Genomic DNA, 144,179 nt, shown 5'->3' on the forward strand with positions numbered 1-144,179 from the left:
CGACATTTCATATATGACCAAATACAACCACGGTAACATCCTCCAGCAACTCAAGCCTCACAATGGAGGGGATATTTCATGTGCAATTAAGTCCTTCTGAAGTCCCACTTTCTTGATGTGATATGCCACATTCTGTTTGCATGTGCTTAATTACTGACTGCTGACCCTGTGCTACCTGTTTTATTTTCTACTGTTTCTATTACTGTGGTACCTTGAGTTACAAACACCTCGGGTTACAGACTCCGCTAACCCAGTAGTAGTACCTCGAGTTAAGAACTTTACCTCAGGATGAGAACAGAAATTGAGCGGTGGCAGCAGGAGGCCCTGTTAGCTAAAGTGGTACCTCAGGTTAAGAATGGTTTCAGGTTAAGTTCGTAATCAGAGGTACCACAAATAAAAATAGAGATTAAAAAAACACTGAAGGGTGCATTGACATTCTCCAGCAGATGGCACTGAGGTCATTGTGGCTTTCTACCTTGGCTTCGGAGACTCCTGCTGTATTTTGCAGATCCTGGCACTAAACTGTTTTTCATAGTTGCATTAATTATTTCTGCTAGTGGTCAGATGCTGCTTTTACATGCAGTTTTATTTGCTCTGCTGCAAATCACCCTGAAAATGTTTTTTTTAATGGAAAGACAGTGGAGAAAGATTAAAAATAATTGACACACACATGCACCTGGATGCAAATGATTCCACAGACATTAACCCCATACTGGGGTGTGTGGGTGTGCACTTGCACACACATAAACTTATACCATCCAGCTTATAAATATGGGCAAGAAGCATTCATCAATAGTGTCAAAACACAGGCAAAGGTTTAATTAAACAAAGGAGATGTTTTAAATAAAGGTTTCCTAAAGTGAAAGGACAAGAACAGCTTTTGAAGAAATTCTTGTGACATCTTCCTTTTATCATGCTTGTGCAATTTTTTTTATTTTAAGAAGACTGCTTTTAGCCTTTAAAAAAAACAAAACCCATCACTTTAGAGTTAAAATTTCTTTTCTCTGTTACAATGTGCATTTGCTAAGTCAACAATATCCTCCATACGTGTCTGGAAAGCTTTCATCTGTAACGTGAGGAAACATGAATGAGCCAAAGGAATGTTTAATAACTTGCCTTGATACTGGATTTTAAAAAAAACACAACTTTCCTTGGACAACACCCATATGCCCCAGCTCACTAAGACATATAAGGCTTTGTTTATGAGAATTAATAATCTGAATTCAATCCTCGGGTAAATTGTTTATTTTAAAGTCCTCCAGAGGAAAGGTACTTTTCCAGTGTTGCATAAGCTGTCATCTTAAAATAAGTGTGTGTGTTGTGTGTGTTAGCTAATATGGGAGAAACGCAACTGTTTCTGCTCTACATTTTGAAGACTGGCATGCTGAAAAAACAACAGAAATTGATTAGCTTTTCTCCAGCTCATTTCCAAGCTTTTTTCTTTTTCTTTTTTGGGGGGTAGATTTGCATTGTTTCCGATAGTTCTTCAAGCATTCATAATGTTGGAGCACCCAGCAGAGCTCTTTGCCACTCCTCTTTAACATTTTCTCTTTCTGAAAACTTAAGGTTTGCCCACACCTCCGCTTGCTCCATGCCTAAAAAGCACAGGTCCAAGAGGATTTGTCAGTAGGATTTGCCAATAGGATTCTGCCTGGCCCATTATAAGGTTTGAGGCAGTAATGCTTCCGAATTCCAGTTGCTGGAAAATGCAGGAAGGATGGGGAGGATGCTCTTGCACTCATGTTCTGTTCCCCAGTTTCCCACAGGGATCTTATTGGCCACTGTGAGAACAGGATGCTAGATGAGATGGGCCTGTGGGATAATCCAGAAGGCTATTGTGATCTTCTTAAAGTTCCTGAATGCAATGGGACGCGGGTGGCACTGTGCTCTAAACCACAGAGCCTAGGGCTTGCCAATCAGAAGGTGAGCAACTCGAATTCCCGCGATGGATTGAGCTCCCATTGCTCGATGCCTGCTCCTACCAACCTAGCAGTTCAAAAGCATGTCAAAGTGCAAGTAGATAAATAGGTACCGCTCTGGCGGGAAGGCAAACGGTGTTTCCGTATGCTGTTCTGGTTCGCCAGAAGCAGCTTAGTCGTGCTGGCCACATGACCCGGACATGTCTGCAGACAAATGCTGGCTCCCTCAGCCAGTAAAGCGAGATGAGCACCGCAACGCTAGAGTCGTCTGCAACTGGACTTAACGGCCGGGGTCCCTTTACCTTTACCTAACGGCGTTTCCGTGCGCTGCTCTGGTTTGCCAGAAGCAGCTTAGTCATGCTGGCCACATGACCCGGAAGCTGTATGCCAGGTCCCTCGGCCAATAAAGCAAGATGAGCGCCGCAACCCCAGAGTCGGTCACGACTGGACCTAATGGTCAGGGGTCCCTTTACCTTTACCTAAGGTTCCTGTATGACTCAACTCACTAATCAGAGCAACTTTTCATTCATCATCATCATCATCATCATAATTTATTATTTATACCCCGCCCATCTGGCTGGGCCTCCCCAGCCACTCTGGGCGGCTTCCATAAAAACCAAAAATACAATAAAATATCACACGTTAAAAACTTCCCTGAACAGGGCTGCCTTAAGATGTCTCCTGAATGTCAGGTAGTTGTTTATCGCTTTGACATCTGCTGGAAGGGCGTTCCACAGGGCGGGCGCCACTACCGAGAAGGCCCTCTGCCTGGTTCAACTTGAATCCTGCACTCTGTGACAATCTGCTTCAGAGATGTGTGTTTATTCAGTACTTCTTGCATTTGCAAGGGATCCTTGTTGTTTTTTAAAAAGAGATAATTTATGTTTGAATTCCACTGTGTGCACAGATAGGTTCTGCCCCCTAAAATAGACAAGGAACCATCTACAATAGGGAACCTCCAGGAACACATAAAAGCACCAGCGCCTTGAAGTAATCACTACACAGCAGCTCTTCTGTATGTGATTAAAGATTGCTCAAAATCTTCCTAACATACCAAATTTACCATACATTAATCTAATGCACCATCAAATCTAATGAGCAGCTCAATTGTCAAAACCTTGAAACCAAAAAATTATTTGCTGGGGCCATCAAATCTAATGTGCGCTCTAACTTTCACGACATTATTTGGCCAAAAAAGGTGTGCACTACATTTGAGTAAATACAGTAACATTTTCTCTCATTGATTGGAAGAGGAATCCCAGATAATTGAGGTATCTGATATTATCCAGCACTTAAATTTGGAAGCTTTTGTTATATTTATGATTTGTTAAACATGATGTGTCATGACATCCTAGATAGGTTAACATTGAAGGAATTTTATTTTTCCATACATGATATGAATGCCATATGTAGGATCCTTACATGTCACAGTCGTGTGGTGGAACTGTAGCTCAGTGGGTATAGCACAGGCCTTTGTATGCAAAGAGTCTTGGGTTCAAAACCTGCTATCTGTGACTCTGCATATGGTGTGGGCTGTGCATACAGGTGAGTGGTTGACCAACTTTCAATGCAGCCCTCTGGTCGGAAAAGGGCTTGCAGGCAATAGGGCTGCAGAAAATCAGAATGGAATGGACAACATCACACATATACTACTGTAAACTACATGTTTGTCCAATTAATGGAAAATTGTATGCAGGTACCATACAACATAGGGAGGCGGGTGGCGCTGTGGATTAAACCACAGAGCCTAGGACTTGCTGACCAGAAGGTCGGCGGTTCGAATCCCCGTGACGGGGTGAGCTCCCGTTGCTCGGTCCCTGCTCCTGCCAACCTAGCAGTTCAAAAGCACGTCAAAGTGCAAGTAGATAAATAGGTACCGCTCTGGCGGGAAGGTAAACGGTGTTTCCATGCGCTGCTCTGGTTCGCCAGAAGCAGCTTAGTCATGCTGGCCACATGACCCGGAAGCTGTAATCCGGCTTCCTCGGCCAATACAGTGAGATGAGTGCCGCAACCCCAGAGTCGGTCATGACTGGACCTAATGGTCAGGGGTCCCTTTACCTTTACCATACAACATGGCTTATGTGTAGAAAGCAGGGGTTTTTTTCAGCCAGAACTGAATTCCAGCACCTCTGTAGGATTGTTTATTCTAAACAGTTTTGATTTTACTTGGTCAATATTGAAATCATCGCAATGAACCAAGAGGATTAGAAAGACATCTTCACACCAATTTGGAGGCTGTATGCTCGCCTAAACAGGCAAATCCATGTGCAAATCCCCATCTAGATAAGGAACCGTGTGAATGGCAGACATGGAGTTCCTCTACATAATCCAGTTGATGGGGCTACACGAATGGATCCCTTTTTAAAAGCCGCAAGAGCTGTTGAGCAGCTGTGGGTTTCCCTCCCCAGCACTGCTGCAAACAACAGAAAGGATGTTTGGGTGTGCCTACTCCCATCTTCTTCCTTCTCTTCTCAACCTGGGTTTGCTTAGCTACTCCCACAGATCCTTGGAGGAAGCCCAGTCCTTGCATACAGTCTCTCCTCTTGCACATGCTCCATACCAGCCTCCAGAGTCCAGCAGGAGCATGCTTCTGCTGCCATAACAACTGACTCATGTACCATGGGTCATTGCTTCACTGGCCCTTCTTTCACCAGAGCCACTGTTTGCTCCCATTGGCCCTGCACACAAGCACAAATCAAGCCCACTGGCCAACCAGGAAGTACGGCCTGAATTATCCTTTCTACTGAGCAGCTTATTGGATCTGCATTACTATCATTTGAAGAGGGCTCTGTGCATATTAGCCCCAGATGCTATAAACATGCACAGTTGGATCTGGGTATCTGTCATTTATCCAGGACACTCAGTAATAAATGGGATTTACTAGTAAATGTCATCACTGAACATGTTATTTGGTTGAATTTGGAAATTATCCCATCTGGCTAAGTAAATGTCAACATTTACTGGGAGTACAAGTACTTTTCTAGTTACTAGTAGTAAATGACAGAATGTTCTGACATTTCCCCCTCTCCTTGTAAATGCTATGATTTGCTAATAAATGCTAGCTTTTGTCAACCTTTGGACATTCGCTGCAGTAGATATCATAAACATGTGTAATATAATATGGAAAGTTATTTCCTTTGATTCTAAATACTGCAGTGCACATTAAGTATACGCCCAGTTCTGCACACTTATGATTCACACTACTAATAAAGCTATACTGTAATTGAGTAGAAAGATAAATTATACAGATTTGCAATTGCAGTCTCACACTCAAAAACTGGGGGCAAAATGTCACAATTTTACCAAACATATCAGCCAGGAAATATGGACTGTTCCTAGGAAGAAAGGCCATCTGGAGTCTTAGGAGAAACAGTGGATCCATTTTGAGATTAAACATGTTTTCTTTTTTTAAAAGGAAACTGTTATGGCCAGTTTAAACACACACACTTTCAGTGTAAGTCAGGGCAGAACAAGCTGTTGCAGAATAAAATGAATGCAATGTGCCAGGCAGGGCAGAGCTTTAAGTTGCAGCAGGAACAGAGTTTAGGCAGTGATCCTTGGGGTTAGGATAGGTGTTACAAATGCAATGTCCCTATTGGAGGCTATATTATTCCAAGACTCCTCCACTTGACTTATTTAGACCAGTCACATCCAAAGCATTATGAAGAATGCTGAAGCACGTGGGCATTTCACATGGGAAAAAGGAGTCCAAGCACCCTGGTCCTAAACAATTCAGCATTGTATTATGTATATGTTTGTGTATATATGTGTACACAGGTAATTTGCAACTTATGCACATTTAACTTGCATACATTCAGCTTTATGTGCTCAGCAAATTTAGAAAAATAATAAAGTGTGAGCAGGAAAAGGGTAGTTGTCCACGGAAAAAGGACTTTGGCAATCCTACCTGCCATTGAACCCAATGCGTTTTTTCACTATATGCATTTTTGGCTTTACATGCTATCCCTGGAATGAAACTCCCACATAAGTTGAGAATCACCTGTGTATCTCTCTCTCTCTCTCTCTCTCTCTCTCTCTCTCTCTCTCTCACACACACACACACACACACACACACACACACACAAAATGTATATTCTATTTTTCCTCCCCGTGGAGGAAAATAATGACCCAGTACCTTAAATTGTGCCTGGAAATGTACTGGTAACCAATGCACTGGTTAATATGCAGTTTATTTATTTGCCTACCTATCTGTATTCTGCTCTTCAGTATATGTATTTCCAGAGCAGCTTGCAAAACACCTGGGGGGGCGGGGCTTAAGTGAATGGTCATATTAAATGCCCTATTCTCATATACACACGTGCTTTCCACTAGAACATATATTAATCTATGAGAACCCTTAAAAAACAAAAAAGACTGTTTCCTCAAAGACAATAGACCTCTGTGTTCAGTAGTCCACAGCAGATACTAAAACCTGGACAATTTTTTAAACTATTGGGACTGCTCTGCTCCAAGTGAGAATACATCTATTGAGAAAGAGCAGGTGCTAAAGCAAGCCTGTTCCAAAGGTACAGGTGCACCGGAAAACATCTGGTTATAGCAGGCTAAATCCCACAACATGATGATGTAACTGTTGCATTTGATAACTCTGTAAAGGTAACCTGATTCCTCTACCCGCTTCTCTACCAAAATAAAATGAATGAGACTGTAAACTGTCCATTTACTTTGCCGGCTACAATGCAGATTACAAAAAAGTAGGTCTGGTTGATTTCTGCAATTGTTCTGGAGCAGGTATGCCATTAGCCTCTTATCTATTCCGTTCTCTTGGCCTATATATATATATAAAAGGCAGTGAGCAAGCTTACATCAGTGCCATGGTGAATCTTGAACTACAGACCTTCTGGGAGCTGGAGTTTATCCATTATTCCTGCCTCAGAAATGGACACCCTAGCTCCTAAGCAGCTTAATCCATAAATATTGTTTTAAAAGAAAGAGGTAAGAGCAGCCAGAATTGTTTTGCATTAAATGGAGATATGCCATCAGCTGTAAGAAGAAGAAGAAGAGTTTGGATTTGATATCCCGCTTTATCACTACCCGAAGGAGTCTCAAAGCGGCTAACATTCTCCTTTCCCTTCCTCCCCCACAACAAACACTCTGTGAGGTGAGTGGGGCTGAGAGACTTCAGAGAAGTGTGACTGGCCCAAGGTCACCCAGCAGCTGCATGTGGAGGAGCGGAGACGTGAACCCGGTTCCCCAGATTATGAGTCTACCGCTCTTAACCACTACACCACACTGGCTCTCTATGTAATGCTCTATCATTCAGGGGGGAATTGCTCTATCAATTCATCTCCAGTAAAACCCCATATACCATGCAATGAGTTAATTAGCATTGCAGCAAGTTAATTTAAAACTGAAAATGTCAATTAGTATTGGAGAAGGACAACTCTGATCCTAAACCTCCACTGATTTGCAGCTATACTCATTCATGAGAATGGCTTCGGGGTTAAACCCCAAGGAACAAGCCGTACCTGCTACCTTGTGGGACATCTTTGGAAGAATAAAAAGCTAAGGAGTAAACCCTACACAAATCCTGAGTGGAGTCCCTAACATGGTTGGATAGTGTCTTTGTAAGCCTCCTTTTGGCAACTCCTGTAGCCAAGCTGGTGCCAAACCTATTGCTCTGCTTTCCTTTAGACCACATCAATGAGGTCTTGTCATCCCGGCAGCCCAGGGCCTCCACACACACAGCCCAGGCTTGGCCCCAGAGATGTCCCTTCGGTGCTGCTAACACAGCAAAAACAATGCAGAAGGCAGCAGTTACAAGTTACCGGTCTCTGCACAGTAGGTGCTGTGATTCTCCAGCGGTCTGACTTCACCCCTGGAGGCGCATTCCATTCTCTCTTGAGACAGGTGAATGCCAACAACAATTAGTATTGGACTGAAACTGTACCCCCTTGATTTCACCAATCTGCACCTTGCACCACTTGTCTTCCCTCGGATTGGTCACTGAACTTTTCTTTTTTTAAAAAAAAATAAAATTAACAATTTCAACATAACAAAATATCAAAACATCTCATAATCATCATCTATCCCCATTTCCCCCACCTCCCCATCAAACCCTCCCTCCCTCCCCCCAAGACTTCCCTCAGCTCCTCTCTCTGATTTCTCAACTCATATTGATCTCTGCATACTGTAAAATTGTATAAATCCTTATATTATCTATCTACTATGTTAACAATCAATAGATTTGTGTATGTTTATTCAAAACTTGCCAAGGAGTCCAATTCGTTTTGTCTTTTTAAGTAATATGTGAAAATTTCCCATTCTTCTTTAAAGTCACAGTTGTCCTTATCTCTCAGATTGTATGTTAATTTAGCCATTTCTGCATAGTTCATCAATTTCACTGAACTTTTCTGTCCTTGTATAGCTTTCCCTTTCTAGCAGCAAGCTTGCAAGCCTATGTCCTTGCTCTGCTAAGATTCCTGTAACTCACCTTGGCTTAGCTCTCTTTATGCCATTCCTTCAAACTAGCTACCTTGGCCTGATTTTCTTCCTCTGGAAGATCCAGTTGTTGCCTAATCCTTAGATGGTTCTGATCCTGCAGTGAAATACGGGACTCTCCAAAGTGTGATAGCTGTAGGCTTGGGCTTCTGGGAATATAGGTGGCTAGGTAAGTGATACTAAAGTCTGAATTAATTGCTATTCTAAAATGGGCAAGATCCTGCCAGGCTTTTAATTACAGGAGTCTGTGAAATAGTCTGATGATGAAATATCCATTGTCAAATAGTCAATAATGCTACATTACTCTTGTTGACTAATTTGACATTTCCTTTATGTATTGGTAGGGATGCGGGTGGCGCTGTGGGTTACACCATAGAGCCTAGGGCTTGCCGATCAGAAGGTCGGCGGTTTGAATCCCCATGATGGGGTGAGCTCCCATTGCTCGGTCCCTGCTCCTGCCAACCTAGCAGTTCGAAAGCACAAAGTGCAAGTAGATAAATAGGTACTGCTCCGGCGGGAAGGTAAACGGCGTTTCCAGGTGCTGCTCTGGTTTGCCAGAAGCGGCTTAGTCATGCTGGCCACATGACCTGGAAGCTGCCTGCGGACAAGCGCCGGCTCCCTTGGCCAGTAAAGCGAGATGAGCACCGCAACCCCAGAGTTGTCCGTGACTGGACCTAACGGTCAGGGGTCCCTTTACCTTATGTATTGGTAATTGTTGCTGAAACAAGCAGCATGTATAGACAGCCTAAACAAGAGCCCCAGTACATATTGGTCTGATGATGCTCTGGGCTGGCTGTTAGCTTTGCTGTCAAACTGGCTGCTGTAGGGGAGAAAGGCTACTCCCTGGGTGCTCTGCTCCCATAGTTGAGAGTTCTTTCCCCTGGGGATGGGGGCGGGGGATGATCAATAAGAAGGCTCTTATATCCATTACTTCTATTTATTTTGTAATTTCCCCCCCCCCCAAGCACTTTAACACAAAATGCTTCCAGGGCAGCTCAGGAGAATTAAAAATAATATCTGGCTATCTAGCTATCAAACACGCTTCCTGTGCACAGATTCATGTTTCTCTGCTTTGGGTCCTGTTTGGATATCTAATATTAAAGTGCAATTAGTAGTGTATCCTCTGTAGGGCTTGCCTCAATATATTTTCTGCAGCCGAGTTGCTGTGGTGATGACATACTTAGTTATATAGCCCCTTTGCAAGAACCATATAGTGGTCCTATTTCAAACCATATTGTTTGAAATGAACTAAATCTACCACCAGTACCAAATACCACGAATGGTGCTATCATCTGAACTGACATTTACCATGGTGTACATAACTGTAAGATACTAAACCTGTGACTCACATTGGACTACTTTATCACAAAGTTGTAGGAGGCATAATTGTACTACAAATTTATATGTTATACAGTGGTACCTCGCAAGACAAATGCCTCGCAAGACAAAAAACTCGCTAGACGAAAGGGTTTTTTGTTTTTTGAGCTGCTTCGCAAGACGATTTTCCCTATGGGCTTGCTTCGCAAGACGGAAACGTCTTGCAAGTTTGTTTCCTTTTTCTTAACACCGTTAATACATTTGCAACTCATAGAACGCGGTGTGGTAGCCTTTTTTGAGGTTTTTAAAGACTTTGGTATTTTTGAAGCTTTTCCAAAACTTTCCCGACACCGTGCTTCGCAAGACGAAAAAAATCGCAAGACGACAAAACTCGCAGAACGAATTAATTTCGTCTTGCGAGGCACCACTGTACCAGATTTGCTATCCTGATTCTTCTCTCTTCGTTCACACCCTCCCCAAAGAATCCTAGTTTACAGTGATGAGAACTATCTCGAATCCCTAGTTCCCCTCCCAGACCCCAGGGTGCCCTAGAGGTATGAGATATATTCAGGCATTCAGTCCATATAGTGAGGAATTTCAGAAGCGAAGAGCTAGACCATGACTGCAAACCCAATCTCTCCCCATTCTCATGTTGGGGGAACACCTGCAGATAGGCTCCCCTTGTGATGTGGAACATAAGGGAGTGTGAAAATCCTATATGCATACCTGCTTCTATAGATGCCCACCCCCCCATGGGTGGTAGGAGTGGGTGGCAAGTCTAATAGGAATATGATGGTAGGAAAGAACCAGCTGACATGCCTCTCTCCCCCTCCTCGCCCTCCTGTACACATTTAGACTTACATGGCAGAAATTCCTCAACAGGTCTACGGAATAGTTATAAAGCCCGTTTTAAGTTTGTAGTATAGATGTGCCCATAGTGTAGGCCTTGTCTATGAAAGCATTGCTAAAGGAACATGCTGACAGAATACTGCCCTTGAGTGTTCTATATAGAGAGGGTAGGATACACATACTTTTAGGTGAGCTCTTCAGGTTTGCAAGCGTGCCCATGGGCCCCCAAAGGCTGGTGACTCCTGCTTTTAAAAAAGACACAGTCAAATGTGTAGTTACAAACCTGTATATAAGGTCCAATTACTAGAATGAGGAGGTAGATAGCAGGGAAGGATAGCAGCGCTTCAACTCCTCCACAGCATATGAAATAACAACAAGCACACTAGCTGGTTAATTCAGTATTCAGGCTTGTGAACCAGAAAGGAAATGTACCTTCCCCCTTCCACCAAGGTAGAGACTGGAATGGGGAAGAGGAGACTAAAACAGGGATTGAGATAGTAAGGGTAGCAATTCTCATAACAAAACTTTTTTTTAAAAACTTCCATAATCTCCTCCAAAGTAGGTAGAGGTACCGAAAAATGGGGCAGTTTTTGATTAAAAAAAAAGAAATAATTGGCCAATTAATGCTAACAAATAGCAGAAGAACTGGCTCAGTCCTAGGTTTCAGTAGCTACCAAATGTGGTAACTGATATTCCTCTTGGGATTAGATCTTGTGATCTTCTCACTGCCCTTTTTAATTCATATAGTATAATATTTATATAGCATCACCAACATGCACTAGATGTAGTATAGAATGATCATGCAGAATCTATGAGACACAAAATCAACTAACCTACTTGCAACGTGCAAAGCTGTTCTTGTTCATCAAATCATCTTTAAAGGAAGAATGGGTTGAAATGCAATGCTGAGACAAAGGTCAGTAGATTACTAAAGCTGAATCCCATATATCGGGAATAAGGCACATCCCATTGTAAACTGTGGTGTTTTCTTCCAAGTCAGGCTACAGGATTACTGTATGTGCCTCAAACAGCTTTCTACAGTTTGTTGTTTCTGTTTCTGAAACAAGCCATCTTCATTTGTTTTATGTTGCAATGTTCTACACTTATGTTCCCTGTAACAGGCAGCTAGTATCTGGCTGCTGCTAATCCCCTGCTATAACCACAGTAAAGTTTGAAGGTGGGGGGAGAGAAAAGCCATTGTATATGGTTATACTAGCATAATTCACGAGGCATGCATCTGGAGCAGTGACAAGCCATGGTTCCTGCGACAGGTAGATGGACCTCGAGAGCAAAGGGGGAAACACTTGTCAGGTAAGTAAACAGGAAAAAGTAATTTGTACTTGTCAAGGAATAATCCCAAGAGAGTCAACCACTGATGTATGCAAACTAAAAACAATAGTATATAATCTTATTAGGCAGTTTGATTGAACATCTTGTGTCTTTGTGTTGCCTTTTCCCTAGCATAACATAGTAGTCATAAACAGTCTTTACAACATCTTCCTGGTAAGGGTTTTAAGCAAGATCTTGAGTAGCCTCTTCAAATGAACAAGTTAGAAATTGGGTTGTAAGAGGATCTCTTATAACACTTGACCCCCTAACATGCTGTTATGAGTACTAGAAGAAACTAAAATTGATTAAGTTGGTGGTTCCTGGAAGGAATATCTATCCCTGTATATTTCATTGAAAACTGACGATGTGTGCACATTACTAGCTTAAAACACAGCGAGGTCATTCTTTTTCTCAATTCAGGTCAAAACTGGTTTGGGGAAAACTGCATCAAAACACTGTGTTTCCAAAGAAACAACAGAATATATATGGATTGCAGCCAACATTGTGTGCACACCGCTTCCCAAACCATACCACATGGAAGTATTCTACTATGAATCTTCGGTACATTGTTGAAAAGCAGGAGTATTTGCTTCCAAATCCTGGAGGAATATGAAGCTCAACTTGTAAAAAAAGTTTAGTGGCCTAAATGTAAGTGGAGAAGACCTGCATAATGTGTAGGTATCACAGCAAATCCTGTTTCCCTCATTGCAATCTAATGGCCATTAATGCCTAGCTGGTAGGATGATGTTTTCTCCATGAAGGGGTGGTGTGGTGCTTGCTGAATTTCTGCCTACATCCAGCTGTTAAAGATACTTGCTCTGCTTTGCAAACAACACAGTTAACCTTACTATTGACTATGAGTTGAATCACTACAGCAGAGCTGACATATATTGGGATAAATATTATGAGCCATGGCCATTTCTAAAACATTTGTTTGAAGGAAGAGGGGCTTGTGGTACTCAGGGGAACTGTGATGTGCTGCAGCCACTTGCAGCAAAGCCCAGAACCACTCTGAGAAAATGAAGACGGTGGGTGTCTGTAGTCTCACCCAGCACTTTACTGATCAGGGCTGGACTGCGTACTTACAGTCTAGTAAAATAGCACTCATTTCCACTTCGCTCAAGGAATGTCTGATTCCTTATGTCCTACCTTGATCACCAAGACCCCTTATGGGGGACTTCTGGCAGTTCTCAAAGTCCCTGAGATTTGGCTGGCCATCACTAGGGACCAAGGCTATACAGTGGTACCTCAGGTTACATACGCTTCAGGTTACAGACTCCGCTAACCCAGAAATAGTACCTCAGGTTAAGAACTTTGCTTCAGGATGAGAACAGAAATCGTGCTCTGGCAGCACGGCAGCAGCAGGAGGCCCCATTAGCTAAAGTGGTGCTTCAGGTTAAGAACAGTTCCAGGTTAAGAACGGACCTCCGGAATGAATTAAGTACTTAACCCGAGGTACCGCTGTAGTGTGTCAGACCCTACCCTATGGAACTCCTTATTTGCAGTTCAGCGGGAACCATTCCTCCTTTTAGTCACATGCCTCTTGACGACTGTCTTGCTCAGACAGGCCCTTGTAACATGAATTTCTTTTTAACCCAATCACTATTTGATGCTTCAAATGATGTTTTAATGTTGTTTTATGTATCTTTGTTTTTGTTGTTAAATATTGTATAACAGCTTGATATGTTTTTTAATGAGAGTGCTCTTTATAAATTTGTAAATAAAAATCTTATTTAAAAGGCAGGTAGGGATGTTCATTTCTGCTGTTACCACTGCCACTACTTAATAAGCTTATGTGAGCATGGAATGGCATTAGGACTGTACTGAGGGTGGGGACTGGAGGGCATCTTGCCCAGGGTGATGGCACTGATCCGCACAGTCTGTTGAGAATTGAATTTTCAACTTGCTTCTATTCTTTATTTTATTTGAAAACTCTACTAAGTATTTTTTTGTAATATGAACTGAAATAACTGCATTGCAAACTTTTGTTTCACCGGTACTCATGGCAAAAGTGTACTCTAGCAATTCTCCCCTGGTCGGTCCCTGCTGACCTCCCATAACATAACTGAGGATGTTATTAGTAGGAGGATCTTGTGTCCTTGATTGTAGCCGGCTGGAACTGATAACTACTCCACAGCATATGTCAGGTGTTCGTTGTGATCAACTGTCCAATAAGATAATGTAGAAAATCACAGTCACATGTGATGCACCTTATTTTTGTGATTGTCAGTTGTTTAATTGTTGTAACCTTAGGGTAAAAGGTGGGTAATAATTTACTATTATTAGTGATAGTAGAAGGCTTTGGTTTAAGAAAAGGATTGGTTAACATCCTTCCTAGAGAGGAATAAGTATGTGTGGACAGAATGTGGTATTGGCCTCCAGACTACACTTTCCTACCACAGTATCTGTTAATGAACAGCTGCTACACAGCACAAAAGATTCTGGGACATGTTCTTAGGTGTGCACTCACTTCACATTTCACACATATCACCATGAAAATACCCCCCAGAAGTTGGAATGTTCCTCTTTTGTCAGTACACTGCAATGAAGATCATTAGTGCATTTCATTTATAAGTTATGTCTCATGGCGCTCACTGAGATGATTTTAAGGACCCCCTTCTGCCTTCAAGTGTCCCTTGGAATGCTATTTGAAAACTATTGACAACTCCTACAGCTGTGGGGAAAAAAGATTAAGGGTACTTCTCGTTTATAATGCATTTGAAATGAATCCACATTTTTCAATCAACTAAACATAAATTGGGACGCAGGTGGCGCTGTGGGTTAAACCACAGAGCCTAGGACTTGCTGACCAGAAGGTCGGTGGTTCGAATCCCCACAATGGGGTGAGCTCCTGTTGCTCGGTCCCTGCTCCTGCCAACCTAGCAATTTGAAAGCACGCCAAAGTGCAAGTAGATAAATAGGTACCGCTCCGGCAGGAAGGTAAACGGTGTTTCCGTGCGCTGCTCTGGTTTGCCAGAAGTGGCATAGTCATGCTGGCCACATGACCCAGAAACTGTCTGTGGCCAAATGCCAGCTCCCTCGGCCAATAAAGTGAGATGAGCGCCGCAACCCCAGAGTCAGGACCCCTGACCATTAGGTCCAGTCGTGACCTTTACCTTTACCTAAACATAAATCATCGGGGGGGGGGGGGAGGATAGCAATGAAGCTCCTAGTTTCATTAGTTTTGTATTGTTCTTTCCCCCCTTCCTACTGATTTGTCCTCTATTGTGTGCTGTTAATTTTCCAGTAGCTTTGGTTATATGTTTTTTTTAATTGTTTTTTTTATTTTTCTTACAAAATTGTACGTGCATAAATGATGCATGACATGAGTAAGAAAAAGCTGGTCACTGGGGGATGAGTAAAATACTAGCACTTTGGGTACAAATTTGTGGGCAGCTGAATGTCTGTAATTTGTGTTGATCAGCTGGTTTGTTTTATTTCTACACTACTTAATGCTAAGGTGAGATCATGGCAGATTGGTGTGAGCGTGTGCAAAATACTACCCAGACCCCGTGATCAAAATCTGAGCCCCTTCTTTGTGTGCCTCCTCCACAAGAGGACTGGAGGGTGGCACACAGGAATTGGCCTTTTCTGCAGTGGTTCCCCATTTTTGGAGTCCTCTCCCCAGGAAGACTCACCTGGTGGCTTCACTACATATATTTTAGGCTCCAGGTGAAAACTTTTTTCTTCTCCAAAGCCTTTGGCTATTCAAACAATCTAAGGCCTTTAAAAATTTGTGGGAGGGATGGGGGACATTGGTTTGTGTTTTATTCTGGCTTTTATTACGTAATTTGCGTTTTTATCTTGTATTTTTATGAGCCTTGTTTTTATAGATGCTGAAAGCTGCCCAGAGTGCCTGGGGAAACCCAGCCGGATGTACAGGGTATAAATATTATTATTATTATTATTATTATTATTATTATTAATCGCTGAGATGCACAGACGAAGGGCGGTATACAAATGTAATAATTTGAAGAGCAGCAAACAGCAACCAGATTTATGCAGTTCGCGAAGCTGACAAGGCTCGCGAACCTCTAGGACCGCCCATCTCGCAGCTGCTACAGGCAGGAGGCCCGCCCTTTGGCGCAAGGGCTTCTGGGGTTTGTAGTCCGCAGGGAGGAGGCCCGCCCTTCTGTTTAACGGCTTTCCACACAGCGCATTACCGGCCCGGCACCCGCTCGCCCGCCGCTGGCAGTACGGAACGGCTGTACCTCCTGCCTCTCTCCGATACTATCCGCTCAGGCGCTTTGCTTCTCCCCGTCCTCCCGGGTTCGGAAACCTGAGCGAGGAAAAGGCAGCCGCGAGCGAAGGAGCCTGAGGAGAATCTGAGGGGAGCGAGAGAGAGTAGGCGTGGCGAGCGCGCGCTCCCCCGTATGCAAATGAGCGGGCGTGCCGCGTCGGGCGCCCTCCCGCTCGCGCGGGCTCCCTCCCTCCCGTATGCAAATGAGCGGGCGTGAGGTCAGAGGCAGACGGGAAAGGGAAGAGGCAGAATGGCCGCCGCGGCTCCCGCTCCTGGCGCCTCGCAGTGCCGGAGCCCCCGCTGCACGGCGGAGCGCAGGGGAGTCCGCCGCGAACTCGACTCCTGGCGGCACCGACTCATGCACTGTGTGGGTAAGGAAGGCGGAGGGGAAAGGGGCTGAGGGAGGGGTGTGTGGTGTGCGCGGGGCGGGGGGTCGGCCGGTGGAGAGGAGCCGCCGCCGTGAGGGAAGCGCCGTGAGGGAAGCACGGCCAGCGCCGTGTGCCGGCCGCCAACTCCCCCTCAGGGAAAGGCCTGGAGGAGCGGGGTGGGGCACTTGCCCGCCGATTTAGGCTCCGCCACAGCCGCCCTGAGGAGGGCGGATGAGCGGCGGCTCCTTTTGTCCCGGGTTCCCTCCTCAGAGGGTCCGTCCCTGTGCGCGCCCGCCCCTTTAAGAGGGGAAGCCGCTCGTGCGTTGACGGTTGGGATTTGAAGTTTCCCCCTCCCTCCCTCGCTCGCTCGCTCGCGCTGGCCTGCGCCCGCCAGCCTCCCTCCCTCCCTCCCGGGGTTGTCATAACAACGGCAGTTCTCGCTCCTTTCTCCCCCTCCTCCTCCTCTCCCCCATCCCCGGCTATCCTGTGTCCAGGGCGGCTTATAGGGTCGGGTCGGACACCGTTGTTGTTCTTCTCTCTCTCCCTCTCCGCTCTTGGAAAACTTTTCGACAGCTCCGTTGGCTGCAAAAACCACGTATTAGCTGTGGATTTGGTGGCTGAGTGTGTGTGCATGTGTGCACATAAGAGATTTTCGTGTAGCGTGGCTTAGTGGCGCGACTCTCGATTTCTCGCTCCTTAGGTTTGCTTTTTCCTGCAGACCTTTATCCAGGTGTTGGCCTTATCCCATTCGGGTGGAACTGTTAACATAAGATGAGCAGATCGTACCCAAGTTGTACAAGCACTATCAAAATGTGCAGCTCCCGTTTCTTGCAGGGACACTTCCAAGTGGGTCGTGCCCCATGTTAGAGATGGGGATGGAAGAAGGAAATGCCCTTTGATTTTTATACACCACAGTAGTTCTAGTAGCAAAGTGACTTGGGTTGGTCCTTCCTCTGCCTAGTGCTGCTACTTGAAGATCTTTGGATATGATTGTTGAAATACCTCCAGATAGCATTTTTGTTCAGAACTGTGTCTTCCAGTTTTAGGCTTCAAGAAGGCATTTTCTCTCTCTCTGACAGTGTGGGGCATCTAGGTTGGCATCATTTAAATTTACATGAAGCACATTGTCTTGCAATTATCAGTTGAATCTCTTGAAGTCAGTACTATGCTGGCTTCTGTTCATTATGTGGCTAAGAATAAAATGAAAGTGGTTTGGAGCAGTGTTGGAAACTCAAGATATATAAGCTAGGTGCAAAATGGCTCCTTAACCCAAGGTTACAGTCACCAAAACAGAATGTCTGGTTGGCATTTTCGTGCAAGATGCTCTAAAGACTTATTTGTCAAATGATGGACTGACTGATTGATTCTCAGTTAAACATCTGGCTAGTTCAAATCATAACCTTCAGCTAGGTTAAGAGCTTTGAGAGCTTAAGAAAAGTCAGTCACATACATACATACATACATACACATACACATACACACATACACAGTCACATACAATGGCCTATTTCAACCTCTTATTCTTAATGTTGACTGCTCCTGCTCAGGCTGCACAGGAAAAGCATTTTGGTTCCAGAAATTCATTCCAATTGTGCATCTAAAATATAACAGAATTCTACAGGATGTGGTTTTAGTGTGTGAAAGCAGTCAAGATCCAATGATCCCAAGGCATCCACCTCCAGCTGGCAGAGATTGTCAGGTCCCCTCCTGGCACTCGGGCATCTTCACTTGGTCTCAAGTGGCCAAAAGCCTGCCCCCTGGCTAATTTCAAACACTTGTTTGGAGAGATACTGATGTATGAATTATGTTTGGATAGCATTAAGCTGAAGGATTGCTTTTTATTATTTGGGGCCTCTGTCAAATGGACTTTAGCCATTCTGCTAGCTTTATGCAGTGTTTGAGTTTCGTATTTTAATTTGTTCAAAGCAGCCCAGAGTGGCTGAGGTAAACCAATTAGATGGGTGCCATATAAATAATAAATTATGATTATTATTACTATTACTATTATTTGTGTGGAGTAGCATAAGCAGCTGAGAACTTGCAAATTCTGGCACCTCATTATTTCCCCCTACATTGCTGCTTGCAGATCGAAAGCTCTTTCACTCAGATAAGAAAAATGATGGGGAAGCAAAAATAAAGTATGGACATTCATATGATCTAGTTCAGGTGGTGGTTTCATATTCAAAGGTACTCTTGAAAGTGGGGGACTTTAATTGTCTATAGCGCCTACTTAAAAATGGTAGAAGCGCAGTCTTCAGGTTGCCCCCCTTCTATCTAATCTATTGGCAATACAACTTTTATAGTTGGGCATCCTTCCTTCCCCCTTTTATCCCTAGAAATGGCATAGTATTGCTAGTTTACAAAAATGTGGAGAATTCAGAAGCAGTGCTTATTGTTTGTAAAGCAATTGCTATGTCTTGATTAAGAGCAGACGAGCCTGCTGGATAAGGCACGTGGCATCCTGTTCTCACAGTAGCTGAATAAATGCCTGCAGGAAACCTGGAAGCAGGACTTAAGCACAAAAGTTCTCTCCCCTTCTATGGTTTCCAGCAATGGTATTCAGAAGGATTATTGCCTCTGAGTCCATGGAGAACGATCATTGCCATCATGGCTAGTAGCCCTCTCCTCAATGGCTCATGACTCACATGTTGGCTATTTTTACCTGACAAACATTTCTCCCTCCTCCACACTTTCATTCGATATTTTTGGAAGCGCAGAATCAATATTTTAATATCCAACTACTGTACTGTGTTGCCCAACTGCCATATGTATTTGAAAGATAACATGGACAAGATCCTGGTGAATCATTAGAACCATTACACCATCTTTCATGTAGTACTGGGTACCTTGGTTGTAAACTTAATGGAACAAGTAACTTGGAATATGTCTCACGCAGGACCAGTCAGTAATACACACAAAAAACCAAACTTTTGGAGTTGGCCTGCAGAATTTATGTGACAGGAAGTTATGAGAGCAGAAAACTTGAATTCAGAAAGAAGTAAAGTTCACTGTGTGTCACATAAATTTGAATAGTTAATGATGTACAATTGAGGATGTTGTTCTGAAATTTTCTTACTGTTAGAAAACTGGTTCCAGGTAGGGCTGGGTGATAACTAGATTTCAACTGTACGATATATCACCAGCTAAATATCACAATATCTGCTGTGGCAGAGGGCTTTGCTGGGCCTCCCTGCAGGGGCAGAGGGTTCCCCCCCCCGTACCTCCCCGCAGCAGTGGAGGGTGTGGCACTCTTCCCTGTGGCAGCGGAGGGTACTGCGGGGCCCTCCTCCACCAAAGGGAGGTCTGGCGAGGCCCTCTGCCACCACAGATATATATTGTGATATATCAAGATATTGTGATGTTTAGCTGGTGATACATCATGATAGTGAAAACCAGATATCGCCCAGCCCTAGTCTAGTGTGTTCTCTGTATGACCTGTTTTGCTGTGGCTGGTTGCAACCCTCCAGATACTAAAAATTGCAAAAAGAACCAAATAAATTCTGTCTGTAAAGTTGTTCACAAGTTTATAAAGATACAAGTTTTGGCAAACTACCCCCTCTAATTGAGTAAAAGAGGTTTGGTTTTTACTTTTGCTAGAATGAAACTGCAGTCACATCTTTTCTAGAGAGCTTTTCTACTTGATTGCTTCTGTGCAGTTTTTTTTTTTAGTTGTCATTTGTGCACAGCATTTATCCATCTTTAGCTAGATCCCCCATCTTGTCTTCATGTGCTTTGTAATCATGTAAAAAAGTCCGTAGACTGAAATCTAGGTTTAAGGTGCCATTTGGCTCCTAGCTTTTATATTTCAGTTTCTAACACTGATCTTCTCAGTCTAGTCTCCTCTTTTTCAGGCTAAACATGCCCAACTCACTCAACTGTTCCTTATCAACTTGGTTTCCAGACCATTGATCACCTTGGTCTCTCTCTCCTGTTCACATGTTCCAGCTTCTTTATACTCTTCTTAAATTGTGGCCCCCAGAACTGAACACAGTACTCCAGGTGTGGTCTGACCAAGGCAGAATAGTGTGGTACTATTACTTCCCTTGACTGGGACAGTTGATGAAGCCTAGAATCAGGGTGGATTTGATTTAAATCAATTCGATTTAAACCACTTGTCAGTAAGACTTGATTTAAATCATTTATTTTTTTTACAGAAATACTCATTCTTGCTGGTATAATCTTAATATTTACGACCAGATGCTTTCATTTTTGGAATAACAAATTTTCAGAGTAGTTTTTACAGTTATATTAAAAACTACTGATTTTGTTATACTATTAGAAATAAGTAGACAGATAATTATGAAATTGTGAGGTTTAATAAGTTAACTGTTTATATTTGGACAACTTTTCTGCTGTACTTTATTGGAAGGAGAAAAATAATCATGTACTTAATAACAATTTAAACAATTTATTTAACTAAAACAATAACATTATAGCATATGTATCCATGTTTGTTAACTGATGTGGTTAAACAAAACAAAAAAAACTTAGACTAAGGTAAAGGTACCCCTGACCGTTAGGTCCAGTCGCAGATGACTCTGGGGTTGCATGCTCATCTCGCTCTATAGGCTGAGGGAGCCGGCGTTCGTCAGCAGACAGCTTCCGGGTCATGTGGCCAGCATGACTAAGCCGCTTCTGGCGAACCAGAGCAGCGCACGGAAATGCCATTTACCTTCCCTCTGGAGTGGTACCTATTTATCTACTTGCAATTTGACGTGCTTTCGAACTGCTAGGTTGGCAGGAGCTGGGACCGAACAACGGGAGCTCACCCTGTTGTGGGGATTCGAACTGCCGACCTTCCAATCAGCAAGCCCAAGAGGCTCAGTGGTTTAGACCACAGCGCCACCCAGGTTTTAGCACACATGAAAACAGATCCTTATTTCCTGATGAATAGCCTTTGGACTGTAATGTAACTTAAATAGAAACTATCTTTAGAAAGATTTTTCCTCCAAAAGCGTTTTAAATATCCAATTTAAATTTTAAAAATTGATTTTTAAATTTATTTTTAAAAATCATTGATTTTTATCCAGTCTGCCTAGAATAACATTGGCTTTTGTTGTTGTTATTGTTGACTCGTGTTAAGCTTCTGGTCTACTAAGGCCCCCTAGATTCTTTTCACATTTAGGTCTGGCAAGCCACTTGTCCTCCATCTTATATTTGTGCAGCTGATTATTCCTGCTAAAAATGCAGAACCTTAAATTTGTCCCTATTGACATTCATTTTCTTAGTTCTGGCCCAGTTTTCCAATCTGTTAAGGTTGTCTTGAATCCTGTTTCTATATTTTGTAGCATTGACTACCCCTCCCAGTTTGGTGTCTTTTGAAGTTTGATGAGTATCCCCTCAATTCCTTCATCCAAGTCATTATGGGCCTGGAAGGAAACCCTGTGGCACCCGACGTGTCACTTATTTCTAGAAAGATGAGAAACCAGTAGTGAGAACTCTGGGTTTGGTCAGTCAACCTGCTACGAATCCACCTCACAGTTATCTTGTCCAGTCTACATTTTAGTTAACTCCTGCTTCGACTAGTGCAATGCGCTCTACGTGGGGCTACCTTTGAAGGTGACCTGGAAACTACAACTAATCCAGAATGTGGCAGCTAGACTGGTGATTAGGAGTGGCCGCTGAGACCACATAACACCAATCCTGAAAGACCTACATTGACTCCCAGTTATGTTTCTGAGCACAATTCAAAGTGTTGGTGCTGACCTTTAAAGCCCTAAACAGACTCGGCCCAGTATGCCTGAAGGAGCGTCTCCACCCCCATTGTTCAACCCAGACACTGTGGTCCAGCGCCGAGGGCCTTCTGGCGGTTCCCTCACTGCGAGAAGTGAAGTTACAGGGAACCAGACAGAGGGCCTTCTCAGTAGTGGCACCTGCTTTTGTGGAACGCCCTCCCATCAGATGTCAAGGAAATAAGCAACTTCCTGTCTTTTAGAAGACATCTGAAGGCAGCCCTGTTTAGGGAAGTTTTTAATGGTTGATTTTTTATTTTCATTGTATTTTTAATATTTTGTTGGAAGCCACCCAGCGTGGCTGGGGAAACCTAGCCAAATGGGTGGGGTATAAATAATAATAATAATAATAATAATAATAATAATAATAATAATACAGCTTTTCAGCAAGAATAACATGGTAGACTTTGTCAAAAGCCTTGCTGAAATCAAGATATATTACATCCACAGCATTCCCTGATCCATCAAGCTTGTATCTCTGTCAAAAAAAAAAGAGATTCATATGTAATGTTTTTGAAAAACCCTTGCTGGCTCTTAGTAATCATAACATCCTTTTCTCCGACTGCTTAATTATAACTTGAAATTGTTAGCCTGGAAGTAAATATTCTACAAATGAAGAATTACGCTCTCTCTTCTCTGCCTCACTGCAGGGTTTTGTGTTGTTGTTTTTTTTAAAAAACACCATCTAAATTAAATCCTCTCTCCCTCTGATCCGGAGTGTTTTCTCTGTACCATGTAGTAAAAAAAAGGTAAAGGTACCCCTGCCCGTACGGGCCAGTCTTGCCAGACTCTAGGGTTGTGCGCTCATCTCACTCTATAGCCAGGAGCCAGCGCTGTCAGGAGACACTTCCGGGTCATGTGGCCAGAGTGACAAGCTGCATCTGGAGAGCCAGCGCAGCACATGGAAATGCCATTTACCTTCCCGCTGGTAAGCGGTCCCTATTTATCTACTTGCACCCGGGGGTGCTTTCGAACTGCTAGGTTGGCAGGCACTGGGACCAAACGACAGGAGCGCACCCCGCCGCGGGGATTTGAACCGCCGACCATGCGATCGGCAAATCCTAGGCGCTGAGGTTTTACCCACAGCGCGACCCATGTCCCACTACCATGTGTTGTTGTTGTTTAGTCGTTTAGTCGTGTCCGACTCTTCGTGACCCCATGGACCAGAGCACCCCATGGACCAGAGCACGCCAGGCACTTCTGTCCTCCACTGCCTCCCACTACCATGTAGTACCCCCCCTTTTTTAACTGCATTCTCCATCACACACCTCCAACCTTTAGGCTGAGTGGGACAGCTTCCTCAGGTGGCAGATGCTTGGGGCATGGAACAGACAGAGCTATGTGTGCCAAGCAATCTGCCCTGCATCTCCTAAGCTAGTTTACTGTCCCAGAGTGTAGTGGAGGATGCTGTCCCATGGCCAGTGTTAAAGAAAATGCCATTATAATTGGCCTCTATACTTAGAGTCTGTAGTAAGATTTGTAGAATTGAAAGGGACCCCGAGGATCAACTAGCCCTACCCCCTGCAATGCAGGAATCTCAACAAAAGCATACATACAGAATAATGGGGGGGGGGGTGTTTTCCTTTGCCTTATGCAGCAAAATGTCTTGGGGCCAACCCTGTCTACCCCTCCTTCTTGTTTCCCAAACTTGGTTCTCCAGCTGTTTTTGGACAACAACTCCCATCATGCCCTAGCTAGCAGGACCAGGGGTCAGGGATGATGGGAACTGCAGTGCAGAAACAGCTGGAGACCCAAGTTTGGGAAACACTGACCTGCCAACCTGTGCTTCTGAGATCTGCAAAAGAAGCCTTGATGATGGTGCCCCCAACAAGAACTGTGTGTAGATAGATGACTCAATAGATTATCGTCTTTGCAGTGGTGCCCCATGTGTAGAACTTTCCCTAGGCAGGTAATTCTGTCCCCTACATTATTGGCACTAGAGTAAAGATATTTTTGTTTACCCAAGCCACCTGGTCTTCAAGTGACAGTTTGAAATTAAGAAATACCCATAAGCTGCATACCTGCTGCTTTGGGGCAGTGCAACTGCTCCCAGAAGAGGTAGGCTTCCTAATTACCAGACATGCATATATATATGCTTTAAAGTTCTTGAAAGTTGCCTGTTTCTTAATGTAAGTAGCTTGGGGGGGGGGTTGGTCGGGGGGGGGGTACTTGTTTGTTGAAGTCCAACTTCAGCAAAACTTGCTTCTAAGTAAGTGTACATAGATTACAGCCCAAGCCCCTCAATTTTCCTCCACTCCCAAATCTATAATTTTGGTTACGGAATGTTGTTCAAGTTAATTTCAACTCTCCCCACCCCCGTCAAAAAACAAATTCCCCTTGCCACCCTCTTTGGAACTCACCTGTGTGCTCTTCTTTCCTGCTGAGGTGTATCTCACTTATTTCCTATCAGCCTATTCAAATTTCTAACTTTGCAGGGTAGCTTGTTTCTCCCTTTGCCTGTGCTGAGTGCGATGGCGGTTTCACCAGCAGTATATCGCTGGTGAAACTGCCACTGCTTGGGTCCCTCTGCCTCCAGCTCCTGGCTAGTTTGTTTCTCCCTCAGCATGCTGGGCGCTGGAGGCAGAGGGACTTGAGCGGTGACTGTTCCACCAGTGATGGAGTGAAGCTGTCATCGTGGTCTCCCCTCCATACCGATCTTGGGTGATATATTGATATATCACCCAGGCCTACTCTATGGTCGTTTTTGTTATGTGAATGATACCACGCACCCCCTGGGTGAGTTACAGAGATCCCCTGACGTTTGGGGGCCTCTGGCTTAGAGGATGTGTAGGTCAGAGTGTGCATACACCTTGTCCAAAAGTTGACCTTTGATCTGTTTTCATTATTTCCTGACTATGTATAGGTACCATAATAAGCTAGATGAGCTCCGAGTTTTGCTCAAAAATTTTGGGGCGCTGTATGTCTTCTATAAACAAATAAAGGCTCTTGCTCTTTTGGTGTTCCTTGCTAATCTAAGCCTTCTGCTGTGTTCTGTCACTCTTCTGAGTGACCGTGTCCAGCATTTTCACTACAGACACACCAGGACCTGTGTGATTAATTAGGTGCTGGCATGTTTGTCAATACTATATGGAACTGGAAAACCAGTCAGATAGAGTGACAGACATGAGAAGACATGATGATGTCAAAGATCTTCCATGAACTTGGATTTACATTTGTTATGTATTGGGGGTTGTGTAGGGAGTCCAGCCCATGAAACCATTAGTGGGAAGATCCTACCAATGCATCTAATGAGTCTAATGCCTTGAGCAGGATTTCAGCTGCTGATTTTACTTAGGAAACATATTCAGTCGCTGCCCGGGAGAGGCTGCGCAGCGATCCCGCTTGCTGTCCTGGCTTATGGGATAGCCGCGCGCAGCCTCTCCCGGCCAAGGGGAGTCTTCATCCCCTGCCCGGGAGAGGCTGCGCATGGCTAAGGCTCCCCCCAAGAGCCGTGCTCCCTTTAAAGAGCACATGGGAGGGCTGCCCTTCTCCCTCGGAGAAAAGCCCCAAAGAGCCGCACACACACTCCACGCGGCTCTTCAAAGGGAGCCCTGAGCAGAGCCTCCCACCTGCATTCGCTCCATAAGACGCACACACATTTCCCCTTACTTTTTAGGAGGGGGGAAGTGCATCTTGTAGAGCGAAAAATATGGTACATGGTAAAGGTACCCCTGACTGTTAGGTCCAGTTGTGGATGACTCTGGGATTGCATACTCATCTCGCTCTATATGCTGAGAGAGCCGGTGTTTATCCGCAGACAGCTTCCGGGTCATGTGGCCAGCATGACTAAGCCGCTTCTGGCGAACCAGAGCAGCGCACGGAAACACCGTTTACCTTACCCCCGGACGGTACCTATTTATCTACTTGCATTTTGACGTGCTTTCGAACCGCTAGTTGGGCAAGAGCTGGGACCGAACAATGTGGGAAATTTTGGAGCAAGATGGAGATAAACTGAAATTACAGAGTCATGAGAAACTAAAAACACAAGTACGAGATTGGCTCCATTATTTTCAAATAATGGAGGTATACAAACAAGACAGGAAAATTGGTTTCCAGGTGGAGAAATCAAAATTAGAAACAGAACTGTTAGAACCCAATGTTAAGAATTTGTCAAGAATGTATAACTTGTTGCTTAAGTGGAATACACAAGACGAAACAGTTAAATCGGCTATGATTAAGTGGGCACAGGATATTGGTCATAACATTATGTTTGCTGACTGGGAATGGTTGTGGAACACCGGTATAAAATTTACGGCATGTAATGCCTTAAAGGAAAATATTATGAAAATGATCTACAGGTGGTACATGACCCCAGTCAAGCTAGCAAAAATCTATCATTTGCCTGATAATAAGTGTTGGAAGTGTAAAGAATCTGAAGGTACTTTCTACCACCTTTGGTGGACGTGCCCAAAGATTAAGGCTTTCTGGGAAATGATATATAATGAAATGAAAAAGGTGCTAAAATGCACTTTCCCTAAGAAACCAGAGGCCTTTCTCTTGGGCATTAGTAACCAATTGGTGTCGAAGAAAGATAGAACTTTTTTTATGTACGCTACTACAGCAGCAAGAATACTCATCGCAAAGCATTGGAAGACCCAAGATCTACCCACCCTGGAAGAATGGCAGATGAAGGTGATAGACTATATGACATTGGCGGAAATGACCGACAGAATTCGTGAACAGGGGAAAGAGACGGCGGATGAAGATTGGAAGAAATTTAAAATTTATCTCAAGAAATATTATAAAATTAATGAATGCTAAAATGTTGAGGTTCTTAGTAAGAAAAGGAGATTACAGTGACAAAAGATTAAGTAAAAGAAAAGAACAAATAAGGAATAAATCTGATAAAATTAAGTTTAGGACTTGCTGAAACAATTCTGGAAATTGGGATGTAGAAAGGGGAGGTTTGGGGGAGTCAGAGAAATGAGGTTTATGAAAAAAAGGAGATGAAATTATACATGTTTGTTTTGTCTTTTTATTTGTTTGTATTGTTTATAAAAATTTTGTAAATCCAATAAAAAAATTTATATATTAAAAAAAAGAGCTGGGACCGAACAATGGGAGCTCACCCCATCATGGGGATTCGAACCACCGACCTTCTGATCGGCAAGCCCTAGGCTCTGTAAACAGATTTAATACACAAACAGATGTTTCTGCTTTCGTTAACAGTGCATGACCCTTTTTCAAGGCTTTCAGTTGTTTTCTTGAATGTTGCTGAGGGGTGTCAAAAAAGACTTCGTGAGCCACATGTGGCCTGTGGGCTGCATGTTGGACCACCCTGGGCTATGCTCTGCCTCCACTGTCAGAGACAGTATGCTTCTAAATACAAGTTGCTGGAAACAGCAGGAGAGGAGAGTGTTCTTGTTCTTGGGTCCTGCTTGTGGGACTCGATCAGTCTGCGTGGCCATTGTGGGAAACAGGATGCTGAACTGATGGAGCACTGGCCTGATCCAGCAGGCTGTTATTATATTCTTAATAGTAATATGTTCCATAGCTTGAGAATCATTGGCTCACTATTCCTAAATTGGGCTTGCTGCTGATAGCTCTCTGCCTCAAGTTTTCTGCACATAAAACTTATATATTTCCCTGAGCATTGGAGCAGGTAGCTCTTCCTAAGCAGTGGAGGGTTAGAGTTTTGTCATCCTTACCATTCAGATCCGTTTTGGGTGTTGGTTGTTCATTGGTTGTGCTTCATCCCTCTTCTGGTCTGATTGCCATTTGGTGTGCTGTCCTGCTGGTAGACATCTTGTGTCATTATAGATGATCATACAGGTGGCTACTTAATTCAAATTAAACTGCTGCAAAGGCCTGCAGCATTAAAAAAGTTTTTGAGACACCTGAAAGTAAAAAAAAATAAGGATGCCTGCCAAATCTTTGCTGGAATAGTGCTCCACAGCATAGGACACTGCAGACAGTACCCCTATGGATGATTTCCATCAATGGAATATTTTTTTTTTTCATTCTCGGATGTGATGGAGTAGGTAGGGGCTTCTTGCTACAAGAACAGGAGGAGGAAGTATTGTTTACCCCCAGCACCACCTTCCAAGTTATTCAAGGGGTTCTGCTATTCAGAACAGACTTTTCATGGTGCATAGAGAGCAGAAAGAATGGATTAAAATCACATCCCACCTGTAGGAACATGCAGTTTGCAGAGGTTCACACTGAATACAACCCTACAGGTGCAGATTTTAACATGTTTATTATATAAAATTAAGATTGCAAATTAAAACGGAATATCTTGAAGAGATGCTTCAGATATCAGAAGATTTTAAAAATTCACTATTAACCCATTCTACTTGTTTTCCAAGTCAAACAGATCAGAAAATGAACGTCCCTATAATTAACATGTCACAGAACTGAGATATAATACTTTAGGTTGTTTATTGGTTATTCAGCCAGACATTATAAGAGTTTTCTTATAGTATCATAATCACCCTGTTCATACATCATGGGTACCCAATTTCTATATCATAGTTAGCAGACTGGAATGTGCTTATCTGCTTCCTGCTTACCTTTTCTGTCTCCTGCCATGGGCCGTAGCCAATACTGTAATCTGTGCAAAAATGTACTGATTCAGATTGACGCTACATGTTGAAACAGTAACCATAGCTCAACATTTTTCCATATGTGTATGTAATATACAGAGGAGTCACTGCTTCAGATTTATATCTTCATTTACTTTACGTCTTGGAAATGTATGTGTGGTGTATTTCCAATACATTGGCAAGTTTCTTTCATAATACGCAGAAGATGGAGAAATCTGTAGCAGAGGAGGAGAAATCTGAGGCCGTGTGTGACCTTGCCATTGTTTTACAGCCGTAAGAAATCTACGTGGCAGATTTCCAGATTACATTCTTAGACCTGAAGATGTTCTATATTCTTTTAATATTTGAAAGTACTTTTATGACTTTGGGGGAACCAGAAAAGAAAACTCTGTATTTAAACTTTTCTTGAATTTGGTGGTGAGGGCATTTGAATATCTTAAAACAAGCCTTTACATCTTCTAGTGTTACTCTAGCACCACCATGAACTCAAAACAAGATAATGTGCTGAACATTCGGTATTGGGTGCATAACTAAGTTGATGTACAATGTTACCTTAATTTTCTTCTGCATACTATATAGCATTATTATTTCTGTGATGAGATATTCTCATCAGAAAGATGTGATGGAGCCACGTTGATGTTTAGATCACTGAGTCCACAGAATATGACTTTATGGCACAACAAGCTTTAAAAGTTCTTTGGCACTTCCTCCATTAGTATAACTCTTTAAAAAAAAGAAGTCCAAATATCTCTTCCACACCATCTCAAAAATAAAACTACATTTGAAGTCGCCACTCTGTATTCTTTCTTTCTTTCTTTCTTTCTTTCTTTCTTTCTTTCTTTCTTTCTTTCATATGTCTTCTACATCTTTCATTGGGGAGTAGAAGTTGGCAAATAAAGATGGAGTGCATGTGAACACTTTATGATCTTATAAAGTTAGTTAGAGTTGGCACAATTGACAAATACGGACAATTGATTGCTTAGTATTTGATCTTGGTCAAATATGGTTAAATATTCAAAGAACGAAATAGCATACCTTTTTGAAAACTCATTAATGGTAAAATTCGTTAGTAAGAGTGGGAGTGAGGGCAGCAAAGGCATGAGAACTGCAAATCCTGCAACAGTCCAAGGCAGATCTGCTACTGTCTCACTGATAAAGCTGGAGCCATCTTTACACAGGAACATAAGCATTCATCAGTGGCAATGTTGAGTGCACAGTGTGTCTTATCTAGGATCACAGAGACTTTGGTTTAGAGCAGTGTTTCTCAACTTGGTCCCTGACTGCTGTTGGACTACAGCTCCCATCCCTGACCACTGGCCTTGCTAGTTAGGGATGATGGGAGTTGTAGTCCAACAACAGTTAGGTACCCAAGCTTGAGAAACATTGGTTTAGAGTTTGATTTGGCCAAGAAGATCATTATGTGATGTTGGCCCCTGCTTTCCTCCACCAGACCCTTCTGCCCTCTGGTTTGTTAAAAATCCAGTTCAGCACTGAATGATACGTTCGAAAAATGTGAGACAGAACAAAAATCAATATTCATTTTGAAACCTGCTGCTTTATTTCAGTAATGAGAAGTCTGTGTCCTTCCAGACATTTTTGGGCTCCTCCCATCATCTGCAGTTAGTGTTAGAAACAGAGATGGAAAAGCTAGGAGCCAAAGGATCCCAGAACCTGGGTTACAGGCACAAAACCAAAATGGCTAGTCACCCCCCCCCCCAAATGCAGCAACACTTTGTTTATTTTTTTGAAACACATGAACTAATACACAATTTACATCAGTGACAGTTTGCTATTATCATATTTTTAAGAGCAGCTCTTAACTGGATACCACAAACATCAATGGGGCTCAGCCTCAGCAATAGTTGTCAGCCATAAGTATATAAATGTGGGGGTGGGGGGTGTCCGTCTGTCCTAACTCAATATGTTATGTTGAAGCTTCAGCAAGTACCGCAGTCACAGTTAAATATGTCTCTAACAGTATATCAAACTTATTAGAAGAACAGGCCTAACAACACAACCCTAACCATAACCCTAACACAGAAATAGATCCTACTGAAATATATCAAGGCAAATGGGATTGGGGTTACAACCTAATTTACTATTTTTGAGCAGTAACTCCCCATTTGCAAGAAAACTTTTTTTTGCAGGACTGCCTGTACAGAATCCTGTTACATGAAAGGATCTGGGTACCTGGGATGCCACATTTACCATGGCAAACCAAATATGTAAATGTTATTGCATTTTGCAGGCCTTTTAATATACAGAATCTGAGAATCTCACTAAAAGATTAATGTTAGCACCATCCCCTCCTCCTCCCTTCCTTGAAGGCTGCCATGTCCTCTTGAGTGTTTTCTTGTCCCAGCCAATGTGAGTCCAATATTATGAGATTCATTACAATAAAACAATGAGGTGGCAGACTTACAAAGTGGGTTTAAATGAGTCTTTAAAATGCCATAATATTCATCCTGAATATTATTCCATAGCATTCCTTCGAAACATTGGGGGTTGGGGGAAGAGAGAAGGTCCCAAACATCTCCAAAGCATCCTTCCAGCGCCTCATTATGTAAACCAGAAAGGAATGCCCACAAATGGAGGAAATAAACTTGTTGCTAAAATAACAACAAAGCCAACCTCCCATTCTTCCTTGATCCCCCCCCCCAGCAAAGCTCATTTTGCTTAAAGAATGTCCATACAAACCCCTTCTAAAATAAGGGGGTGGGGGAAGATGACCACCTGGAGGAGAAAGAAGGGGAGACAGACCAAATCATGCCGTTCCTACCTGGGAGCAAAGAACAGAAAGCAAACTGAAAAATGTGTGCCTCATTAACAACAGACAGCTTTTGGAATCCTCAGGAGGCTGGGAGCAACCCAGGCAGTTTGCTTTGTCTCCTGTAAAGTTGGATTCAAAGCTTCCCTCCTACCTACAAGAGATAAGTAATCCATTTAAACACGTGAAATAGCTTCACAGGTGGATTGTTTACTTATGCAAACAGTTCCACAATGGAGTGTCTCTAGCACCGGGGTCAGCAGACTTTTTCAGCAGGGGGTCGGTCCACTGTCCCTCAGACTTTGTGGGGAGCCGGACTATATTTTGGGGGTGGGATGGGAAATGAAAGAAATCCTATGCCCCACAAATAACCCAGAGATGCATTTTAAATAAAAGGACACATTCTACTCATGTAAAAACACGGGCCTTAGTTTGCCTACCCATGCTAGGCTAGCATATCAACAATAGTTGTTAACATCTGCCCTTGCTATCCTGCAGTGGAGATTACTTTCATGGGCAAATGAGGTGACTGCAATTCTTAACTTGGTCACTAGATGGTGATCTTAAGTTGCAAAAAACCCGAAAAGTGGCCAGTAATTTCGGACTGTGTGCAGTTGGCATGGCCAGTGGTCAGGAATGATGGGAGTTGTAGTCTAGCAACATCTGAAGATCCACAAATCCCCCTGCCCCCAATTCATTCCAAACTGGTAACAAAAAATGATCCTGGCCATTGCTGCTACTCAGGTGGAGCAGCATCCAGTAATGTCCCCAACTTAAGCTGCAAACCTTCAGAGGATGTGTGACACCATCAAAGACCAGATTTATTGAAACTGGTCATGAATTTATTGAGTAAGTTTCTGTTAGTTTACCATCATGTATCCCAAAATGCCTCTTTTCTATAGGTAGCTAGCTAGAAGGGAAGGTTAGTAAAACTATGCAAATGTTAAAGATGCTTTCTGTTTTAAAACATTTACTGTATGTATATAATAAAACTGTAAGCAGTTGTGTGCTAAAAGACTTGCCCTTTAAACTGTTTTCAGTCTAGGTCTACTTTCAAACAAAGTTATAGTTGTGTTCTCTGCAATAAGCAGCATATGAATGGAAATTGGAGCTTTTGAAATTTTGCCTACCTCTTCAATGTTTACTGTCTTGCATATATCATTCTAGTATGGGAAGGGGCAGTATCTCTGGTGTGAGACATGTGTTCCTTCTGGGTAGTTTGTGCGCTCAGCTCTGGGCTCCAAGAAGCAAAATAGAGGAATGGTATTTGACTACTGAATGACATTTATATTTTCCTTTCCTGGTGTGGTTAATGCTGCCTTCTAGATTGCCTCCACTTTGGGCAAGCTGTACACTTCTTTGATTTGGCTTCCTGTTGTCTTTATAAACCATGCAAATGATGGCTGTCTCAAGAGGCTAGGTTATCATAACAGTAGTTTGTAAATAAAACTACCTTTACAGTGTGTTATGACCATACATAGTAGCAAAGGTATATCAGAAGGGGAGCTCTGGATTCCTCCATTCATTAGGCTTTTAGCATATGCAATATAGGTAATGTTTGGTGATCCAAAACGTATGTGCAGCGTAAATATATGCTATACACCAGGGTTTCACAAACTTGGATCTCCAGCTGTTTTTGGACTATAACACCCATTATCCCTAGCTAGCAGGAGCAGTGGTCAAGGATGATAATTGTAGTCCAAAAATAGCTGGAGACCCAGGTTTGGGGAAGCCCTGCTTTGCACATTCTGCACATGTAAAATAGGAAGGTAGCTACTGGCCTTTCACTTATATACCAAGCCAGTGACAGTTGTGTTTTAAACTTAGTGTATATGGCAACAATCACAGAGCACCTGAGCTGGAGAAGAAGCTATTTGTGTAACATAGGATCTTCCTCATCCAGTTTCGTACCTTGCCCAAATCAGCTATTAAACCATGTTCCAAAATACTTAAATCTTAGAGGTGGAATGAGTAACAGCATAGCCTTGGTGTGTCCACAATTTAACTATCATTTGAGGGAAGAACAAGAAAGGAGGAGGCAGAATTCATTCCACTCTGTATATAAATCGTAGCTGTCATACTAACTTTGATCTTGCAAAATTTGCCAAACATTATCAAATAAATAATAATATAGATATCCAGTTAACACATAATATTAAACCAAACTGGTTGTGAATTCTTAAGAGTATTAAAATGTAAAATACACAGAAGAGAGATAATGTCGTACTGCAGTAAGACAGGGTTGGGTTGTAATTTTACTTCAGAGAAATATAGACAGTAGCTCTTTTAATTTTTAAATAAACTTTGTAAATATTGAAGAATTGAACAATAAAGAGATCCTCTTATTAACCAACAATCCATATAATATGTTAATCCTAGCAGTACTATCTTTTAGGATGTGCCCAGTGCTGCCTGGATATTTTTAGAAACCAACAAATATTGGAAATTTTAAATGGATAGTCCAATTTGTGAGTTTGGACCCATCATGCCAAAAAATATGTCTAGTTACTCCAAAAGCATGTTTCAGTCCACTGTCTTGATTAAATATGAATCAAACATCCGAATGGCATCTTGGTGGTGATGAAGTCTTCCATCCCCACCACTGGAGTACAAGGACTGGGTTTGGTGATGATATCTCAAGACGCAAGCAAAACTATGTCAAATAAAAGGCAAAGACAAGTTTCAATGACATCCAGACTTCGACAAACAGCACTGTCCCCACCTTAGAAACCCTCTGCCAAGTATGGCAGTGTTACCTACACAGGTATCTAAACGTATAGTGAACAAACAAATGGACAGACAAAGCTTTCCCCAAAATATCTAGTAGATATCTTGGGAACAAAGCTCTGGAAATTCTATTTCTTGATCCTACAAGCCACAACATTGTGTGAAGGGATTTCAGAGATTTGGTGGGCTGGGACACACAATTTTAAGGGGGTGCAATTCACTGGAGTTCTCACACAAGCCATGATCTCTCCCCACACACACCCTAAATGCTCTATTCGGAGATGCATTTGTGGGATGGGGGAGATTATGTACAAGGTTATCAATAATGTGGATGGTGCCATTCTATCAATAACTCTACTCCCCCCAAAAATACCACTTGGAAGAAGACATTGGAAGGGAAAAAGAAGATACCCACTAGCCAATTAGCACTGAGAAGAAACTCCATTTAGTGTCTTGTCCCCAAATGTAATTATATACTTTTCCCACTGCTACATTTGTGTAAATAACTTTTTGATGTAATTGTAAAATGTTTTAATTTTTCTTTTTGGTAGGTTTTGAAAGTATTTTAGAAGGGCTTTATGGACCAAGGCTACGAAGAGACCTCAGTTTATTTGAAGGTAAAAAAAAGTTTGAAGTGCTTAAAGGCTACCTTTAAATAATGTGACAATTTGAAGCATGTTTTTGAAAAATAAGGAATTGTGCTGGGGAATTTTAGTGTGTGTTCTCTTCTCTACAAGTGCTTTTCTATTTCTTTTAACCTTGATTTAAGAGTAGTTTAACGTCCTTGATTTAACATAAGTGTTCCTGATATTTTGTTCACTTTAGAATATTGACACTGTTAAGTTTCTTTTTGGGCTGTTACCTAATGAAAGGAATAATAGGAATCTCTGTACTGCTAAGATTATTTTTGAATTTTTTTAAATATGAATTTTTGAATTTTTTTAAAAATATGATAACAGTAATGATTTTGCACCATTATTATCATAACTGAATAAAGTCTCACTTTTCTGAATCCTGGGCAAATGTATATTTGTAAAAATATATTTCTTTTAATAAATTATTGTTTAATTAAAAAAAACTTTTTAAAAGAGAGTTGGTGCAGTGGCTGAGGACTAGATTCCAGAGTCAGCAGAATCAAGCAGTAAAGCTTTCCCCATGTTTATGGCTTCAAAGCTATCGCTTCTGCCATGAAAAAAGATGTTAGCAGGGAAAATAACAAGAGACTTCAAAGAAGTCAGGAAGACTACTTTTTGGGTGCCTTGTACATCAGTCTACTTGTTCTCTGTGTTGGGATTTGTTGGTTTTTCTCTACTGTGATTGGGAACTGCTTGGAAATGAGTTGTCTGGACAGGGCAGAGAGGAATAGAAGTGGCCTTGGTATGCATATTCCAAGGCAGGAGCAAATAGGGCTGGGGCAGAGAGATAGGCTTATGGGCAGAATGCTGGTAGACGTTTGAGGGTTAAATCCCCTTCCCCATCTCATTGTCCTAGCAGCACCCCTTTTGTTTTTAAGCTTCTGTTTCTCAATTCAGGTCCATTAATAGATTTCATTCTTGATTAACATACTAAGCTAGTGTTTTATCACAGAAGCCTGGTCAGATGATGCTGAGTTAAAAGTCAGCTTTATCCACTGGAGTTTTCTGTGTTGCAGTATCTTAAACCTAGAAGATGGGTAGTGGAGATTCTGTTGCAATTTCACCATTTAAAAATTCTCTGGCAGTCATTTTGAATGTTCTAAGGGTCAGTGTTAGAGATAAAACTGGGCTTCTGATGGATGTATCACCCAATCTGCAGTCCAACAGTCTTCCTACCTAAGTTAGCTGGACGGTCTTAGTTTCCCAGGATTGTTTTCTGAGGGATTTCATCTATGCTGAGATCTACCGGTACTTGTCATGATAGTATTTCATGATCTCCATGACAGCTATGAGTCTGTCTGTTAATATCTGTCACCACTCAAGTGTCTGGACACGGTCTTGCTTTCATGTTTTGTGTTGATTGGGATGACAGTGATCCGAAGGTGGAATAACTTGTTAGGGTTCCTTTGTCATGGCTGCAACACTACTTGGTAGGGTTTAGGCTTAGTGGACTTCCCCTCCTCTGTAGATATGGTTACCTACCTAAATACGCCACCTGCGGAGACAGACAAATCAAACTGGCTTCCTAAAAGTTGTAGGGGATTTTCATGCCGCTACAGCTGACATTCCTCTTGAAACATAGTGATTTTTGGAATTAGGAAATGGTCCAAGATGCTGTATTACTCCTGAGTATCCTTTCCTGTTGGAAAACACAATGACAGGAACAATAAAGGAAAATTTGTGAAGCATTTCACCAAAGACGGACTAAAGCCATTTCAAGTCTCCTCTCATTTTATAAGTTGTTTGTTTAATTTAAATATTGATAGACAGCATTTTCACATCTTGGTTGTGAAGTCAAGACAGTACCTCCACTTATCTTCATCTTGAACAGCAATATGAAGAACATAATAGTGACCTAACTTAGAAGATTGGAAAGGTTCTCTGAGATAATGTATATGAGGATGGCAAACATGCCTTCCCCCCTCCTGCTCCACAGGATGCTGAACTACAGTCCTCATTATCCCATTATGACCATGCCGGCTAAGGCTGATAGGACTTGTAGTTCAGCAAAATGCAGAACTCATTGGTTCAGCATACCTGATGTTTGCGGAACTCAACACTCATAAAAAGCACTATAAATGCTAAGCATTATTATTACTTTCATATAGTTTCACTGACATTCTTCTTGAAGGAAAGGAAGATATTAATTGGCCAATACACAGTGGTCATCTGTCAATACCCATTTTACAAATGGAATGGCTGGCCTCTTTGAAATGCCGTCCTGGTGCGATATGCCTAATGCCAACTTTGTTTTCTTTTAGGCACCAGGCAGAAATTAGATTGATGACCCAATCATTTAAAACATTTTTACTATCTTGAATAGCAATCCTCATTTGCCCACATTTTAAACTCTCAATTTATTGCACTTTTACCTGCTGTTTATTTTTTTTAAATTGTTGTCTATATGCTGAATAGTTTATTGTTCTTTGTGTTGTTTTTAGTCTTTGTAAACTGCATTGAAAGGCAATATATAAATGTTTTAAATAAATAAAAAAATATAAATTAAAAAAATAAAAAGAAAAAAATCTGTAAATACTTGTTTAAGAGAGCATACATTTTACTTTACGTACTAGCCTAGCAAGATATACAATCCTGCCATCTAAACATTTTAGAGCCCCATTTATTTCAGTGAAAAATAGTTAAGAGATAAATGAGGTATCAAAATGTTTAGGTTTCATAAATCAGGATGATTTTATATGGAGAGATCTTGAAAAATTTGACATGATAGAATTTAGTGTTATTATGAGTTTTCTCCTGCTACTGATTAAAGACAATAAGGTATGGTATATTGTATAGTTCAGTTGGAACTAATTTATGGTGACACAATTATTTTCTATAATTAAATTGCCCATCCTAATTTAGATACAGTATGGGAATTTCTAGTTTGGTGCTTTTCCACCATATATACCTGTTGAATTTAGTCCCTTTGGGATTAATAGATGCTAGAAAGTGTTGTTTTATTTATTGGAGTTCAGATTCCAGCCAAGAAAATACACAGTGCTGAGTTCATTTGTTTTGATCTTTAAAAAGCCAACATTTTCTCTAGTAGCAACTCAATTGCATTGCCCTACCAGCATCTGCTGCTATCTTGCTTATGCTGTCATGCCCCTTGTATTCCCCCAATTGGTTGACTAAGCAGGAGCTGACAATGGCATTTTCATCACCTCCTTAACTGAGTACTACTCTGCCTTCTAGGTACTAGAAAAAAAATCCTAGTGTTAGAAACAGAATTAGCTGGTGCTAGACTCTTAGTCTTTATGCTAGTGTGTTAAATTTTGTAAACAAACACAACCCAATCTGAATGAAGTATGGAGAAATATTCAAAGTTCCTTAAAGCAAATACAGTGGTACCTCGAGTTACAAATGCTTCAGGTTACAAACTCCGCTAACCTGGAAGAGTTACCTCGAGTTTAGAACTTTGCCCCAGGATGAGAACGGAAATTGTGTGCCAGCGGCGCAGCAGCAGCAAGAGGCCCCATTAGTGAAAGCACGCCTCTAGTTAAGAACAGTTTCAGGTTAAGAACGGACCTCTGGAACAATTTAAGCTCGTAACTACAGGTACCACTGTAACTTGTGTTTCACATATCCAATACTAGAGGGGAGAATACATCTCAGTGGGTTCAATAGAGAGTGTTATATTGGAATCCTATGCATGTTTATTCAAAAATAAGTTTCATGGGGCATACTCCCAAGTTAGGTAGAGGTAGCAGAGGTAGCCAACATGAGGGCATCCTGGGGTTTGGGATTGTAGCCTTAGTCATTCTTAGTTCCCACTGAAATCTGGAATTTAAGTTTTGTCATAGTTACTTGCACTTAGGCTCCATTGAATTAAACTGAAAAAGTCACTAATCTGCTTGGGCTCCAAACTAATACAATATATCTTTTTGAAAACAATGTACTGTGTACATATGCAATCTCCTCATGGTGACAGCTCATTGTAAAAGTATCTCTTCTTAAGAAAAGTTAAACAGATAATTGCCTTTGGTAGTAGTCAATTATAAGCTTCTTTAACACTTTATTTTTATAATTTTCTTTTAATTTCCCCCTCTAGACTGTGAACCAGAAGAAGTGGCTGACTGGTCTATGGAGGAAAAATGTTCCTTTTGTAATTTACATAAAGACACAGTCAGTGTGAGTATGTGTGTTATAAATTGTTGAAAGAGATGGTTTCTAATATATTTATTAAAATCTTATTTGAATTCAAATTATTTTACAGTATAAAAGATCTGATGAATGCGTATTTTTAAAATGGAAAGCCTTCTTAATCTTAGTCACTATTTGCAAACTTTTAGAGCCATAATTTACCCATATTTAGAAGTGTTCCTTATACCTTTTAGGATCATACAACAATTATTGGTTCTTTGCAGTCAACACCTACAGAGGAACTATCATCTCAGGGCCAGTCCAACACTGATAAAATTGAGTGCCAAGCAGAGAATTACCTAAATGCACTCTTTCGCAAGAAAGGTAATATTACTTCAATTGATGTCATAATTGATTGTATTTGTCTAGTAATTCTTTTGAATCACTTTCTTTTTTAATTTTTTTAAGTACAAATTAGAAAACATACATATTTACAAGAAAAGAAAATACAAAGGAAAAAGAAAATACACATAACCAAGGGAAAAAAATAGAGAATCACTTTCAACACGCAACCCTGCAATTGGATATTGCCATACCTTCGCAATTTTCATATGTTCTGTTTGCCATTGCCAGTCTGTCCCAGTGTAGCTTTATATTCTTCTTTATTTTTCTTTTAAAAAATTTAAAACCTTTTCTAATGGTAAGCATTTCTGATTCACTTACCTTATGCTAAAGCTACTTTAAGGGGGAACTGGTTATGGGGTGGGCCTCCCTTTTGGTTGGCATAGAACTGTATGTAGGATGGTCCTGTATCTATGCTGGAGCTACTTGTGGAGAGCAAAGGGAGAGTAGTTTGCAGTAGTCAGCCACTGGAACACATAATACACTTCATAGAATGCATGACTGTGACTGTTTCCATAATTTCTTGCCTTTTTGAGCAAATACAGTGGTGCCTCGCAAGACGAAATTAATCCGTTCCGCGAGACTCTTCGTCTAGCGGTTTTTTCGTCTTGCGAAGCAACCCGTTTAGCGGATTAGCGCTATTAGCGGTTTAGCGGCTATTAAAGGCTTAGCGGCTATTAAAGGCTTAGCGGATTAGCGGCTAAAAGGCTATTAGCGGCTTAGAAAAAGGGGGGGAAAGGCGGGGGGAAACGGAACACTCGCAAGACGTTTTCGTCTTGCAAAGCAAGCCCATAGGGAAAATTGTCTTGCGAAGCAGCTCAAAAACGGAAAACCCTTTCGTCTAGCGGGTTTTCCATCTTGTGAGGCATTCGTCTTGCGGGGCACTACTGTATACACTAGGCTTTTCAGTCAACGGCATGGATGGTGGTGTACACCTCTGCTTTCCAGGCATTGTTTATTTAGCACATAATATATAACTGCAATATTTCCACGTACATGATTTTCCGCCTGAGAATCCAAGAGTAATGACAGCTTCTGGAGCATACCAAAATTATGCATCAGATCCTGTAGGGCTAAACAAAAGCCAATCAAGTGTGGGTACCTCATTTACTTTGCAGGAATTTCTAGATCTAATAATCTTCATGTTGTCTTCAATTTTAGTTTGTCAGCTTTCATGTAATATATGCATGACTGTATACTCTTGTGCCAATTAGAGCTGGGCAATGTATCAATACATTGTCAAAAATCAGTTTGAAGTTCACATTGTGGTAACACTTTCATAATATTCAACATGGCGATATATCGCGAATCACAATGTGTGTGTGTATGTGTGTGCTATGTGAAAAATTGTGATGTGGGAGAAACCGTGAAGCCAGTTATCACGGTGCCTTCTGCCCCTGTTACTCTGTACCATAAAATAACAGTTGTAAAAATATGTTAAAGGTAAGTAACCATGTATCCATTTTATAACCCTAAGTCAGTGATGGCCAAACTTGGCCCTCTAGCTGTTTTGGGACTACAATTCCCATCATCCCTGACCACTGGTCCTGTTAGCTAGGGATGACGGGAGTTGTTGTCCCAAAACAGCTGGAGGGCCAAGTTTGGCCATCACTGCCCTAAGTAATAGCAGTTTCCAGGACATTACCCCGTTCACCTCTACATAGTTACATCCTTAGTTCAGACATCGTGTTATATTGGTATGTCACAATGTTGAAAGCCAGACATGGTTCAGCCCTAGTGCCAGTTAAGCGTTTCCTACTACAGTATTACATGTTTCTGCCTATTTTTGCAGTAGCAAACATTGATCCTTAAAATCAGTTTGCAAGTGGGGCAGGGATATCGCTTTATTAATACCTTCTTCTTCTTTTTTTTGTAAGCTACATTGAATGGAAAAAATGGTGGGATATAAATACTTTTTGAAAAGTAAATTAATGTCCTGCTCAGATGATAGCAGTAATTCAGAATGCATGGGCAAAGTACTTTCTGCTGGGTACGAGGGTAGGGGGTGAAGGTTGTCTATTCATGGAAGTTTCTCGTGCAAGATTCCTGCAATGCAGGGGGTTGGGCTAGCCGACTCTTGGGGTTCCTTGTAATTCTATGCAGTTGAGGACTTTCTAGCCCAGATTTTCTGTATTTTGAGGAGCTGAAGAAGCAGCTGCCTCTTCGGCATTGAAGATCTTAGAGCAGAAACTAGATAAATATTTGACTACAAGTGTGATTCTCTTGTGTATATTTGTATTCTTTCTTTGGGATTTTAGCCCTTGAGTTTGTTGAGCCAACAGGACTTACGGAAAATGTTGAATTAACTGCTATTATTTAAATAAGTGAAATCTGTAGAGCATAGACCAGGGGTCAGCAAACCTTTTCAGCAGGGGGCCGGTCTACTGTCCCTCAGACCTTGTGGGGGGGGCAGACTATATTTTTTTGGGGGAAATGAACGAAATCCTATGCCCCACAAATAACCCAGAGATGCATTTTTAAATAAAAGGACACATTCTACTCATGTAAAAACACGCTGATTCCTGGACCATCCGCAGGCTGGATTTAGAAGGCGATTGAGCCGAATCCAGCCCCTGGGCCTTAGTTTGCCTACCCATGGCATAGACCGACAACTTTATAAATGTTTCATTAGAGTAGTAGGTCTTGATGCAGACGGATAAAGTAAATGCAGTAAATGTGTTTATTCTAATTCATATGTTTATTTGTTATTATTTTCCTACAGATCTTCCTCAGAACTGTGATCCTAACATTCCCTTAGTTGCTCAGGAATTAATGAAAAAGATGATCCGTCAATTTGCAATTGAATACATTTCAAAAAGTAGTAAAATGCAAGAAAATAGAAACGGTTCGTCATATGAAACAAGTCTGATATGTAAAGGTATCCAAATGAACCAAACAGAAAATTCATTTCAGGAAGAACAGGATAGCCCTCTAGACCTCACTGTGAATCGAATACAAGAGCAGAATACTCAGCAAGGTAAATTTCTTTTTTGTTGTTTGTTTGATGTGATTAGAAATGAAATTCATTGAGTTTTATGATAAATAAGAAAGCTATCTTGAATACAGTTTCACTTACTATTATCTATACAAAATAATTTGTAAGGATAGGTGCCACAATCCACAGATCATACATGATTCTCTTGCACGTATGACTGCACCATTTTTAAATGAGCAGATTTTAAACACACCACATTGAGTTTTTTAAAATGAATTGAGAACCTCTTGGAATATATCTCTTAAGTAGTTGCTGGAGTAGGGCATTTAAAATGTAACCAGTTTGTAACCAGTTGCTGTGGGAGTCATCCACTTCCTTCCTTTGCCACCAGCACTTCCCGTAGACTCTGAATCCAAGTGAAGCAAGCAAGAGGGAAGCGAGTTTACTGTGCTTATTGTCCCACACACAGCATAAGAAAAGCACTGATTTTCTTCCCTGCTGCAGCTCCTAGATACAAAGGCCCAGTGAGAAAGTCCAGTGAGAGAATCACAGCCACTGTATCAGGTTCTGTGGCTTCTGCCTTTAAAAACCAGCAAAAAGAGAAAACGGATTGATGGGAGGGTAGCCAGCCCTAGCTTACTGCCCCTAAAATCGCATGTGCTGGCTACACCTGCAGTGAAAATTGCAGAGGACAATATAATTTGCCACTTGGGTGCTTACCCATGGAAAGCTGCCAGCTACTTAGTGCAGGCAAGTGGCAAATTACAAGACTGAATTGCGTTATTTCTGCTAAATGTGCTGTCAGCTACAAATGAAGATTGAAAGTATAGTTAGTTGGGCATAATGATTAACCTTGATGTTCTTTCAGAGTTGTAGGCATTGTTCTCTGTTTTTGTTTTTTAAAATATCCCTCTTAAATTGACCATATATCCAAATCAAACCAGGAAGGGGCAGTTCACATGAAGTTCATTTGTAATTTAGTTCTAAGCAGGACTTCATGAAAGAAATAAGGAGATAGTTCTTCCAAAGTCAAGTCACTGATTTCAGTGAAAGGGAGTTAAGTATTGCAGCTTCTCCATGTAAATTAGTGCATCTTTAAAGTTATTTATTTAAAAATGCAGAACAAAGAGTTAGTAGTAACCGTTTTACTTTTCAAAATGCCATTAAAGAGAATTAATACTGAGCAAGTTAGCATCCTTAGGTCTTAATTACCCTTTTGTTGGTTGGATTAATATATGGACTTTTGCAGACACAAAATAAATTGTTGGTAGTATATAAATGTCTTGTCCTTATTCCATTGCTATAACCTCTTTAAATAGAAGGAATAAAACTGTTCACAGACATATACTTATTTAGTGAAAATTTATTTTGTTGTATAAATTTGCCTCTTTTTGACTTTCAACATTGGGGGTGGAGGTTTGTAGTAGGAGTCATACTTACCTGTGTTAATGCATCTTCTCTACAGCTGCTGTTTTCATTTTCAGAAAATGCCCTTTCTGAAAATGTGGTTTTATTCCAAGCAGCATGATGGGGTTGGGGGTTGCAGCAGCTGTACGAATGGGCCATGAAGCAGGGGATTTCTCTTTAGCCTAAATTTTAGATATCTTAATGAGTAGAAGAGGAGTAGGACTGCATTGAGCAATGAAGATTGAGGGAGTAAAACTTAATACCCTCCAGGTGTGTACAATGCCAAAGAGCTGGCCCTTTTGAGCAGTGAAATGGGTTGTAAGCATGTTATTGATACTTCCATTGTACAATAGAACAAAGTCAAATGGCTGAAAATGCTGACAGGTATAAATTTTATATATCATATTAGCAATGGCTGTTATAAAAAGTAGTTATTAAAGACACTTAATGAAATAATAACTTGCACCTCAGCCAGGCAGATGAAGATGATGTCCTATAGGCCTCAGGAGTGGGGATTTGGTCCAACTATCGTACTGGATCCTTAATTTCCTACCTGGCTCTGGGTCAACTTTGACAGGTGCCCAGAATTGCAAATACACCTGTTCACCACTTGCTTTGGTCAGACCTTGCTATTCCCCCACATTGCCTATCAAATACCTGAAGAGTACTAATGACCAGGCACGTCTCAGGATGGGTTACACTTATACTCATTTCTGATATCTGAAATTTAGGCTAAAGAGAAATCCCCCATTTCCAACCCATTTGTTCAACCTACACTTTGAAATGGCTGAGTATCTGTAACTATCTGCCAAGATATTCTCTTTAAAGCTATATAATTAAGGATATGCCTCCCAGTGCTTTTCTGCTAAGCTGCAGCATTTTTCCCAAGTTAAACATGGCATGCACCCAGGGGCGTCTTACCCATAGAGGGGCACCAGGGCGCCAAGTTCTGGAGGGCACCAGGGAGGAGGCAGAGGCTGGACGTGGCGCCTCCTGGCATCAACTCGTCGCCCTCGCCCACCTCCTCCATGCCGCGCCGAAGCTGCACCCATAGCCTCCGTCTGCCGTGGCCACTGTGACACGAAGCAGCCAGTTGAGCCAGGAGATGCCACGTCCAGCCTTCGCCTCTTCCCCGCTGGAGGAGCTGCCCTCCAGCTGCTGCCCGGCTCCTCCAACCCCGTCAGCAGTGCCGTCCTCCCTTAAAAACTCTGGGGAACGGGGAGGCGGGTATGCCACCAGAGGGAGCTTTGCACCACGGCGCCGGATTAAGGCTACCAACTATTGTGCCACTGCCATGTAATTATGAATATGGCAATATGAGAAGTAGCTTTCTGTCATCTCATTATATAGCTCATTTACTCATCTTAATGGTATATATTCTAATTGCATAATTTATATATATCTGCCATCAGTTGAATGTAAAACATATATGTAGCAGAATGAGATGGTAGGATGGGCAGTATCATTTCAGGTTGCTGGTGGGCAATCACATTTTTAAATGTTCCTGTGTGTAAAATTAGAAGGTTAGCATATTATGAAACAGACTGGATTAGTACCTTTCTCTCTGGTATGCTAGGTTTTAACTTGCTGAAAATCTTTAAACATGGATAGGTAAAGGTAAAGGGACCCCTGACAGTTAAGTCCAGTTGCGAACGACTCTGGGGTTGCGGTGCTCATCTCGCTTTACTGGCTGAGGGAGCCGGTGTTTGTCCGCAGACAGCTTCCAGGTCATGCGGCATGGATAGGGGACAGTGGCGTAGCGTGGGTTGTCAGCACCCGGGGCAAGGCAAGTAATTTGCGCCCCCTAACCCGTGGATTTGCACCCCCTAACCCTAACCCCCAGATGTTGCAGCCGGCCCCCCCTGCACCCCCCACGCTACGCCACTGATAAAGGTAAAGGTAAAGGTACCCCTGCCCGAACGGGCCAGTCTTGACAGACTCTGGGGTTTGTGCGCCCATCTCACATCTATTGGCCGGGGGCCAGCGCTGTCCGCAGACACTTCCGGGTCACGTGGCCAGCGTGACAACGCTGCTCTGGCGAGCCAGAGCCGCACACGGAACGCCGTTTACCTTCCCGCTGGTAAGCGGTACCTATTTATCTACTTGCCCCCGGGGGTGCTTTCGAACTGCTAGGTGGGCAGGCGCTGGGACCGAGCAGCGGGAGCGCACCCCGCCGCGGGGATTCGAACTGCCGACCTTTCGATCGGCAAGCGGGGAGCATTAAAAAAGCATTCTTCATCTCCAGGCATTCTCATTCTGTTGCATGTATAGATCAGGCTTGTATGTGGAACTTGGGACCCTATTTGGCCCCGGGGCTGGGGACATACATGACCTGCACCATAGGTCACCAACCTTTCTAGATCTGTGAGCACATTTTGAAAACCCGAGAAACTGTCATGGGCCTTCATCACACACCATTACAGCACACGCATGCTCCAGGGGCACTCATATTTCTCTCCACTGCCAGTAATTAGGCTTGAAAGAAATGTTTTAACTTTTTCAATCTTAATGGGGAGTAATTTTCCTAGAGAGTGCAGTTGGGGAAGGCATGGTTAACCCTCACTCCCCAGCCGTAATCTACAGGAAGATCACATGCACCTCAGCAAAATCTAGGCTTGAAAAAAGCCTTCTCTTAGAGCCAAGCCTAATTGTAGCAGGGTAAGGGTGACTTTGAGGAACTGGTGAATGAAGAATTAATCATGTTAACAACCTACAAATTGAGGCCTACAAATTGGTAGATCTTACCTACAGCGGCCCGACCATTGTACTTTGATGTTTTGTAAAGTTAGAGATAGCAACAACAACATATCTTTATTACTGTCGTAGACCAGCGTAAGGAGGGATGGGTACAATAATTTAGAGATAGCTTTTTGATGAAAAGGAACATTAAAATGAATTTTGTTACTGTAAAGGAAACCTATTACCTAAGTAATCCTTATACTGTTTGCTCTTACAATAGGGGATGGAGTGCTAGATCTTTCTACAAAGAAAACAAGCTTGGAACAGTCAGCATATGATGGATCTTGTTCTGAAAATTCTGTGTCTGGGTAAGCAAATAAGCATTATTTTTGTTTTGTTAAACGTAATAAATGGAAATTAAATTTTAAGCTTGAAAACATATTTCTTTTATAACCGATTTCTGTAAAATGTTTACTGACACATGTTTTGCTTTTGCCAAAGAGTTTCACTCATAATTGTGTGTTCATATATAACTCATATGTTTCATTTTGTGTTTTTCACATTTTTCTGTTAAAGAAAAGTTATCAGAACAATCACCAAACTTTACTGAATGCTTACATACATAAGGAAAATAGGCTATTGAAGAAAATTTATTCTTCATGATTTAGAGACAAAGAAAAATATTTACATTTTAATAGTAGAAAGTTTTTTTAAAAACAGCTATACTCCTTATTGTTTCCTAATGAAAGAGAGAGCTCTTGATGGCCATTCTTGCATTTTGATACTACCACTCGTGTCATGCTGCTGAGAGACCCATTTATTATTAGATGTTTAATGTGCTGAAATGTACTATTTACTGAAATAATAGTTAAATAACAGATTTTATAATTTTAGCATCCTTCCATCAATAGCAGGCTCTTTTTGTCAATTGTGCTTTTTGCAAACTTTTTTTAAAAAAAGACTAACAGTTCAATAGAATTATTCCATGTTGTTTTAAAATTGCTTGTTTTTTCAGATAGTCGTGGAAAAAAAATAGATCATTTTATTAGCAATTAGGATGTAAGATTAGGACTTAATTGCAAAACTGAAAAATTAGTTGGATGTCTTAATATGTTTTCTGTTAGTAGTTGCAACGAAGTTTCTATGAGGGGGTTGACTCTTTTATTACTTGTTTAGCGGTAACGTCACGTTTCTACTAACAAAACTCCTTTTGGATGGGGGCATTCAATGGATGTTAAATTGTGTAAAGTTTTTAAGTGTTACTCTGCAAGCATCTGTCAAAAGGGAATTGCAAGCAGATACGAAAGTTATCAAATACTGAGCTAGGATTTAAAGTTCTTGGAAGGGCTGCTGTAGAAGCTGGGGTATCATTTTTGACACATGGTCCTACCAGAACTGTAGCTTTTGCTATGGTAATCAATAGCTACCACATCTCAAAGACTTAAAAGTATCAGAAGCAGTGATGTTACCTAAGCAAGGAGTATAATAAAGGAGTGGACCCTTCCCTTCCATAGCTGTGTGAGAGTCTCTCATGCATCAGTTCACCATCGTTTCATTCCATCCATCCAGGAGACTCCACAGACACAGAGAGGACTATGTGGAAAGAAGTGCTGAGTTTGCAGATGGTTTGCTCTCAAAAGCGTTGAAAGACATTCAGTCCGGAGCACTGGACATTAATAAAGCAGGCATACTTTATGGCATACCTCAAAAAACTTTACTTCTCCACTTAGAAGCCTTACCAGCAGGAAAGCCTGCACCCTTTAGAAACAAAACTCGAGATTTCAATGACAGTTACTCTTACAAAGACAGTAGAGAAACTTGTGCAGTGCTGCAAAAAGTAGCCTTGTGGGCAAAAGCTCAAGCAGAGCGCACAGAAAAAAGTAAACTCACTCTACTTGAAACCTCAGAATTAAGATTCCCAACAGCTTCCAGTTACCTCCATCAGTTAACTCTACAAAGAATGGTCACTCAGTTTAAAGAAAAAAATGAAAATGTACAATATGAAACTTCAGCTCCAACAGTACAGTTAAAAATTCCTCAGCTAAGAATCAATGCTGTGCCCAAACAACAGCCTGATAGTGCTGGACTTCTGGATGTTATGTACCATGTTTCCAAAACCCCATCAGTCTTAGAAGGATCAGCTCTTCAAAAATTGAAAAATATACTCCCAAAACAGAACAAAATCGAATGTTCTGCAGCTGTAACTCAGTCAAGTGTTGATTCATACTTTCTGCATGGGGACCTCTCTCCTTTGTGTCTTAATGCTAAGAATGGAATTGTTGATGGCACCTCTGAATCCACAGAAGATGGTTTAGATCGCAAGGATAACAAACAGCCAAGGAAAAAACGTGGTCGCTACCGACAATATGATCATGAAATAATGGAGGAAGCTATCACAATGGTAATGAGTGGAAAAATGAGTGTTTCCAAAGCACAAGGAATATATGGGGTACCTCACAGCACTTTAGAATACAAAGTTAAAGAAAGATCTGGAACGCTGAAGACTCCGCCGAAAAAGAAACTCCGATTGCAAGACACTGGGTTATTTAACATAACGGATTCAGGGACTGGCACCTGCAAAAATAGCAGCAAGCCTATATAGTTTCATTTGTTAGAAACCTCTGTGTGCGTGTGTTTGTGTGCGTGCGTGTGTGTGTGTGTGTGTATGCGGCTGTGTTCAACATACACACATGAGAAACAGAAAAATTCACTTAGACAGAAGACAAATTTTACAGTTCAGAAACCACATACATGCCTTTTTGAAGAATAACTTTATTCAGGGTTTTCACTGTGGACAAAATGATAGAATCGATCACAATTGTGATAGTTTGTATTTAATATAATCCTTGTACAAATAAGTGAAAAAGATTCAGGTTTTATTCAGTAGTCAATAGCATAAAATGTTTGGAATAACATGTATTTGTCATGTGAAGCATTTTTTTTTACTGATGAAGAGTTACCCTAGCCATTCAATAATCCATCTTATTAAGGAAATACATGATTAATACTTTGAAGACATTTATGCCTCAGAATTTTTCAGAAGTTGCAAGTAGCTGAAAATAATACAAATCAAGGGAAATTTAGGGGACAGTGCTAGTTTCTTAACTTGGAAACTAATGTGAAGTATTAGCTGAATATAGAATTTTCTATGGAAGAGAAACTACATAAAGGCTAAACATCTGATAATAGATAAAGTTTCATTTTAAAAAGCGTGTGTTAGGTATAAAACTTGGTTCTTTTCATTTTATTGTTTAGCAAGAAATTGGTGTTTACAAAATATATACTTGTGAAAACTGACAAATTTAGTGTAGCTATAGAATGATTAACTATTAAATAAGATGGAATACTAAAGGCATAAAATTAACTGTTTTCCTTTAGTGTGGAAAATAAGCTAACTTGTAAGGGTTAAAGATGAAAGTTGGAATGCAGATTAGAGCATGTTCATAATGTGCACAGAATGAGCTTGAGAATGGTTATTTTGGTTTAAGTGTGCTGATTAGTTAGTTGGTGTTATGACTACTTACATTTTATTTAAGGATTGTGTAACACTCCTACTGAAAAACCTCACTTGTAACAGTAATGTATTTGCTGCTGTGACATTTCAGAACTTTTTACTTTATCAAAATGAACATCAGGTTTTCATTTTGGTGGGCCGATACATCATCACTTTGCTAATAACCAAATTTACAGTTCAGGGTCTTATAGAATTACAGATATGAAACAGTGAAACTGTTTTGAATCTTCAGTACCTAGAGATTATTTGTATATTTACTGTTTGGAAGCCGGGCAGTTCATTTTAAATATATAACTTTTCATAGAATCTCAGAGGACCAGTTACCTTTAGATTACAGTTTTTTAAATGAATTTCAGAGTATTCGTACTGGGCATGATCCTTCCCTGCAAGAAGAATCCCTTTGTGTTCATAGATTTACCATGTTCCACTTGGCTCTCCCAGCAAGCACGCAAGCAGTGCACTAAGGCAGCCTGGGAGATGGTATCCCTGTGTGCACCTCCAATTTTTGCAAGCACCAGAGCTTATGTAACTTGACCAAGTGGGGCTGTGTGAACGTCTGGGACACACGTACACATCCAGTCTCGGAAAACCATCCACTGTGCTACCTGTGAATTCACATGGGCTCAGGGCGTAAGCAGAGCAACAGAGTTGCTTTTGAGCCCTATGGAAATTCCTTATGTGTTGGCAATGTGCCCCCTAAGGGAAGGATCATAGCCACTAGATTTTATACTATGTAACCTGGGTATACTGTCAAATCATATCTCATATTAATGGAGACATCCATGGCCTTTTTCATTGAAAAACTAGATTTTTATGGGAAAGCTTACAATTTTTCAGACACTGTATTTTGCCATGCATGTGTGACTGAACACATTCTAAGCAACATTTTGTGTAAGGTAATATTATTTCGACTGTGTGAATTATACCATCTGAATTCACATGCCGTTATATTTTAAAAGAATGCTATCCACCTCAGTTGGTAACATTTCATAATAAACTATTGAGAGGAGAATCAGCCCTTTCTTATTGATATTTTAAAAACTGGAGTGACAATATAAAATAAAGGTAACAAAACTGGCCTCTTAGTTCCGTGCTGAATCTTCTTCAGCTCTGTTGCGTATTAGGAAATCTTTTAAAAGCAAAATTCTGTATTAGAGAAATTAAGAGACCATCAAACATCAGGTGTCCAGGTCATCTTTCATTTTGAAGAACTAAGCCATATTTTTGTCAGGATTAAGATGATTGATTTCTTGTGTCTTTCCCAGTAGAAAAAAAAGATTACAGGTTTCACTGTCTTTTCTAGAACATTTTACTTGGAAAGCTATTGGGACTTAGTTTACTGCTTAATACATGAGCTGGGATCCTTCTTAGACACCATCATTTCCATCCTTCTCACTACAGTTCCTTGCTCCCCCTGAAAAATGGTTCCTTGAGTGTCAAGAGCCTCTGGACCACTGTGTTATGTGACATAATAGGGGGATTCCACTGTGAGAGGATTTCCCACTGATGCACGACTTCTTAAATCTCAGCATTATTTTTTTTAATTTCTCAGACAATATTTGACTTTAGTCAGAGATATATATATCAAAGACATTACAGTACACTTTTAATATCATTTTAAAAGGTGGCCTGACCAAAAAAGTAACAGGATTCATAAAATCAGGGATCATTTTGCTATTGACTTTTAACAGTGGTAGTTTTATATGTAATATTAATTTTCAGCATTTTAGTACTTGTATTTATTTTTGGTCAGAAATAGTATATTAAAATATTTTTTGATAGTTTGTAGATAATGCTCAACCTGTACGTTTTAAAAAAGAAATGTAATTATTTCTAATGAATGGTCTGAACCTTTGATTATACAACTGAGGAAAGGCAGGGAAATGCATAGACTCCCCTTATCCATCCCTAATGTGTTCTTTTAAAAAGGTTGTTTAAGTTATAATTTTGAAGTACTTTTAAATTCAGTTACCAGATGCTACTAAGAAATTGACAAGTCTCTGAAAATACATATTTCAGCAGACTTTTAAATGAAAGTGAAAGCAAGCCCTACATGCTTTCTACTTATTTGAATGTTTCTCAAGTATTTTATATTAAAAAAAAAAACAGTGCCTCTGTTTTTAGAACTACTGCTCAGTAAAGTTGTTTAAACCATTTCTGGTAGCTAATGACTATTTTATATTAAATTAAATTGTATATTAACTTTAGTAATACTGTTTTTTTAGTTGTTTACAGTACAAATACCTGTATTTGTGTGTTTTTTTTTAATTGCAGTATTTCCATTGTTGCAGTAATTTAGTAAAACTCTGTGGCTGCCTTGATTTTTGACAGATTTTGTTAATAACTGATTTCTAGGCAATTAGTTCTATTTATGCATAAATCAATTGCACTATAATTCATGAATTATTTATTACAATATTTTCTAATGAATTCCATGTATTTGTCTTGTGTTGTAAATGTACTGTAATTCTGTTTCCTCTTTGTGTTGTTATATTTCTAAATCTGATTGTATGAATTTGTTAATGTGTTTCTATGTTGTAATTTTTAGTAAAGCACTTCAATGCTTTTGCACATAAATTTACAAAACTGATGTGTCATTGATTTGCTCATTCAGTAAAAAGAAAAATACTTTTATGTTGCCTCATTTGATTTAATCCATGGGCAAGACAACAGTGGTATAACAAGAGCAAAGTTGCAATAAGTTACAATTTCACTTTTTACACACTTAGCACAAACATTGACACAGGGCAATATTTTTCATATAGGGGCCACTGCCTCTTGCGCAGATTCCATTTATTTAAATGGGACGTGTGCAGGAGAACTTGTTGCTGGATTTTCCCCCATAGTTAGGGAAACCGATCAGTTCTGATCTGCAAATTTTACAAATTCGTTCACATTTATAATCAGTTTCAATTTCCAGTATCTTTTAAAGACCTGTATTTTAATTGTAGACCAGATGACGAAATCCATATTATTATAACATGCTCTTTTAAATGCCCATTTAAAGCCAACAGATAGCTTTAAAACTTTTCTTCACTTTGTGGTAAAACAAAATGCATAGGACTAGTGGTAAATCTCATTGCAATTTCCCCTTTAGTGTCAAAACAAGAGTAAAATACAGTGGTGCCTCGCAAGACGAAATTAATTCGTTCCGCGCGTTTTTTCGTCTTGCGAATTTTTCGTCTTGCGAAGCACGGTGTCGGAAAAGTTTTGGAAAAGCTTCAAAAATCACCAATAACTTCAAAAAAGGCTACCACACCACGTTCTATGAGTTGCTCCTCGAAGTCAAGTCGCAACTGTATTAACGGTGTTAAGAAAAAGGAAACAAACTTGCAAGACGTTTTCGTCTTGCGAAGCAAGCCCATAGGGAAATTTGTCTTGCGAAGCAGCTCAAAAACCGCAAAACCCTTTCGTCTAGCGAGTTTTTCGTCTTGCGAGGCATTCGTCTTGCGGGGCACCACTGTACTGTTAACTGTGTGGCCTAATCTATGCACTATATGTGCAGCGAGAAACAGTATTGGAAATTCAGTAGAGAAGCTAAGCTATTCTATGTATGTATATGTGTCCTCAGGGTATATGTATGTACTACCTCTTGTTTCCTTTTCTACAGCTTTTTCACTGATGGGAATCATACCTTTAGATACATTTATAGTTTATTTCTCTGCCATTCTTGGTGCCCTAATAACATGAAGCATGTCATTCTTTCACAATTAGGGGCTGACATTTATATTTGAAGTGGAAAGGTCTGAGAAATTCATACAAACATTTTTAAGGCATACATTTACTTGCAGAGAATATTTACTTTGTAAAAGTGAATGACTGGCCAATCTAAATTATTGTGCTTGACTATTCAAGTTTATAGAACCCATTCTGAAACGGAATAGTTTTGCAAGATGACATTTTTCTCGTTGTAACCTGGCTGTTAGGAAGCATGGCTTGACTTTTTCCATGGCCTTTTCAGTAGGAGGTAATCTTGCACATAAATTGATAGTTTTAAGGGAAGAACTGCAGGGGGGGGGGTAAACAAGTTACCCAGGATAATGGGGATGCAGGAGCAGAGGCAGCAGAAGGCCCCTCAGTTCCACCTAACAGATCCCCCCTTATTTTTGCTAAATTAAGCTTGATTGCAGTTTTGGATATGAACCCTCTGTCCATTAGTTCTCCCATTCAAATACCCCTACATTAGCGTTGTGATAGAAACATGGTGTTGGGAATTATGTTTCCTTTGCAGTACTTATACTGTGAATCCACCCTTAGGACAGCTTCTTGAGGGAAACCTATCTACATTTCCTGAACACGGGTCTTCCGTAACCCAGTGCAAATCTTGGGTTTTTCTTATATCAGTTGCTTACTGACCTCTAGAGAGCGTCTCCATTCATAGATGGATAGACTATGGCTGCTGAAGGGATTTAAAGCCCCATCTAAATCATTGAAAAGTCAAAGTACTGTGAGACTTTTATATATGATCAAGAACAGGAAGTTTTATTGTTTCTGTGTCACACTTATTTGATAAGAAGTCAATTGTACCAAACCCACTTTGCATCACCGACACTATAGTCAATGCACTACAGTTGTGCATAAACATAAATGAGCTTTGATTGTAAAGATTTAGCTTATTGGTCATTTTAGGCCACCATTACATAACCTGACCAGCAGTGGTTTTCCAAAGTCTCAAATGGAGGTCTTTTCTAGCCCTACAGCCTCAGTTATTTTAGCTAAAGACATAAAATGTTGTATTTTATGTACGCTTCTAGGTATGTTCTCTATCACTGGGCTTTGGGTCTTCCTTTCTTTGGGACTACTTCACAATTGTTATTCAGAGCTACCTGAGCCATCAAAAGAATACTCTATACTCTTGGTAACCTAGGAACACTTGACATGTAAATTTGGAGCTTTTAATCTGGTAACAGGGACTGGAATAGTGTAAATCTAGAGAAATTCTATATTATTTTTAGACAAGAGCAAGACTATGCTTTACAACTTCTGAATCAACAGCAATACTAATGCTACATGTGATCTGATAAGGTATATCTTAAAAAAAAACATTCTATAAGGTTAAAGCGATAAACACTAAATTTTTGAAAACAAATGGACAGCTAGTGTCATGTTCAGAGTTTGGTGATATGTTTGAATACATACTTTTCTGAAACAGAATTATAGTAATATAAGTTAACTTCTCTTAATCAGTACTTTAAAAAATATTGATAGATGTTAATGATTGAGGTTGCAATTCAGGAATGTTGTTCTTAAATCTGTATTTACTTTCTGCTATGAGCTATTAGCTTTTCAGTTTGAATTAATGATTAGGTAAGTAGTAACAGTTTTAAATATTATGTAGTTAGAGAAAATATTTAACTGATTATTTTAGTTGAAGCCCTACTTAGATCCATATAGATTTACTCTAAACTATAAAAACTACATTGATTCCCATAGATAGATAGACTTGTCCTATAAATTGAAATATATGTGCACTTGGTTCCTTTTCATTGACACAGTTTTACAGTGACTTTAAAAATGGTACCCACTACACACAGTTGTCATGTTGTGGGCACCCATAAGGGCTTTCCCATTTATTTAAATGAAGGACAACATAGTGCTAAAAGGCCAAGAGTTGACTCTGCCCTTGAAAGGAATGAGGAAAACCATTCATGTAAAGTTTTGAGTGAACTAAAGCAACACAGGGTCCAAATTCATATATGCAGTGCAGACTGCAGCATTTTTACACAGTATCCATTCAATTTTATTTTTTATGTTTAGCAGACTGCTGCCTGTTTGGAAAGAGATTGGAAATAGTCTGGCCCAAGTAAAGCTTTTTTAAATAATACTGATTTCTTAAATTCAAGATATAAAACAAAATATTACATTTCTCATTTAACTGGTAACTTAACCTAAATAAGCGTCACATGAAATTTAATATTAGTGTTTTACTTCCAGAACACATTTTTTTCAGAGTATGGGTTGCTTACCAAATGGCTAATTTCCTGTATGGAAATATGACATTCTTGTAGGAAGCTCATTACATCTTGAATATATTATTATTTGTGAAATTTATATACCACCCTATACCCGGAGGTCTCAGGGTGGTTCACAGAACAAAATCAAAATATAAAACCACAAAATATATAATCAAAACAAAAACAAATATACAATCATGTCTGATAAATTCAAATGTATATGTTTTGCTCCATGTACTAGTAGGGGAAACCATCAACCAACTGAGGTTTTTTTCCTGCACTTTGTGCTTTTGTAGCACAAAATGTACTTTTAGAACTCACGAAATTTGCTATTAAGACATGATATTTGTATTAGAAATTGGCTATGTGTGAAGCGGCCCAGAGTCCTATTGATTTAAATGTAATTTACTTATAGTTAAAATGTGATTAGGATGACAACCATATCGTGACTATTGTTTAAATTAAAATATTATCTCACTGGAGTAAATGAAGGCTTATTATTTCTGTGGTTAGACTATTTTATGGAAGGTGCAGTTGCATATTTTATATTGGAGAATCTATCTGACTAAGAAAACAATTTATTAGCCAAGCTTGAGTTTTTCTTACTGTTGTATCACATAATGTTAGCAGATTCATTAATGTTGTATGTGTTCCATACAATGTATATGCAGAACTTCAGTGGAAGTGTAACTTTTGAAATAAGAGTTTTGGTACCTTATCAGAATTAATCTTCAGTCATATTGTGCCATATTTAACTGCAATTTCCTTTTTGTTTTGATCTGCTTTTCGTTTTCAGTTCAAGTGCAACAGATGATGCAAAATCAGAGGAAACATCTAAATTGGAAAGAGGAAATTCTGCTCTAAGCAAAGTTTTGGAATCGTTGTGCTCTTATCACGGGCATCAGATTTTAGCTATGTTGAAATTTTTAATCCAAGAATCGTGTATTGATTCTGTTGGCAGTTGCCAGCTGCCGCAAATTATACATTCAGAAGCATCTGAAGATGATGCGCACATTCCAGTCTGCAGTTGTGATGGCAACATGCAAATGAAAAGGTGCTGTTTACAAAATCAAAGACCAAATACCTGTTTGCCACCTCTGTCAGTCTCTGTGAAAGACTTAGATCGTTTGTCGTGCCAGTCTGTGACCGTTGGATATGTTAACACAGTGGTAAACAAAGGGAATCCTGTGCCTTCTAGTCCTCCTAGGTGCTGCCTCAAACAGTTAAAGGAGTGTAAGAGCCACGCGGCAAGAACAGCACTTTGTACAAATCTCATTTCAGCAGGGCAAAAGATTAACAAAGCTAGCAGAGGCCACAGCCCTTCGCCACCTACATTATCACCTGTGGAAGCTGATGAATATGATTATTTGGAGGAATCAGTTGAAGGATCTCTAAATAGACTTGAAATGAATCGTAATCAGCCTCCTTCCCTGTCGCGAGCTGAAAGACGTTGTTCTGTGTGTGAACCGAAAAATAAATTATGCATTGCAGAAGTGGCCGGTAACGTGGATAAGACTTTTCTAAGTGCAAATCAAGAAAGTAGCCTTGTAAATTCTGATAAGCTTGAAAAAATTGAAAATGCTGCCGCCTTTCAGGACTTAATGGATAGAATTAATGAGAAATTAAAATCAATTGAAACTACTGATACAGCAAATCTTGCAAAATTATCTAAGAGTGATGGGAGAACAGAATCTGATCTTAAATTACAGAGCTTCATAACCTCTCTCTTACATGATGCTAAGGCAAATGATTATAATTTTATGGAGTTGTTGAGCCAGCATGACAAAGAAGCAGAAAATAAAATTATCCAAACACGATTTCGCAAACGGCAAGAAACCTTATTAGCACTGCATAATTCCCCCGATTCATCACTGTTTAAAAGACAATCGTTGCAAATTAAGAGAGAGATAGCCAGTCTGGATGAAACCTTCATAAGGAAAAAGGCAAATTCAAAAAGAAATGTGAGAAAAAATTACAAACTATCACCAAACAAAAATGAAAATCATAGCACATCAAAAGATCATTCTTTACAAATTAATGAAAATAAATATCAGCTATTTTCTCCCATTAAATCAAAGTCTTTGCCAATAGGTCAAGAAGAGACAGTAGAACTACTTCTGAATAATTCAGAGACCAATTCTGGTTTAGTAGCATTTTCAGAAAGTACTTCTACAGCATCCCAAAGCAGCTTGGCTAAAATACATGGAAATTGTGAACTACATATGGATCCAGTCTCTGTGAAGGGAGATGATGATAGGATGTTGGACAGGACCAAACATAATGTTATTCCTCCTATGTGGTGCTCTGTGTATGTGACAAACAATTTTTTATTTCAAAAATCCTCAAACGGGAAAAAACCTAACTGCATGGAAAGAGAAAAAATGCTTAAAGATTTACAGGCCCAAACGTGCAGCAATGAAGATATAAATAAGATTGTTCGAAACACAAATCTACATGTTGTTGTAGAGCGTTTGGAAGACACAATAAATATGGCCCAAAAGACTAAAAGGCCATTGTTTAATAGTTATAAAATATCCAGCAAACTGAAAGATACGCACAAGTATGAAGCCAACAAGAATGCTAAAAATGGTCTTCTTATTAGCATGAGTGAAAGTGGAAGTACGGGACAATATGTACTGTCACAAGCTCATGTTCCATGTAGCAATAATAGCAAACAGGAATGTCTGCCAACAAAAGAAGAAAAAGTGTCTGATGAAGGATATAAAAGCCTTTTGAAATCATCAGCATTCAATTCAGATACGTTGACTTACCATAATGAGGACTTGCAATCAAGTTCTGATGTGGGAGATAATTCTCCAGCACTAAATTACACTAGTCCTATAAAACTTATGTTCCTTTCAGAGATTAATAGTAGCGAAGGAGTGAAATACACACTAACCTCTGTAAATGATTCTGCTAAATTAAACATTGACCTTTATTCTCTTCAGCGGAAAACAAGTGTGCTGGCAGAAAAACAATTGGAATCTGTGGATCCTGGTAAAACTGTTTCTCTTGAAAACAGCCCTAAAAATGAAGTAAATTCTGTTTTTCCTTCAGTAATTGCTCATGAAACAACCATTGGTGAGCATAAGCCAAATGAAGATCCTGTAGAACAAAGTGGCAATGGATCCTCTCTGAAAAGAAAACCGGGCCGACCAAAAAAATTAGGTCCTCAAGTTGTGAAGCAGATTAAGCGTCCAATTGGCCGACCGCCAAAGCCTAAGGTAGATGCTGAAAATGCCAATAATATAAGTGATTCCATCAGTGCTAGGAAAAAAAGCGTGAGCTCCAATGCAGAAGTTCTAGAGGACAGTAATATTAACAAGAACATTACTGTGACAGTGGTCTTTGGAAGGTCACGAAGGACTAAGAGGTGTGTTTCTGAAAGTAGCCTAAATGTAGTCAGTTTGGTACCAAGTCCTCACAATCATGTTGTATGTGAATCTGATCAAGTGAAGCAAAACTCAGAAACAAGGAATAGTTTGCCAAAAAACAGAAGTATGCAAAACTCTATTGAACGCAAAACCTCTGCATCTGGCTATGAGTATGTTAGACCTTTAGAGAGCAGCCCAGTGCTACCATCCCATTGTAGCAATATCGTAAGACCAAAACAGAAGCCTTTAAATATAATTCGAAAACCTGGTAGACCAGCAAAAGTAAAAATATCTGGCATATCAGTGACTGTTAACCAGATTTCATCTCAGGAAAGAATAGTGAGTATTAACAGCTGCCTGCCTCCTTTAGAACAAGAGACTGTGTTAGAAAAACATGGGTCTCCTAAGAAGGTTGATCAACAATGCAATAAGTTGGATGTTTCAAAAAGCTATTGGAATGATAAAAGTAAGCATTTTTCAGATGAAATTATTACAATAGCGCCAAGTAAACCTGAAATCCCTTTGAGACAATCTCTTAGAGATAGAAGACCATCGCTGCCTTTCTTACAGTCCTTAGCATCCTCTAACTCGCTGTCTTGTAGACGTGCCTTTCTACACAAATCCTATAAGCTCTGTTTGAAAAATGCTAAGAATCAAAAAATAAAACATTCAAACATGGCACCCAAAGATACCTCAGGAAATAAGGCCCCAGAAAAAGCAAAAAAGAGTTCAGAGAATAATAAGTTTAGATTTGTTAATGAAATGTCGTCAGATCCCACCATTTCATCAAATTCTTCCCTCAGATGGTGGGATCCTTCCATTTCTAATGATTCCTTGTTAAAAGAACTAAATAGTAGATATGAACAGATAACAAATACTTGGTTGCACGTGAACGGAGAAGAATTTGAAAAATGCCTCAATGATGAGCGGTGTCATATTGAACAAGACTATAGCATTAAAGTATCAAAGCCTTTGGACTCCTGCGTGTTACAGCTTGAAAACTCTCCTATAAAAATGCTTTTCCAGAAAAAGTGTAATATAGATGAACTGTGCACATGGTTTATGCAAACTACGGAAACGCAGTCACTGGCATTAGTGAGAAAGGCGAATGCTCGCAATCCTGTTGAAGTAATCAGTACACGGCAATTTAAAATTGGAACAAGACAATGCGATTGTAATACTAGTCCTTTGAGAAAGCACTTTAAAAAATTTGCACTATCCACGCCATCAAAATCGTCAGGAAAGATACAAATCCTCCATAAAATAGTCAGGTCTCGAGTCTTAAAGAGGAAACGTAACTTCACTTTAGCGAAATTAAGAAGAACCAAATTTGAGAATTTACAGCACGATCGGTGGAGACAAGTGAAAAAGCTGTACAATCATGGAACAAGTGACTGGAAATCGAAAAAGCAGCATTTGCGATTCTTCTGCCAAAGCCAGCGTTTTGCTAACACAAGTCAGGAAATTAACAACAAAACGAGCACAAGCCACGAGAATGGTACAGTAGACACTAAATCGCCCGCAATTCTTGTAGACTCTCGGAGTAGCACTTCAACTGGAAATGAAATCACAGGTGCATTTTATCAACAGAAAACACAATTGACAGACCTCAGCACAAAGCCTGGCCTGACAAATAATTGTAGACCAAGCGCACAATCCGTAGATCACAACCAAAAAAATATCGGGAAAGCACATGCCTTTGGTGAAGATGACTGGAAAGACAAAACCTTTAAGGATTGTAGAATATTTTTGAAGAAAATCAACCCGGCTGAAGAACAGCATTCTTTCAGTAGCACTGTTGTTTGCACTCCGGAATCTGTCAATCGTAGTGCCAGTCACGGCTACTTTCAGGGGAAAAGGCACTGTACTTTAAGGTCCCATTCTGCTAAGCAGAGAACGTCTGACAGATGTGAGAAGGATGCTGAGGAAGCTAAGAATTTCAGCTTGGTTAAAGACCTGCATATTGAGCAAGACTGCAAGAAACCAAGCAAGCGTGTCACTTTTGAAGATGGTCCTGCTGAAGTCCCTAAGAAGACAAGCAAGAGGAGGAAGACGACGCAGTACAAGCTCAACAACCTGAATATCAGAGAAAGGAATACGAGGCAATTATGCAGCACTGGCCAAGTATCAAGTTGTTACTCAAAGTACCAACTGGGTAAGTTTTATTTCATCTCCCCCTCACCCCTATACAAAATCTGTATTAACTTTCCATTAAAATGAGACAAATGAGAATGCTCAGTACAGAAGAGCATTCTTATTGTTTTTACAAAAGTCAGGAATCTACCATTTTAAACGATGCAATGCTAAAAGTGTTTAGCATTGCTTAATGTTTTGCTGTATAAAATTGAATTTCCCATATGCTTTGAGAGTACAATATTTTCAAGCAGGAATTCCCAAACTGGTCTGCAGATTACAAGCTTCATTGAGGTCCGCATTCTGTCTGTGGATTTGTGGTTGAAGGATGGGAGATGGCCTATCCGTCACCTTAAATATACTGGTTTATAATTGTGTTAATTGCTTCTTTTATTTCTTCAATTGTATTCTTATTGCGTTGCAATTTGAATTCTGTGGAATATAATAAAAATGCAATATATAAGTAATATAAGAAGCATTACTAATGCAATTACTAACCATACAACATCTGACACACTGCAGTTGAAATGCTACAACAGGCAGGAAAAGCATTAAGTGGTCTGCCAAGACCCTCTGCAATTTTCAAGTTGGATGTTTTAAAGCATTTTGAGCACAGTCTTGAAAAAGTTAGGCATATACTAAATTCTGCTTCCTTTCAATAAAGTTTAAAGCACACAGTCTTCCTGAACCAGGAAGCTTGATGTATGTACAGAATGAGACTTCCTTACACAGATACTATGGGAAAAGCATCCACTGGGATACAACTATATCCCCTCCCTACTATGTCCATTCTTGGAAAAAGCAGGGCACACACCAAGTACTACTTGGTGTAATAGTCTAAGGAATCTGAATTCAGACAGAGAACTAACAGTACAGAGCTGAAATCTTTTCATTATAAAGGCATAATTAGAAAAGAAGATTGAGTGTGTAATTAAAAATAACATTTAATATGGGTATATAAGAAACCAAAGAAGATAAAATTTAAATCTTGACTAATTGGGGGGGCTAGTTTCCAGTTATTCAGAATCAGAATGGCAAATTGTAAATTGCAGGGAGGGGAGACACAACCAAATTATATTTAAAAATGCAGAATTGTGCTAAATTGGGGAAGAGGCTAAAATGTTTAATTGCTTAGCTTATGTCCCTTTTCGTTTATCTGTATTATTTCCAAGCCTATATAAACATACTGGGTGGGGGGCGGTGGAGGGATAACGTGCATATTTTGATTTCTTGAGGACTCTATCTTGAATGTGTCCTTATGCAATCATTTTGAACCACACTGGTGGGGGGGGGGCGGGTTAGGTAAATGAACTGTCTATAGCATGAAGTCATTGTTATAAAATGAGCTGCCCATTTTTATATTAATGTATGTATAAAGAGCTCTCTCATGGCTGCCAGTTTTCTTGGTAGGCTAGAGTTTGCCAGATTGCAACCCCCCCCCCCCCAAATCTTGCCTGTTTATTTAAATCCTAAAACAGGACTGCTGCAATTTCTGCCCCTCAACGCCCATCCTCTTTACCTATTACAGCAGCTATGGGGAAAATGAAGGCACCAGGAATGAGGCAAAACGATATTGTAGCCACATACTCTGCATTTAAAGGGGCCGGCAGGACCTCATGTTGTAATCTGGCAACTTTAGATATATATATTCTTGTGGTGGGGTGGAAATTCAAATTACATAGAAAGCACAGGTGTGTTAAAATTGGCAGCGGCAACAAAATTCTGCTTACTATAATAGCTACTTTTTCAGGCATAGCTTTGTGATATCCTTTTTAAGAAAAAGAAACTGATAACTTTTTCATAGTCTTTCATTATTTCACTTGAGACTTCTGTTGTGTTGTTTTTGTTCTTTCTCTGTTGTTCATGGTTTTCCATACTTACTAGCATGTAAAGGAAATAAACCATTGCTCGCTGGACAGTGCTGTAACCAGAGCAGACATCATGTCAAATCTGCCTCCGTTTGTAACCCAAAGCTCTGATGGTATTAATTTTAGGCACATAATTAGATTCCACGTGCCCTCTTCTAATGACCGTAAGAAAATGCCTCACTTTAAGTACATAGTCCTGTATTTAGAATATTCATGCTCTTTCCAGTATTATTAATTTTTAAGTACCAAATCGGTGAATAATAAAAGTAATTCAGAACCAAGCAACAATTCTGAAACAATTTAATATTCAATAAAACCCCATATTACAATGACCAAGACCAGGAATCATTGAACTTGCATCAGAGGCCCAGGGAAATGTGAGTAATTAGATAGGCTTTAACAGCTGGCAGAAGCTCTCCATATCTCGGTGGGGAGCTTATTCCCAGGCTAAGAGGTCACATGGAGAAGACCCTCCTCCAAGTTGCCACAAATGAAGGTCTGTAGGCAGTGACATAGTTAATAGGGCCTCCTCTGAATATCTTAATGAATGAGCAGAATGGGAGAGTGACACATACGTTCAATGGCATTTATGTGAAACTTCAGTAATACAACTTAAATATCTATATTGCAGTGCTAAAGTTCTAGTATCAAATTTTCACCAACTGTTTCATGCAGTGGTACTTTTAGGAAAGAGGAGTGTTTCGGTGCAATTATTTTTCAGGGCACCTGTATTTTTGAACAGTTTATTGCTGCTATGCAATTAATGTCTATTTTTTATAAGGAATTAACAATGCAAGCCTCTATATTTTTTACTTAGAAGTAATTCCCATTGACCTCAATGAACTCTGAATTGCCATTCCGCTTCATTTGATGACCCCATTTTTTCTAGTATTATCTATTTTCTTCACCCCATGTATAAAGAAAGCTATAAAGCCCTTCTCGTTATCCTTTACTCGCCTTAATAAAAATAGAAAGGGCCAAATGTAAATAACCTTTCCTCACAGAAGTGTTTGTTCCAGCCCCCTGATCATTTTGGGTGCCCTTTTCTGCACCTTTTCCAGCTCTACAATATTCTTTTAGAGATGCAACTATATCCAGTATTTTGAAGGTGAGTGCACCATTGATTTGTTTAAAGAAATGACATTGTTAGCAGTTTTATTTCTAAACCCTTTTCTAATGATCCCTAGCATATGCAATTTACATTTTTCAGGGCTGCTCAACCTTTTCATTCAGCTGCCCACCACACCCCCAAGAGCTGTTTCTCAGTTCAGATCTTGTCAGTGTGCATCATGTTAAACTTATTTACAATGAATTGCCTTTGCTGTATTAATGCCCATTCATTCTGTTTGGATAGATCTTTTTGGAGCTTGAAAATCCCCTTTCATCTTTACCACCCCAAATAATTTGGTGTTTTCAGGAAATGTCATCATCTCACCTAACTAGATAATCTGGGTCCGGGTGGCCCTGTGGGTTAAACCACAGAGCCTAGGACTTGCCGATCAGAAGGTCAGCAGTTTGAATCCCCGCGACGGGGTGAGCTCCCGTTGCTCGGTCCCTGCTCCTGCCAACCTAGCAGTTCGAAAGCACGTCATAGTGCAAGTAGATAAATAGGTGTCGCTCTGGCAGGAAGGTAAACGGCGTTTCTGTGTGCTGCTCTGGTTCGACAGAAGTGGCTTAGTCATGCTGGCCACATGACCCGGATGTTGTACGCCGGCTCCCTCGGCCAATAAAGTGAGATGAGCGCCGCAACTCCAGAGTCCAGCCACGACTGGACCTAATGGTCAGGGGTCCCTTTACCTTTACTATAGCTCCTGAGGGAACCCAACTTCTCTCTTCAATGTGAGGACTGAACATTTATTCCTACTCTTTTGCTTCCTGTTCTTTATCCAGCTACTGTTTCATCCGACGGCTTGCCCTCTTGTCACATTGGGGTCACAAAGGAGTCTTTGAGGAGGAACTATCAAAAGAGTATTCAGAGTCCAAGTTCATAGTCTGTATGGCATTGTCCCTGTCCATATGCTAAATGACATCTTCTTTACTGGATCTCTTTTAAAAATGTATGTTACATTTGGCCGTTTTCCAGTCTTCAGGTATGGAGCTGGTATTTTAGGGATAAGTTGCATAGTTTTGTTAGAAGACCAGCAATAATAACATTTGAGTTCTTGAAAAGACTCAGGAGGGATAACATTTGCACCTGGTGAATGGTTAATTTTTAATGGGCTAACAAGATCTAGAACTTCCTCTCATTGCCACTAATTGCTTTATTTTAATTTTATTATTTTTATTAAATTTGTATACCACCCTTCATCTGTAGATGCATATAGATCTCAGCCTTAGCTTTTCACACTTTCTTTGTGATATACCAGTTTGGAGCTGGTGCTGTTGTACATCTTCCACAGTGAAGACGTACACAAAGAGTCAATTCAGTCTCTCTGCAGTCTCTTTTTCTTCTTTCAGCACCCCTTTCACTCCCTTGTTATCCAGCAGTCCAACCACCTTTGTGGCTGGTTTCCTAGTTCTGATGTTAGTTAACTACATTTTCTTAATGTTTTTAGCAATATGCTGCTCAAATTCTTCTTTCGGCTCTCTTGTTTGCCTGCATTTCTCTTGCCACTGTTTGTGTTCCTTTTTTGTCTTCCTATGGGCAAGGCTTCCATCTTCTGAAAGAAGGCTTCTGTAATAGCTTCCTTGATTCTGTTCATTAGCCACACTGACATCCTCAAGGATTTGGTGCTCCCATTCCTGATCTATGTGAGCTTCTATTCTTGCAGTTTTGAGCAGTTGTTTTGGAAAGAGTTAACACTTTTGAAGGTGCCTTTCAACTTCGTTTTTACCAGTCTCCCCCTTTTACCATTTACCAATCTGCTCCCTAAATCTCTAGCAAATAAAACAAGTCTTAGCCTCTTCCCTGACATCCTATCTACAAGATATCTGGAGTAGGGCTGGGTGATATATCAATATATCGTCCAACACCGGTTTGAAATTCACATCTTGATAATTGTTTCATAATATTTGAGCTGGCAATATATCACGATTCACAATGTGTGTAAGGGTTAGGCGATATCTGGTTTTCAACATCACGGTAACTCATCAGCTAAACACTGCAATGTTATCACCAGCTAAATATTGCAGTCTACCACAATGTCAGAAATAAGGAACTACACAGCGGCAAACAGGACAATGTCCTGGCAACTGCTACTACTTAAGGGTCTAAAACGGATAAATGACAATATTATCAATCATCAACACTCAGTTTCATCTGCAGACAAGCCAAGATTCATCCCAACTGGACTTTTGGTTTTGGGCTTGGCTACCAAATGGTGATATTCAGGACAATCAGGACAGTCCAGAGTACAGTGATGATAATCTGGGACTGCCAGCAGACCTGCTGGGAGGCAGAAACAGCAGTGGCAGAAACAGCTTGCCGTGACCGCAGTACATGTTGACAGAAGCAACAACAACCTGCAAGGCCTGGCAATGGCAGCACAATCAGTGGTGGCCTGCGAGTCCTCGTGGCTTCTGCCACCGTTTCCTGCCACCACTGCCATGACGATGCTTCGCAGGCTGATTGTGCCCCTGCTGCCAGTGCTTCTGCCGCTGCCAGGCTGCTGCTGTTTGGGCTGCCTCGTAGGCCTGCTGGCCAGATGATTTGTATTCACTGTCTTCATTTATCAGTTTTAGACCCTTAAGTAGTAGCAGTTGCCAGGACATTGCGTACGGTATTGGCCAAAATAAAAGCCACAGCTTTAAAATTCAAGGGTTATTTGCGGGTGCAGCCCATCTCCTGGTACTGTCGCCCTGAACTGGGGGCGGCCGGCGCTGGCGGTTGGTTCCAAGCACGCTGCGCACCTGCTTCCCGACACTACCGCCTCCTGGCACTACCTCCCCAGGCTGGCGCCGGGGGAGGCTTGAGAGTGGTGGGCAGGCCATGTGCCATTGCCCCGTGCTCCCAGGCACGCTTTGCCAGTAGCCACCCTCCCTTCCTTCCTTATGGTGTAACATGCATTAGAATCCCAGCTCATATGCAGAGTTTTAGATAAGACTTGCAAAAGAAAGCTACAGGCATCCCTAACTGGATTATTTGCCTTGTCTACTGTTTCGCTTTTCATCTCATTCTATTTTTATTTGTTTTCCTCGTTCTGTTTTTTGTTAGCTGGGAACTTGAATCTGCCCCGGATGCTCTTGCTGAACTGGGGACAAAAATCTTTTTCAAAAGTTTCAATGCCAGTTATTTTTCTGCAGCTGTAGGAAAAGATAGAAGCAATTGGCCTTATTTCAAATACATTAGCTTAGAGTGTGAAATATTGGAACTTACCGTATTTTTCACTCTATAACACGCAACAGACCATAACACGCACGTAGTTTTTAAAGGAGGAAAACAAGAAAAAAAATATTCTAAATGAAATAGTGGATGTATGATTTTTGTGGTTCATGCTGTGGCCACAGACATGTGATCTGACAGTGAGTTTGGAGTAGCCCAATGCAAAAATCCTGAGGATCCATGCTTTGTAACCACGGAGGAGGAAAGGAAGGGGAACCATGGATCCTCTGCTCACGACTGCAGCAGACCCCCCCCCCCGTCACCCGCAGGCATTCGCTCCATAACACGCACAGACATTTCCCCTTACTTTCTAGGAGGAAAAAAGTGAGTGTTATGGTGCAAAAAATACGGTACTTAAGATGAGATACTAAAACAAACACTGGTATATTAAGATGAAATACTAAAACTACATAATTTCTGTTAACTCGGATACCCTTTTTAGGGGGACTAAATAGGCTACATACAAAATCAAGTGGAAAGGGAACAATCAAGCCAAAGTTACTCAGTGGGGCAGTATAATCAGAGAATTGTAGGGACTGTGAGGGTCATCTAGTCCAGCCTCCTGCAACGCAGGAATGTTGCTCAACATGGGGCTTGAACCCGTGACCTTGAGATTAAGAGTCTCATGCTCTACCAACTGAGCCATGTTAGTAAATCCATAGGATTTTGAAATGCTTGCTTTTAGCGATACAATGCCCTGAATAGTTACATTTTGCCTATCTAAACTAGGAGCAGATTTGATGTCTCTTTAACTGGTCACCATACATTGATCTGTGTAGCTAAAGACCTCCAGAATCCAGCTCCAGATGTGCATGGACATGTACAGTGATACCTCGGGTTAAGAACTTAATTCGTTCTGGAGGTCTGTTCTTAACCTGAAACTGTTCTTAACCTGAAGCACCACTTTAGCTAATGGGGCCTCCTGCTGCCACCACACCACCAGAGCACGATTTCTGTTCTCATCCTGAAGCAAAGTTCTTAACCCAAGGTACTATTTCTGGGTTAGCGGAGTCTGTAACCTGAAGCGTATGTAACCCGAGGTACCACTGTACAAATGGGAAGGCAGGTTTATCGGAAGTTGAGGAAGAACTATGACTTGAAAAGTTTGCTTTCTTAATTTTGGTAGTCAGCGCTGTGATTTTTGTGGCTTACCTTACGGGCAATGAAGCCTGATAAAATGTTCAAAAATGGATTAATGGACAAAGATATTATTAAGGTTAATTTAGGGGCTACCACAGCTGACGCTCGGGGGACGCGGGTGGCGCTGTGGGCTAAAGCCTCAACGCCTAGGGCTTGCCGATCGAAAGGTCGGCGGTTCGAATCCCCGCGGCGGGGTGCGCTCCCGCTGCTCGGTCCCAGCGCCTGCCCACCTAGCAGTTCGAAAGCACCCCCGGGGGCAAGTAGATAAATAGGTACCGCTTACCAGCGGGAAGGTAAACGGCGTTCCGTGTGCGGCTCTGGCTCGCCAGAGCAGCGTTGTCACGCTGGCCACGTGACCCGGAAGTGTCCCCGGACAGCGCTGGCCCCCGGCCAATAGATGTGAGATGGGCGCACAAACCCCAGAGTCTGTCAAGACTGGCCCGTTCGGGCAGGGGTACCTTTACCTTTACCTTTACAGCTGACGCTCAGGGAAGACGCTTCTCTGTTCATCAGCTGTGGAAGCTGGAAGAGCAGCAGGGCTTTGTTGAGCCGCCGACCTGATATATGGGGAAACTTTCCCGCACATCTGCTAAGCAGCCGCAAAAAGCCTCTGGCTTGCAAGGAGGCCCTCCCTGGAGCCTAAAGGGGACAACCTCTTTGGGCTCCGGGGAAGGTCTCCTTGAGAGGAGGTGCAACAGGGCTTTGCTGAGGCTCTTCAGCCTTCTGGCTAACAGCTGACACATGGGAAAGTGGCTACTGTTAGCTGGAAAGCCCCACTGCACCTCCAACTCGGAAGGAGTCCTCTTTGGGCCCTAGGAAGGGTCGTCTCGTGAGCCAGAGGTTTGTTGAGGCTGCTCGGATCAGCTGCTCTCCAGCTCTCACTTCATTGCGCGTCAGCTGTGCAAACCCCATGTGTCTCCGGCTCCTACAAGCCGGAGAGACAACAGGGGAGCCTTGACCAGCTCAGCTGAGGTGCAGGGAGGCTTTCAACAAGTCTCTGGCTTTCGAAGAGAGTGGGTCTCCTCGCAAGCCACTGGGAATCTCCAGGGTGCTCCCCATTTTACATGACTTTGCTGATTCACACAGAGGTTCAGAACATAACCCCTGTGTAAGTGGCTATCTCAAAACAGAGATCAAAGGAATAAGCTTCCTTAGATGATGTAAATACCTTAAATTGATAATTTAGGTAATAATATAATTGAGGCAATAATATAAAGTCTTACAACACTATGTATGTGGCTCCCTTGCAAATCACTGACAGACAAATCCTGAATTTGTAAGCTTTGGACAAAGGCTGGGCCGTACGTCCCATTGACTTCAATGGAAAAGATTGAAGAACATGCATGCTTAACTTTTCCATTGAAATTACCAAGGCTGGATTAATTTAGCTGAAATATAAAGAAAAACAGCATTTGACAAAATTTCAAAGAATAAATATATTTGTTCTGATTAAATGGGTTTTTGTACCATCAGAACCTTCTGCTAAATCTGTGAATATTCTGAACGCACACACCATTCATATGAAAATGTGTGAAGTCCAGGTCTTAATTTTCTCTTTTTTATAGGACCTCTTAAACCTGTTGGACTGCCTTTGCTGGGAGGATTTGCAAGCCGAGCTGTTGAATACTCCATGATCCCATTTCAGTTGCCTCTTCATGGAAGCTCCCAAGTCTAACAGCAAAACCCATGAATCGTCAAGATGAGTCCATCTGTCTTGTAGTCCCTGATAAGCATGCAATACTGTGAATGATTGTAAAAACTGAGCAAGCCATTGCTGTAATAACTAAGCAAAACTGCTTTAAAGAGCTAGACACTACCTTTCTGGGGGCTGTTTGGGTTGCTGCCTGGGGTAAGAGCTTTTTCTGATGGTCAGGCATAGTCTTCACAGAAAGTGGCCTGGGGGACTGTGCCTATTCGTAAGCTTCTTATGACTGACTTCTGAACATGCATGCCAAAATCTCTTTAAAATGGTTAGCCATTCGGTCGTGGTGCCCAGAAGTTGCATGCTGGGCAAACTGGCTTCCTAAAATTCCAACCCCCCCCCCCAATGCAGAGTAAAATTGCATTGCTGTGTTTTTATGTGACATTTTGTGTGTATCTTAAGATCTATGTGCGTGGTGTGTTTTTTCAAAAGAACTTTGGAAGCAACCCTGCCGAAAATAGCAGCTTCAGAAACCTCTCTCTGACGAAGTTGAGATTGCTGTAATGAGCCCTCTTTTTATGTATATTTTTTCTTGGTGTTAAACTTAGCTTTTTTTTTTTTTGTCTGCAGAGCTTCCTTAAAACTGTCCCTTTGGCAGACAACTTGGTTGGCAAGTTGTTTGGTTGGTAAGGGATCTTTACTGGATACTTGGACTTCTGCACTGTTACCTCACCTGAGACAGACTAGCGGGAATGTAACTGTGGAAGCTATGGACTTTAACTAGATGTCGTGTGGAGGAATGGGGTTAGCATTGTCGTGTCCTTATTTACCTTAGGGTCGAAAGGGTTTCCCCCAATCTCTGACCCAATCCAGCTCATTAAGGTGGACTCAGGTGAGCATCATAATAGGTGCACACCTGCACTGGCCTTGCTAGTAGACGCTTGCTTCTCTGCACAGATTCCCCCAGTCCAGGACTACATACTGAGTGCAGAGGGAACTGGGAGTGACTTGAAACGGTTTTGTTCTCGATCAGGACTGATGCTACCCCACGGTGATGAAGTTTGTGTAGCTTGAAATGTGTAGGGTCCTTAGATATTATTCCAGTAAGAAATCTACCTCTGCACCGAGCTGTCGATTATTTTCATGTACTTTTGATGGATTTCAAAAGTCTCCAGGTTCATAGCCTTGGGGGGGGGGGGCAAGTTCTGTAGATTCAGTGGGGGGAAAAGATATACTTCCATGGAGGCTAAACTATTTCCCTCTCTCGCCCCTCCCCAGAGCTAGACCTGCCAGGCTTTCATCAAGCAGAACAGACAATCATGTATAGCTTGGTTCATATTGTAGTCTGCAGCTCTGCTCTTTCTTCCCAGTCTGAGGTATCTGCATGGAAGCACCAAGAAACAGTGTAGCAAGGAGTTTGTGCACATGTATATTACTTGGATGGTTTTCTTTAGTACTTGAGCATCGCAGTTTATGGTTTAGCTTTGCTTGATAAGTTCAGATTTTTGGGGGGGGAGAGGGGACGTTCAATCCAACATTGTATAATCGCAGTAGGCATTTCTTTTTTAAAATAATAATAATAATCATGTGTTCAGCTACTCATATTGCAGATTATATTTTAAATAAATGTATAAAAATGCCAGAACATTTTAACATTTTGTAATGATTCAACCTGAGTAGAATTAGGATTGTTAGATTTGGCAAGAGTAACTATAGGGTTAATCCATCACAGCCTGCTTTTTACAGTATCTGTTTGCGCAGAGTTATGTAAACCTTTGCACTAGAAGGTATAGTCATGCCATCTATAGTGAAAAGGGCACTTATATACCTTTTGTCAGTCCCATTGTGTCTTTGCCCTGGTATTTCTGCTCAGACGGCCCAAGTTATAAATCTTCAAGTACAGTAATGTTCACCAATTACATTATTTCCCTCACCAGCCCAATGGGGAGAAGGAAATTCTTTTTCCCCAGCAGAGGTTGATGGAGGGATTCCATGAGCAGAGTATGCACAGATCCCTGAATGTGCATGGCTGATAGATATAGGGGACTTCATTCCCCCAAAGCAGCCATTTGATATAGTAGAATGGTCTGCACAGTGCACATAGAAACCTGTCCACAAATTATCCTCTTCAGGACTATGCCATCTTTTTTAGAAGTCAGGTACTGCTTAAGATAGAGGTTAAATTTAGTTCATATTTACAGACCAGGATGCGCATGCTTATATATAGGCTCTAATAGTATGCAGAGTAAATCATTGGGTGGAATGCAGTTACTTTACTCAGTGTAGTCCTATGGAAATGAAAGGAAGTGGCTAAATTAGGTCTCTTAATTTCACTGGATTTTCTCAAGAGTAAAATGAAGTTGAATAACACCCTATGCATTTGGCCATGCAAGAGCTTGAAGTGGCCTACAAGGATGCATTAAAAGCACAAAGCTCAAATATAGAGTGATACATATGTTTGGAGATTAGTAATACAGCTTGCACTTATGTATTTTTGTAAATAAGCTGATTTGACCATAAAGGATGCTTGCTTTCCATGGGATCTTTAGGTTTAGATTGTCATGAATGTTAATTAGAGCAGGAGATTATGCAGTTACAAACCATGGCTTTCTGGGTCTTGGTGTTGGCAACTACGCTCTGAATATTATTATTAGTAGTAGTAGTAGGTACTACCTATCCTTCACCCTAAGGTTTCAGGGTGGGTCACAACCATTAAAGCACAGTTCTTAAAATAGTTTAAAACTCTTTGCAATCACAGAAATAAGATGGATCCTAAAAATATACATATTGGGTATCAAAAGAGGTGTTTACAGCATTTGCTAGAGCGGTATGATTTAGATGTGTGGGGATGGAGTTCCACAACTTAGGAGCTGCAATAGAAGATGCCCTCTCCCGGGCTGTCGCCACCCCCAAGCTTCTGAGGGTAGTGGAATAACAAAAAAGGCCCCCTCTGCTGACCTTAACACCTGAGAGGGTCTGTACAGAAGGAAATGGTATTTCAGGTATTTGGGACCTGAGTAGTTTAGGGCTTTTAAACACCTTGCACCTTGGATTGGGCCTAGAAATGAACTGGCAACCAGTGCAACTGTTTTAAATCGGGGTAGTATGAAATCTGAACTGGTAGCACTGCATTTAGATCAATTGAAGTTTCCAAGTTGTCTTAAGGGACAGCCCCACACATTGCAATAATCCAATCTGGAAGTTACCAGAGCATGGAGTACAGTGGCCAAGCCATTTCTATCCAAACAGAACCTTAACTGGCGAATCAGCCAAAACTAGGGGGGGGGGGGACCCACCCCTAGTCCTCGCAAATCCCGAGCCTCCAGTGCCACCATTCAATTCATGAGTACCTGGAACCCCATCTAAGAGTTTTGAATGTAGGCCACCGTTTTTAAAAGTTGGAATTAACTGATGATCCCCTTCAGCCTTTTTCCCAATGGCAGACATTGCAGACTCATTCCTGTAAGACTTGTGCAGTTATATTAGACATTTGGATTTCACCAGCCCAGTTCCTATACTGTTTGATCTGAATCTGTTCTGAACATGTACACGGTTTTAGGTGTAGCAGCTAGCATAGGACTTATATGAGTTAAAATCTGTGATGTCACTGGCTTACTTAAGAGTAGTCTTGATCATAACCTGTCGCACCAGTGGTGTATAGCTAGTGACCTATCCTGTAGATTCACGACACAGCAGCCTATACTATAGTTGTCCCCAAATGCAATTCTTGACATTTCTCCATAAAAAAGAAACAGCCACTCACTTATAGGAGAAAATAATATGTAGTGTAACTATACCTTTCAACATATGTGCAACTTAACATACTAAGTAAAATTGATCTTGCTGCTTAATTGCACAGAAAAGCCAGGCTCTTTATAAGGGAATGTCATGGCCTGGAATCATTGTGTTCAATGGCTAAGGGCATTCCTTCATTCTTCTTTTTGAGCTAAAATTATGCAACTGGTAGTAAGTTCATTTGAAAGGTGCTAAACCCAGGCACTTCATCCAGTTACCTAAAAAAATATTTCTGTATTTTTAGTGAAACATTGAAAATGTTTGCTGGCAGATGTACAGGTGCATTTAAAAATACTGTTGAGCATAGCATATAGAGCCTGTACAAACACAACTTAGTTCCAGTTGAGTTTCAGTTACCCAAGTCTATTGGAAACATAGTAGTAAGTGTGCAGAGGTACAAAAGTCCTTCCCACATACCCTTTGAAATATTTGCAAAAATCACTTTCAAGCACTGCACTCTCAGACCATCAATCCATGCTTAGAGTAGCTGCAAAGAAGTCTAATAGTTGCCTGCCTCTTCCATTTACTACTGCCACCAGAGAATAAACATGATATAGAAAGTATAATTTGAAGTGTACAGGACGGGCTCTACATTAAAAGCAAGCAAATACCCTAATGTATAATAGCAAAACAAAAATGGGGTTGGAACTCATTAACTGTAAGTGTAAGCCAGGGGTCTGCAACCTTTAAGACAAAAAGCTACTTGGACCCGTTTCCGAAGAAAAAAAACCTGGGAGCCGCAAAACCATTGCGACATTTAAAACAAATATAACACTGCATATATGGTTTCTTACCTTAATGTCCGATCTGACAGCGGGCGGGAAGGTGACGTCGGGACAGTGCGTGACTAACGCACGCACCGCCCCCATGCGACGTCACAGCCAGTACAGCGCCCGCCACAGTGGGGAGTGTCGGGGCGCACAATGCGCCTCCTCCCCTCGCTAGTATCCGCCCCGGAGCCGCGGCAAAGGTGTAAAAGAGCCACATGTGGCTCCGGAGCCGCGGGTTGCAGACCCCTGGTGTAAGCAATCCCTCAAATCCTATAAGAAAGGGTTCCCCAACCCTCAGAAGCTTTTATTTTTTTGTGGGGGTGGAGGAGAGAAGTTCTGCAAAAGTCATTCTGCTTGTGGCTCTCAGGATCCAACCAAATGTATTCCAGAATTGTCCTCATCTCCCCGATTACTGGGAGAGGGTTATGCAAGAGCATACATACATACATCTGTGCCTTACTACAAGCCAGAGAGCCATGTGTTGTGCAATTTGCAGCAGACTTGAGATAGTTGTAGCTTTTCCTAAACAGAGTTTCACACCCATGACTGCACTAGACGTCTGCACTAGAAGGCAGAATAGACATGTATTGCAGTTCCAATACATGCACTGAGAAGCCTAAACAACTTTACCATTGTTAAGTTATTTTATATACATGTCTCTAGGTGTACTGAGTAGTAGAATAAGTCCGTAGCTTGTAGAGTATTCCAGCACTGGAAGCAGACAGTTTCTGCCTCTGCAAAGCCCAAGAGGTTTCAACGTTTTCCATTTTTAGAAGCGTTAATTAAAACTTTGCTCGAAACCACTACACCCTCGTGATGTTTTCCAGATAAAGTAGGACACTGCTAATCACTTTGGAGACTCCTGTTCCTGATTGGGAAATCCAATTTCATAGTAGTTGTGAGATGGGATCTGTGTATGCTCAAATAGCTCAATCCAATAGGACAGGGCAGCACTTAGAAAGCCAATGAAACCTGATATTCTGGACAGTGCAATAAAATTCAGGTTGCTGCATCTACTTTAGATGATAGTTTCAATTTTTAATCTAAATTTAAATTCCTGTCCTCCCTCTAACCAGTTTCTACTTATGAAAAAAAACAGAAAACTGGAACATATTTGACACAAGATAAGCACCCAACCTGTGAAAATAATGATGTGCCTTAAATCTACCCATGGAGTAGAAGCTAAGTTTCACAACAGCATCTCTGGTCAGCTGTATAGTTTTTAACCAAAAGCTCAAAGATGAAGAGAACAAGGAGTTTGCAGCTCTTCTTGCACTATTGTTTTGTACATTGTGTGCAATTGTTTTTTTCTGCTGAATAAGCATTTTTGATCATGAGATGACATGCTGGGGTTGTGGCTTCATAGTAAACCATGAATATTGTTAGTTGGCTGTGACTCTTTGCATGTAAATACGAAACAACTTCAGTATAGGTCATAAGAATGAGATACTGTCTTTTTTACAGTATGCTGTATTTCTTTCTATTCTTTTGCCGCTAATGATATATTCTCTGGTTTTATTTCGTGCACAGATGTTAATATATTTATGTAACGTGACGTGTAAAAGTTATTCATACATTCAGTAGATAGTTTACCTTGGTGCAAAGCTGTATAAAAATGCAAAGGGTTTTAAAAATCTTACAGATTATAATTATTAAAATGTATGGTATGCTTTCTAAATCATAATTTTCACCTATTCTATGAAATGTATGTGATTTTTTTAAAAAATAATAATCTGAAGGGCCATTGATTGTAGAGAAAACAGACTCAGTCATTTCCTAAGCCTTCATTTTATCAACATTTTGCTAAGTGTTTGGTGACGGGGGTGAAAACTTGTAGAAATTACATCAAACTAAGATTAAAATGGTTATAAACTACATTCTGGATTTTCTGTCTTAAAATGGTTACATTGTCTATAGTTTGTTTTAAAAATAGATTACTTGCACACAGACAGAAGGCAGTCCTGGCACCATGTTTTCAAATATGGAGCATATTATATCCTACAGCCAGTTTAAACAATCAATCAGTATAATAAATCAACCATTTAATATTCACTCTACAACCAAGATTTCAAAGAAACCCACCTCATTTCCAAAATACTGCTAATAAAATACAGCAGCATTTTATGCCTTTACACAGCTTTAAGTATTATGAGCACTAACTTTTTTTCCACCGAAACGTGACAGTTAGTGGATGAGAATTCTAGCACACAAGGTGTACCCAGGACTAATGGATCAGCCATCTCTATCACTACTCCCACCACCAATAGTTTCTTTTTAATAACAACAGTATGAGATACCAGAAGGCAGCCCTGTATAAAGAAGCTTTTAAAGGTTTAATGTCTTACTATGTTTTTATATATGCTGGAAGCCACCCAGAGTGGCTGGGGCAACCTAGTCAGATGGGCGGGATAAATATAATAATAATAATAATAATAATAATAATAATAATAATAATAATAATAGCAAGGTACAGTGGGCAACTTGAACTGACCTATGTTTCAGATACATCTCAAATATAAAGGCAATAAGTCTGAAATTTTAAGGTTTCAGACTTCTAGAATTTTATGCCAGTCCAATCTACCAAAATTCTGCATAATATGTTCATAATCCCGCTTTTACCACCACCTTTGAAGCCAAAATAATCTTACAGCCATCAAACTGGTAAAGATGAGCAATATCCAGTAAATGTCCTTTATTCCATCTTTTAAAAGAGTAACTTCAACAGTACATTTATACATTTTGCATGGTAAAAAAAAACTGACCTATAATCCATAAATAGGTTAGCACCTGCACCATATGCAGGGAACAGAATACAGCTTGCAATTAAGCCAGATATGCAATGTAACCTCATTAGGTGGTACTATTCGCAAATCATCCACATTGTGCACTACTGTCAAATCTTTAAAAAAAAAATATGCAAGTCAGAAGAAACTCTTCCGAAATTAAAGAAAGTATTTGTCTTTGCATACCCAAGTCTAACCATTTACTGCATGTGCACACACAAAAAGGATTAAGCAGAAAATGAGTTACCGAGCAGGTGTGCTTTGCTTTGTTTTTTACATACAATTATTTAAAAGTGGGTTTACATCCAGCTGCACTGGTCTACTTTTCGGTCAGTTAAATTATTTGTCCAGAAGCTTGGAGAGATTCATTCTGGTTTTTTCAAGAGCTGTTGCTTTTGCTCGGCGTGATGGTCTTGCCAGTGAAACAGATTGTTGATCTTCTTCACTGCAAAGTAACAGGGTTTAGGAATCATTAATCCACCATTTTAAACTAGAATCAGCACTCATTTATTTGAGTTATTGCAAATTATTGTGTCAGCCTTCTTTACCTCTCTGTTCTGGGTCATATACACCTCTGCTTTATCTGCCCATTCCCACCCCCAGCTGGGGTGAAACTACAGATGGCCATATCTTGCATCACCACACAACAAGCAGCACTCGCCTGGGACCAGCATGAAAGTATCCCAATAAAGCCTAGGCAGGCTGGTACTGGGAGAGGCCACACAGACCCTAGACCCTAAATTGTTCAGGACTTTCTAAGTGGGTCTGATAACATGCACGAGCTCTTTTGGGAGGAAGGGCAGATTGCAAAACAAATTAACAATATATAATATAAGCCGCAAGTGTGGATCCTGCAAGATCAGTACAGTGGTGCCCCGCAAGACGAATGCCTCGCAAGACGGAAAACTCGCTAGACGAAGGAGTTTTCCGTTTTGGAGGTGCTTCGCAAAACGAATTTCCTATGGGCTTGCTTCGCAAGACGAAAATGTCTTGCGAGTTCCTGCTGGCTTTTTTCCCTCCCCCCCCCCTTTTTCTAAGCCGCTAAGCCGCTTATCAGCTGATCCGCTAATAGCGCTAATCCGTCAATGGGCTTGCTTCGCAAGACGAAAAAACCGCTAGACGAAGAGAATCACAGAACGGATTCTTTTCGTCTTGCGAGGCACCACTGTACACGGTTACGTAACACCTACCGTATTTTTCACTCCATGAGACGAACTTTTTCCCTCCTAAAAAGTAAGGGGAAATGTCTGTGTGTCTTATGGAGCGAATACACTGGATGGCAGAGGGATCCCTCGGCTGCCACTGCAGTCGCGAGCTGAGGGATGCCTCCGCAGCCGGAGCCATGGCTCCCGTCCGTCACTCGCTGAGCGACAGCCGCTGACACACTCTGCGCAGCTCTCGCTTTTCTTGCTTTAGAGCAAGAGCCGTGGAGAGCGTATTAGCGGCTCTTGCTTTGCTGGCTTTACAGCGAGGTCTCGCTTACATAATGGTGACCCAAAGTCCCAAATGATGGCAGCACCAAACAGCTTCCTATACATGTTTCAAAGCACTGAGGGAACTTTGTAGCCCTGCAGGGTCCCACAGCTCACTGCCACAGGGTCAAGTCACCCAAAGCTGCAGTCCTGTTGTATATATGTAAATCAGCAAATGACTAAACAGATCAATTTAGCTGAATGTCTGCTGGTGGGGAGATGAGTGAGAATTATAAATGTTTGTCCAATTGAAACAGGAGTTGCTGCATAAACATTCCATGTTTGCACACAAATTACCTTTCACTTTCGGACTCCACAATTCTGTTATTTCCTCTTCTTGGCACAGACTTGTCTTCCGTTTTTCTCAAACCTAAAAGACCACAAATTATTTTTTCTCCCTCAAAGACTGCCTTTAAAATTGTAGAACTAGTTTCTCTACCCATTTTCACTGCTCCACCCGCAGAGTCCCTGCAAGCACATTCACTGTACTGGCAGTTCCTGACACAAAGTCTCTTTAGCATGCCCAGCTTCTAGCAGGTTGTAAGACTACAGCTCCATCAACACTCAAAGGCTGAACAGGGTCAAAACGAAATCTTCTCTAATCTAAGGGACAGTTCTGTAAGCCAATATTAGAGGGCTTGTAAAGGCCTTAAGGACTATAAAGCCACAAATGTATCTTATCCAATATGTGTTACAGTAATAGCAAAATTATGTGAACGTCTCCGTACATTTTGAGTCACTTACAGACTCATTGTTAAAACTGTGTTTATGGAAGACAATCCTACTCGGCTACAAGTGATCACGAAAGAAGAAGACATTTTGATCATACAGCAACACACTAACAGCAGCTTAGATGTACAGGCAGCAACAAGGAGGATCAGAATTTGAAAAACTGATATCCGAACACACACAAAAAATAATGTAAATATATAAAAATATTAGAATGGGAGACTAAAGATGAACTCATCAAATAGGCAATGACAAAATGAGCAATAGACACTGGGCATATCATTGAAATCTTAGCTTGGGGGAAAATATGGAATAAAACAATGAACTTTTCTGCCCGTTATCAGATAAGAGAAAACATGCAAAAGATGCATTACAGGTGGTATTTGACGCCTGTCAAATTGGTCAAAATGTGTAAAAGAGGTTCCACGTTCTGCTGGAAATGCTTAGAAGCAGAGAGATCATTTCGCCACCTGTGGTGGCAGTACAAATACACCTGGAAATTTTGAGTTAAAAAAGATCTTTAAATTTACTTTCCCTAAGAAACCAGAAGCATTCCTTCTGGACATAACTGGAGATGAAGTGATAATAATAATAATTTATTTGTACCCCAGCCACTCTGGGCGGCTTCCAACAAAGATGAAAAATACACTAAAATGTCACATATTAAAAACTTCCCTGAACAGGGCTGCCTGACTATGCAGATTTAGCGAGCATAAAATATGAAATCAAAATAAAAACAGACAATGAGTGGGAAAACTTCGGGGAATATCTACAAAGATATGGCGTTAAATTTAACGTTCAAGTAGGGGTAATCTTACGATCAACAGTTGATAACAATGATATGGAAGGGGGGCGAAAGAGGATGGGTAAATTAATGGATATGCAGGTAGGTAAGATGTATCTGAACTGCCATGGAAAGCTGGGTGGTGAAGTCTATGTGAATTATTGTACAAGGATGAAAATATGATCTGTAAATATAAAACTGGAAAAAGCTCATAAACAAACAAATAAAATATTTCTGCCCACAGCAGCAAAATAAAATGATGATAATAATAAATGTACAGGCAGCAACTGTTTTAGGTGAGTCCGATATGCGCGTGACCATACAAATATGCTGAACCCGGAAATGACCTCAAAACGTCACAAAAAGGGGCACGACGGAACAGGGTGAGATAGGCTTACACTTGTAAGACCTGTGTAAATTGCTTGCTGCCTGTATAATTAAAAGAGACAATAGGAATGATTGTATACTCATGAGGGTGTGGTAGAGGGTTGATGGAGGACCCTGTGAGAGAGACAAGGAAATGTTGGTCTCCAGGGTAAGAGGCAGGTAGGAGAAAGAAAAGATCCCAGGGTGAGAGCTAGGAGGAGCCACTGTCCTCTGTGGGTTATATGAGCCAATAATTACTTTTAAGAGAGAACTTTATATTTTACTTATTTCGTTTGTATTTTCTGTAGTTCTACTTTTACTGTATTATGGGGAAATCTTAATTAAAAAGAATATTTTTTAAAATGTTTCTAAGCCCTCACAAAACAAATACTATTAATATATTTACAGGAGAATATTAAATACCTTTTGTGGTTTTCTTTCTTGACGATCTTGACACTGCAGTTGTGCTTTCTCTCTCTTCAGCTATTTGAGTGGTTTCTTTATTTTCTACTTAACACAAAGAATATCAAAAGCAGAAATTAGTATCCAAGCATCCCTAAACACATTTCTGAGATTTGAAGTCCTTTTCACACAAAAAATGTTTAGGATCACAGGCCCTAAATTTAGGGGGCAAAAATCCAAATGAAAGTTTTACTGCACATGTCCCCACTAAAATGGCACGGTACCTTCTGGGGGAGCCCTGAATCAGCCCCATCACTCCATGCCACCCTAGTGCTCCCAAGCGAGCTTACGAGACAGTAGCCAGCAGGTACCTCTTCCTTCCTTCATTTCTTCCTTAATTTTTATTAAAGATTTTCTCTGGTTACAAAAGTATGCACTTTGTCTCTCAGGTTGTAACATATTTTCTACAGATCAGTTACATTTGATGCGAAACATTAGTGTTGTATACAATACAGTGGTACCTCGGGATGCGAACAGGATCCGTTCCGGAGCAAACGTAACTAGCGATGGCACATCTGCACACGCACGCGTCGCTTTTCGCCGCTTCTGCGCATGACGTCATTTTGAGCGCATGCTCGAACACGCTCAGCATGAAGCATATTCAACCTGAGCTATGAGTGTATAAGGTTGGGGGAGAAGAGAGGGGGAAAGGGGTGGGTGTGATGGTAAAACTTAACATTCTTTTAGTTTGGGGGGGGGTTGGTGTCAGTGTCACCTGGATAGGTTCTCTTTCCATTCATTTATTATTTTTCCTTGGCAGTGAGAGAGGCTCAGGGGCAGGGCACAGTTGGTTGTCTTCTTCCCAGTAGTGATGTATGGAAGTGAGAGCTGGACCATAAAGAAGGCTGATCGCTGAAGAATTGATGCTTTTGAATTATGGTGCTGGAGGAGACTCTTGAGAGTCCCATGGACTGCAAGAAGATCAAACCTATCCATTCTGAAGGAAATCAGCCCTGAGTGCTCACTGGAAGGACAGATCCTGAAGCTGAGGCTCCAATACTTTGGCCACCTCATGAGAAGAGAAGGCTCCCTGGAAAGACCCTGATGTTGGGAAAGATGGAGGGCGCAAGGAGAAGGGGACGACAGAGGACGAGATGGTCGGACAGTGTTCTCGAAGCTACCAACATGAGTTTAACCAAACTGCGGGAGGCAGTGGAAGACAGGAGTGCCTGGCATGCTCTGGTCCATGGGGTCACAAAGAGTCAGACACGACTAAACAACAACATCATTTGACTGCAGCGAGAGTTCTTTGCGTATGTGGTGGAAGAGAGAGATTGTTGGGTCAAGTTAGCCATATCAATCGGGTATGCTTTCGAGAGCAGCTGCCTTGCAAAGCAAAGTCAAGGCTGGCGACTTCCAGGAAGATGGCAGGCACCTGCAGCCTGAACCAGAATTTTGCTGCACATTGCCATGTAAATCAAATCAAACCTTTATTGCATTAGCATACAGCCATAGCAAAATAAGACAATACAAAAATGCTAGAGACAAGCAACCAAGCAAAATTCAAGGCGGTATTGCTGGCGTAATGACATTTAAATTATCCTAAGACAATAATGCAAAGATTTAGTTGCCAGCGCCAAAAATCTAATATGCGGATAAATATAAAGCATAAAATGGCCCCAAAACAGGTCCAGGTCTAGGACACACTACCCTGTCAGAGTAGCCCTGAGTTTCAGAGCCTGCACTATGAAGATTGCCACCCCACGAGAAATTTGAGGATTTGCGTCCACAAGAAGCGATTTCAAACAGTCTTCCTTAGATGTAATGGTGGGCGGGATCAAGAGGAGGAGCTTAGATCTTATTGGCTCATACATAGGGCAGTAGAAAAAGAAATGTATGAAGTCCTCTACTTCATTCATTGTGCATGGACATAGACGCTGAGTAATAGGGGTCTTAGAGCAAATCCCCTGGAGGAAGGCCGTGGGTATAGAATGGAAACGGGCCGTAGTAAACGCTCTTCTCACATCGCCATGTAAAAATGTGGAGGGGGTGGATGTTGCCACTGTTGAGGTTCAAATCCTCACTCATTTGTGATGCTCAATGCGGTAACCTTGGAACAATCATCATCTCTGAAGCCAAGCTATCCAACAAGGGGAGAGAAGAACCATGTAGTCATACCTCATGTTATGTCCGCTTCGTGTTGCGTCCTGCGGCAACCCGGAAGTTTACTTCCAGGTTTCGCCGCTCGCGCATGCGCAGAAGTGCTAAATCGCATTGCGCATGTGCACAGATGCGGCCCTTTGGCTCACGTCAGTTCCGTGTTACGGGTGGGGCTCCGGAACGGATCCTGTCCATAACACGAGGTTCCACTGTATTCCACCTTGCGTTCAGTGGCGGAAAGGCAAGATATAAATATAGCAAAATACAAAAATATTTAAAGGATGTGCATATAATAAATGCCTCCCCACTCATTTCAGTGGCTCTTGTGTAGAAAAACCTTATTGGATGCTCTCCTTAACGCAGAGGCAATACAGAATCAGGCATAAAGTTGAACAGTTTTCTCTCAGGTTAACTTGATTTATATTGCAATCTTGCATATGTCTACTTAGAAATATGCCTCAATGATTTATTTCCACATAAGTGGGTACAGGGTTGCAGCATTAGACAGCATACACTCTTTACATTAGACAGCTATTCTAGAGAGAAGAATTAAAAAACAACAACCAGAGGTCTTTTTTAGTTTATTGTTTTTACATTACCTTCTCCACTCTGGTCAGCGGAATTAGATGTTCTGTCATTATAGTGGTGTTTGTCGGGGCTAGCAGTGTCTTGAGTTACTTGAGAAAGGTCCGTTTCCTGTACCTCTTCAGAGATGCCTCCATTAATTCTGTTTTCCCCGTTTATGTTGCTCTTCACTTTTTCTATCATTCGTAAACACATTTTATCGTTCAATTTCTGCAGTGAAGGATAATGGTGAATATTAATGCAACCTTAAATGGTGGGAATTAATTATAAAGTAATTGTGCAATGGGCATATATCAACATAACAACACATGCATCTTTTTCTCCATCTTAGATGTGAAGCAGTTTAAATTAACTTCAGCTTTAACACACACATTAACAAAGAAGCCCAAGTTAATAACTGCCAATAATCAAACAGCAACATGAGAGATATAGGAATGTGCTGGAAAACATTTATACCAAGGTTTAAAGTCACTCATTTTAATTCTATGGGTTTTTTTTAGAATCGGCAGAATAAAAGCAAATAAAGGCTTATCAACAACAATACTTGTTTTCCAAAATGAAGTTCTCCAGGGTCATTTATTAATTACTTGACTCAGAGGCAACTTGCACCATAAAGACCAAAGTTATCTCACATGGTCAGGAAGTTCTTGTTTTAAAGGATCTCTCCTATTCAGTTAAGTTCTACTTATGGCAAATGAAGCTAAGGGGCTACCATTTAAGCACTATTCCACACACACACACACACTCCAAATTTAATTTAAAAAGTGATTACCTACCCCAAGGATCTCATCTAATAAAACCAGCAGGTCTTTTGTGAAGTCTTTATTAAGTTCTAAGGAACTCAAAGCTTTTACATAGATACGGACATCAGGCGCACTTGGATCCATCAAGATTTCATGGCATATTTTCACTGCCAAATTATCATGAACTGTCAACCCCTGGAAAAGGTAATAGTACGTCATAATATCTGACTGCATATTGTTTAAGAATTTCCTTTTTAAAATAATTTTTAAGTTTTTGAAAAACTTGTATACGTATAAAAAACGATTTCCAACATTAAAATAGTTCTTTCGAACCCTCAGACCTCCTCCCCTTCCTCTATGCATTCCATCTTTAAGATTAAATTAACTGCCTCTTTTACCTTTATCTATTTATTATATAGGGGACACGGGTGGCGCTGTGGGTTAAACCACAGAGCCTAGGGCTTGCCGATCAGAAGGTCAGCGGTTCAAATCCCCGCGACAGGGTGAGCTCCTGCTCCTGCCAACCTAGCCGTTTGAAAGCACGTCAAAGTGCAAGTAGATAAATAGGTACCACTCCGGCGGGAAGGTAAATAGCGTTTCCGTGCGCTGCTCTGGTTCACCAGAAGCGGCTTAGTCATGCTGGCCACGACCCGGAAACTGTAAGCCGGCTCTCTCGGCCAATAAAGCGAGATGAGCGCCGCAACCCCAGAGTCGTCCGCGACTGAACCTAATGGTCAGTTTACCTTTACCTATTTATTATACAACCATAATGACCAAAAAATAAATTTTAAAAATCCACATTACAAGTGTCTTTATGGTTTAAGAATTTTCTGCAGTTACCGTATTGGCCCGAATATAAGCCACACCTTTAAAATTCAAGGAGGGGAAAAGAAAAAAAGTCTGGTGGCCTTCCCCCCTTCTTTTCGGCAGCTTGGGGGAGGCTTGGCACAGGGTAACAGGCAGGTTCCAGCAAGCAGCAATGTTGCTCCCGCAACCTGGGGCAGGGTCCAGCAGCCTTTTATCTCTGACGGACTAACGGCCGGTCCTGATCCCCCGGTGACTCACTTCCCTGTCTCACCTGAAGGCGAGCACTCCTCCTGCAAGTACTCAGGCCTCTCCTTCTCTCAGACCTCAGTCTCTGCAGCTCGGGAGACGTCGGTGGGTTACTAGACCCATGGGCTGCCTCAGCCTCCCCTGACCCAACTGGTAGTGGAGCAGCTGTAAGTGATGGCCCAGGTAAGTGAAGGCAACAAGGTAATCCCCGCATCTGGAGCCAGGGCAGGCTCAGGCCCCTGACTCGGCCCAGCTGGTGCTTGTTGCAGGGGAACCTGTGCAGACTGGGGCTCTTCAGAATCAGGCCCCAGACTAGGTTCAGATGCCACCTGGGGCAAAGGATCTGGTGCAGACTGAGACTCCTCTGGCTCCGAGTCCCAGGCCATCACAGGCACCTGTCCTGTCCGCAGCTCCCAAGCCACCGAAAAGACGGGGGAAGGTAGCCAGCAAAGCGACATGGCTCCTTCTCCCCAAAGCAGCACAACCTTACAAAAATTGGCCTTGCCTTCCAAGGCCGGAATGGAGAGCACCCTCCCCCCCCCGATGCCACCACAAGGGCCGTCGGGGGTGTGGGACAACGGCGCCCCTCCCGACTGCGGCTCCCAAGATGCCGAAAAGGGGGAAGGCTGACGGGGACAGAATCAAATATTGAAAATTCCTGTCCCACAATCATCTTGTAGCATTTACCAGGTATCAGGAGGCACTGCTCAATCTCAGCTTCAGCAAAATAGGATAGGACTCTGCATACCTGGTAGTTCCGTGAATTCTTAGCGATGTGATCCAGCCCACTTGGTCTTGTCAGGTCCACAAACAACTCAGAAACATTTGCTGCATCAACTTCAGACAACGGTGAAGATGCAGGAGCGTTAAACAATATTTTTAAAGTTGGAAGAAAAGCTTCTCCGAAGCATTCCTGATTCGTCCTGGATTTTAAAAATGGAGTAGATGTTAATATAATGCATTACAAGAAACTTTCCAAAAAGTATGTCCAGATCTTGTAATACACATTCAAGGGAACTTGTTTCATTGTCTTGTAATTTCTAGGCTTTAATGGAGGACCAAGTCATCTATGCCTCCCCATGCACATTCCCAATACAGTGGTACCTCGGGTTAAGTACTTAATTCGTTCCGGAGGTCTGTTCTTAACCTGAGACTGTTCTTAACTTGAAGCACCACTTTAGCTAATGGGGCCTCCTGCTGCTGCCACACCGCCGGAGCACGATTTCTGTTCTCATCCTGAAGCAAAGTTCTTAACCCGAGGTATTATTTCTGGGTTAGCGGTGTCTGTAACCTGAGCATGTGTAACCTGACGCGTATGTAACCCGAGGTACCACTGTACAGAAGAAAATATACCTTTATAGTCTTGTAAAACTGGGCTCTTTGTTATCAAAATTCTACTTCTAGAAACTGTAGGAAGTTCTTCCAAACTCGAGTGAGGAATAAATGAAATATTGGGTTCTGCCCAAGGAAATTGGATAGATAACCATAGGGAGGTACAGTTAAAAATGTAGAGTGGCCTTGCCCAGCACACTAAACCAAGATAAGCTACTCACGGCAGCTAGGCATCTGGAGGACAAGGTTAGAAAGAATGAGATGAGACTGCAATCCTATGCACGCTTACCTGGGAATAAATCCCACTGGACTCAGTGGACCTTACTTAGGAATAGGCATGTATAGGAGTGCACTACACTGTCAGGCAACTTTTCTCATAAAAGCATGAAAACGAACTTTTTTCCTCCTGTTGTCTAATTATGTTAAATTCAAACTGGCTAAAATGTAGAGAAAGGAGGGGGAAAGTGGAGTGGCAAGAGTCGTACCTATTTGAGTAAGCAAATAAAGGGAAGAAAACACCTAGGGAATGTCGGAGACAGGTATCTTCTTCAGTCACCGGATTATACCACAACAAAACAAGTCGAGAAAGCAGCTTAGCACTAATCAGTCGCCCAGAGAACATGAGTTTGGCTAGGCCCTCAGCAGATACGGTCCTGAGTTCTGAAATCTAGAAAAAGGTTTTACTTAGGGTTGCATTTGTTCATTTAGCCTAGAAAGGAAAAAGAGCGAGCTATTTGGGTTTCGTTCAGTAAGATTAATACAAAAGCACTTGACAGCCCTCAATCATCTGTGGTCTGGGATCACTCATATAGTAGATATATCAGCTCTATAAAAAGCAACAGTGTAAAGAAGAAACCATAAATTGTGACACCCTAGCACATCTGCAAAAGTAAAACCTCTCACACGTATTACACAGCCTCTAAAACAGAGTTTAAAGGGGATGGAGGCAATTGCACTGGGTGACGCTTTGTAATGTTTTTTCTCTCTCCAGAGATGGTGAACACCCAACATGGTGGGTTATGCTGCCCTCCTGTGGCTAAAGATGGGGAAAGCAGACTGGTATTTGTCCATTGGACAGATATTCCTCAGAGGTGTTGAAGAGACAGCATAGATAGGAGAAAAAATAGAAAGGCAGCCAACTGGGTGGACCTATGTGTTTGCTGCAATGCCCTTTTTACTAAGTTTCTGTAGTTTGGTTGATTGTTTTACTGCTTTTCAGGCACTAATTTCCTTACATGAGTTTAGTCTGATCCATTCAAATGACTGAGGTGATGGAGGCATGGCCAATGGACAAAGACCAGTCTGCATTTCCTGCCTTCAGCCACAAGATGGCAGCATAACGCACCATACCATGTGTTCAACAACACCTGTCAGACAAGAACCAGTTGTTCTTTCTCACTACCTCGGAAAGGGCTGCCCCACTGCAAACTACATTATCTTCCCCAGAGAAGGTCCATTATCATTTATTCTAACTTTCTTCATCTCCACTGACCTAAATTAGTTCACAGAGAAAATATATAAAATCAATTTTCCCCCCTAATGCTAATTCCAAACTATGAGGTCTTTCCACCTTTTATCATGGAAGCAAAACTCTTTAACGTACTAATGTTATCTAGGACTGTGAGCTCCTCCTGCTGCCTGTCGTGAGCCCAAGAAATAAGGAAAAGTAGTGAATCTATGTAAACAAACATGTAGCAGCAGCAAAAATGTCTTTTGTAAGTCAGTTTTACATACTTAGCTCTGTTGAAATAATAAGCTGCAAGAATATAAACATACCAGTTGTTGCTTTCATATTTAATAACCAACATACTTCTATCCTTTTGTTAAAAAATACAATAAAACCCCATGTATTAATATTAGCTGATTTCATGACCTTACCTCACTGTCTAAGAACCCAGAAAGAAGCTGAAGGAGATTGTGGGTAGTTGCAGTTTCTTCTTCAGTTTCCTTAGTCACCTCATTTTCATTCTCTTCATTTCCATTCTTTTCATTTCCATTCTCTTCATTTTCACTTTGGGCACATTTTCCCTTTTTTGCTTTGAAAGGTTCCATCCCAAACATCATCAATTGGTCAAAGACAGCCTTTAAAGCACTTAGTTTTACCTTTATTTCATCAATTTGCAAGACCTGGCATTAGAAAGATGAACAGGATATCTGAATTCATAAATGTGACCAATTTAATCCCCTTGCCTTCAGTGTCAGTTTTGTACACTATTGTCTCTTAATCCCCCCTCCCTGAAAATGCTAATAAAGGTAAAGGTAAAGGGGCCCCTGACCATTAGGTCCAGTCGTGACCGACTCTGGGGTTGCGGTGCTCATCTCACTTTATTGGCCGAGGAAGCCGGATTACAGCTTCCAGGTCATGTGGCCAGCATGACTAAGCCGCTCCTGGCGAACCAGAGCAGTGCATGGAAACGCCGTTTACCTTCCCACCAGAGTGGTACCTATTAATCTACTTGCACTTTGACATGCTTTCGAACTGCTAGGTGGGCAGGAGCAGGGACCGAGCAATGGGAGCTCACCCTGTCACGGGGATTCGAACCGCCGACCTTATGATCGGCAAGTCCTAGGCTCTGTGGTTTAACCCACAGTGCCACCCGCATCCCGAAAATGCTAATAACCCCAAGTTATAAAAAGATTAAAAAACAATGTGAAAAGCTCTGCATTCTCAGGTAATAATGAACGGTTGGGGGTTTGTTGTTTTTCACTTGGTTAATAGCTGTACACAACTCCCAAATTTGGAGATACTGCAAGCTCATCTCTAATTTGCGGTCCTTCAACATGAAGTGGTGCCAAGGTTGGAGATCCAATTCTTAACTCCACTGATATGTGGGAAACTACAGCTCTGCAGCTCTCTTTCTCACTAGGGTATAAAAGTAACAACCAATCACCTCTTAATCATCCAATTGGAAGGAAAGATTTCAATATGCAAGAGAACTTGCCTCATCATGACACAGTAAGAGCCCACGCATTCTTGTACTGAGCCAAAAATAGCAAGTCCAAGTTTACTAATATGGGGGTCAATTGTTGATATGCCAGGTTCATCAATTAGCAAATCACTTCCCATTGCACCTTTCCATGGAAAGATATGCAAGTTAAACGAGCCTTTACACCCCACCATTTTTCAAAGCAATAAAGTTTCTTAATTTAAATGAGATAATGTAGAAAGGTCACAATGTAGAATATTTACCTGCAACAGCAATGCAAGGTGCTGGCTCGCAAATTCTTCGCTCTGCAAACCACAGCCACCCAAACATAAAACTGCCAAATTTCTTACAGCTGGATGGATATTAGTAACTCCTGGAATTATCTAAACAAACAGTAATGCACATTTCATGTAAAGCTTGACATAATCTTCCAGTCAGTCATTAAATTGCTTGTCTGGGGCGAGTAAGAATCTCCTTCAGACAACTAAACAGGAAAATGAAAGGTGATACTCGTTTACACCTGACTTCCACCCTTTCAGAACTTATCATAGGAATATTCAAACAGGCAATCTGTCTAGTTAACACCTCACTCCCACCCCGGAATAGTAATTTTTGCATTTTTTTGAAAGTGCAGCAGAAAGAACACAACTACAGTGGTGCCTCGCAAGACGAAATTAATTCGTTCCGCAAGTTTTTTCTTCTTGCGAGTTTTTCGTCTTGCGAAGCACGGTTTCCCATAGGAATGCATTGAAAATCAATCAATGCGTTCCTATGGAGACCGTCCGGGGGCAGAGGGGAAGCGCCGCTCTGTCCCCTCTTTTGAAGCAAGGGGCTGCGGGGAGAAGTTCGCTTCTCCCCGACGCCCCTTGCTTCAAAAGAGGTCCGGGGACAGCGGGGAAGACGCGCTGCACTTCCCGCTGTCCCCGGAGCTTGCGGGGCAAGCTTCGTTTTGCAAAGCAAGGCCATAGGGAAATTCGTCTTGCGAGGCAACACGAAAACCAAAAAAACCTTTCGTTTTGCGAGTTTTTCGTCTCACGAGGCGTTCGTCTTGTGGGGCACCACTGTAATTCTTCATAAGTTTTACATTAGAAATGGAATCACTTTTCTTCCTCCCTGAAATTTTCACTGCTCTATCTTTTCAGTGGTTGGTAGCAGCAAGGAAAATGGGCTGTCAGGCATTCCAGGCTAAGCAGAACTGACCAACAAGCGCCTTAAGGATGGAGATTGGCTGTGTGTACCAAAGCAAATCCAACCTCCCATATCACTACTCTGAGATGATTCGAAATGTAATCTAAGTTGGGCTAATTGGCCATAAATCTCAGCTGTAAGGATGAAAAGAAACTGGGCTGTGGGGGGGAAAGGGATGCAGAGGTCTTGGGAGTTCAAAAGGAGAACTGAATCATCTAGACATTTGAAAATAGCCCACTCTTCTCAGGCTGAGGGGGGGAAATGGCGAAGATCTGAGACAGTTTAATCAGTGGGACAGAGTGGATTTTAGTTCTATTTTGAAACATTGAATCAAGGCGTTGAGAGATACAGTTCTGCCCCAAGCCATGATGGGAGACAACAGCCAAAAATGTGGAAGATACACCATATATCAGGGGTAGGCAACCTAAGCCCCAGGGGCTGAATGCGGCCCAATCGCCTTCTCAATCCGGCCTGACGGCCCAGGAATCAGCCTGTTTTTACATGAGTAGAATGTGTCCTTTTATTTAAAATGCATCTCTGGGTTATTTGTGGGTCATAGGAATTTGTCCATTATTTTTTCCCCAAAATATAGTCCGGCCCCCCACATGGTCTGAGGGATGGTGGACCGGCCCACGGCTGAAAAAGGTTGCTGACCCCTGCCAAATATGATCAGAAGGAATCTCCATGGACAGAACAGTTTTCACACGCAGGACAGAAGAATGAGAGCAGTTACAGCTCCTCACTTGAAGTTTTATAAAGTTAAATAATATCATAACACAATTAGAAACCATTAAGAATGCAGTTGTCGTATAGAGTATTACCGTACTATTTTAACTGTAATGTAAGTGAAATTAATAAGATTACGGAATGCAAAAATATATTATCAGGAATGCATTAAATCCACTGTGCGGGGAACCACTTTAACCAAAATGTATTAACTGGGAAATAATTGGTATTTGAACAATTGTATTAACTGATATTGTTATTACTGGACTATTATTGGGGAATTATTGGGAAATTAATTTTAAAAATTGGCACAAAAAAGTGATGCTTAGCAATCTATGTTGGGTCTGGAGTAGATGGTTTCATCCTCCATATTCTATTGTTCTGCAAAGAGATGAGGTGAGAGTCTCTGAGGCCCAGCCTAACCCTCTGATTTCTGTCCTTGGTTGTCCAAATATGCATTTACAAAGTTCAGAAATGGAATATTAATATTCAAGCAGCTCAGAATACATATTCTCAACTCCCAGGTATGTCTTCTTTTGTTGTCACCTACCAAAGATTCAATTATTGCATCCATTGTTGGGCCTAATCCTTTCGAAAGGGACAGCTGCTTGAGAAGTTCGTTGCACATCATCAGACATTTCAGTAATGTTTCAGGATCACTCTTTTTTTAAAAAAAAAAGGGGGGGGGGAGAAAATAATAATTATTTGAACACACTGTAGAATGCCACCTTCACATCCCACAAACTGTATCTCCAATTCCATCCCTTTAAGATACTAGGGAGGTCCAAGAAGGTTTCTCTAGTCCTTCATAATTGAGAAATAGACACTGTGTACAAAGCCTAAATAATCACACAGAAACTGTTATTTGATGTGAGCATTACAACACATCAACATGAGAAGTATACTTCTTTAAGGTTTACTTCGTACCAATTTAAAAAACCACACAAATACATTCATGCTTATTTAAAAACGATGTAACTGAACCCGAGTAGCTGGTGTAAAGATCAGCACCTTTTCCATGCATATTTCTTTGGCTGGAGGCGCCTCGGCCTCTTTTAACAGGTCACTTTTAATGCTTTCCAGTTCCATTATTCTCTCTTTCAACAGGGATGCCTGGCTGAAATCCTGCAAAGCCACACTTTTCTCCAATGCATCTTTTGCTTCCATAAGTTTCACTTTAATTTCAGCCAGCTGGAAGGAAAACCAGAAATTATAATACAAAAGTAGTTTTTATTATTTCTAAAATTGATTTTACAGCCTCGCCTTCAACTTGCCACATCTAACGTGAGAGACTAATGCCTAACTTGTGACCGCTTTGGAACTGAAGTTTACTTAATAATTGACAGGTACACCTATCCTTACAGAATCATAGAATCTTAAGAGTTGGAAGGGACCTCAAGGGTCATCTAGTCCAAGGGTCCCCTGAAATGCAGGAATCTCAGCTAAACCATCCATGACAGATGGTCATCCAACCTGTTTAAAAACTTCCAAGGAAGGAGAGTCCACCACCTCTCGTGGAAGTCTGTTCCACTGCCAAACAGCTCTTACCGCCAGAAAGTTTTTCTGAATGTTGAGTCGTAATCTCCTTTCTTGTAACTTGAAAAGGAAGAGTTTGGATTTGATATCCCGCCTTTCACTCCCCTTCAGGAGTCTCCAAGCGGCTAACAATCTCCTTTCCCTTCCTCCCCCACAACAAACATTCTGTGAGGTGAGTGGGGCTGTTTACCTTTCTGCCGCAGCGGTACCTATTTATCTACTTGCACTCTGACATATTTTCAAACTGCTAGGTTGGCAGGTGCTGGGACAGAGCAACGGGAGCTCACCCCGTCGTGGGGATTCAAACCGCTGACCTTCTGATCAGCAAGCCCTAGGCTCTTTGGTTTAACCCACAGCGCCACCCATGTCCCCTAAAGCAGAACAGAGTGGTACTATTACTTCCCTTGGTCTGGACACTATACTGCTGTTGATGCAGCCTAGAATAGCATTAACTTTTTTTTACTGCTGCATCACACTGTTGACTCATGTTAAGCTTGTGATCTACCAAGTCCCTTAAATCCTTTTCACATGTACTGCTAGTAAGCCAGGTGTCTCCCATCCTATATTTGGGCATTTGGTTAAGTAAAAGAAAAGAATGACAAAATTTGATAAAACCAAGTGTTAGGATTTGCTGAAATAATTTTGGAAAATGGGATGTAGAAAGGGGAGGTATGGGGAAGTCGGTGAAGTAAGGTTTAAGAAAAAGGGATATGAAATTATACATGTTTGCTTGTGTGCTTGTCTGTTTGTACTGTGTATTGTTTGTGTTTATAAAAACTGTGAAAAACCAATAAAAATTTTATTTAAAAATATATATATAGAGATATTTGTGCATTTGGTTCTTCCTGTCTAAGTGCAGAACCTTACATTTGTCTCTATTGAAATTCATTTTGTTAGCTTGCGCCCAGTTCTCCAATCTGTTAAGGTCATTTTGAATTCTATCTTCTGCGTCATTAGCTACCCCTCCCAGTTTGGTGCCATCTGCAAATTTGATGAGCATCCCCTCAATTCATTCATCCAAGTCATTAACAACGACAACAACAACAAATTTATTTATACCCCGCCCATCTGGCTGGGTTTCCCCAGCCACTCCGGGCACCTTCCAACAGAATATTAAATACGGTATATGATAAAACATCAAACATTAAAAACTTCCCTAAACAGGGCTGCCTTCAGATGTCTTCTAAAAGTCTGATAGTTGTTTATAAAGACATTAAACAACAACAGCCCCAGGACAGAATCCTGCGGCATCCCACTTGTCACTTTTTCCAGGATGATGAGAAGCCATTATTGAGTACTCTTCAGGTTCTGTCAGTCAACCAGCTACAAATCCACCTAACAGTTACCTCGTTCAACCCACATTTTACCAGCTTCCTTGCAAGAATATCATGGGGGATTTTGCCAAAAGCCTTACTGAAATCAAGATACACTGTGTTCACAACATTTCCCTGATCCACCAAGTTTGTAATTCCAACAAAAAAAGAAATCAGATTGATCTGGCATGACTTATTTTTGAGAAACCCATGTTAGATCTTGGTAATCGCAGCATCCTTTTCTAAATGCTCATAGACCAAGTGTTAAATTATCTGTTCTAGGACCTTCCCTGGTATTGATGTCAAGCTCACCGGTCAGTAGTTACCTGAATCTTCCACTTCCCCCTTTTTGAAGATGGGAACAATATTTGCCTGCCTTCAGTCTGTAGGGACCTCAACTGTTCTCCAAGAATTCTCAAAGATAATAGACAATGGCTCTGAAATTACATCCACAAGCTTCTTTAGTACCCTTGGATGCAGCTCATCAGGCCCTGGAGATTTGAATTCATTTAAAGCAGCTAAGTGTTCCCTTAGTACCTCTTTCCCTATCTTGGGCTGCAGCTCCCTCCTTACATCATTTATTTTGTTATCACCAGGTTGGGCATCACTTTCCCTTTGGGTGAAGACGGAGGCAAAGTAGTTAAGAACAGTTCCGCCTTTTCTCTTTCACCCAATAGCATTTCTCCATCTTCCCCACGCAGAGGACCTACCACTTGTTTGTTCTTTCTCTTACTTCAGACATAGCCAAAGAAACGTTGTTTTAAAAATATTTTTAACCTCTCTTGCAAGCCTGAGCTCATTATGACTTTTAGGGACATCAGTTGTAATTATCCCCAGAATAAAAGCTTCTGGGTTTCTTAGAAAAAGTTACCCAAAATTCCTTAACTACACCACATGTCCACCACGTATGGTAGAATGCTCCTTCTGTCTCCTTACACTTCCAGCATTTACCTAATTCTGATTTGAACAACTTTGCTTATCTGCTTGGTGTTAAATACCATCTGGGAATCATCTTCATGTAATTTTCCTTCAATGTGTAGCATGCAATGAATTTCAAATCTGTTTTCCGAAGTCTTTCCCATAATACTATACTGTCAATATTGTGCCCTACATCAGTGTTTCCCAAACTTTTTTGGGCAACGGCACACCTGTTTACTGAAAAAAAATCTCGCGGCACACCACCATTAAAGCCCCGCCCCGTGACGTCAGCGCGCAGCGTCACGCTGGGAGGGACGCACGAAAGTGAAAGTTTTTTCCCTCCCCCTTGCCGGGGAACCTCCAAGCTTTGGGGGTGGGAGGAGGCAGCAGAGCAAGGGACTGAGGGACGGCGGCAACTGAGGCGGCGGCGGCGATAGCGGGCGGAGGAGGGGGCGGCGGCGGGGCTTGAGGAGCCGTCGCCAGGAGTTGCTGCTGCTGTTGTTGCTGCTGCTGCCCGGACATGCCGGCCTCCTCCTCCTCCGCTGTCTCGCGCTCCTCCCTTTTGCACGCGCTGCCCCGCCGCTCGGCACCACCACCGCGGAGCCGCCCCCGGCTCGACGCGGATCCTCGCCGCCGCCGCCTCTCACCGCCCGACTCGCCCGCCTCCCTCCCACGGCACACCAGCCAATGTCTCATGGCACAGTAGTGTGCCGCGGAACACCGGTTGGGAAACACTGCCCTACATCTCTAGCCCAGTTAATCATAGATGATTTCCTTCGTTTCCCAGTCTAGCAACACATTATACATCTTACATAGTGTTTCTTCTCTTGCCCCTAAAAGCTTTCTTTCAAACTGCAAACTTTGACCTACAAGTCCTTATTTTTTGTCCGTCTTAAATAATACATTTAAGCTGATGGTATTGTAACTAGTCCATCACCAAGTTTTTTTCTCTTCCATTTTTTTCTTACGTTCCCCCCACCCCACCCCCAAGAAGTCTAATATCCCTCTGCAAGTGCTCCTTGTTAACTCTTCTATTGGTGACAGCCACAACAGTGCTTTTCTTTCTAACAATTTTTTATGTTTTTCCCAGACCCTGTATAATTCTTTTCTGATCACATGGTTTGAGAAACCCTTGTGTATTTTAACTTTATCGTACCACAGGCACACATTCCAAACGAATTTGATGCCGTGCCCTTCCAGATCTAATACAGTGGTACCTCTAGTTATGATCTTAATTCATTCCGGACGTCTGTTCTTAACCTGAAACTGTTCTTAACTAGGGGCGTGCTTTCGCTAATGGGGCCTCTTGCTGGCGCTGCGCCGCCGGCACACGATTTCCGTTCTCACCCTGGGGCAAAGTTCTCAACTCGAGGTAGCTCTTCCAGGTTAGCAAAGTTTGTAACCTGGAGCGTTTGTAACGTGAGGCGTTTGTAACTCGAGGTACCACTGTAGTTGAGTATTCTTTAGTAATATCCATTCCTTTAGTCAACACAAGCCTCGAAGTATAATTTTAAGTCTGAAACCACCTCTTTCTTTAGTATAAATCATAATCTTATATTTTATTCTGGATTTTTTCACCTGCCATATGAACCTAGTTATATCTTTTTGCCATTCCTTTTAAAGCATTGTGCATCATTGGCTATTGGTGCTGTCTGGAATAAAAAACATCTTTAGAAGGGCATTCATTTTTATTATTGAAATTGGCCTTCTTAAAGTCCAGAGTGTGTGTCTGACTATGCTCAGTTTTCCCTTGCCTCTGTATCCTGAAAACCAGGAGAACATGATCACTTCTCTCCCAAGTTTCCAAGTACTTCCACTTCGTTGATCAGTCCCTCCCTATTGGTGAGGACCAGGTCCAAGATAGATGATCCCCTTGTTGGCTTTTCCACCTTCTGGGAAATGAAATTGTCGGCAAGATATTGGAGGAATTTGTCAGACCTTACATTCTTAGCAGAGTTTTAGTCCCAACAGATATCAGGGAATCCCCCATGATTACTATATTTCTTCTCTTTGAATGTTTGGTAATCTGCTCTAGTAAGGCACCACCCAAGTCTTCAGTCTGGCTTGGTGGTCTATGGAAGACACCCACAGTAAGGTCACTGTTGTTTCTCCTACAATTTTTATCCATATAAATCTCAATCTGCTTTTCATGCTCCAGGTCATAGATTTCTTCACAAGTGTACACAACCTTTACATATAATGCTGCTCCCTTCCTCTGGAACAGATTACCGGTATGCCCCTCAATTCCTACATTCCAGTCGTGAGTCTCATCCTCCAATCAATTCCTACATTCCAGTCATGAGTCTTTATGATTAAAGATATTAAAACTTAATGAGTTACACTATAACTGTTGGAGTTGTTGTTGCCTAGATGTTAACAGTGCATCATTTGTGACTTTCCTGGCTGCTAAATGCATAAGCCTTACTTTCTGTCTATGAATGATATTCTCCTCGCTATAGGAACATGACACTTAGCCTCAGGGTTGAGCGCCACATTGGACAAAAGATTCCTGCAGTGCAAGGACAGGATTAGGTGACCCTCGTGGTCTCTTCCAACTCTGCAATTCTATGATTCTATGTCACACAACACCGACAATACTGCATTAGTAGCTCTACTGCAATTTGGACTCTCTTGCAACAACTTGCAACTGTCTTGCAAAAGCTGTTGAAGGTTTGACCCCTCTCTCTTCCTAGTAATTCTGTTTGTATAGTAAAGCTGGAGAGGGCTGGTAAAATATTCAAGCGGTGCTACAGTTACATTAAACCACAAATCTTTAAAACAAAAATGTAGTGCAATCACCACTTACTTTAAGCTGTTGCTTTCTTATTTCAGTTGCATCTGGGGGCTTGTCTACTGTAATAATTTCATCACGAACCTCGGTTATGATTTCAGCGACCTGGTGATGCAAAGAAAGTTAGTACTCAGCTCAAATTTTGAAAAATTTTGCAAATATTTTCTGTCCCCCCCCCAAAAAAAAATCCATCCCGCCTTTTCAGTTACTTTTGGAAGGATGCAAAATAGTTTACAGTGCTAGACCATCCATTCATGAAGCCCCTAACCCTCCAAACTTAACAGTGAAGTAAAGCTTCGGATGGAGGATTCTTAACATTCCTAAATGCTGCTGCTTAGCATAATTTCACTCCCAAACCTGGCTTCTTTCTAGCATAACCAAGTAAACAAGCACATGTGAGATTTTAGGGACCATTTATTTTCCCCTAAAGCCCATTTTTCATGAATATAAATATAAATAACCCTAAATATATCCTTAACATCACCCCCCCAAAAAAAGTTCACATGCCACTAGATAAACACTAAGGCTATAGAAGATAATATGCTGCCTTTCTCATATCATGATTAGGATGAACCGCTGTATTACTTTCTGCATAAAGGCCAAGTGCCTGATCAAATTGCTTTAATAAATAAAAATGCCATCTTCCTGCAAGCAAGGATACAGTACTGCATTTGAAACAAACAAACAAAAAATTATCTGCTCCTATACTGAGCTATCAAGTGCAATTATATTAGGTTTCTTTGTAATGTGTGAAAAAAAATACTTAATGAGGGCTTCTGGTGCCGCCTGCCTTAATAGAGGCAGCCCCCATGACAGCAGGGGATTGTCGGCAAAGTCCCCCTTGCAAATTCCCCCTAGGGATGGGGGGTGGGGGTGGGAAATGGGCTTCACTTGAAGTTTGTCCTGGTACCTGGCTCTCACTCTGGCATTGAATGTGGGAGGCAAGGAGGTGCTGAGTGCAAAAGCACTTCATCTGGCATGTTGGAAATGTCCAAATTTTTGAAGCTTTGGGGATTTTTTAAAAAAGAAATATATAAATGTGCAATACTTATCAAAGCAAAATTTTATCAAGCCAGAATTTATCTTTCTGCTTTAACAACATAAAGTGCAAAATTTATTTATCTTAGTTCATAGGTCACCGAAAGGCCATCCCTGACAGGATCCTCTACTCTGCCCCAAATCCCACTAGAAATAGGTTTGAAAAAAAGCACCGTAATATTGTGGTATATACAGTGGTACCTCGGGTTACATACACTTCAGGTTACATATGCTTCAGGTTACAGACTCCGCTAACCCAGAAATAGTGCTTCAGGTTAAGAACTTTGCTTCAGGATGAGAACAGAAATTGTGCTCCGGCGGCGCGGCAGCAGAAGGAGGCCCCATTAGCTAAAGTGGTGCTTCTGGTTAAGAACAGTTTCTGGTTAAGTGCAGACCTCCGGAACAAATTATGTACCTAACCCAAGGTACCACTGTACTTGATTGAAGTGGCAGGGGAAGGTGTGTCTACAAGTTTATTTATAAATGTGGCAATTGGTCCAAAAAGTTCGGTAACCCCTAACTTAGTACAATTTTATAGCCTACTTAGCATGTTTATTAAATTTGTACAATTTGTACAAACAAAATTGTGAATACGAGTTGCAGCCGGCTTCCATCTGTGCCTCTTGCTTAAAACTCAGTTCTCACAAAACCTTTCAGATTTTTCCTCTGAAGTTTTGGCAGCCACAAAAGGTCTTTTGACGTTTCTGTCCCAACTTCTTTTAACCTTTTTATCCTACAGCAAGGCAGGGCAAAATGCTATTTGTTTCCCAGTCAGTAGCAGGGTGTTCCTGTTGTTGTTTGCGGGGGAATAGTGAAAAGGCTGACCAAGAGGAAAGTAGAAAGAAAGCACAAACACGATACTTCTGGTATCTCCAAACTAAAACAAAGGTCATTAAAAGCCTTTAGAATGTATTTTTCCAGTCTATAACTGTATTGGATTTGAAATAGATTTCATTGCAAAATTGTTTTATATATGCTTTTGTTAAATCGCTTTGAGATATCTCATAGGAAGCGATTGGATGAAAAAATGGATCTGAGTGTTGCATGCATCAGAATTATTCTCCAATATTGCAGAATGTCTGAGATAAAAATATATTTGAAGGCACTACACTCATTCTAGATGAGAAAATTTTCATGAGGCTTTTTCAGTGTTCCCTGAAATCTCTGATTTTTTCAAAGTTTTTGGGATGTAGCAGGGAGTGGTGATTCTCTCTCTCTCTCTCTCTCTCTCTCTCTCTCTCTATCTCTCTCTCACACACACACATACACATTTTTAATGGCTTTTTTCCTGGAATATAAACTGACAAGAGCAATTAGAACTTACAGTCTGGATTCTTCTGTCATCATCTTTGAGAATGCGGAGTAGATTCTCTGTAAGTGATGATGCAAGGGATGCTGAAGTAGTGGGCATCATAAGGATTTTTTGTAACACTGTCAGCAGTCTCTTCCTTAAGAATAATAATAACACTGATGAAATACTAAAAAAATGATCCCTAAACAATGAGTTATATCTATTCTCGTTTAAAATCCAAGAACTGGCAACTAACTGCTACTTCAGAAGTGAGGCAGTTTCTTTCAATAAGCTATGTTGGTGTTTCCAATACATGTAAATGTTTAAGTGTCTCCCTTCCCAGCCATCACACTTGCAGAACCTGATTATTACAACTGGAATCTCTTCAAAATCTCTTCCACAGTGGAAAGCAAAGCACAACTTTTACTAACATTTCTGATGGGGAACAAAACATTCAAACATGACCAGAGTCAAGTATGGCAGAGATGGAAATCTAGAACACCAACCAACATAGCAAAAAGAATTTTTAAAAAATATATTATTAAAGATTTCTTGGTTTACAAAAGTATGTGCAATGTCCCTTGAAAAAAGTCTCTTTTTTCAAGGTACACTTTCTACAGATCAGTTTCATCTGTTGAGACGTTAGTGTTACATTAGAAAGGGAAAAAGAGGGGGAGGGGGAAATGGTGAGTGGGGTGGAGTGAGGGGGCAATGTTTTAATTCTACTTATTGTATATGTGGGGTTTTGTGTCAGCGTCACTTGTGTGGGTTCTCTTTACTATTTGCTTGTATTCCTTTGGTGGTGAAAGAGGTTGGGGTTGGCCTAGGGCATGGGTTGGCAAACTAAGGCCTGGGGGCTGGATCCGGCCCGCGGACGGTCCGGGAATCGCCACGTAGATCTGATTCCGATTGTTCAGGCTGCACCATTTCCACCCCTCTCCCACACACACACACACACACACACACACACTGCGGTGGTGCCTCCTCCTGGCTTCTGCCTAGAGGAGTAAGGGGGCTGGGCTTTGTTGCTGCTAGCCCCTCTGGAGCCCTTTCGCGTGCCACTCATCGTCCCCCCGCCACCACCAGCCCCTGCCGCTTGCAAGACACAGGACCCGCGATTGGCTCAGTGCCCATCTCTAGCGGCCACCATTTAAAGCAGGCCCTCTCCGGAGCGCTTTCACACACCGTTCATCGTCCCTCATTCATTCCCCCCCCCCCAAAAAAAATATAGTCTGGCCCCCCGCAAGATCTGAGGAACAGTGGACTGGCCCCCTGCTGAAAAAAAAATTGTCAACTCCTGGCCTAGGGTTTGGTTGGTTGTTTGTGATTGGCTGTGGTGAACTTTGTTTTCATGTGTGAGTGTGGTGCGTGTGTGTGTTTGGGTCAGGTTAGCCATATTGATTTGAATGCTGTTGGTGGGTTCTTCTTGTTGTCTTGTTGGGCTGTGTATGTGATAAAGGGGAACCGAACTGGGTGAAGGCGTCTTCTTCTATCTGTCCTCGTGTTAGTTTCAGTTTGTTGGTTAGTTTTTCTAATACAGTCATATCTCGGGTTGAATATGCTTCATGTTGAGCGCGTTCGAGGTGTGCTCCGCGGCAACCCGGAAGTAACGGAGCACGTTACTTCCAGGTTTCGCCACTCATGCATGCGCAGACACTCAAAATGACGTCACGCGCCTGCACAGAAGCGGCGAAAAGCGACACGCGTGTGCACAGACGTGCCGTCGCTAGTTACGTTTGCTTCTGGATGCGAACGGGGCTCCGGAACGGATCCTGTTCGCATCCCGAGGTACCACTGTAAGGCAGTTTCCCGTACTATTTGATACCATTGGTCTATGTTTACTCCTGGCAGGTCTCTCCAGTGTCTGGCTATGATGTTTCTGGCTGCTGAGAGTAGGTGGGTTATGAGCTCTTTGTGTTGTGAGTAGGCATTATTGTCTTGGAACATAGCAAATTCTTCATCCTGGAACTACAGAGGAACCTGACAGGATCTATGGGGAAAACCTGGTTGGACAGGTTCATTGCAGTCCCAGGACAAGAAAAATATTCTGGTTTCAGTGTGCTGGAGGGAGGATGGAAAGAGAAAGAAAAATGTTCAAAACAAGCTATTTAAGTGAATTTGACCATTAAACCAAGTCATTTGGTGCTGTACTGATGAATACTAATGTTGGAACTTTGACATGAAACCAAGTGACTAGAATGCTGAATAAAATGGACTGAGCTACTGAAACATTTCCGAGTCAATTCGAAGTCAACATAATAACATATACATCAAAAATCTCTTCGTTGCTAAACTAAGTCTTACCTTCCTCCTTCTTCGGCGGTATCCATGCAGCCTATCATAAGGATCAGCTGCTGACCTATAAACTCTTTCGTCATCAGTTGCTCAACACAAGCCATATCTTCTTTCTCTTCTTGACTGAGAACTGGCATATTCTGAAGGTAACTTAATTTTTAAAAATGGTTATTCGGTATGATGCAAGCAACATCTTGATATTTATTTGAATTTTAGGTTACTGTACCAGTTAAAGGGCTTACAAATATAATTTGACTGAGTCTACCCACAGACAACAATGCTGCCTCGTCAATCTTCACAATACTATGCATTTATCGCTGCTTTTATTTTATCCCTTTGCTGGGCCTTACATGAAGAAAAACTGGCGGTTAGAAGGTGTCTAGTTGAGCCTCCCAAGAGCATGTCCTACTTTCCAGTGCTAAAAGATTCTTTTTCACACAGACCTATTTTAGCCTACATAGCTACTTCTGCACACTCTACAAGGAGTCGGGAACATAAATTAGTAACAGTAATCTTTATGTTCCAGCAAACCAGTTTAATTATTGTTTTGTGAACAACACAGAAGTAAGTCCAAATCCAGTAACTGGAGATGAAGAGAAGAATAACTGTGAGGACCAAAAGCAGTATAAATTAAACTAATGCCAGTGATTTTTTTTCAGGGGGCACTCAAGGGTACGCAACTACTGGCACCTCTTTTTGTTGTTAAAATGTGTACCACTTACTGTAACAACTTCATCGTGAGTACAGGCACCTCTTTTTCTGGAAAAAAGCACTGACTAATGCTTTAACTTTCTTGTTTACTTTACCTTTGCAAATAATCTGCATATATGGCAGGTTCTGGCAGAATGTTCTCTAAGAATTCTTCCCCTTCAGATTTCAAGTACTCACAAAGGGTCTTCCAATACAAAGCATTCTCAGCAGTTAGTTTTTCTATTGGAATTACTTTCCTTGAAAACAAATACATACACGTTACATTTTCAACGGGGTGGGGGTTTGCTTTGTCACTTAAGAAGGCAATCACAGTATTTGACAAATATACAAGCTGGAATTCACATTTTAAGCCACACACATTAAAAGCTGAAAAGACAGAGCAGCTGTTACAAGAATTATGTTGTAGACAATTTCATTGATTTAAAAAATGACTTGAGGATCATTATCTCATGATAACCAGCAGGAATGCCTCACTGAAGCAAAATATAATTATGTTCCATGCAAAATGTTATTCCAGTTAGTTGCTAGGCGAATACTAGTAAGCAGAGCACTATCTTTATCCTAAATTAATGCAATATCTATATATGAAAGTTGGTTCCTAGTGTCACTCTTTAGCATTATTAAGAGACTAACCCCAGTTTCTTGGAATTGCATTGCATTCTACTGAACAAAATAAATGGGCTGCCATCTGCGCCCAGGTTGAGGGAGGGGTAATATCTTCCGAAGTATTACTGCCGGGGGGTGGGGGTAGAGTGAATATACCCTACCACCTCTCATCTGTTATTTTAATGGACATTTCTCTTCTCATACGTACAACCAATTCTGACTAAACCTTTAGGGGTTGTTGGAGGGAGCAGGAAAACTGTCTGCAAACACTCAGCATGCACACTACAAACATCCTCTTTAGTGGTGCTACTTTGCCCACTAATACATTGATGGCTTTTACAAAAAGTATTCCTCACTAGTTAATAGGATGCCTTTTAGTAGCTGCTTTTTTGATTTGCCTAAAAACGGGAAGTTCTGGCTGCTACTTACAGATATTTAGCTATTTATAGGTATTTTAGCAAATATGAGTTCAGTTTACTATTTTCAGAAAGTAATATGTCATAGAAATGTTCAGAAACCAACATGGCTATTTCACTAGTCCTTGGAATAAAGTTTAGGCAAGTAATGAGGCAGAAACCTTTAACTTACTTTCCCAAGTTCAACTCTCAAGTATAAAGTTTAAAAAACACACACACACATACGTACATACCTTTCATCAAGGTCTGAGAAGTTTTTAATCAAGTCATTGACTGGTGACAGCGAAAACATGGCATTAAGTGCTGGAATACCAACTTCGGGACAACTTTCCACATCCAGCCGATGAAGGAGTTCTAGCACATTTCCCTCAACCAGCCGTAGCCAGGCCTGAAGAAGTTTCTTCTGCACCACTTCTTTTACACATTCTATTAAGCAGGGAAATTTAAATTGAGATATAATTTCTCTGAATAAATATTTTGTAAAAAACCCTTTACAGAATGACTATCTCACACACACACACACACACACACACACACACACATTTAGTGATTAAGCTGACTGACTCTGCCATATCACATTCAACAGTATATAAGCTACTTATATATGGCAGTGTTCACATTATCAACTCCTGACTTGATAAGCCAAGATTTTGTACACACCTTCATTTCTGTTTCGCTTCTCCCTTCACTTGAGTCAAGATTCAAGCTGGGAAGCTACAGTTAACAACAGCTTCCTGTTACATGCAAACTGAGTTATGGTGAATGGCTTCCAAACAAGCCAGGATTCAGACGCCAACTTTTCCTACTTGCAGGAAGAGAGGAATGAAGGCACTTTGCATTAGTGTGTCTATGTTGACTCACTAAATCAGGATTTCCTTATGAAAGCTGTGCTACTGTAAACAACAATGAGGGCTTCCCAGAAAGAATACTTCAGATGCAATGTATTTTAGTATATTCTTCTATTATATTTATACTGTCTCTTCACGTCACTGTAAAGCTTGTTTGTAGATCCTAGCTGTCAGACAGATTTCTCCAACAGAGCAACATGCATAGACTTGCATAATGCTATCCATTGTTGCTGCCTAACTCCTCCTTCACCTTTTTAGCGGGCTTTTTAGCTAATGTGGGAAGCAGAGGTATGTCTGTTAAAGCCTGGCAGAAGAGATGGAGCCTGTCACCAACATGAGAACTACATATGTTGTCACACATGAGGAGCAGAAGAACCAGATTGTCCACTGTTACAATATAAGCCTTTACTTGTTTATTCAACAGTATGTCCCACTAGTTTGCAATGGGACTTACTTCCAAGAATGCCTAGAACTGCAGCCTTCATTTACCATTGTTAGCAAGATGGCTCTCAGGCATTTCGCTAGCAATGAAAAAATAAGGAATTGGCACACTGAACACACATTGGCACACAATATAGGCAACTATAAAATAAAATAAAAATGTCTTACCTGATCTATCATTAAGCCCTTGCTGAACAAGCTTTACTCGTTGGGCTATTGTCAAAGCTTTCATATGAACTTTTTCTGCCAAAACCTTTTAAAGAGCACACAGATTTTAGGGCTTTACTAATAATGATTTTTGACAAATTGGTGCAACAACTTTATGTGCCTATCACAACAGATACATACTGGGAATCTTGCCATAATAAGTAATAAAACAGCAAGAAGGGAAACTTGAGTTTTGTGAGCTAATCTCAAATTCTGTGTCTAAAACACACTTTAAAAGCTCAGAATACATGAACTAGGGCAGGTGGAATGAGAGATATAATTTGGCATTTTAATTCCATCATAAAATGTAATGAATTGATTCGCAAGTAAGCAGGCTGAAAATTAAGAGTCACTGTATTTGTTTTGTTTATACGGTGGTGCCTCGCAAGACGAAATTAATTCGTTCCGTGAGTTTTTTCGTCTAGCGAATTTTTCGTCTTGCGAAGCATGAAATCCCATAGGAATGCATTGAAATTCAATTAATGCGTTCCTATGGTCAAAAAAAGTCCAAACAAAGCCAAATTTGGTAGAACAAGAGTTTATTAAGTGCTCTTTAAAGTCACACATACTGTAAAGAGCATTTCAAAAATTGAAGGAACAATAAATTAAGTTTCTAAACATGACAGAAAAACTTTTTTTAAAAAAACCAACAACATGGCCCAATGGTCACAGAAAATCATAAAAATTCAAAAAAACCACACAAGCTCCCAGATTCTTGCAAACCCCTCCTCAACTGTTCCCCCAGCCACCCACCACACAGAAATTCAAATCCAGAAATTTTTTAAAAAAACAGCAGAGTGGCCCAATGGTCACAGAAAATCATAAAAATTCAAAAAAACCCACACAAGCTCCCAGATTCTTGCAAACCCCTCCCCAACATCAAGTCCTTGAATTCCAAACACCCCAACCCAAAATCCAAAACCCCCCAAAAAAAGTTTTAAAAGTTTAAAAGAAGTTTTGGAAAAGCTTCAAAAATCACCAAAAACCTCAAAAAAGGCTACCACACCGCGTTCTATGAGTTGCTCCTTGAAGTCAAGTCGCAACTGTATTAACGGTGTTAAGAAAAAGGAAACAAACTTGCAAGACGTTTTCATTTTTCGTCTTGCAAAGCAAGCCCATAGGGAAATTCGTCTAGCGAGTTTTCCGTCTTGCAAGGCATTCATCTTGCGGGGCACCACTGTATATTGTTTTCCTTCTAAAAGGAAACCCATGAAAACTTCCAAATAGTCACTATGCTTTTGTCCCAGAACTAAACTCTTAAGACTTTCAAAGAGACATTCACTGCACTGACATAGAACCTGTTATGGCCACAAGAGCAGGTGATATGTTTTATCGACACAAATCCCAGTCCAGCAATGAATACCCATGTATAAAAAGCATACTTCAGTGGTTAATATGGATACAAATGCACATCTGCATCATGCTCCTCCAGACCTCTGAACTGGCTGCACCCATTATTTGATGCAACTGTGCAGCTCATTACTTCTTATGGCAAGCTGAATGCTATAAGAGCTGAGCCACAATATTTAACAGTTAATATAATGCACTTTACTAACATTTACATTAGTTACACTAAACACTGAAACACTGAACCAGAGCTTGAAACAAAATTCAACCATATAATTCTCATTACAGTGGTACCCCGCAAGACGAACGCCTCGCAAGACGGAAAACCCGCTAGACGAAAGGGTTTTCCGTATTGGAGGCGCTTCGCAAAACGAATTTCCCTATGGGCTTCCTTCGCAAGACGAAAGCCCATAGGGAAATCTCCGGGACAGCGGGGAAGCGCAGCGCGTCTTCCCCACTGTCCTCGGACCTCCTCCGAAGGCTGGCGGTGGGGCGGAGAGACCTCCTCCCGCCGCCAGCCTTCGGAAGCCTGCTCCAAAGCCTGGCGGTGGGGCGGAAAGACCTCCTCCCGCCGCCAGGCTTCGGTAGGATGCTCCAAAGGCTGGCGGCGGGAGGAGGGCTCTCTGCCCCACCGCCAGCCTTTGGAAGGCTGCTCCGAAGGCTGGCGGTGGGGCGGAAAGACCTCCTCCCGCCGCCAGGCTTCGGAAGCCTGCTCCAAAGCCTGGCGGTGGGGCGGAAAGACCTCCTCCCGCCGCCAGGCTTCGGAAGCCTGCTCCAAAGGCTGGTGGCGGAAGGAGGGCTCTCTGCCCCACCGCCAGCCTTTGGAAGGCTGCTCCGAAGGCTGGCGGTGGGGCGGAAAGACCTCCTCCCGCCGCCAGGCTTCGGAAGGATGCTCTGAAGGCTGGCAGCGGGAGGAGGGCTCTCTGCCCCACCCCCAGCCTTTGGAAGGCTGCTCCGAAGGCTGGCGGTGGGGCGGAAAGACCTCCTCCCGCCGCCAGGCTTCGGAAGGGATGCTCTGAAGGCTGGCAGCGGGAGGAGGGCTCTCTGCCCAACTGCCAGCCTTTGGAAGGCTGCTCCGAAGGCTGGCGGCAGGAGGAGGTCTCTCCGCCCCACCGCCAGCCTTCAGAAGGCTGTCCTGAAGACTTGCGGTGGGAGGAGGGTTTTCCTTCCCACTGCCAACATTCAGAATGCTGTTCTGAATGTTGGCGGTGGGGAGGAAAAACCGTCCTCCCACCGCAAGCCCCGGGAACAGAGGAGAAGCGCTGCGCCCCTTCCCCTCTGTTCCCGTACCTGTCCTGAAGGCTTGCGGTGGGGAGAAAAGCCCTTCTCCGCACCGCCAGCCTGGCAAGCAGTTTCCATAGGAACGCATTAATTGATTTTCAATGCATTCCTATGGGAAACCGTGCTTCGCAAGACGAAAAACTCGCAAGAAGAAAAAACTTGCGGAACGAATTAATTTCGTCTTGCGAGGAACCACTGTAAAAGGCTGTATTAAAATGGACCAAAAACTGCGCCTGGCATATCCCAATTGTCCTCTGCAGTTCAATTCTGCTCATGTTTTGAACAGGCTAGGACAGATTTAGAGCATTCCAATAATAATAATAATAATAATAATAATAATAATAATCATTATTAATTGCCATGTACATTCATTGCTTCTGGACCATCTTGATGAAAAATACATGGCAGCCAGAATACAGTAGATTAATTGGAAAAACTGCTATGATGCAGTTTGAACTGACTTCCTTGGCACAATGATCAGAACCAGCAATATTTATAACGAGTTTAAAAAACACTGCAAATACACCTATACATAAATTTACACCTGTACCCCAAACATAATTTTGCTCCCCAGAGAGAATAAAATTGAGTTCTCCAAATGTTTACACCATATATTACTAACAAGCAATGTAAGTAATTGTAGTAAGATATTGACTTACCTGGTATGCCAATTTCCTAACCGTCTCTTTTACATCCATAGTACGACCTATAATTTTTGGCAGGGTTTCAGCTGATGGACCAATACATGACAGCACAGTGCGCCTGACTTCCGGATTGGAGTCGTTCTCAATTAAATTACTGTAAACTAAACAAAAAACAGTATTACACAGAGTATGTTAATGACCGGAAAATGTACATAAAGAAAATGTACATGAATAACAAGTGGCCAACACCCTTTGCATTAAGATTTTATGATGCTCATGTTAGATGCACAACTTCTACATTTTTGGCAGACGTTTAGTTGATGGGCCAATATATGACAATGTTTTTCCACACCAGATGTAAATACTCAGGGAAATAGGCTGGAATTGACAACAAGCGAAGGGTTTCCTAGCACATGCCCCTGATTCTTAAAAGGCAGAGCACATGTCAGTCACACTTCACATATTTGCTACAGGAAACATTAAGTTACACTACTGTAGCAAACTTGACACAAACCAAGGCAAACATGATACAGCTTGCAGAAACTAGTAGCCTTTGACCTAACCACAGTAGGAAGAGCTGTTTTGGATTAATGCCCTCTTCCTCTTCCCCTCCAGTTCCCCATGCTTCTTCAAAATCCATTCTGGAGGATTTGTGGGCATGTAGAGGGACAGGAAGTAAACAGAAATCCTGCTATACCAGGAGAACCCCATTGCCACAGCATTGGATATAAACCATTGACTGGAGTATTGACTCAAGAACTGACCGCAGATATCAAATGATTTAGGCATAACACAGGAGTACAAGGTCACCCTTTTGTGGATGACACCTGTGTTAACTTTCCAGTCCCTGGAACTCAGTAACAAGTCATAATAAACTGACACAAACAACTGCAGTTTGATGACTGATGAAAATTCCGGGCCCCCCCCCCCCTGAAAAAAATATTGTTATCACTGCAAATAAAGCAACCTTTTATAAGAGGGTCATAAAATCAGTTTTAAGAGATTGTTTGCATTATATTCAGATATCATTTTAAACCAGGTTATTTCCCAAAAAATGTATTGTTCAAAACTTTTTTAAAAATAAAGAAAAACAGATTTTGAAAATTTGATTTCGAAACCAGTGTTTATTCAGTAGATTTCAGTTTCATGAAGGGGAGAGGCAAGCAAGACTATACCATAACAAGCCAGGAAAAGTACGGTACTTCCAAACCAGACCAGTTTTCTAACTTTTTCTTTTCCCCAACTAGGCCATTACCATAAACTGTTCTTGTACCCTATGTCCTATATTCATACATATCTATTTTCCAATATTATAAAGTATCAACTACTTTACAGTTGTTTGAATAATTACATTCAAGGCTCCAAGGCAGAATTCAATACTGATGTTAATGTCTTAACTATTATAGCCAGTTTTTAAGAACTGAAAAGATAAAAATACATCTTTGAATTAAAATAAATATCATTGATACAGTGACAACGTACCATTAACCACGGGACAATCACTGTCCTTTGGATCTTGAAGTCTAGACAATGCCAGCACAGCTTGAATTCTCACATTTGGAACTTTATCTTTCACTCTGAGCAACATGGCATTGCTAATTTGATCAAATAGCTCATCTTCGATCTGAGCATTCTCCGGCAGGCTTACCAGAAGCTTATTAATAATTTGGCACACTCGAAATCGTACTGCACTGCTGTTTGCTTGGTGAGACTTAAAAAGAAGCAAGGAGTTGATTTTTAGTATTCCTGCATTATTGTTCTTATGTATAAAAAATATGAATAGTTTCAAGTATTTACATATAGAAATCTCATAAATTCACACAATATTTAAGTACCAAATGTATTCTTTGGTATAACACCCCCTTCATTTATTCTTACAATCCTGGCAGTCAGTCTTAATCTTAAATTATTTATTTTTCCATTTAAAGGATCTTTAACCCATGAATGAATGACACCAGGTTTAAACCTGAATGGCTGTGCAAAATAAACTTGGTGCTTAAGACAGCAATTATGACGCTGGTCTTCAGCTGTGGCTGAATGCAAGACTCTAGAACATAAACACAGACTGTAATTATAACCAAAACACAGCCATATCCCATAGAAATCAATTGAGCAAACTGGAGCCTCAGCAACTGCATCCAAGACCCCTATAGTTGCACTTCAGAAATTCTGGCCTTAGGTGAATGTTGGTCAGCAGCGCAGATTGTTCAGACAAAAGCTAAGCCCACTTATCATTGCTTTATGTCAAGCATAGGAAAATGCGGCCCTCCAGATGTTTTGAGACTACAACTCCCGTCATCCCTGACCACTGGTCCCGTTAACTAGGGATGATGGGAGTTGTAGTCCCAAAACATCTGGAGAGCTGAGTTTGCCTATGCCTGCTTTATGTCTTTAGGAGCAGGAAAGATAACACAGCCCTTGCATTCAGTGTGATTTCTACCCAATATAACAAGACTGATTTTACATCACCATTAAGAAAATAGCATTTATGTGCAGATTCATACGGTGTCCATTAGATCATACTATAAAGAGGAGCATTATGCATCCATTGCTATTTTTTCACCATTACATTATTGCTAAGGTACCTCAAGCAGAAACTTGAACAAATAATTCAGAAGAGAATTTTCCACTTGCTCCTCTTCTTCAGTGTCATCTTTTTCTGGCTCATAAAATGAAACAACAAACTTGGCCGCAAAATTTATCACTTGTTCTACTGCAGGTTCTCTTTTGTAGACAATCAGGGCAAATTTAAGGTAATGAACAAATTCCTCATGAAAAGAGATTTTGTCCTGCAACTAGAACAAAGTTACACAGTAAGTAATGCAATTTCAGTATCAAAATTGATCAATGGCAGAACAGACCTTTATTTAAAAAATGGGGAAATCCAATGACATGTTAAAATCCTTTCCACTGAGAACTGGTTCTTTGGACAGAGCTTGAAAATTCCAGATTAAGACTTGAAATCTGAAATACTGGTCATAATCTATGCTTTGTTGATATTTACAGTCTTCTCATGTCACAGTACAATGGAACCTTGGTTCTCAAACTTAATCCGTTGGACTCCTGAAACCATTTGAAAACCAAGGTGTAGCTTCCGATTGGCTGCAGGAGCTTCCTGAACTCAAGAGGAAGCCACGTCAGACGTTTGGCTTCTGAAACATGGAACACTTACTTCTAGGTTTTCGGCATTTGGTAGCCAATTGGTTCATCAACTAAGCTGTTCAAGAACCAAGGTTCCATTGTACTGTACTGTGACATGAGAAGACTGTAAGTATTGTTATAAGAATTTTAAGGTCTTATATATATATAAAATGTTCATAAATGTACCAAGCAAATGCATGTAAACTACATGCGTGAAACCCACGGAAAAGTCCTGAAACCACTTTCTCTCCCAAAACGACTTCAAATATTTCTCTGCAAGGTTGAAGGAAATGGGAAATCTCCCCATTGTCTCTGTGCTCACAAATCCTGCCAAGGGCGCATTTAAGGTGTGAACAGGGTTAGCCTGTGACCTGGATTCAGGAATTAAGTGCAGGAGGCTGCGGGAGGCAGTGGAAGACAGAAGTGCCTGGCATGCTCTGGTCCATGGGGTCATGAAGAGTCGGACACGACTAAACGACTAAACAACAAAACAATAACAAAGAGTGGCCAAAACCCAGATAATGCAATCAGATAAATGGCAGACAGGAGATAAACAACACACTCAGGATTCTGTTTTAGACCTCCCCCTGTGATGTATGTATGATGTATTTGGGGGTGGTCTGGAGTTTGAGAGTGGGCAATTTCAAAGTCTATATAAGGGCAGGCACACATTTGTTCTGGGTCCCTTCCCCCTTTGTGTGTGTGAGGGGAGCACCCTGTTGCAACAGCTTTAATAAAGATCAGGCTTACTAGCTGCTTCACTTCTCAATATTCTCTGGTTGGTCTCTGTTATTTTCTCCTACCAATAGAGAACCTACAAAAGGACTCTATATGGGCTCTTGGGTACCCCATAAGGGAAGGGGAGTTTTTTCTTATAACAGTATCAACAAAACATATATTATGACAGTATGAGTGATATCTGGTTTTCCGTATCACGATATATATCGCTAGCTAAACACTGTGATATCTCAATATATCACAATCTCTGAAATAAGGCTGGAGCTTATAATAATCTGGGGAAATATAATACTACAAGGGTTCTGTACCGACATAACATGAAGCAGTTTGAGAACCGTTATATGGGAAGTGAAGCACTGTTTATTGCAGCAAAATATACTGTTGTAAACTGAACATGGTTCCCTACTTGCAAATCCATATGGATATTCTGCAGTTGTATTTATTTAGGGAAGGCAGGCAGGTGAAGGTACTTTCACATGCCTGTTGTTAGATATGCTCAGTTGCTCAAGCCTTTCTGTTACATATTCTCTTTACTTCCCACCCAATATCTTTCTTGAAACAACCATTGCATGGGTTTGATGTGTAAAGGGTAAAGTTTTCAGTGAGACCAATGTATTTTATGAATGTGTTAGCCACCCCTGGAGGTTAAAGTCAAAAAGCATGAAATTAATAATATTTACCTCATTGTACATGTGCTTCAAAGATGCCACAAGTTTTGCATGATTTTGGTGAGCTTTTTGAGCTTTTTCAAAGGTCTCCTTGATATTGAAATTCTTCCCTTTCATAGCTGCAAAAAAAATGGGTCATTTTAAAAACTTAACTCAATCTTGTACATTCATGGAACCCACATCACTAGGTGTTGGAGTCACCATGGATCAACCATTATGCCTAGTTACCAGAGTTTTTCAAGTTTTTTCAACTTGCCTAAACACAAGCTTCTACCTGCATTACTTTGCAAACCCTTTTATTCTTAGTCTTATATGAAAGCTAGTTCTAAATTATTTCATATTTCACTTATATTCTGCCTTTCCACCAAAGGTCTCCATAATAGTTAACAAGAAAGATTAGAACGACAAAACTTCAGAAAAACTACCTGCAGTTTCCACAGGTGGAATATCTTCAAAATCAATGTCACTTTTTTATTTTAGCACATGCCCTCTCATTTCTTTAGGGCAAACAGGTGAGCAATATGCAGCCCATTTTCAGAAGCCCTATACAAGTGATCAGTTCAGGCCTCAGGTAAAAATTACTGGACTTCCCATACCTGGCAGTATGGGGTAATGGAGACTGAGAGAAAAGGAGGTACCATGCCAAACAGTGGCTTCTGTGCCACCCACGGTCAGCATGCAGCCCATGGAAAAATGCCCTCAAAGGGGAGCAGAAAGGTTATCTACTTTTCCCTCAGAAGATAGTAGTCTTACAAGAGCCACTAATACTACACATACTGATGCCAAATCTAAAGTACATAAAGAGCAAACTGTCAGTTTCTATCATTTCAGACTACTTGTCATTCTAAACCAATGTCTTCTCTGATGTGCCACACCTGTCCAGGTTTTAGATAGGAGGCTTTCTCATCCACACCTGGGAGTCAGAGATGCCAGGGATTCAATCAAGTGGTCCATGATGTGTCCGTGGATTTGTGGTTGAATACAGGAGTCAAAGCCTAGGACTTGCCGATGAGAAGGTTGGCGGTTCGAATCTCCGCGACGGGGTGAGCTCCCATTGCTCGATCCCTGCTCCTGCCAACCTAGCAGTTCGAAAGCACATCAAAGTGCAAGTAGATAAATAGGTACCGCTCCGGCCGGAAGGTAAACGGCGTTTCTGTGCACTGCTCTGGTTTGCCAGAAGCGGCTTAGTCATGCTGGCCACATGACCCAGAAGCTGTACACTGGCTCCCTCGGCCAATAAAGCGAGATGAGCGCCGCAACCCCAGAGTCGGTCACGACTGGACCTAATGGTCAGGGGTCCCTTTACCTTTACAGGAGTCAGCATATCTATTGCAATAAATATTCATGTTGATTTTTGACTATTTTATTGAGGTACAGTGGTACCTCTGGATGCAAACAGGATCCATTCCGGAGCCCCATTCACACCCAGAAGCAAACGCAACTCGCATCCGCGTGCGACGTCATTTTGAGCATCTGCGCATGCGACGAAACTCGGAAGTAACGCGCTCCATTACTTCCGGGTCACCGCGGAGCACAACCCGAAAATATTCATCCCAGAGCTACTTCAACCCGAGGTATGACTGTAATTTTAATCTATTTTAGTATGGTTGTGAATTTTTCTCTGTTTAATTTTTTATTTTTATCTTTGTAAACTGCTTGATGGCCCAGCTGCATTCCTTTCTTTTTTAAAAAAATAATTTTTATTAACCAGCCAATCAAATCAAACCAAATCACATAAATTCCGAATTACAAAGCCGAATTTTAGATTTTGTTGAGGGAACCCATATTTCAAGATCCAAAGGGGGATTCTGATCATCTTCTTGCTACTGCGTTAATGTCCAAATCAGTCCAAACAAAGTTATCCAGACTTATCTTGCTGTTTCCACATCACATCTTATTCATATATTTTCTCTTTATGATCTCTTCTGATAGTCTCCTTAAGCCGATAAACACCAATAATAATCCTGTGTGAATTTTTCCGTTCTTCCAGTCCTCAAATCGAGATGGTTTCCATATATCATCACCTTCATAGATAACAGCACTCTTTCCATTATTAATTACAGAACTGTCGTTCTTAAGTCCCACTGAGGAGTTCCACCCACAATATAAAGACAGCACTATTTCTCTATTTCTCCCCTCAGACTTAAGTCCTCCGACAGAACTTCCCAATATGGTGACGGTATTTTTAACTGCGTCACTCCAAAGCCCTTATGCACGCTCTTCTTAAAACATGCTTTGGTTCGAAAGTTTATCTCCACACAGCCTTAAATCCACAGCTTAAGTCCTTAAAACAACATTTCTGACTTGGGGGGGATTCTTGTTTAATCACATAAAGGAAAGAAAGGAAAGTTTTTTCCCCCTCCCCCATCAGTCCCTTTGCCATACCGAGTCGTGGCGTATCTTCTCATGATTTATACTTGTTCCTCCACCTCGTCTTGTTTTATCAGAGATCTCTTCTGTTAGCAGTCTTTACTCCCCCTTCTTCCTTGAAATATGTGCATTCACTTCATCCAAATTGTTTCTTTTGAAGTTCTTGCAGCTAGTGGCGCGGATCAGAGACGGCGTCCAGGAGCGCCGAAATCCCACAGGAGGGCATTGTGCCTAGTGCCCCCATCCCCACAAATTTGGGGGTGGTATAGGGCACAGCAGGCAAGGGCAGTCCCCCGCACAATCCTGGGGGGGGGGGGTAGGGAGGCTATTTACTCCCATCACAGCCTCCAATTTACCTCGTGTGGGTCGGAGAGATGTTATTGTCAGCCATCTTCTGATGCGTCCCTAGTGGTCCCTCAAGGCATGCATTCCTATCTGGATAAAGATAACCTAACTTCTGGTAACCTCGTCATGTTTATTAAAATTGAATGGACAGTGGTACCTCTGGTCGCGAATGGGATTCGTTCCAGAGGCCCGTTGGCAACATGAATAGAACGCAACCTGCAGCAGTGCGTCTGCACACACATGGGTTGCAATTTGCCGCTTCTGCGCATGACGTCATTTTGCACGTCTGCGCATACGCAAGTGGTGAAACCCGGAAGTAACCCTTTCCGGTACTTCTGGGTCGTAACCTGAAAAAACGTATCATGAAGCAAACACAACATGAGGTATGACTGTATTTCAAAGCGACAGCATTTCAACCGGTCCTTGGCCGTGTTTGCCATTCGCTTTCCCCCCTCTCCTCTGCCCGATTCCTGTAAGAACCTGCGGGAGAAGAAACCGCTTAAAAAGCAGCTTCATCCCAAACCCGTGTCGCGATATATTCATTTATGGGTCATAAATTCATTTATAGGTGCCTATATTCTGGTATATTGACTTTGCAGTCCGCCTTGTCTCGCCCAAGGCGGCTTACAATCTCATTCCTCTCCTGCAGGTAATAATAGACTTGGCACGCCGTTCTCTATCGCAGGAAACTGATGAACGTATGCATTTATTTCCTTTAATTTCGTAAAACTTCATACACCGCTCGCTTGTGGAAAAACCTCAAGGCGGTTTGCAAAAGATAAAGCAGTATAAACGTAATAACAACAACAATAATCCCAATAAAAACCCCACCCAGAGGGAACGTGGCGGCGGGGGGCGGCGCCGCCCTCCCAAGCCAGCCCTCTCCTCACATGCCCTCAAAAGACCCGTGTCACCTGAACTACTCAGCGCAGGCCACCAGAAGCCGACCCGGCCGCTACGACGCTCCAACTGCCGCGCGCCTCCCTCTTCCCGCCGTCGCCTTCAAAATTTAGACACGCCCACAGAGGCGAGGGGCGGGGCCGAGCTCGAGCGCTCTCCCGCGCGCGCGCGCTCTTTCTCTATTCCCTATTCTCGCGAGATCCCGGCGTGAAAGGCGCCGCCGCGAGAGCCAACTGCAAGCTGAAGACTTCAAAATCTTTTGTCGCGCGTCCACGGAGGGAGGCGGAGCTCGCGCGCGCTCTCGCTCTCCGCTTCAAATCTCGCGAGATCCTGGCGGAAGAGGAGCGCGGCGGAGAAAGGAACGGAGAAAGGAGGGGCGAGGTTAAGACTCCCGGGTTGTGACTGGGGGAGGGAAAAGGGGCGGGGAGAATAAATGACGTCAGCGCTAACGGTACCTCAGGTTGTCCGTTGGCCCTTTCGCGCCACGGTGACTGACGCTGCCTGCATAAATGTCTCCCAGGCGCCAGCCCTTCGCCATGAGGAAAAGTTGCTGCGGTTGTGGGCCTTTCAGTTACACGCATCCTTTTTCCCCCAACTGGTGGGAGGGGACGGAATGCTCAGGTTATGTTGGACTACAACTCCCATCATGCCTTGCTAGCAGGTTCAGCTGTCGAGGATGATGGGAGTTGTAGTCCAGCAGATACCTGGCGGCTGCTCCCTCCCGCCTGAGAAAGACTGGTTTAGACCCGCAGGCTTCCTCAACCTCGGCCCTTCAGATGTTTTTGGCCTACAACTCCCATGATCCCTAGCTAGCAGGACCAGCAGTCAGGGATGATGGGAATTGTAGTCTCAAAAACATCTGGAGGGCCAAGGTTGAGGAAGCCTGGTTTAGAGGAAAGGCCAGTAGAAGAGGCTGCAGGACAGGAGTTTGTAGAAACCTTGGAGGCTTTTCAGCAGAAGTTGAGCGAGTGGATCTTTTCCTTGAGTTTCCTGCAGTGCAGGGGGTTGGACTAGATGACCCTCAGGGTGCCTTCCAAACTCATTGAGTCTAAAAAGTACACAGCCATGGAGAAAGAGCGGAGACAGAGTTTTTCTCCCTTCTCACAACACCAGAATTCATGGGCACCCAATGAAGCTGAACATTGGAAGAGTTAGGACAGAAAAAGCACTTCTTCACAACAGAATAATAATAAAAATAAATTAATAATAATTTATTATTTATACCACGCCCATCTGGCTGAGTTTCCCCAGCCACTCCGGGCAGCTCCCAATCAAGTGTTAAAAACAATACAACATAAAATATTAAAAACTTCCGTAAATAGCTACTTATTTCCTTCACATCTGGTGGGAGGGCGTTGTCTGAAAGACAAGCCCCATTGAATGTTGAGGATTTGCTTCTAAGTAAACAGGCTGCACTTATAACAACAACCACCCCTCAAGTACTTGCAATTGTATTATAAATGAATATTTTTATTTATCTTTCTTCTTCTTCTTCTTCTTCTTCTTATTATTATTATTATTTAGCATTACCTGACATTTTCAGAAGATAAATTTAAAATAGTTTCGTTTACCAAAAGCAGTTTATGTGCTTTCTTCATCAGATGTAGAGTTACCAAGCTAAAAGTTGTCCAGTCACAAAAATAATATTTTTAAAACTCCTCAGTGAAGTAATTAGTTTCACCTCCTAAAATGACATGCCCTGTGCCTGGAATATGTGACTGTTTATTACATGTGATAGTGTTGTTGACACCCTCATTCCAAATGGACTAATGCAAGAGAGATACCCAGCTACCAGTTTAGTAACATTTAAGTGCTGCACAAATCGTAGGCATGCTTATAGTGCAATCCTATGCATGTGAAACAAGACATGTCAAATCCAACTTCAGGTATTCTGTGTTGTGTGTGTGTCTCCTGCTCCAACTGTAATATATTAACACTCTGGTAAGATGCTTCTGAAATTCAGAATGAAAGCAAAGCAAGAGAAGAAGATGATCGTGCATTAGATGCTGTGTCAGTCTATTTTCTTATGTGGAAAAGATTCTAAGCTTTGAGGGAATGTATTTTAAACATATTTTAAGAACTAGCCACTAGGGGACAATCAAGTTGCAGATTTGCATTGCTCCTGTGGTCAAAACACCACTATTATTTGTGTGTTGCAGCACTGAAAGATTTGGCTATATGCAGAACTGCCTTTAATGCACAAAGAAAAACACTTAAAGAAAGCAATTCAACTTGCTTTTTATGTATATCATAAAAGGGCAGGAAGTATGTGGCATGTCATACACATACTTATTTTTTGTAACCATTTGTTGTCAAAACACATGCAAAATGTGATGTTCCATTGAATTCCACACCATTAATCCAAGTGTCTACAAATCCTGAAGAATTATACAAAACCCCACCATTCAGGTCATTTACATATATACACAAGGGTAGTGGGTGGAGCTGTGGTGTGGTCTAAATCACTGAGCCTCTTGGGTTTGCCAATCGGAAGGTTGGCGGTTCGAATCCGCATGATGGAGTGAGCTCCCATTGGTCTGTGCCAGCTTCTGCCAACCTAGCAGTTCGAAAGCACGCCAGTGCAGGTAGATAAATAGGTACCACTGCGGCGGGAAGGTAAACAGCATTTCCATGCTCTCTGGTTTCTGTCATGGTGTTCTGTTGCGCCAGAAGCAGTTTAGTCAGGGAAGGAGCTCCTGTGCCGCTCCTGTGGATCCCGCCACCTGAGGTGGTTGCCTCCCTTTGCCTCATGGGTGGACCAGCTTCTCACACTGGTGCTGGCCTGCCTGCAGGGAAAAAACCGAGCCACTCTTGAATATCCACTAGACCCCAGTGTTCCCAATTTCGCTGAGGGGCAATCCTGCTATGTCGACATACAGTGGCATAGCGTGGGTTGTCAGCACCCGGGGCAAGGCAAGTAATTTGCGCCCCCTAACCCGTGGATTTTAGCAGGGGGCAGAGAGCTGTGAGTGCAAGCGCCCCCCCCCAGATGTTGCGCCCGGTGCAGCCGGCCCCCCCTGCACCCCCCACGCTACGCCACTGTCAACATATTAAGCCAATCTACTGATTTGTGATGTGTAACGAATGTGATATTATTGTTGATTTTATGCTGTTCACCACTGCAAAAATATGTTGGTTAACATGCCCCAGGATTCTCCTCACACAGACCTGGATAGGGGAATGCAGGAAGTTCCCTGTATATACTCTTAGTTTCAATTGATCAGTCAACTCCTTGGCTGCAGCCTTCAAGAAGCATTGATTAGAGTCTCTTCAGAAGATTTACATCCAGTGCCCTGCCTGGTAGAAAGTAGTGTTTGCTGACTCTTAATCAAGCCAGGTAGACGAAATAGCTGTGGATCAAAGGAAGGCTTACCGAATACTGCGATATATCTCCTGGTGCACACTTTCCCCCCTTCTTTTTTTAGATACAGCATTTCCGAATGGACAGTTCATATATTCATTAGGAAGCAATCCAGGCAAATTACATACATGCACAAATAATATTTATGCTATGTTAAGAATTCTCAATCGGGCATATTTGGATCACATCAAATAAGTATCATTGCTTTGTGGCAAACTTCCTATCAAAAGTACAAATCTATACATATATTATTTTAACTAACTAATTGGGACGAGGGTGGCGCAGTGGTCTAAACCAGTGTTTCCCAACCTTTTTTGGGCAAAGGCACACTTGTTTCATGAAAAAAATCTCGAGGCACACCACCATTACAGCCCCGTGACGTCAGCGCGCAGCGTCACGCCGGGAGGGACATGAATTGCTAGCAAATTACATAATCACCTCCTTGAGGGCTGGCTCATCTTCTCCGAAGGCAGAACCCCATTAATTAACAGCACAGACTCACACCATAGCCAAGACGAGGGGGGAAAACCTCAGTCATGCACATGTGGGGGCTAAATGAGGACGAAGACCGGGCAGAGAGCAGGGTTCAAATCACCCCACCTGGCCAGGACAATCCCTGGGTGCTCCCTTGGGCCACTCGCCTGACCCACCTCGCAGGGCTGTTGTTGCGAGGATAACACGGGGAGAACCACGCGCGCCCCCGGGAGCTCCTTGGAGGAGAAAGCGGGCGATGAATGCAATGCACGAAATATATGAGAGGCGACCAGGTTTTGCAGGTGAGGGGCCCCCGCCAGCCTCCGCTTCCAACACCCGGCGCAACGACGCCGAAGTTTTCCCCCGGGCTCGGCTCGGGGAGCAGCGCTGCTCCCCCCCGGCTCCCCTTCGCCCTCCCGGCTCTCTCTGCCGCCCACTGGGGACCCCCCTCACCTGCCAAGTCCGGAGCGCCGGTGGAAGTTGCATGCATGCATGCAGGGCGCCGCGTTGCCATTGCATTGCACTGCACTCCATGCAATGCCTGCACGCATGCATTGCCTTGCACGCCCGCCAAGGGGTCTCCCCACGGTCTGATGCGTCCCCTCTGGCGCGGATGCAGCATTGCAAAAATAAAAAAACCCCGACGCAGCCCTACCTGGGGGGCAGCCTCCGCCTCCGCCGCTCCGCCTCCGCGGGGATCCCCGGGCTCCATCCTGCCGCCCAATCTCCGCGGGGGCGCAGGCAGGCTGCGCGGGGTCTGCGCGGAAGAGCCCCTGCCCGCCCGGCTGCCGCCGCTGCGCTCATTCCATGGCCGGGAGAAGAGCGCTTCAAACAAAGCGCCCGGCCCGCCAGGCCACGCTGGGAAACGTAGTTCGCGCACCCCGCGCGGGCGCGGAGCCCAAGGGCGAGGGGACTACGGATCCCGGCAGCCCCCGCGCCGGGGATTGAGGGGGAGAGGCCGGGTGCAGGGATGGAGGGACGGGTGGGTGAGTGAGTGGCAGCCGCCAAGCCTTGGCCGAGAGCCAGGAAGGGCCTCCCCGGAGGAGGAGGAGGGAGGCGCAGAGCGGGAGGGAGGGAGGGAACCCCAGGGGTCATCTAGTGACGGCGCCCCAATCGAAAATTTGACTTTAAAAAAAATATATATTTCGAATTTTTTAATTTTTCCCGCGGCACACCAGGCAACATCTCGCGGCACACTAGTGTGCCGCGGAACAGTGGTTGGGAAACACTGGTCTAAACCACTGAACCTAGGGCTTGCCGATCAGAAGGTCGGCAGTTCGAATCCCTGCGACGGGGTGAGCTCCCATTGCTCAGTCCCTGCTCCTGCCAACCTAGCAGTTTGCAAGTAGATAAATAGGTACCACTCCGGCGGGAAGGTAAACAGCATTTCTGTGCGGTGCTCTGGTTTCGCCAGAAGCGGCTTAGTAATGCTGGCCACATGACCCGGAAGCTGTACACCGGCTCCCTCGGCCAGTAAAGCGAGATGAGCGCCACAACCCCAGAATCGTCTGCTACTGGACCAAATGGTCAGGGGTCCCTTTACCTTTACCTTTAACTAACTGATTAATGTATATACCACTAATGCCCAGATGGCTCCTAAGCAGTTTACAAAAACATAAAGCCAATGGCACAACATTGTTAAAATACAGAATAACAACAAAATACACCATAATTAAAATACATGATTAAACAAGCAAAATGTAAACTGTGATTAACATATGCAATAAAACATTCCCATTAAAAAGAACATAGCAATTAAAGCAGGAAAGTAGGGTCAGGAGACTGAGCAAATGCTTGTGTAAACGAGTGCACTTTCAAAACTATTGCAGTTCTATGCAGATGGGGGCTCCTGTATCTCAGCGGACAAACATCAATGAAAAAAGCTCCTGTCACTACAAGCTGATAAGGTAAAAAAAAAAAAAAGGTAAAGGACCCCTGGATGGTTAAGTCCAGTCAAAGGTGATTATGGGGTTACAGCGCTCATCTCGCTTTCAGGCCGATCCAGCGTTTGTCCGCAGATAGCTTTCTGGGTCATGTGGCCAGCATGACTAAACCACTTCTGGCAAAATGGGACACCATGATGGAAACCAGAGCGCACGGAAATGCCGTTTACCTTCCTGCCAGAGCGGTACCTATTTATCTACTTGCACTTTGATGCGCTTTCAAACTGCTAGGTTGGCAGGAGCTGGGACAGAGCAACAGGAGCTCACCCCATCACGGGGATTTGAACCACTGACCTTCTGATTGGCAAGCCCAAGTGGCTCAGTGGTTCAGACCACAGCCTGTAGCAAGACTAACTAAGTTATTTTTGATGGTCTTAAGGTCCTTACTGGGCAATGAAAGGGAGATCAGTCAGGTGCCACCCAATTCACCCACTCAGGTCTGTTATGCAAGCCAGCTCCTTCATCTGCAATTACAGTGGTACCTCAGGTTAAGTACTTAATTCGTTCTGGAGGTCCGTTCTTAACCTGAAACTGTTCTTAACCTGAAGCACCACTTTAGCTAATGGGGCCTCCCGCTGCCACCGCGCCGTCAGAGCACGATTTCTGTTCTCCTCCTGAAGCAAAGTTCTTAACCCGAGGTAATATTTATGGGTTGGCGGAGTCTGTAACCTGAAGCGTATGTAAACTGAAGCATATGTAACCCCAGGTACCACTGTAAATCGTGGGTTTGGGTGGTCCTATTATGTACTGACCTGACGTTGAGCAACAGTAGCTGCAGGCTTGTATCCTCTGTAGCCACCAGTCACTTGCAAATTTGGATCAGTAGAGAGAGTGGCCTGCAGCTACCACACACACACACACACACAAACAAACACACACACACACACACACACACACACACACACACACACCGTTTTTGTGATCCCTGCCATTCACCATGCTGCAACTTCCCCTCCCAGAAATAACTTGCAACATGATACCAATACCCTCACACCATGCTCATCCTACACTTATACCACAAATGTCCAGTTATCAAAGTATGTAATCTCAGAACAGCTGAACCAAACTGCCACAACACTAAACTATTTCCCCCTCTCATTGAGGGGCTGAGATGCAAACACTCCCCACACGCTCTGTTAATCTCTTAGGAGTGACCCCTCTGTCAAAAACTCCCATAATTTTCTTACTTCCTCCCTGCAGCTTACCTCTTTCTTACGCCTCCTTTGCCAGTCTCCCTTTCATTATTTCTCCATCCTTCCCGTCTTAACATTATTTAAATTACTTATGGAACAGTGCTATAAATAAAATTTATTATTATTATTATTATTAGCTTTATGCCTGTCCTAATGTTAATCAGTTAATGGGAAGCTTTATGAAATGTAATTTTGTACTCTTTAATAAAACTGGGTTTCCATTACAGTTATTGAGCCATAATTTTCAGGAATGTATATGTGCCTCTGATACTAAGATATGGCAAACTGCTGCCAACATTCCTTCGACTCTGGTTATCTGCTATATTTATTCTTTCCACTGTTGCAGATGCATGCAGCAGCAGAAGTCTCCTTAGTATTCAAAATAAACTTTGGATCTTGTAATCACCTGGATTCCCATTGAAGCTAATTGGGATCCAGTTTGGATTTCACATACAGTGGTACCTCGGGTTAAGTACTTAATTCATTCCGGAGGTCCGTACTTAACCTGAAACTGTTCTTAACCTGAAGCACCACTTTAGCTAATGGGGCCTCCTGCTGCTGCCGTGCCGCCGGAGGACAATTTCTGTTCTCATCCTGAAGCTGGGTTAGCGGAGTCTGTAACCTGAAGTGTATGTAACCTGAAGCGTATGTAACCCGAGGTACCACTGTAGTTTTGCAAGAATTAATGCATTTTACAGCCCACAGTGAGTGAGTAAATCTAGCCAAGGACAGAGTGATGTGGGAGTATCACTACAAGCTACAACCTTACAAGTTTTAAATAATATTTTAGATTGCATTCACAGAACACTGTCAAATACAGGCGAAGCCAAAAAGCAGACCTGCATGGGGCTATGTGCTCTGAAATAAAACCCTGCCTGGTCATTCAAAGTATGCAGAGGTCAGTTACTCAGCACTGGGGTGTAAATATTTGGAGATTGGTAAATATTTGGAGGAAAATGTTGTAATGGTTAAAAGAGCTGAGGTGTGAAGCTGTAAACCGAAGCAAACAGAAATAAAGTGGGGAGGGAAGAACTAATTTGCCCAGATATTCAAAAAGCAAGGAAGCCCCCAACTTCCAGAGGGCTAGTTTATGGATTCAAATGCACTGCCCATCATATTTCAGCAAAAAGTCATTCTCAGGGGCATCTAATAACAGTAAATTAAGAATACAACACAGTGTGGAAGCAACAAGGGCACCAGACATTAGAGGCCGAGATGCCACTCACTGCTCACTGGCTAAAAGTTAATTCTGTTTGAAAAGGTGGTTCCTTGTTTTATTCAGTTTCTATTTTTATTGGAAGGAACTCAGGACATCATCCAGACTGACCACCTCAAAACTTTTGACAATAGTTTTGGACTTAGGAAATAATATAAATGGTTATTATGGTATAATTTCATAAAATAATTGAAATATTGTTTCCGACTTATAAACTGGCATTCATTTGGTCACCAGTGGGGAATAGGATGGGGGAAATTCATAGTGACTATTATACATGCATGTAGGCAGGCTTACAAAAGTGTTGTTGCAATTATCATGGGCATTTGCAAGGCTGTGCTACTATTTATTGCAAAGCGGTTCACTGCTTCTCAGTCGAACCTCTGATTTGCTAAACATGAAAGACCACTTTTCAAAATTGTCATGTGATCCAAGGTGGCATTATTTGAGCAACACTTTCTCCCAAGTGGGGAGGGGCGTGCCATTTGCCCAAACATTTCTCACTTGAAATTTACCGGGTATATTGTTTGAAAGGCTGAACCGCTCCTCTATTATACAGGGTTCCAGCTAGGCATTATATCCACTTACCCACCCTGCTTTTCTGTGCGCTGCTCTGATTCGCCAGAAGCAGCTTAGTCATGCTGGCCACATGACCCGGAAGCTGTACGCCGGCTCCCTCGGCCAGTAAAGCGAGATGAATGCCACAACCCCAGAGTCAGCCACGACTGGACCTAACGTTCAGGGGTCCCTTTACCTTTACCCACCCCACTGACCAATTTTCTCGTTCTTTCTGCAACATGGTGATCACCTTTGAAGGTGACGTTCTGTGCACATTTACTACAGCATGTGTTCAATGAACTCAGAAACTATTTCTGAAAAAAATTATATGACGTGGGTGCATGGGTGTACAGGTCTGCTACTATGCCACCCAATCCTATGTGTGTATAGTGGGAATAAGTTGTACAGTGGTACCTCGGGTTACATATGCTTCAGGTTACATACACTTCAGGTTACATATGCTTCAGGTTACAGACTCCGCTAACCCAGAAATATTACCTTGGGTTAAGAACTTTGCTTCAGGATGAGAACAGAAATCGTGTGGCGGTGGCGCGGCGGCAGCAGGAGGCCCCATTAGCTAAAGTGGTGCTCCAGGTTAAGAACAGTTTCAGGTTAAGAACAGACCTCCAGAACGAATTAAGTTCTTAACCCAAGGTACCACTGTACTGAGGTCACTGCAGCAGATGGCCCACGCAGATGCACAGGGGACTGCAACCGTCCACAATGCTGGTAAGAACTTGACAAGGTGGCAGCCGTGGATTGGACAGCCCATTTTTCATTGGGACTTCTGCTGGAATCCATTGACTGCTGAACAATTGCAGACAAAAGTGATGCACGGACATTACCCTTCACATCCTCCAGTCTTGGTGGTGAGGTGTGTGTGTGGGGGGGGGGTGTTTTTCCAGCACACCTGAGTTCCTAATTGTAAAAAATCCAGCCCGCCCCCAAAATAAATCAAGGACTTTTTGCTTTAAAAAATGGTTGGCATTTTTATTTTTAAAAAGAGTTAAATTCTCAATTCTCTTTTTCTAAATAACATTCAATTCCAGGGTAGCTCATTGCAGGGGGCTGGACTAGATGACCCTCAGGGTCCCTTCAACGCCACAATTGTATGCTAGGCAATATATCAATTTATTGTCCAACACCGGTTTGAAGTTCATATCGTGATAACTGATTCATAATATTTGAGCTGGTAATATATCGCGCATCACAATGTGTGTAAGGGCTAGGCGATATCTGAGTTTCAACATCGCTGTAACTCACCAGCTAAACACTGCAATGTTATCACCAGCTAAACATTGCAATCTACAATGTCTGAAATAAGGATGGACAGAGGCGAACAGGACAAGGTCCTGGCAAGTGCTACCACTTGGGGGTCTAAAACGGATAAATGACAGTATTATCAATCATCACACACTCAGTTTCACCAGCAGGCAAGCCAAAACGCATCGAAACAGGACTTTGGTTTTGGGCTTGGCTACCAAATGGTAAGGGTCGTGGATGGTGCTGTGGGTTAAACCACCGAGCCTAGGACTTGCCAATCAGAAGGTTGGCGGTTCGAATCCCCACGACGGGGTGAACTCCCGTTGCTCGGTCCCTGCTCCTGCCAACCTAGCAGTTCGAAAGCACGTCAAAGTGCAAGTAGATAAATAGGTACCGTTCTGGCGGGAAGGTAAACGGCGTTTCCGTCTGCTGTTCTGGTTTGCCAGAAGTGGCTTAGTCATGCTGGCCACATGACCCGGAAGCTGTATGCCGGCTCCCTCGGCCAATAAAGCGAGATGAGCGCCACAACCTCAGAGTCGGCCATGACTGAACCTAATGGTCAGGGGTCCCTTTACCCTTACCATTACCAAATGGTGGTGTTCAGGACAATCCAAAGGACAGCGATAAGTCATAGTGAATACAAATAATCTGGGACTGCCAGGCAGAAGCCTGCTAGGATGCAGAAACAGCTTGCCATAACTGCAGTATGTGTTGGCAGTAGTGGCAACAACTTGCAAGGCCTGGCGGTGGTGGCCTGCGAGTCCTCCTGGCAGCAACAGGAGGGGCAGCAAGAGCGGTGGCAGCCTGCGAGGCTGTAACGGCACCCTGCAAGGTGTTGCGGAGGTGGTGGTAAAGGACCCCTAGGCCCATTCAAAGGCGACTATGGGATGTGGTGTTCCATCTTGCTGCAGGCTGAGGGAGCCAGCAGTTGCCCACAGACAGCTTTCCAGGTCATGTGGCCAGCATGACTAGACCGGTTCTGGCACAACGGAACACCATGACGGAAGCCAGAGTTCACAGAAATGCCATTTACCTTCCCGCTGCAGCGGTACCTATTTATCTACTTGCACTTTGACGTGCTTTCGAACTGCTAGGTTGGCAGGAGCAGGGACTGAGCAATGGGAGCTCACTCCATCGCGGGGATTCAAACCACTGACCTTCTGATCGGCAGGCCCAAGAGGCTCAGTGGTTTAGATCACAGCACCACCTGCTCCTTTATATTGTCCTGAATACCACCAATTGGTAAAGGTAAAGGGACCCCTGATCATTAGGTCCAGTCGTGACCGACTCTGGGGTAGTGGCATTCATCTCGCTTTACTGGCCGAGGGAGCCGGTGTACAGCTTCCGGGTCACGTGGCCAGCATGACTAAGCCGCTTCTGGCGAACCAGAGCAACGCATGGAAACGCCGTTTACCTTCCCGCTGGAGCGGTACCTATTTATCTACTTGCACTTTTATGTGCTTTCGAACTGCTAGGTTGGCAGGAGCAGGCACCGAGCAACGGGAGCTCACCCATCGCGGGGATTCGAACCTCCGACCTTCTGATCGGCCAGTCCTAGGCTCTGTGGTTTAACCCACGGTGCCACCCGCGTCCCATCCACCAACTGGTAGCCAAGCCCCAAACCCAAAGTCTCATTTGGCTGCATTTTGCCTTGTCTGCTGCTGAAAGTGTCTCTCCCCTGCGCTATTATGCGATGGGATCATTTGCTGCCAGAAGTTGCCCAGCAGCTTCCGAGGAGGCAGAAAAGGCCGAGATCCAGGGATCCATCAGCGAGCCGAGATCCATCAGCGAGCCGTAGGCAACCTCGGCGAGCGGAGGCGTTGAAGGAGAGGTGCTGCTGGGAACCCAGGCGGGGTGGGCACGATCCTGGCTCGCCTTGGACGTCTCCAGCCAGTCACCGTCGAAGCGGGACGCTGCGCCAGACAAACTCACTCACTCTCTCCAGGTTTAATCCGGCGCGGCTGCATCCTTTTTTCGCTCCTTCTTCTCCGGGGGCGTGCAAGCGGCTCGGCGTCTCCGCCAGGGAATGCGCAGCATCCCGCCCGCGTGGTCTCATCTCTCGGGGGCGGAGGCCGATCCCTTCGCCGAGAGGGGAGGGCCACGATCAACGGGCGCGCGCGCGCGTGGGGTTCTCGCCTTCTCCTTGCGCGCGGCTTCCTTGGGTTGTGGATCGGGCGCAGCAGGGAAGCTTAGCCGGCATGCGAGGCGCAATTGGAAATTGAGGGATCCCCGTGTTCCTTCTGTTTTCTAGCTAGCGAGGAAAGGCTGTGTGTGTGTGTGTGTGTGGCACGACAAGGCGATCGCAGCACGCGGAGAGATTTTTCCCCGATGGCTTCCGGCGCCAGCCAAATCCCCCAGCCCCGGACTTGCAACGGGGCTCCGGGAGCGCGTCCTGCGCGCAGCGCGTCGGAGGAAAGCGACCCGGACCTGCAGGTGAAAATGTGCAAGAAGATCGCCCAGCTCACCAAGGTAAAAATAAATAAATACAATACAATACGGGGGGGGGGTGTTGAGGGTCGCTGGCAGCTGCTGCTGCAGGCAAGGAGAAGTTTACGCGTGTGCTTCCCATCTCCCAAGGAAAGGAAACGCCTAGAAACTTTCGTTTCCGTCGGGAGAGAGCGAGACTCTCCATCGCAGGGTCGTGGGTTCGAGAGACAGATCCTTGCATGGCAGCGGGTTGGACTAGATGACCCTAGGGGTACCCCCGCAACTCTCTCCAAGTGTCTAGTGATTTCCCCCTTGGGATGGAAAAGATCGGCCGTCTTGGACGCCTGACCGCCTCCATCCTCTCTAGTCTAGCGATTTAAAACAATGGGGGGGGGGGGAGCAGCAGCCAGCGCTGGTTGCAGGTTGCATGGTGAAATTAGCCCTGCTTTTAACGACGTGGTGGAGTCGATCTTCAACAAACCGCCAGGGAAGTTTTGCTTTTGCTTTTTTTTTTTTTTGCAGTGCTAATATTGGATGTTGCCTGTAGCTGTCGTGGAGAGAACGGAGAACTTGTCAGGATAAGGGCGCAAATGAGGAAATAGAATGTTTAATAGAAATACAGTGGTACCTCGGGTTAAGTACTTAATTCGTTCCAGAGGTCCGTTCTTAACCTGAAACTGTTCTTAACCTGAAGCACCACTTTAGCTAATTGGGGCCTCCTGCTGCCGCCGGAGCCTGATTTCTGTTCTCATCCTGAAGCAAAGTACTTAATCCGAGGTAATATTTCTGGGTTAGCGGAGTCTGTAACCTGAAGCGTATGTAACCTGAAGCGTATGTAACCTGAGGTACCACTGTACTGGAATGCTGCTCAGCTGCATCTTGTACAGAGGTACCTCAGGTTACATACACTTCAGATTACAGACTCCGCCAACCCAGAAATAGTACCTCAGGTTAAGAACTTTGCTTCAGGATGAGAACAGAAATCGTGCAGCGGTGGCACAGCGGCAGCGGGAGGCCCCATTAGCTAAAGTGGTGCTTCAGGTTAAGAACAGTTTCAGGTTAAGAACAGACCTCTAGAATGAATTAAGTTCTTAACCCGAGGTACCACTATATTCTGTTTCAGGATGCAGCAACGGAGTAGGTTTTCAAGGTGGCCACAGGGCCGGCCCACCCAAGGGACCCGGTGAGGTGACCACTTCAGGCGGCAGGACCCCTAGGAGCAGCAGATCCCAACATCAGTCTTTCTTGTCCACTTGTTCCTAATGTAGAGATTTACTCATCCCTTTCTCCCTGGCAGGGAGGGGGGCACAATTTTGGGGGTTGTTGCCTCAGGTGCCAAAATGTCTTGGACCGGCCCTGGTGGCAGATGATAGCAGCGAGTTTCTCAGAGGCTTGGTGAGGGCAGCAGGACAGGCAGAGTGATGCAGCTGTATCTTCTTATTGGCCCAATGCTTGCAGCCTAACACAGTAAAGCACATCAAGAAGTGAATCTTGCGGTGGTGGAGAAGAAAACTTGAGAATTGAAAATAACAGGGTTTTCTCTTGGTGTTTTGGATCTGCAATATATCATAGCGGTGAGATCTTGTCGTCTCCACAGCAACAGTTCTGGTTCTTGGTGGAGAAGAATTGGTCCTGGGCATAAGGTAAAGGTAAAGGGACCCCTGACCATTAGGTCCAGTCGTGGCTGACTCTGGGGTTGTGGCATTCATCTTGCTTTACTGGCCGAGGGAGCCGGCGTACAGCTTCCGGGTCATGTGGCCAGCATGACTAAGCCGCCTCTGGCGAACCAGAGCAGGGCACGGAAACACAGTTTACCTTCCCACTGGAGCAGTACCTATTTATCTACTTGCACTTTGACGTGCTTTCGAACTGCTACGTAGGTAGGAGCAGGGACCGAGCAATGGGAGCTCACCCTGTTGTGGGGATTCGAACCACCAACCTTCTAATCAACAAGTCCTAGGCTCTGTGGTTTAACCCACAGCGCCACCTGCGTCCCTTCTGGTCCTGGGCATAGACACCACTAAATAAATAAATTGCCTCACCTTATGTGAACAAAATATGCTATTTTAACACAGGGATTTGGGAGTGTCCTGAAGGAGATGCTACCATTTTAATATGTTGCACTTCTTGAAGAACTTGCAAGACATTTGTGAACTGAAAATAGTCATTCAGTTTTTTACTGGACATAATATAGTATATTATAGTGGATAGCCTTCCTCTCTCCCATCATTTTATTTGTCACCTAGCTCAATGCAAAGTATAATTAATATATCAGTTGTAAAAAAAAATATTGTGTTTTCTCTTTTTTTGCACTGCCCCTCAAATTTATCTACGGTTTTATTTTTTAAAAAAATCTTGCTTAGCCTTGCTTTTTCTGTTTAGGATAATAGTGCCTCATTATAGTCCATGCTAATTAACCTAATAGATCTGGTTTGTGGGTGGTAGTTTCTGCCTGAATATGGAACTGAACAATATCAGTATATTTTAAATATTTTGCCAGCCTGTCCTTTAATTCTACGCTTACTTGTGGGTTCTAACTCCCGTAAGTGAAATTCAACTGCTCAGTGAACCAGACTAAAGGATACATTTACCATTTGAGATTCCCTTGGGCTTCTTGCATTTTAATAGAAATAGCATTTGTGAGGATGAATATCAGGATTTCAGCATGAAGGAAGAGTGGTTTGACCTTTTCATCCCATACCATCTCCTCTCCAAAAATCCCACATGGGTGCCATTGAAACCTTGGCCTTCATCTCAGTAGAAAATAAAACATACCTGTCAATTAATTCAGCCATGGATACACAATCTTGCTAACAGCAACCTTGTAGCATGCAAGTGTTTTTATATACCACATAGCTCTGACCTCCCTACTGAATACAGTCGTACCTTGGAAGTCAAATGGAATCTGTTCCAGAAGTCCATTCGACTTCCAAAACATTTGGAAACCAAAGAGCAGCTTCTGATTGGCTGCAAGAAGCTCCTGCAGCCAATCAGAAGCCACGGAAGCCCCGTCGGGCGTACGGCTTCCAAAAATAGTTTGCAAACCGGAACAGTCACTTCCGGGTTTGCGGCATTCGGGAGCCAAAACGTTCGAGAACTAAGCTGTTTTAAAACCAAGGTATGACTATACTGATTTTGGTCTGGGTGTGCTAGAAATGGGGCTAAAAATATTGTTACACTTTTGAGGGCATTTTGATATTCATGTCTGCTTAGTTACTTTCCCCCACACCCTAAGAACCATACCCCATACTCTGCAATTGATGGAACGTAGGAAGGTTTTCAGTTATGTTACACAACATTTAATTATATACGCAACATATAATTTAGCTGCTTGTGATCAGTTTTAAAAGGAGCTTTTTACTATTGATGGTCTGTAGGTAGTATGTGACCTGTAATTTCCAGGAGGCTTTTATGTGTGCACCAGTGGCATAGCGTGGGTTGTCAGCGCCCGGGGCAAGGCAAGTAATTTGCGCCCCCTAACCCGTGGATTTTAGCACTTGAGTGCGAGCGCCCTCCCCAGATGTTGCGCCTGGCCCCCCTGCACCCCCACGCTACGCCACTGGGGCTGGGGGCGAGCGAAGGAGCCAAGGACCCCCCCCCCAAAGGCTCAGCAGGAATTTATTAAATTTGCGGAGCCCCCGCGGGCCGAGGCAGCTGAAGCCCCCTCCCCTCGGGCGCCTCCCTGCCCCCTCCTCTCCTTGGGCTGTAGGTGGAGCTCCAGATCCGGGCTTGGCGAGCGCCTCTCCTCCTCCCGGCCGGGTCCGGGGGCTTCCAGCCGTGCTCCGTCCTCGCCCCCCCCCCCCCCGCGGCTGAGACTTGCACTGAGAGCCGGAGCCAGCGGTGCCCCCTTCTGCCGTGAGACCCTCGCCCGCCCGCCGGCTTCCTCTTGAAGGGTTTTGGGGAGCGCAGGGCGCGGCGAGGCCCCTCAGAGTTCTCCTCCCTCCCAGTTGGTAGAAGCAGCCGCCGCCTGTGGCTGGGCCGAGGGGATGGCGGTGGCGTCGGGGTGCAGAGGCTGCCCATGCCCGGCCAGGCGTCGGTGGCGGCGTCGGCGCTGCTGCAGCGGCTGCTCCTCCTGCAAGCAGTGAGTGGAGTGCAGCCGCAGCGGCGGCAGGGGGCGCGCGCGCGCTAGGGCGCAAGGCTGGCGGTGGCTGCGGGGAGCCCGGCGGAGGAAGGAACTTGTCCCTTCCCTCTGGACTCGCGCCCCCCCAGATGTTGCGCCCAGTGCGGCCGGCACCCCTGGCACCCCCCACGCTACGCCACTGGTGTGCACACTCAAAAATGGAGGTTTCAGTTTCCACACAAGCAACTCTATTCTTAAGTTTAGATTTTGTCATGAATATGCAAAAGCAAAAACAACAACCCTATTTAGATGTTTTCGACTCTGGGATGTGAACATTGCATACTTCTGCGATCTGCTTGTGATTTCCACTCATGCCTTAATAATGACAAACCATGTGTTTTGTGCATGGATAATACACAGTACGTAGAAATGTATACACGAGTGAGTTTTTATACGTTTTCAGAAGACCAAGTATGTGTTTTGTAATAGTTCCATCAATATGCATGGATGCACAAACTTCACACATGAATAAACCTTGATTCTACAGGAAACATGAGCTAAATGGCCAAATACACAGTTAGTTAAAGTTTATAGGTCTGTAAAGAACACATCACCGTTCTAAGGGAAGCAGCTGGATGTGGTGCTTTAAAACACAGAGCTAGAAAGTGTCTAGAGAGTGTGGCCTTTTGCCCACCATGCAGCCCTTTCACCACATGCTGCGGTTAAACTAAAGGTAAAGGGACACGGTTGGTGCTGTGGGTTAAACCACAGAGCCTAGGACTTGCTGACCAGAAGGTTGGCGGTTTGAATCCCCGCAATGGCGTGAGCTCCCATTGCTCGGTCCCTGCTCCTGTCCACCTAGCAGTTCGAAAGCACGTCAAAGTGCAAGTAGATAAATAGGTACCACTCTGGCGGGAAGGTAAACGGCGTTTCCGTGCGCTGCTCTGGTTCACCAGAAGCAGCTTAGTCATGCGGGCCACATGAGCCGGAAGCTGAATAAAGCGAGATGAGCGCCGCAACCCCAGAGTCGGCCATGACTGGACCTAATGGTCAGGGGTCCCTTTACCTTTAAAGGTAAAGGACCCCTGACAGTTAAGTCCAGTCGCAAATGACTCTGGGGTTGCGGCGCTCATCTTGCTTTGCTGGCCGAGGGAGCCGACGTTTGTCCACAGACAGTTTTTCTGGGTCATGTGGCCAGCATGACTAAACTGCTTCTGACGAAACCAGAGCAGCGCACGGAAACGCCGTTTACCTTCCCGCCGGAGCGGTACCTATTTATCTACTTGCACTTTGACGTGCTTTCAAACTGCTAGGTTGGCAGGAGCAGGGACCGAGCAACGGGAGCTCACCCCGTCGTGGGGATTCGAACCGCTGACCTTCTGATCGGCAAGTCCTAGGCTCTGTGGTTTAACCCACAGCGCCACCCTTATCCCAATGAAACTTTAAGCAATGCATTTGGGAGGGGAACTTCCTGCTTCCCTGATACTTGATGGGCTGGATACCTGCTGAGAGAGATCCCCAAAAGGAAGGCAATGTGTCCTTCTATGTAGGTTGCGCAGAACTGCGATGTACTTTGTAGGATCCTTGCAATATGCAAGCCTTCCCTCTGTAAAAAACGCACCTGCTAGGCATTTTGCTAGGATATATGTAAAGGCCTTTGAGATTCCAGGGGAGGAAGGCTGTAATCAGAAATGTCACACAGGATCAGTGACAGCTATTAATAACTACTGATGGGATATTTTAAAGGATGTCAGATTGGCCGGGTGAAGTATTAATTTCATTATAAACCTGCATGCTGGTGTCTCATTCACCAGACTATAAGGCGAGTTTGCAAGCAGATAGCCTAACTCAATGCTTCCATCAGGATGAGTGTGTGTATAAGTTTAGCTAAAGTCCTATTTTATTGTTGTTATGGAGGGATAAAATCTTGGCACTGAAGGCTGAGTAGGGCTGAGGCAGGTAGGGCACCCTTGCCCTGATCCAAATTCTTCACGACCACAGCTGCTTTAAAGGGAACAACAGCAGCAACCACACATAGAAAGGCAGTCACATTTGAAACAGCAACGCCATGCCCACCACAAATTATTCCAGAGTAATCGAAACTCTTCATTGCAGCATTTTTTTACCTTCACCTTTCTGAGATTTCCCATGTGATAAAATTTCTTTGTCGACATGGTGCTGGTGCAAAACGAAGTATGTTGTTGTTTAGTCATTTAGTCGTGTCCGACTCTTCGTGACCCCATGGACCAGAGCACGCCAGGCACTCCTGTCTTCCACTGCCTCCCGCAGTTTGGTCAGACTCATGCTGGTAGCTTCGAGAACACTGTCCCACCATCTCGTCCTCTGTTGTCCCCTTCTCCTTGTGCCCTCCATCTTTCCCAACATCAGGGTCTTTTCCAGGGAGTCTTCTCTTCTCATGAGGTGGCCAAAGTATTGGAGCCTCAGCTTCACGATCTGTCCTTCCAGTGAGCACTCAGGGCTGATTTCCTTCAGAATGGATAGGTTTGTTCTTCTTGCAGTCCATGGGACTCTCAAGAGTCTCCTCCAGCACCAGAATTCAAAAGCATCAATTCTTCGGCGACCAGCCTTCTTTATGGTCCAGCTTTCACTTCCATACATCACTACTGGGAAAACCATAGCTTTAACTATATGGACCTTTGTTGGCAAGGTGATGTCTCTGCTTTTTAAGATGCTGTATAGGTTTGTCATTGCTTTTCTCCCAAGAAGCAGGCGTCTTTTAATTTCGTGGCTGCTGTCACCACCTGCAGTGTTCATGGAGCCCAAGAAAGTAAAATCTCTCACTGCCTCCATTTCTTCCCCTTCTATTTGCCAGGAGGTGATGGGAAGTATAGAAAGCATAATTCCTGGATGCCAAGATCCAAGTTTTGGGCAAGAAGTCTTTGGTGAGAGAACTCCAGCAGAAATTTAAAACCCACAAAATATGCATCAAAGCAAAGCATGGAAATATAGGCTGTTAGACCTTTAGAATATGCCCTTCCAAGCTCCTTCCAAAGTTTCCTTTCTCCCCCACAGATTTGATAAGTTAAAAGATGGGTTTACTTACAAACACTCCAAATGTCAGGTTCATGTGCTTTTCCATACATTAGTCAGAAAAGTTGCACAGGCAGTAAAATGTAGCTTAGTTGAACAGCATGGATGTTGAACTGCCCTGAAACAGTAAGTCCCATGCTCAGGCAAGGAGACTACTGTACGGTGTGTGAGACTAACAGAATCCCTCTCTCTCTTTGGCCCATCCTAAAGTGCAAATATCAAAAGCCAGCAAACTGCCAAGCAGAGCACCTGGGAAGAGAGTAGTAAATGTGTAAAATACAGTAAGCCAGTGTGTTGTAGTGGTTAAGAGCGGGGGACTCATAATCTGGTGAACCGGGTTCGATTCCCCGCTCCTCCACATGCAGCTGCTGGGTGACCTTGGGCCAGTCACACTTCTCTGAAGTCTCTCAGCCCCACTCACCTCACAGAGTGTTTGTTGTGGGGGAGGAAGGGAAAAGGAGAATGTTAGCTGCTTTGAGACACCTTTGGGTAGTGATAAAGCAGGATATCAGATCCAAACTCTTCTTCTTCTTCTTCTAAACCAGAGCTCCCTGCCCACAATACAGTGGTACCTCAGGTTACAGATGCTTCAGGTTACAGACTCCGCTAACCCAGAAATAGTACCTCGGGTACTATTTGCTTCAGGATGAGAACAGAAATTGTGCTCTGGCGTCGCAGCAGCAGCAGGAGGCCCCATTAGCTAAAGTGGTGCTTCAGGTTAAGAACAGTTTCAGATTAAGAACGGACCTCTGGAACGAATTAAGTTCTTAACCCGAGGTACCACTGTACCTAGTGGCACTTCCAGGCAGGTGTTTATTGGGAGACAGGTGCTCCTCACGCTTACAGCTTTATTAATTAATTTGCAGTATCTCAATCCCCACCCCAATTTAGATCTCCTTTCCCTTGTCTGCTTTTCCTATACCTCCATCTGCCCAAGACTCATTCAGTAGAACTGTACCACCTTCTGTGAACAACCATCTGTCCAACCTCCAAAACACATAACTGTTGTCAGCAAGCAAGGAAAGCTAAAACTTCTAAAGGAAATGCGCGCGCACACAGACACACACCCTGCAGTTTTCAGGAATAAGCTAGTTAACACATAAAGCTATCAGTGCAGTAGTACAATATAATCAATAGTGGAAATTGGGGCTGGGCAATGGCCCGTTTTCAACCTCACGATATATTACGACTAAATATCTTGATATATCATGAGACACAAGACATACCCACCTTGGAAGAATGGCAGATGCAATTAATAGACTATATGGAGATGGCGGAATTGACTGGCAGAATCCGAGACCAGGGGGAAGAATCAGTGGAAGAAGATTGGAGAAAATTTAAAATTTATTTGCAGAAATACTGTAAAATTTATGAATGTTAAAGACATTGAAACGATTTCAGGGGCTTTAGCAACAAAGTAAAATGTAAGATTGAAATAATAATAGACAAATTGTTAGAATATGAATTTGCTGAATAAATTTCTAAAAAGGGATACAAGAACGGGAGACGTGAGGAAGTCGGGAAAATAAGTTAATTGAAGATGAAAATTAAGAAAGAGGGATTTTTTGTTCTTTTTTCTTTTTTCTTCTCTCGCTGTGTTTAATGTTTGTATTGTATTTTGTGACTTTGTATTTCTCTTGTCTTTGTATTTTTCTTGAAATTTCTTTTATTGTTAAAGCTTAATAAAATATTTATTTTTTTTTAAAAAAATATATCTTGATATATCATGATATATATCTGTGATGGCAGAGGGCCTTGCTGGGCCTCCCTGAGGCAGCAGAAGGTTCCACAGAAGCACTGACCAGGATATTCCTGGATGTTCTTCAATCTATGGGATTTTTAACCTACTCCAGGGCAGATTTCAGGACCAGGACAGCTCCAAGAAATTACAGTGGTACCTCTGGTTGTGAATGGGATCCATTCTGGAGGCCCATTCGCAACAGAAAAAAGCGCAATCTGAAGCGCTGTATCTGCGCAGGTGTGTGGTGCAATTTGGTGCTTGTGCGCATCCATGAGCGGTGAAGCATGTCAAAGTGCAAGTTGCTTCTGGGGAGGGAGAAAGGAGGGGAGGTTGACCGAACATGGTGGGTGGCGCAGAGGGTTAAACCCGACACTACAAGTGCAAGACAAGACATGTACCATGCATTCACCTGTTTCATGCCACACCTATTTTGACCCTGAGTAAATACCGTATTTTTCGCTCTATAGGACGCACCCAACCTTGTTTTAGAGGGGAGAGAACAAGAAAAAAATTCTACCCTTCTCTGCTCAGCGCCCCATTTCTCCTCCCACTTGGCTGAAGGGGCGCTGCGCAGCTCTCCCTCTCTGCTGAAGCCAGGAGAGTCTTGCTCTCCCAGCTTCAGCAAAAGGAACCCTTCAGGCAGCTATCCCTGAAACCTGGAGAGTGAGAGGGGTCAGTGCACACCGACCCCTCTCGCTCTCCAGGCTTCAGCGATAGCAACGTGAAGCCTCCGGAGCATGGAGGGAGCGCTCCCTCTGTGCTTCGCAGGCTTTGCGTTGCTATCGCTGAAACCAAGGAGCCTGCATTCGCTCCATAGGACGCACACACATTCCCCCTTAATTTTTGGAGGGGAAAAAGTGCGTCCTATAGAGCGAAAAATACAGTAGCAGAGGAAAGTGGCAGAAAGCGGAGACAGAGACACAGAGCAAGCAGAGATTAGAGAAAAGACAAGTGTGCTGGCAATATCCATGCACAGACAGGGCCTAGCAGCAGAAGCCTCTGTGAGTGCAGCTGTTTCGAAGGAGGAGCAGACAAATAAGGGAGCTAATGAAGCTTGAAGCGGCAGGCTGTGCGTTTCCTAGATGAACCTAATCTCAAAAGCAAGTTATCTTTGCCTTTCTCCTGAGCTCAGAATTTCCTTGATTCTTTGGAATACATAATTTATGGACCCATTAGAGAAACCAGTACATGGATAATGAGATTATCGGTTTTTATTGTGGTTAGAGGAAGTTGCGTGTCAAACTTCGCATGCTGCGCTTGAAAAGCTAACCGAAAGCTTGGCACCCCAATTTGGCAAAGTGCAGCAAGGACCACGACTAATCTCCTTTGCATAACACTTGGTGAGTTTAGGACACAAACATAGAAAACCAAGCCGCGCATCATTTACATTTTTGATTTCCCTTTGGTCTAGAATAATCGTGAAAATGTCAAGTTCTTCCATTTGTTGTGAAAATCCATCTTTTAAGTATCCATGCCCTTACATCCTAAGCCCATTTATTTGAAAACACAATTTGTTTATCTCACTGAATGTTATTTCCAGGTCCGTCAGTATCATAGCTGTCAACGTTTCCCCTTTTTAAAGGGAAATTCCCTTATTCCGAATAGGATTCCTTGCAAGAAAAGGGAAAAGTTGACAGCTATGGTCAGTATAATGCAGGATTGCCTTCCAAGGCCACATTTCTTTCCACACATGGGCTGCGTACACAACGCTGGCTTAAAATGCAACTAGGTCATTATTTTTTCCAATTCAGATCAAAGCTTGTTTGGGAGAAAACTCATCAAGACGCAGTATTTAATAATGTGTGCCTGAAAGCAGCAATCTAAATTTGCCAATATGTGATTGAATCTCACCCCCAAAAAAGACAGTCCAGAAGTACGCCAAGTTTTATTTACTTAAGAAATTTAAACGCCACTTCATAATGTTTAGCTGAGAGCAGTTTACAGTGTAAATTAAAACAGTCAGATATACAACAGAACAATAAAAACAATAACCAATTAACACTGTTGAAAGAGCACTGTGAAAACTTCATTTCCTGTGCTTGAAATTAGTTACAATTTCTCTAATTAATGATTGTTCTGTATTGTTAACTGTCCTGGTTCCTTGGAGTGGGATTACTTATTCTTTAGAACAAAGAACAAACTGAATTTTCAGTGAAGTTAACATGTCCATCTCCCAAACCTTAAATTTCCACATATTTATTTTTTTGGTGTGTAGGACAACAAATGATTATCAGTACATGTTTAGTTCATCATAAAAAAAGGCTTGAGAGCTTCCCTAAGAATTCTTTTGTTCTGACTAAAGGGATGAGTAAAAATAAATAGGAAATCATCTGGTATTTGTTCTCTTCTAGGATCCTCCAAAAGTGCTTACACATCATTTACTATATTGTAGTATATTGATCTTTTGAAAGGCTCCTGCAATTACACTTAGAGCCTTCAGTTACCCTTATAAATCAGATTTATGGTATCCGATACATTTCTACTTTGCTTCGTGGACCACTTTTGTTCAGTTAATTATACAGGAAATAGAGAATTAAATTAGTAAAGTTTGCGATCCTTTCTGCAGGTATTTTGTCATTTCAGTTTTGAGCACAAGAACACTAAAAGCTGAAGTGTCACCAGGATATGTGAGGTAGAATCTTCTTTTAGAAAGGTCAACAGAGAGACTTCCATTTTTCTATTCTAAGACTAGGGTTGCCATATGCCTGGAATTTCTCGGACATATCCTGAATACTGCTGTCTCTACCTGGGAGGTCTTCCTTTCCCTGCCTCTAACATCAGCCATAAGGGACGCGGGTGGCGCTGTGGGTTAAACCACAGAGCCTAGAACTTGCTGATCAGAAGGTCAGTGGTTCGAATCCCTGCGATGGGGTGAGCTCCCGTTGCTCGGTCCCAGCTCCTGCCAACCTAGCAGTTCGAAAGCACGTCAAAGTGCAAGTACATAAATAGGTACCACTCCGGCGGGAAGGTAAACAGCATTTCTGTGTGCGGCTCTGGTTCGCCAGAAGCAGCTTAGTCATGCTTGCCACATGACCTGGAAGCTGTCTGCGGACAAACGCCAGCTCCCTTGGCCAATAAAGCAAGATGAGCACTGCAACCCCAGAGTTGGTCACGACTGGACCTAATGGTCAGGGGTCCCTTTACCTTTACCTTTAACATCAGCCATTCATCAGCTTCCTGTGAGTATCCTCATTAATGGTTTCTTCATACAACAAGAGGCAGAAAGGAGAGGGAGTGTTGGACTATATTGGCTCATGTTCAAATCCCCACTCAACAATGATGCGCTCTGAGTGACAGGATGACAAGAGCGCCTGCAGCTTTACTTATGTAGAAAAGATGCATAGAATTCCTTCTTCCACGCAACCTATTTCAGATGTAGAACACAACCCTCTTTTTTCATCTGACCTCCCCATGGGTCTCTATGGCATACCTACGTCACAAAGGTTGATGAGAGGCTCAGCGAAAAGGATAGCACAGCTTTCCAAACTGTGTGTAGTGACATGTTAGTGTGTTGGCTGCAGTGTTTAGGTGTGTTGTGTGAATGTTGCCTGCATTCCTTCCGGGGCTGGGAAGGGGTTAGTTTAACCTCCGGTTTGGTAGTAAAACTGAATGACTGTGTTGTGAAATGATGCACATCTAAAAAGTGTGTCGCCAACAATGAAAGGTTTGGAAAGCTCTGATGTACCGTATGCCACCATGGGCCCCTTGGAAGAAAGGTGGGTAAGTACAATTAATAAATAATAATAATAATAATAACATTATAATAACACAAAACATTCCTTTTTTAAAAAAATTATTATTTGATTTTACAAATATAAGTTTCTAACAATACAAATGCATATCCATACATAGAGATTGCTGCTCTGAATCTCACGACTTCGCCCCAACCCTTCCATGGGTCCTGTTGTCATCATTTACAACTGCATATTGTTCCATAATCTATATCAGGCATCCCTAAACTTGGCCCTCCAGATGTTTTGGGACTACAACTCCCATCATCCCTAGCTAACAGGACCAGTGGTCAGGGATGATGGGAATTGTAGTCCCAAAACATCTGAGGGTCGAGTCTGAGGATGCCTGATCTATATTTTGCATCCATCCATATTATCTATAGTATTTGTTACATTACAAGTGAGAATAAAATTCTGCTAATGTTTACATCTGCTTACAGTGGTCTCTTAAATAAAAAATTTTAAAATCCCATTCTTTTTTGTCCTCTTGGTTCGTGAGCTTTCCAGTCAGATTTGCCATTTTGGCATAGTCCCATCAGTTTAGTTTGCTTTTCCTCTCTGGTAGGGAATCTTTTCTTCTTTCCATCTCTAAGCAAGCCTTCCTGATATCACCGTTAAAATCTGCTTCCAGTTCCAGTCTTCACTATCCCTTAAATGGGCAGTCCACTGAGGTTTAGTGCATGGGTAGGCAAACTAAGGTCCGGAGCCCGGATCCGGCCCAATCGCCTTCTAAATCCGGCCCACAGGCGGTCCGGGAATCAGCGTGTTTTTACGTGAGCAGAATGTGTGCTTTCATTTAAAATGCATCTCTGGGTTATTTGCGGGGCATAGGAATTAGTTTATTCCTCCCCCCAAAAAATATATATATATAGTCCAGCCCCCCACAAGGTCTGAAGGCCCCCTGCTTAAAACGTTTGCTGACCCCTGGTTTAGTGCATCTATATATTTCACAGGACAGACATTCTGTTGCCCTACTTTTTATTCCTTTGTGAATAGCCTCTGTGTGACCAGTAGAACAATGTAAGAAGTAAATCTGAGCTTTGTGTATCTCAGGAATGCCAGGCCATGTAATCTTAGATAAGTGGGGTGGAAAGAAAGAAAGAAAAATCCAGTAATGGCTAAAAGAAGAGAAAAAGTGAAATTAGGTTGTTGTTTTTAACTA

The 144,179-nt window shown here is 42.5% G+C and overlaps 3 protein-coding genes and 1 long non-coding RNA gene across 14 annotated transcripts in view; 2 read left to right on the forward strand and 2 right to left on the reverse strand.

Annotated features, from left to right (window-relative positions):
• Positions 1 to 6,391: 6,391 nt before the first annotated feature.
• Positions 6,392 to 15,069, reverse strand: LOC309540548. 3 transcript variants are annotated; one of them, XR_014223338.1, is made up of 3 exons: positions 10,928 to 15,069; positions 10,727 to 10,786; positions 6,392 to 6,706 (listed from the first exon to the last, which is right to left on the reverse strand). It is a non-coding gene; the product is annotated as an uncharacterized lncRNA (long non-coding RNA). The 3 variants fall into 3 exon arrangements; XR_014223339.1 differs by lacking the exon at positions 6,392 to 6,706 and adding an exon at positions 7,209 to 7,777; XR_014223340.1 differs by lacking the exon at positions 6,392 to 6,706 and adding an exon at positions 7,210 to 7,777 and having other exon boundaries at positions 10,727 to 10,783.
• A 1,215-nt stretch (positions 15,070 to 16,284) lies between these two features.
• LCORL (ligand dependent nuclear receptor corepressor like) lies at positions 16,285 to 76,779 on the forward strand. Of its 7 annotated transcripts, none has more exons than XM_082237327.1 (8): positions 16,285 to 16,484; positions 34,804 to 34,869; positions 38,939 to 39,018; positions 39,225 to 39,354; positions 42,095 to 42,349; positions 46,671 to 46,761; positions 56,658 to 61,390; positions 70,263 to 76,779. In XM_082237327.1, exons 1-8 carry the CDS (start codon positions 16,364 to 16,366, stop codon positions 70,370 to 70,372), a joined length of 5,586 nt encoding a protein of 1,861 aa, XP_082093453.1. In that variant the 5' UTR covers positions 16,285 to 16,363; the 3' UTR covers positions 70,373 to 76,779. The 7 variants fall into 7 exon arrangements, with proteins under 7 accessions (XP_082093453.1, XP_082093454.1, XP_082093458.1 ...); XM_082237328.1 differs by having other exon boundaries at positions 46,674 to 46,761; XM_082237329.1 differs by having other exon boundaries at positions 16,339 to 16,480.
• A 787-nt stretch (positions 76,780 to 77,566) lies between these two features.
• Positions 77,567 to 118,171, reverse strand: NCAPG (non-SMC condensin I complex subunit G). 3 transcript variants are annotated; one of them, XM_082237343.1, is made up of 23 exons: positions 118,014 to 118,171; positions 114,397 to 114,503; positions 112,423 to 112,632; positions 111,320 to 111,548; positions 109,853 to 109,998; positions 106,527 to 106,611; positions 105,303 to 105,495; positions 104,143 to 104,283; positions 103,346 to 103,486; positions 101,075 to 101,198; positions 98,728 to 98,817; positions 95,330 to 95,440; positions 93,166 to 93,345; positions 92,705 to 92,815; positions 90,504 to 90,623; positions 89,192 to 89,440; positions 87,799 to 87,980; positions 86,730 to 86,904; positions 84,962 to 85,123; positions 84,200 to 84,395; positions 81,462 to 81,548; positions 79,457 to 79,529; positions 77,567 to 78,132 (listed from the first exon to the last, which is right to left on the reverse strand). In XM_082237343.1, the coding sequence occupies exons 2-23, from the start codon at positions 114,499 to 114,501 to the stop codon at positions 78,027 to 78,029; spliced, it is 3,216 nt and encodes a 1,071-aa protein (XP_082093469.1). In that variant the 5' UTR covers positions 114,502 to 114,503; positions 118,014 to 118,171; the 3' UTR covers positions 77,567 to 78,026. The 3 variants fall into 3 exon arrangements, with proteins under 3 accessions (XP_082093469.1, XP_082093468.1, XP_082093470.1); XM_082237342.1 differs by lacking the exon at positions 118,014 to 118,171 and adding an exon at positions 114,981 to 115,090 and having other exon boundaries at positions 81,462 to 81,545; XM_082237344.1 differs by lacking the exons at positions 95,330 to 95,440; positions 118,014 to 118,171 and adding an exon at positions 114,981 to 115,089.
• An 11,638-nt stretch (positions 118,172 to 129,809) lies between these two features.
• FAM184B (family with sequence similarity 184 member B) overlaps positions 129,810 to 144,179 on the forward strand; it is a 69,317-nt gene continuing 54,947 nt past the window's right edge. The window contains exon 1 of the mRNA XM_082238489.1: positions 129,810 to 130,476. Within this exon, the coding sequence (XP_082094615.1) occupies positions 130,336 to 130,476 (141 nt within the window). The 5' untranslated portion in view covers positions 129,810 to 130,335. The remainder of the gene's footprint in view (positions 130,477 to 144,179) is intronic.

Source organism: Podarcis vaucheri, assembly GCF_965113315.1.
Source record: "Podarcis vaucheri genome assembly, chromosome: 9".
In the NCBI taxonomy this organism is placed as follows: Eukaryota; Metazoa; Chordata; class Lepidosauria; order Squamata; family Lacertidae; genus Podarcis; species Podarcis vaucheri.

Coding starts and splice junctions, on each gene's coding strand:
- LCORL (XM_082237327.1), top strand. CDS start 16,364: ATGGCCGCCGCGGCTCCCGCTCCTGGCGCCTCGCAGTGCCGGAGCCCC. Junction 42,350..46,670: donor AGAGCAGAATACTCAGCAAG/GTAAATTTCTTT, acceptor TTGCTCTTACAA/TAGGGGATGGAGTGCTAGAT. Junction 61,391..70,262: donor TTACTCAAAGTACCAACTGG/GTAAGTTTTATT, acceptor TCTTTTTTATAG/GACCTCTTAAACCTGTTGGA.
- NCAPG (XM_082237342.1), bottom strand. CDS start 115,071: ATGGGCTGCATGCTGACCGTGGGTGGCACAGAAGCCACTGTTTGGCAT. Junction 112,633..114,396: donor TGAAGCACATGTACAATGAG/GTAAATATTATT, acceptor ACTTTGTTCTAG/TTGCAGGACAAAATCTCTTT. Junction 109,999..111,319: donor TGATTGTCCCGTGGTTAATG/GTACGTTGTCAC, acceptor TTTTTTGTTTAG/TTTACAGTAATTTAATTGAG.